The sequence below is a fragment of the Tachypleus tridentatus genome, chromosome 8 (assembly GCF_004210375.1).
Source record: "Tachypleus tridentatus isolate NWPU-2018 chromosome 8, ASM421037v1, whole genome shotgun sequence".
Lineage (NCBI taxonomy): Eukaryota > Metazoa > Arthropoda > Merostomata > Xiphosura > Limulidae > Tachypleus > Tachypleus tridentatus.
In genome coordinates this window covers 41,640,347-41,745,892 of record NC_134832.1, presented here as the reverse complement: position 1 = coordinate 41,745,892, position 105,546 = coordinate 41,640,347, and the positions used below count along the sequence as shown (strand labels likewise).

The window sequence follows — 105,546 nt, the reverse complement described above, 5'->3', positions numbered from 1 at the left end:
CACAAAGCTTCCCAAAGGGCTATCTGTGCTCTGGAGGCTTGTTGAAGTGGACATGCTTACCATCCCAAGTCGGAGATTCTCAGTTGTTTCTCCAACCAAAGAGTTTCAGCTATGAAAATTGAATAATGGAGTATATTCATATACTTGTTTAAGTGTTCACTTTTTCACGTCTACGCCTCCATCAAGATAGATTATTTGAACTGTAAGGTGAGGCCCTATATTACAAACTCTCTGTAATAGTTTCAGCAGTTTTGACCACTCGAAAGTATCTTGTCATGGAACATTAACGTGTGCTTATTGTGGTGGCAAAGGCCACAATAACTATGACTATCATATCGACTTGTACTCTGTTAACTGTAATGATTCCCGCCTCTTCTACTTTCATTCATGTTCTAAATGGATAAAGGAGGAAGAGACAATGGTTAACAACAGTAAATGGTATTTATTATTTTGAAACTTGGAATTTGACGTATCTTCTTCCAACTCAGACTGTACTCCATTCTGCTGCTGCAGTGGGGGGGATGCACACAAATACTTTGATTCCTCCATCCGGGTCTTTTTTTTTCTATGTTAAAGGTATTTTGTGCTTATTTTCACTGATTTCAAGGTGCAGGACAATTATTTGATCATACTCTCACATACTGGAGTCTCATTTGTCTCGATAGTATCACAGGGCACGAGAATTGTATCAGTTGATTACATGTCTTCAACATAATAAAGCAACTTTTAAATAGAGTATTTTACCACCTAAAATGCAAGGTTTTGCATTTAAAATGTACAGAAGTTTTGGCGGCTAGGGCTTCACCCCAGATTCCTTTAAGGAATTTAAAACACATCAACAATGGAACACTTGCAGACATGCCTACAAATTTTTCCAAGAGTTTAAAAACGTTAACCATTGTCCACCTACAATCAATTTTTAACAACAAATAGAAATTATATTATATTGATATTTGAAACGTTTATCAAAATTGCAAATCAAACACCAAAGAATAGATGTTTGGCATCACCAAAATGCACTAAATCGCATGTAATATATTTTAACAATTTCCAGTGATTGTCACCCCTGGGAGGGTTGATCCTTTCCCAAAATTATTTTACGCAGTTGCAAACTCTTTTTGTTAACCTGAAGATGACCTAAGAAGGTCGAAACTTTGTTCTCTACTTTATTTTAATAAAAAAAGTTATAATTCCCAAAACAGTCATCTTGAGATACATTTTACATGGATTATTCCTAAAACCATCATGTAACTGATCAATCTCATTCAAACATAAGGGAGGTCGTGTCCTTGAAATATCACCTTACCTGCCATTGGAGGACTCTGATGTCGATCTTTATGGAAAGGCACAATTTTAATAAATTATGAATGGCTTGTTTTATTGAAAAGTGGAGGGTGAGGAGAAATATATATCTAACAACAGTTAACAATCTAACTTCGTTGTAAATAACAGTGTATGTACACTGACTGAGAAAGACAGAGGAGGCAAATGCCTCTTCTGCCCTATGTGTCAGACGCACATAAAACTAGGTGTTATCCGAAAACAATGACAAAGGACAAAGGTTGATAGAACGAAATCAACATAACAACTTTCTTGACCACACATTACGTAGAAACTACACACGTCTGAATAACTGATAAACTACTAATAACACTAAATTAAAATAAAAAGGTAGTACAATGTATGATATGCTTGCATACCACAACGTAACATTTCACAAACGATAAACTTGTAATGCATGAAATAAAGCAAAATTGATTATACACTAATCACTAGCGCTGATCAGGAAGCTTATAAAAGCTGTTTGATGAACGCTATCAGTCAAAATATTTTTCTATTTTTTTCATGGCCATAAATACAAATTCGAAAAAAAATGCTAGTTACTTTTGACGCTGAGGAAAGACTACAATCCAAAGATAGCTTTACTACTCGACAGTATAATTACACAATGAAACTAAAGGGACACTCAAAAGAGAGCATTCCTCCACCACACAGTGGTGATCATATTCAGCTTTCAAAACAAAAAAGAAAATTGTGTTGCATGTCCTCACGGCAGGATAATAAAGAATAATATTCTACATACTTCCACCAAGTTTTATTAAAATTTGACTATTTTTAACTGGGTTAAAGAACAAAAATAACACTATGTAAGAAACTTTTTTACTTTTACTTGTTCTTGGACAGAAAGTGTTATTTCCCAATTGCTTATGCCTAAAGTAAATAGAAAAAAAACTATTTTTCTCTTCAGACTTTCCTTTTGTGACCTGGGGGCGTATAACGAAAACATGATGGGAGACTATATTTGGGGGCTGATACGTGAAAGTGATTTACCTTACAGTCGCAAATGTCGAAAAACTACTCACTTCTAAACATTGTTGTATAACTTTAGTACAAATACATGTAAATCTTGATTCATATGTTGTTTTATTCAGACCTTATGTAAATGAAAATGTGCAAATTTGCCCGTTTTTACATAGGAAATGGCCCGGCATGGCCAAGCGTTTTAAGGCGTGCGCCTCGTAATCTGAGGGTCGCTTGTTCGCATCCCCGTCGCGCCAAACATGCTCGCCCTCCCAGCCGTAGGGACGTTATAATGTGACGGTCAGTCCCACTATTCGTTGATAAAAGAGTAGCCCAAGAGTTGGCGGTGGGTGGTGATGACTAGTTGTCTTCCCTCTAGTCTTACACTGCTAAATTAAGGACGGCTAGCACAGATAGCGCCCGAGTAGCTTTGTGCGAAATTCAAAAACAAACATAGAAAATAGGTTAATTTCTAAATTTCATTGTGCAGGTCACAAAAGCAAAGTTTGAAGAGAATAATGGCCATTTTCTGTACTTTTACAACATAAGCAATTAAGAAATAACACATACTATCCAGGAAGAAAATATGTGTTACATGGTGTAATGGGAAAAATCAGCCCCAATGTTAACAGATAATGATTTTTGGATTTTTGTGGCCTTGTTGTGAAGTTGCCCTTTGACCATGACCCTCTAAAACTTAATGACTTTTGAGTTAAATCATAATTCAAATTATACCAATTTTCATTCACGTCCATTAAGCCGTTTTCAAGAACTCTCGCTTACAACACACGGGGAAAGGGGATGATAACATGAACTCCGTCCATCTTTGGTGACGAAGGTGATAACGAACATGCAAAGAACTAATACGACTGTTGTTGTTCCTTAGTGATACACATTAATGGCATGCACAACAGGTTTGTTTTTGTTGAATTTCGTGCAGAAACTATCCAAGGACTATCTGCGTTAGCCGTCCATAATTTTCAAGTGATAAATAATGATGAACACCACCTATCGTGTGGGTTATTCCAATCAAATGATGAGGCATGATCGTCATTATTTTAAAGCATTCTTAGCACAAACTGTACTGGAATGTGATTTGTTTTTCGAGGGAAACGAGACGCAAAGTACCAAAATTGAAATCCACAGTTCAGCGTTTCAACCATTAAGCCACGTGCGGCTGTCAGTAACGTCTGAACTCGACAAATAAAAATACTCTATCATGTGCTCGTACTCCATTATATACTTTAAACTTCAGTTCATTTCTATTCATTACAAAATATATATGAAATAAAGTACAAATGTTTCTACTTTTCACACTGTTGTATGCAAATACTTCACACCTTACTCGCTGATAACGTGTATATCCCACATTTTATAGTTGTAGTTTGGATCATGCTAAATTTCGGTTAATATCATGTGTTAAATTCCACCTGAATTATTACAGCAGACCTATAAACACATCTGGTCGAGAAATTAAGCTACTGTATCATGGGATTGTTCTATTTTATCCTACTTTATTTGGTAAGATGAGTTGCGCTGACATAAAAAAGTCACGTGGTCTTAGACGTTTATAGTTTACTCCATCATACTGGACATCAATGGCTTACATTCGTGTTAGATGAAAAGTGAAAATTTGTTTTCTAATATCATTTTAACTGGCACTAAATCCGCTCAGTAACAAACATAAAGAAAGTCATTTCGAGAAACTGAATAGCCGTAAAGTTTTAGAACCGTATCCCCCCCCCCCCGAGAAAGCCAATGTTTACACCCTTGGTAGCATATGTAAATCTTTACATAATCATGTATTGGTATGAACTGCTGGTGACTGATAGAAGGGAGTATTTGGCACGAAGTGTGGTGGCGTTGGATGGCGTCACGTATGAGTATTTGTGCTCTAAAATCATCACATGGAGCAGAGATGCTTCCGGGATGTTTTGTTATCCAGTTTTCCTGATTGATCAAGTACAGATAGTACTTTGTGAATAAACATTTGTCAATTTTGGTCTATTTTTTCGAGAACCAGGACTTTCAAGTGAAATTCTTTAATTGCCCTACTTTCTTTTCCTATTGTCTCTGTTGCTTAACGAATATGCATCAATAATGAATGACTGTTTTTATTTTATTTGTTTAACTACAACTTATTCTCTTAACCTTTTCTCATGTTAGTCTCACTTTATTACGCATCAGAACCTTTCATTTGGAAGTCAGCTATACCTCAGTTTACCTTTAATGTTAAAATGTTTTATTTCAATTGCAAGCTTCACCACTGTTTCTTTCTTTCTACCCCTAAACATTACTAAAACTGTCTTTCTGTAAGTTATGTCCTCGAATCACTAGCTGCTACGAAGATCAAGTAACTATATACTAATTCCTTCTTAACTTACCAAATATATTTTTTAAATTGAGGTTACTCCATAATGATTATGGATAAAATACGATAAGCGCAAGTAACGTGCCTTCATAAAAACGAAACACATAAGTGTAGTAAGACAGAGATATATTACTTACCTTTTACCGCTTTCGTTTCACTAGTTTTATTTTGAAATGTTTTACTTTTTGTGCCCTTGAAATAAATTTATATATCTAAAAACTACATCGTAGCTTTAATAACATTCATAAAAACGTTAACTTCTTGACTGCAGCCAAAATATTCAACACATAAATGAAAGTTTTTATCGTAGCTTGATTTCCTTCGACAGCGGGACCAGCTATGGTCTAATGGTAAATCCGAGGGATCATAGTTCGCAGTTTGTTGTCACAAAATTGCACCTTTTCTAAACAGTCATGAGTACGATATAACATCGACAGTCAAATCCAACTATTAAATTAGTGTAGTCCATTAGTTGGTGATTGGTGTCGTTAGCTTCTCTTCTTCTGGTCGCGTCTATCGTTTCAAATTTAAGGATAACTAGTGCTGTTAGCCAATTTTGTGTAACTTTGCATGCAATATAAAACCTAACCTCCGACTTTTAATTGGCTCATATCTCTCATATTCTTTAAATTTATAAGAGTACACCTTGTCCTGAGACTACAAGAATCAGTGGTCTTTGGTTTAGTAAGTATTGACAACGTTTGGCTTTCGTGAAGGCCCGGATTTGGTTTGTTTTGAATTTCGTGCAAAGCTACACAAGGGATATCTGCGCTAACCGTCCATAATTTAGCAGTGTAAGACTAGAGGAAAGGCAGCTAGTAATCATCACTCACTGCTAACTCTTGGACTACTCTTTTACCAACGACCGTCACACTATAACAACCCCTCGGCTGAAAGGGCGAGCATGTCTGGTGCAATGGGGATTCGAACCAGTGACCCTCATATTACGAGTCGAACGTCCTAACCACCTGGCCATGTAGGGCCTTTCTATTTTAATTAGATAAATTATTCCTTTATCTACATTTTGTTGTTATAAGTTGTTTAATGGATACCTATGTGGTGGGATAACATAAAATGTACTAGTAATATATATATATATATGTGTGTGTGTGTGTATGTGTTTGTAAGTTGTTATGAATAGTAGCAGTTGACAGATTTATATGTCTATTTCAAAATTAGCTTACAGTTGAGTGACGTGTAAATATATTGATTCATCTGCTTTCCACTTGTGAGTGTTTTTAATTACAAAACAGAATATTGCGCAATGACTCAGAAAAACATCTGTTTTTTATCTATTTCGAGATCTCGTATTCGTCTCCTATTTCAAGTGTTACAGGTTCTCAAGCCACTGAGCCACTCGAGAATTAAACTCATACAAAGACTTTCAGCATGCCCTCTTTTGGCTTAGCGGTAACTTTATTATTCTATCCTAAACTTTCGGGCTCGATCCCAGCGTTAGGCAGATCCCAGATAACTTACTGTGTCATTTTGTACTTAAGAACAAACAATTTACAGCGCTCCCAATGTTTCAGCGTTACGTTTGAAAGTTTATGACTTTAAAATCGAGTTTCTACACCTCCTTTGGGCACAGTTCAGTCAGTACTGTACATCTTTACGGTTAACAAAAATCGGATAAAACTATTCCCGACAATACGTACTCCTTGTAAAATGTTACGAATGTTTCCTCCAAGAAGATATAGCCAGGTGATTAGGGCACTCGACTCCTAATCCGAGGGTCGCAGGTTCGTATCCCCATCACACCAAACATGCTTGCCCTTTCAGCGGTAAAAGAGTAGCCCAAGAGTTGGCGGTGGGTGGTGATAACTAGCTGCCTTTCCTCTAGTCTTACACTGCTAAATTAGGGGCGGCTAGCGCAGATAACCATCGCGAAATTGAAAAAAAGCAATTATTTTGATATAATCTTGTTGATCGGATGGAACCAAACTTAAACACAGTAAATTTGTATTGATTCTCACTCGTCGTCATATTATGATATTTTCCGAGCTTATTTTATTCTCCTATTGACAAGTTCAGTTACCGAAATATTTAAATCCTAAATAAGTATTACATAAGTAGTTCTCAAGGTCTTTACACAACACCACCTTTCCTCTTACACTTCTCCCCCACCCCAAGTTGCACTATGTATACCAGTAAAAGAAAAATAAACCTTGTTCAACTATAGCTAAATAATATAAAATATAGTTCCCCACAGTTCAAACACACATGCATGTAAATATGCAGCAATAGACTGATGGCAGTAGAGATCCTCCTCCCCCTCGAAGTGTCGTCTCCCTCGATATAATGCTGCACGTTATATTAATGAAATTTTATATTTATTTTGTATTTGATTCCTTACATGTCTCATTTATTGCTCCCCCTGAGGTTAAGAAAAATCTGTAGCCAGGACTTTACAATAACGTAAATATTTTACAAACCTATTATTGAAGAAATGTGTGCGATATGTTTATTTTTTGTTTTGAAATCTTCTCACGGCCTTGAATACGCTTCATAGTTGACAGCTAATTATATGACTATTTAGGAAAGTCGGACTGAACGCTTGATGAAAGAAGAAACATGAATGTGGTGTTGTTAGTATCCTTGTACAATTTTTTTTTTTTGATAGAATATATATATATATATATATATTCCAAAAGTGTGTTTCTTCCTCATTTAAAGTGAAACCTGATATTTTGTGTTTTATATATATTTCTAAATTACATCAGATTTTGCCTTCTGTGGTATCCTCTAATAGTGCAGAAGGCGAACATGTTTTTACATTCAATTATAAATGTGGAGTTGAAAAAGTTGGGATTTATATGAAATCCAGATATCAAATATTAAATTTAAGGGTAAATAAATATCATATGCACATTTATACATGTACCTTGAATTATTGGTCCTAATAATGACAAAACATGGTATATTTTAAAAAAACGTTTCGTTCGTTTCCGTGTTCGCTCTTTCTCTCTCAAGATTTGGGTAATCTTATGTACCTTTAACGTCTTTCTCCTTTCTTTACTTTCATGATCATGCTGTATGAGCTGGTATAGCTACTATTTTAGGGTCAGAGTATTCTGAGTTTACTCCGACCCTTTTCAGGGCAATGTCTATATACTATTTTCGTACATCTCTATATATGAATTTCCCTATCAGTACTAAGTCTAGTTTGATGGTGGCCTTTTGTTTTTTCCCCTTTTAAATATTATTGTATTTAGTTGTTGTTGTTTTTTAATTTATTTCTGTGTTTAAAATATATGTTGATCGGGGAGGGGTGTTTAAGTCTATCTTCATCATGTATGAGGTACCTACCTGTTTAGTTCGCATAATAGTTCATTTTTCATCCAATTTTTATCGAAATGCGTTATTGTACTGTTTAGGAGTCTACCTACTGTCGTTGGTATCTTTGAATATTTGTGTATAATTTTAGATGATGTGGTTTGTTTGTTTTTTGAATTTCTTGCAAAGCTACTCGAGGGCTATCTGCCCCTAGCCGTCCCTAATTTAGCAGTGTAAGACAAGAGGGAAGGCAGCTGGTCATCACCACGCTCCGCCAGCTCTTTGGTTACTCTTTTACCAACGAATAGTGGATTGACTGTGGGATTGACCGTTACATTATAACGCTCCCACGGCTGAAAGGGCGAGTATGTTTGGTGCGACCAGGATTCGAACCCGCGGCACTAAGTTTATGAGTCAAACGCCGGGGACTTTTGGCGAGTGTGAGCTGAGATATAGGATAGTTTTCTGCAAACTCTTGAGTTTATATAAATAGTGTAGGAAAAACTTATAACCCTTTCCCTGCGACAACCACCTTCACTTATCTGAACAAAGATAAATTACTATACTCTCTTGGACAAAAATAATTACCCATACTGTAAGAAACAGCAACAGTTGAATGAGAAGAAAAAAAGAGACGGATCCAACTAAGTCGACGAAAGTGTGGGTCGTCAAGAAAAAAGCGATGCTGACCACTGGAATACAACCATGACTCCGGAAAACGAAGAAATCCACAACGAGTGGCCTGAAAAACAAACAAAGAAGTCTACTTCGCTTGGTGGCCAAAAACTAGGAATAATTTAGAATTTAAAAAAAAACTCCCCATTAGTGGCACTTTTAAATGTTGCAAAACCAAAATTAACATCTCTGGAATGTGATAAAGAAAACAATAAAAAGAATATAAAAGAAAAACGAAAACCAGAAAGAAAAATAGTTACGTAATTCAAGTAAAAATTCTGAAGATGAAGGTGAAGAAACTTCTCATACAGAGGTGGAGATAGTTCCTTCCTACACTAACAATAATACGGATTATGTTACTAACTTAAACAAAGCCTTGGATGTTGATAACGCAGAAACTAATGAAGAAGAAAAAATCTAGAACAAACAAATGAAAACCAAGAGTTTACTCTGGTAGTGTCGAAAAGAAAAAGTAGAAATTAATTACAAAATGAAACTACACAACCAAAAAATACACCACTTAAAACAAAACACCCAACTTTTTCATTATTATTGAAGGCGAGCCTGGCACATATAATCAACAGCAACTTGCAGCGGAAATTAGCAGATGTAAACCAGATGTTGAAACAGCTGGTGTCAAGCGTTTTACCTTAAGGCGGTGTCCTTGTCCGAGGTCAATGATTTGTTTTGTTTGTTTGTTTGGAATTTCGCACAATGCTACTCGAGGGCTATCTATGCTAGACGTCCCTAATTTAGCAGTGTAAGACTAGAGGGAAGGCAGCTAGTCATCACCACCCACCGCCAACTCTTGGGCTACTCTTTTACCAACGAAAAGTGGGATTAACCGATACCTTATAACGCCCCCAACAAGTCGAGTCCAATGGCAAGGACACCAAGACGATTAGAACTTGTAGAACTGCTGCAGCCCTTGTCCGTTCTTCCTGCCGTTGAGGAGTCCAGGTTGGGGTTGGGTTGTTTTTTGTCAGGAACCTCACCCTCGATCTTGCCATCATGGATGACCCTACCAGAAACGCAAGCCTCCCGACGACATCGCTCTCAGGATTACTTGCACGCGCATGCTCTCTCACCACGACAAGGTGACGATCCGACTGGAGAGTTAACAGGAGTAATAGTTTAACGTTTTTCTATTTTATGTCTTCAGACCCTGTTAACTCAAACTATCATGTGATTATATTTATTGGAAATTTACTTCCAACACCAAATTATAAGGCAATGTGTTAAGAAATTAATGAGATATAACGTGAAAAACTTTGATTGAATTTAGCATCAGGAGATGTTATATTAAGAATTTAGCATAGATGATGATGTTTCAAAGAGCTCTGCCGATTTCAGAGTGTTAATGACAAGTATCTGTTAGTCTAAATTCCATGTTGTTACTATAAATAAGCTATTGACCATGTTTTGAGAAGAAACAAAGATACGTAAAGTTCCGTTTTGAATAATATGGTTGTGATCTTATTCATTTCTTATTTGATGGGATTTGTTAACGTGTATTGATAAAAAGTCTTATCAAATTAAATGTGAAAGTGATGTGCGGCGAAAAAGAAGAATTAAATGTGTGACTTAAAGGAATGAAATAAAATTGCAGACCAAACTGGTAGCTATACCTTGATGTCCTAAACTGAACAAACAACGTAGCCAGGCTAATTGATGAATGAATATTTTCTCTAGAATTATTTATTGTCAATGTTACAAGTGTAGCTAGAAGTTTGACCGCCAATTTTGATTTCATTCTATTACGGCTAGAAAAGAAAGGTGTATAAAAAGTAACTTTCCAGTCTTATATTTGTCATCACCCAATACGTTTTTCGTTGAATACCAGTCTCATGAATTGAGCTATGTGATGAGAGACAAATGATTCTGTGAAAACCTCTTTACATTTGAAGTGTAATACTTTAAAAGTTACGTGTTAAGTGCTGAAAGGACAAATTAAGTTGAACCTGGAAGAAGTTATAGTTACGGCTATGTCTTTTACGTGGGTGAGGAAGCATCACATTATTCTTCTATAAATAACGATTAAGAAAACAAGTATTTCTAAGCATAAAGACGCGATTTATTCTGAGAGAACATACTAGATTTTCTTCATCACATTGGTTTGACTTATTCAGACACATTAATGTTCTGTCGAAACATGTAGTATGTTACCTTAGAACAAATGACTTCATTATGTTTAAAATCGTTTTTTGCTAACTTATTATTACTGTGGTTTGCTTAAACGGCACACTTTCGTGTTAATAGAAATATTATTGTTTTCGTGCATACAAAGAAAATAAATAACTTTTACAGATATATTTAAAATAATGTCCAAATTTACACATTTTTTGAACGTCAAATTACATTCTAAGTTCTGCTTCATTAGTATTCATTCTTAAGAAAACTATTGTAAGAGGGGGGAAGTCGATCAGAAGTGAGGAGATGCAGCAATTTAAACGAGAAACTTGGCAGAAATGATGAAGCATTGCGCCAGTTGTTGCTCGAAGCAGCCATCTTTGCTGTAGAGAGTTCGATCTCTCTGAGTGGGTATTTGAGTATTGATGTTAAATACCCAGAAGGGTCAGATACAGTAGTCCTCTTACTCTCTTCCGAATGTTGATAGCATCTGGCCCGTTTCAGGGCACAGTCCGTGCTTGGACACACAAGAAAGTTTATTTTTTTATTTTCATTTTAATATACATTTTTTGTATTTTTTCTTTTCTTTATTTTTTATGTTACTTTTTTCCGTATGGAAAATGCTACTACTACTAGTAATAACAATAAAATAAAAAAATAATGAGAATTATAAAAGAAAATAAGAAAATTAGCAGAAGTAGCAGTCAGTAAAAGTGATCCATTCATGCAGAGCTTTGGTGAATCTTTTTTTCAGTTTATTGAGTCTGATGAATAATATCACTTGCGTTTTCGGAATATTGATTTTAATTCTGTTTTTCTGGCAGTATTCTTCGATGTTATTTAAAACTGGTTGTAGGTTCGTTGCTGCAATTGAAAGAGTGGGGGCACTTTTCCAGACTGCTACATCGTCAGCAAACTGTGATGCAAAACCTAAATTTTGGTCCGACAGAGGCATATTACTCACATACATGATAAATAATATAGGGGTAACAACCCCTCCCTGCGGGACTCCTGCTTCGGGTGAAAAGAACCCTGAGAAGGCCCTATTCACATTTACTTTGCACTTTCGGTTGTCCAGAAAGTTGGACAGCCAGCGAAAAGTTACCTGGGGTAAAGCAATTTCCTGTAACCTATGTCGTAAATCATTATGCCACACTGTGTCAAAAGCTTTCTCAATATCGAGAAAACAAGCTACAGTGCATTCATTTTTATTAAAACTGTCAGTAATTGATTCTGTAAGTCGAATCAGGTGGTCTGAAGTTTGACGGTACTTTCAAACTCCGTTTTGAATTTCGGGTAATTTTGAATCAGACACAAAGAAATAACCTCCACTTGAACATAATAATACTAAAGCACACGCAAATAAAGAAATAGCCGAAGCTTTCAAAGATCAACTCCAAATTGTTTTTAAAACCCACACTGATCCAGATATGAATACATATTTCTACAATAGTCACCAATTACATATTAAACAATAAACATCAATTTGAACTAATGTTTCCAATAAACATAACTGATACAAATACAAGTTACGACACAGATTATGCAAGCACGTTACCTGTTTGTTTGTTTGTTTTTGGAATTTCGCACAAAGCTACTCGAGGGTTATCTGTGCTAGCCGTCCCTAATTTAGCAGTGTAAGACTAGAGGGAAGGCAGCTAGTCATCGCCACCCACCGCCAACTCTTGGGCTACTCTTTTACCAACGAATAGTGGAATTGACCGTCACAATATAACGTCCCCACGGCTGGGAGGGCGAGCATGTTTGGTGCGACTCGGGCGCGAACCCGCGACCCTTAGATTAACGTGCTTACCCAGCGCGTTACTAACAAATGAAATATCCCTTCAAGAATTACTCGAAGCAATAACAAACATAAAAAACAAAGCACCAGATGAAGATTAAATGCAAGCTATCCTTCTAAAAAGGGCACTCCGAAATTGTTTGACCACCTAAATTCACTTTTTAATTTATCTCTATCCTCAGAATACATCCCAGTTTCTTGGAAGCTTGCAAATATATTAATGTTCCATAAGGAAGGAAAGCCAGCTAATAAACCTGATAGCTACCGACCAATCAGCCTGACCAGCTGTGCAGGCTGGTCATTCTTGAAAGAATAATCAGTAATAAACTCTCCACATTCTTGGAGATAACATCAAAATTACCAAAAGAACAAAATGGATTCAGGAAATTTAAACAAACGACAGACCACCTAATCCGATTAACCGAAACAATAATAGATAGCTTCAATAAAAAAGAATGTACAGTCGCTTGCTTCCTTGATATCGAGGAAGCATTCGACACTGTTTGGCACGATGGTCTAAGGTTCCGAATGAATGAAATGGAACTACCGCGAGGAATTATTCGCTAGTTATCTAACTTTTTGAAAAGTAGAAAATGTAGAGTAAATGTTGAAGGAACTTTTTCTGAATACTTTACTCCACAAGCTGGTGTTCCTCAGGGAGATTAATAGCGACTTTTCATTAATCATACGGCCACTGATTTGATTTGTTAAAATAAAAATAGTAAGGTGGATGTCTTCGTGTCTAATAAAAACTGTAATGTGAAATAAAGATTCGACTGTACCCAACCATACTTCATGATCCATAAATTTACTTTGAAAATTGGCTAATTAATTATTAAAATTGATCTGTTGATATCACGTGAGTGTGTGGCTCAATAATATCACTACATATGGAGTTTTTAATACTGTTCCAAAGAGTTTATGCAATATAACATACACCTGATAATTTAAATTAGATACAAGTTATTTTGATTTTTAATAATTCAGATACGCAGACTTTAAAATAAATATTCATTTATTTCTATGACGTCGATATTGTCTGAAAAACAGGAAAAAAACAAACTCTTACTTAGATCCAATTATTATTGCGTTTATAACTTTTTATTATTATGTTTTTCAAGAGAAATATAAATAAACTGAAGTAAAGATAAAAACATTGAGAAACAAATATGAATACTCATTCATCTTGATTTGTGAAATACTCGTATTTTATAATTAAAACTACGTATTCTAGTCTATCTTTTATTTATCAACCAGGACAATGCATGGCCATTGTTTCTTTTTCAATGTTGAAGACTATATTCCTGCCCCATTCAACAAAAAACATGAACTCAGATTAGTTTGGATTACGTTATGTTAGCTTAAACTTTCCTGAAAACTTTCACAAAATATAAAAACTCTGTATAACTTGATTGCCAACCTTACAACATAGAAAGAACTTTTAAGTATCCACAAAATAGTCAGTGATGGTATGTGTAGTTGACCTTATTAAGAAGAATTTCAAGATTTTCGTATGAGCCAAATGAGCAATAGGAACAGATACATATAAGTTACTATTGTGTAGAACACCTTTCAGACTTCTTTTGGAGCAATCAGTAAACAATCACAATTCACTCTGCTCATATACTGCAGCTTCTAGTGTTGGTATTAATTTTGCAATATTAGTGCAATAAACCAGGGAACCTTCATGCGAAAACAGTATAACTGTTTCTCATTATTTCTGTACCAGTAATGTGATGTCCCTACAGAAAGTAAGCTCTAAGCCAGAACCCTATAACCCATAATTCCTGGAGAATCTTTTAAAAGGCTCAAATCTATCACGAAATCAATAAGTTCATCTTGTATGAAAAGCTGTGGTTCATCAGATGCTTCAAGTTGAAAACACTCATTATTATTATTTCTATTGACATCAGATTCAGAATCAGATAACACTGTATCAAGAGTCTCTGGTGAAGTAGATACAGCTACATCAGGTCTTATTATAAAATGAAGATTGGATAAGAAATTTCTTTTTTTATTCCGAGTATTGCAGCCTTGCATGTTTTTGAGAAATCTTGTGATATTTTGTCATTGATTCCTCACAACAAACTTACGACAAATGTAACAGAATATATTTGGATCATTTACATGACCTTTTGCTGCCATAACGACTAACAAATAATACTAAAAAGAAAAAAAGTATCAAAGTGCACGCACAATCAGATACTATCCAGAAAGAGCCCAGCATGGCCAGGTGGGTTAAGAGTTCGACTCGTAACGTAAGGGTCGCGGGTTCTAATCCCCGTCGCACTAAAGATGCTCTCCTTTTCAGCCGTGGGAGCGTTATAATGTGACCGTCAATCTCACTAGTCATTGATGAAAGAGTAGTCCAAGAGTTGGTGGTGGGTGATGATGACTAGTAGCCTTCCCTTTAGTCTTACACTGTTAAATTAGGAACGAATAGCGCAGATAGCTTTCGAGAAGCTTTTCGCGAAAATCAAAAACAAACAAACCTGTTTCCTTGTTTCTCTCTAAGTTCAGCAGATTTTGTTAAATGTTTAACAGTTAACTGAAAAGCGAACTGCATTCTCTGTTATAACTCAGTCTTGTAATCACTGCATAATAAATACTTTAGAGGTCATTATCTCTTTCTTAGGCAGCAGTACATCTCTACCATGTAGTTGAAAGAACGGACTTTCGAAACTAGACTCATTTTCAGCACATACGTAATAAATGAAAGAGCTCTGTCCAAGTATTCCGATCTTTCTCACAGTATTGAGACATCGTATCCAACAAAGTTCTGTTGAATCTTTCTACTAATACGGTTGGAGTTGGATGAAAAGCAGTTGTTTCAGTTCTTTTTTTGTTTTTTTTGGCAATTAACAAATGAGAAATATCTTTTATTAACTTGGAAACAAAGTTACTTTCTGTATCCGACATTAAATACTGGAGTACAACGTGTCTAGCTACAATATTATTTTAAAATACTTTAACAATCGTATTCGCTTTTTTATCAGACACACAAGTTATTTATTTACTCATCTTTATTTTGTTCACTAATCACATGATTTTAATTACTTCTAATTCATCCTCATTTTCGGTTCTAATTTCTCTAATTTTGTTAATAGACTATTCTCATCAGTTTCAGTGACTCTACACTTATGTTACATGGAGCATTCACATTAGAATGTTTTCTACCTGTTATATGAATTATTTCAAAATCATAACCTTGGAGTACTAATGATCAACATGGCTAACATAGAGGAAAAGTTCATTAATGTTATTAGTCATCTTAATGGTACATGACATGTGATGATAGTAAATTTCCTACCATACAGATAAATACCGAACATGTTGGATTTAATTTAATTTCTGTTCCTCGTTGGACAGTTAAGATCTGCTGAGCTACTACAGATAGAACTTCTAAATCAAAACAGGACCAGGCACCACAGGAAGCAAGACCCTTAAAATAAAACATTAAGCTCTGTTCAAATTATTCTATAAACGTTATTAATATCTATAGAAAACTTCTGATATAAGTTAGCCATCAATTTTGCTTTCATCATATCTTAAATTAAGCAAATTGTTATTGATAATATTGCAACATCTTACATTTGTGAATGTCATTTCTTATAAAAGACAATATATACATATATTAATGAATTAAAGATCATAATAAATTACAAATTATTTACAATCAACTGTAAACTGAAAATACAAACTGTTCAAAAAGTGGTGCGTACTAGATTCTAATACAAACATTTTTAAAAAGCATAACTAGTGTATTGCTGACAATTCATTTAGTATTAATACTTCACTTGTATTTTTGTATTGTGACTTTAGTGGATATCTTTAACCTCATTACCATACAGTAGAAATGATATTTGTTACAGTGAGAAATTGTTTATTTCATGAGGAGCAGAGGATACATTACCTTGAAAAACTTTCCTAAAGCAATATAGTCCAGGCCATCTGAACAATTAAATACAACACACTGCTTTGCAACAGCTTTGGCCAAGTCCTTTGTGGTTTCAGTCTTCCCAGTGCCTGGCTGGTCCTTCAGGAGCACCCCCCCCAAATGAAGATGCAATGCCCCAAAGAGGGTATGTTAGCAGCGATCAGTGAGAGGAGTAATAACAAGCCAAACAGTGTTTCCCAAATATTCATAGCCATATGTCAGAGATGAGCTTATCACAGAAGTTATCATTTTTTCATCTTAAAATTAAAAGGTGGCATAATTGCTGTCTTACTTCTCAAAGTAACAGAATGTTTTCCTTATTTTAAGTTATTTTAAGACCAAATAAAACTGTCATTTATAATATACATGTTAGTGTGCATGTCTATATATATACATTTTTTCACAGTTTGACTTAGAATATGTTCCAATATCATTTTTTACAGATGGTAATATTAAAGAAATAAAGTAGTATTTAAACCACTTAATAAATGAGCTATCAAGAAATGTGCTTTACCTAACTTCTGCGTGTCATGTTCGTATATGCATATACACCTCGACATTTTACTCTATAACTAAACATTTTAAACTGAGAAAACCATTTTCAAATTTGTCCTTCAAGAATAAGAGGGATGAAGGTTACTTTACATAAGACAGTTAGAAAACATGACTGAAAACTGATATAATGGTTGCTAACTTATGGCAACACATTATTTCTTTTATTAAACCTTATTAACCTCACTCATATATAGTTGTAGATAATACGATATGATTCAATGTGTGGTAGATTCAAAAGATTCAATACAAAGGAGCTGTAGGCTCAGTGACATTTTGCTTTCATCTCATGGTTGTCAAGTCCTTGAGAAAGACACATTATTTTGATTGTTTCAGTCTATCAAGCTGCACAATGGGTACAAATTATTAGCTAAAAGGTTAAACTGTGCCAAACTGGCATCCTTTTCAGGTGGAATGCATCACTACTTTTATTTGCTTGTGCAAGTAAAACTGGAGTTTATTGCTGGTTTCCAAGAGCTGTCTCAGCACAGGATTGATTTGATTTCAATACTGTACTACCTTTTGAGTCAAATACATAATGAAAGACGGGCATCACAGGAACATCAGTAATGGTTTATACAAAATTGTTATTTTTCTAACTGAAATTCTATCAACAAAGCTAACTGTATAACAATACCACATTGAAGAGGCTTCTAAAGTTGTTTAATTAGTATACTCCTATCTCACAATACAGCTGAAATGGAAACTTCCATGGCAACAATTTGAAAATGACATATCATACACTAGACAAAAAAAATATTTCCTCAAAATTAATATCTCAGAAGTGAGTAGATGAGAATAATTTTTAAGTAAAAAAGTCAGAGATAATCCAGTTATTCATGCTAAAACATCCCCTCTGGACAATTGCTGACACTAAATAAAATATTTATAACAGCAGCACTTTAGAGAAAGAACCTTTAGTTTTAATGCCAACATAGCATTTAATAGGAATAAAATCCTTTGAATCTATACTAGGTGAAGTAACAATCACATGAACTTGCAAACTCATAATAAGGAAAGGAAAAATTATCAAAAGCCCTCCACAAACTAAGTAAAGTTAACAGAAAATGTTATGATAAAAAAGTGAAGTATGAATCACAGGAAGAAGCAAAAACTTTATACATGTGCATAAGTGAGTGCTGAATCATGTAAATTTCAGTAAAGAGAAAGTCAGCTACACTAGAAGGGTGTGTCACACTCCTATTGGTGGAGAGTTGTCACGTGCTCATTTGCATGCTACAACACAGTAATACCCTTGGGAAACAAGTGAATTTGGACCCTCAATACCTGTGGTGAGTGAAAATATTTGTATATATAAAGCAGCACAAATAGAGGAAAGCTATTATGTAAGAAGAAGTAAGATTGTATCAGAAGTATGCCTTATCATGTATGGCTTATGAACTTTTTATAACTGGCTCCAGTATTTCCTTTTATTTTAGTTGTTAATTTGAATACATTGTTTTTATAATAACAAATGTTCTATGTAACACCAGCCTACAACTGAGTATCTGAAGTGTTCTTTACCTGTTGACAGTACTAAGATCACATACCTGAAGCATTCCTTTCCTGTCGAGGTGAATATTTCGAGTGATTTTTTACCTGTTAGCAATAATAAAATTAAGTATCTCAACTGTTCTATGATTAGCATTAATATCAAATTTCAGCATACATTTACATAAGAAATGTTAGCCCCCCAGTGATATAATGGTATGTCTCTGGACTTATGGTGGTAAAAATCAGGTGTTGACACCCATGGTGTAGCTTTTTACAAAATAACTAAACAAACAAACAAGAAATATTAATTGATATTATGAAATTGGGCAACACCTCTTCATCTTAAGCTATAATTTGTTCATTTATATTTTTCTAGCATTATTAGTTACTGATGTGAAGTGCTCTAACCTGCCAATAATATCTAAGTTGACTTAACCATATAAAATCATTTTCAGATGACACTTTGTTTTCTATTAAAGTAGCCAACACATCTCGAGCATGCACATCCAGTACAACCAGACACCCAAGGGTTATTCTTGTCTGTTGGGGAAAATTTCCTTTCACTAATGTCACAACTTTCTCTATCTGCCTATTGTTTTGTTCCAAGTATTTATCCAAAGCCTGAAATTGTAGTTAATGTAAATAAAAAGGTAAATTACTGTAATGCAATGCTAAAATATTTGATTTTGTTGTTCCACTGTTAAAATTATTTATCTCAAAACCTTATTAAAAGTATTCAAACTGCAAACTACATGTTTTGAAGAATAACAAAATATTTCAACAGATGTTACATTTACAAATATCATTTTAGTGAAACTTTTAATGTAAAATCAACAACATACTTCTAGTCCATTCTTTATAGCTTGATGAATGTCTGCTGTCCAGTATGTCTGAGAAATACAGAGAATAGCTTGTCCTGGCCATTTCATTACCCACGACTCACGAGGAGATTCACAATATGATCTAATAGATCTAGATATCACCTATCAAACCATGAAGAGCAAATAATTTATTTTTAATGAATGTACAAGGCATGCTCATTAAGAATATGTAAATTCCAGTTCCTATGTTATCCTATCAGATTTTGTTAAATAGTCAAAATTTTAATACATGAAACAAAAATATTCAGTAAACATTGCAAAATGAGTAAAATGAGCCCTGATTTACACATTCTTGTTACTTACAAATGCCTGAAATCCACTATGACTTACATACAATTTTCCTACTTATAAAAGTGAAAAACTTTTGACCTGTGATTTAAATAATATTCTCTCACACACATAATAAAATAAATACAAACACAATCTCTTCATATTTTTACCTATCTAGCAAAATACATTATCTATTTACTTTCCACACATGGTACCTATATCCTACAAAAACAAAACATAAAAACATGACTTATTCATAAAGATAATACATCTTAATGTAATACATAACTAGTACATTCTTCTCACATACAAATATAATACAAAACAATGATTCCTAATACACATTTTGTCAAAAAAAAATATTGATATAATATTTCTACTCCTACAAAAACTTTGAGTTAGGTACCCGTATAAACAGAATAATGAGATACCACATGACAAGTACACTTTTCTTACTCTCTCAAGTACAAAATACATCACATATATTTTGACACACAGGATACAGTAATCCTTAATTACTCACATATTCTTCTTTCTCAATCTTACAAAACACACACATACACAAATAGCAAGGCTTATAAATTTCTCGTGCTTCAAAATGGTATAAAAAATGTCAGTTTATACACTGATTGTATTGTGCTGAAACATATTCTTTTCAAATAAAATTATAATATAAAAAGAGAATAATTTTTATGTTATTTTTAATTATAAATGATAAAAAGATGCATCATTATATATATATTAAATTATTTCCTATATGCATAATAATATGTATAAATAGCATTATATAAGAGCATTTGTTAACTACAAAAGTAATCCAAAACATGTTATTAAATACATTTTTCCTTACTGGTAAAAAAAACAACAACCATATCTTATGCATTTTTCAAATTGATAATATTTACATACATAATGCATAAACAATATAACTTCTATAATATTCTTACTCACATACATATTTCCAAGATAATCATGACTTAAAATTCTGTTTCTTTGCATAGGTAACACTGATAATTGCATGAGTTTGCAAATTCTTCCAGAACTGTGCAAAGATATTAGCACAAAGTCATAAATTCAATTTCAGGTTACTTTCAAATGGAAGGTAAATATGAAATTTCAGAATTTTCTTAAATTTCATATTGAGTGCAACAGAAAGCCTGTGGTGGTGTTTGAGTTCAACACACACTTAATATTGTGTATGTCCCCCCTTTTGCTTTAATAACTGCAGACAGTCTTTGAGGTATTTTTGCAGTATATTTAACAAAAGTATCCTTTAGGATTTTACTTCAAATGTCTCTAATACATTCCCATAAAGTTTCTTTGGTAGTAGCATTTGATTCATCAAGTTTCTGATTTATCAAATTCCAGATTTATCAAGTTGGTCAAGATTAAGGCTCTGTGGGGACCATTGCATCATTTGAGTTACTCCAGTAGCTTCTTCCTTACCTAAACAATTTCTGCATGGGTTGGATAACTGTTCAAGGTCATTAGCTTCTTGGTAGTAGAATCTTTTAATATGCTAATCACTGATGGTCCATGAGCTGGTCCATTATTTCATCCATTTTGCAAAGGTTTCTTGTTGCATTAGTAGAAAAGCATTCCAAAACCATCACACGGTCTCCTCCCATGCTTGATGGTAGGTGTTATGAATTGAGGTAAGTAACTTTCACTTTTCTTCTTTCAGTTATACAATCAATGCTTTGAACTAAATATTTCAAACTTGTACTTACCTGTCCATAACACCATTTTCCGATCATCAATAATTCAGTTTTTGTACTTTTTAGCAAATCTCGGTCTCTTGAAAATACTTGGAGATCAAAGTTAATTTTTTTTAACAGCTATACAATTGAATGTACACTTTTCTATCATTTAGCACATGATCTTTATCTCATGCATGAGGTCAATAGCAGTCTTCTTTCTGTCGCAAATGCTGCATAAACAAAACACACAAGTGTCATTGTGTTAAGGTATTCTGCCTCTTCCTTTTCTATTTTCAAATTTATTTATCTCAGTTTCATGATCTGGGGTGTACTTGACAGTGTTTGGAAACATTTGAAGCCTGCAGCCAATTATCAGGGGTAATCCAACCAGCATTATGTAAAGCTTTTATTAAAATCTCTACTCTACTGACAATTATTTATACTTGTTGGGCCATGGCATGACAACAAAAATTAATATATAGTAATAAACACTGTTTTTATCAAGGTTTAGTTGTGGAGTGCTATTCAATTGACTTATTTTAGCATATCCCAAATTTGATCAGTATGTTCATTCAAGCAGAAACATTATTACATGCCCATGGTACAAGTATATTGAAATTCTAAAGAATGATAAGTATTCTCAACAAGGCTCATTCAATTTTCAACAGAGACCAGTGAAGCATTGCCATGGCATTGAAATTCATATTTTGTTATGGCATAAAATAATTAGTCCTATAAAATAGTAAAAATAAGAAAATATTTTCTTGTTCTAACACATGTACATGTTATTGTATGTAAGTACAGAACCTAAAGGAACTTACTTTGTGAATGCTATCTTTCATAATCCCTTCTAACTGTAAAAGCCATTTCTCTACCTGTCCTCAAGCACGAGAGGTAGATATTGTTTCTGTCAACTCTTCTCACCCTCACTGCTCTCCATATGAGTTATGTCCAGATAATCTGTAAAGTTTATTCTTTTTATAATTTGAGACTGAGCCTTAAAAGATTATACATAGAGTTTGCTGTTTGTTACATCTTTGCACTTCTGTAGAAAAATGTTTACATTTATCAGGCAGGCAGTAGTATGGCCTATGTAGGAATGGCTAGAATTGTTCATAAATATGGAATTTTAAATATCTTTACAATAGGTCATAGAACTTTACAATAGCAATAGCGTTACCTTTAATAACAAACATATGTAATGACCAAGTCATAAGTTCTGGAAGTGTCTGTAAATACCACAATAAAAAGTTTGAATTTCTTGTTTTTCTTTTATATTACATGATAACTCAAAATTCAAAACAATTATGTCAACCAAATTCACTTAGGTGACATAATGTAAAATGAAGTCTTTGCTTTCATAAGTGTTATTTACTAAAGGTAATTAAAGAAACAAATTGTAATTCTAGTGGAATAATGTTATCATTATCCCTGGAGGAAAACCTTCTAACAGAAATTGTTGTTCCTTGAAAAACCTTAAGAACATGGAGAAACAGGAAGTAAGACAATAATTGATGAACAATAAGTATTAAATAACTTCTCAGGCTTTTAAACGAGTACTCATATTTGTATTAATCAATTTATTTGCACTAACATCACGACTTTTTTTCTTTCTTGATGTACCATCTTTGGGCTCAATTACCTAAGCTTTCTACAAGTGCAAGATGTTTAGTAAACAAAAGAATCTTACAGAACAACTCAAATTAGAAGTTGCCTAGCAACAACTAAAATAAAATGTGCCCTAAGTTTCTGTAAAATAATAAGCCTAAAGGCTAATAAGGTAAAATAAAATAATGTTACAAAGTCAAGAAATGGAGCAAGTCATATTATTATTGTAATTTGTTAACATAATGCTAGAAAGATAAAACCAACATCAAAAGTAAAATCAACAAAAAGAAATTAATAAAAATTTAGGGTACTTTTATAAAAGCAACAGAGAAATGCATGGTTTGATTTCTTTAAACAATAAGTAATCAGTAAGTATGAAGGGGGATTCCAAGATTATGGTTAATGCCTATAGCAGGACCACAGTCATGAGGTGCAATTCTAACGGCTTCCCTATTGATTTTCATTCTGGTATTACAGTCCTTGGCAATGATTTTTATATTCTTGAGATCAACATTGTGGTTTTCCTCTCAAGTGTATAATGCAATGCCTGAAGTACCTACAGAAGCATGTGCAAAGTCTCTTTGATGATGTTTCATCCCAATATTAATAAGACATTTAGTCTTTCTAATGTATTCTTTTTATGCTCACATGATATATTGCAAACAAAGTGTTTTTGCATGGAAGTCTGATATTTAGACTTAACCTTGATTAAAATATTGCACAAGTTAATCGGGCACCTGAACATAATTTGAATGTTAAAGGTATTCATTATTCTTTTCATTTTTCTCCAAGTTCTTAAAAGTAGGATATCACCATCCATAGTTTATTTTTCTGTTTAATGGTACTTTCCTCATTAAAAGGTTTTTGACATTCTTTTTTTATCAATTTTTCGAGATATTTATTATTACTAAAAGTCAATTCAAATTGTAGAGGTTCAGTTTCTACATAGTAGTTTGCTGCATATTCTATGCACTCTACATGGTGAGGTTTCAATGATACTATTTTTAACAGATACAGGATGCTATCTGATAAACAGTTGTTGTTATTGCATGTCATCATTATTCTTTATAACTATTCCCAACATTACCTCTACTGTTACTCCTGAAGATAATGTCATACAAACAATGAAACGTGTAGAGTCTTTTAGGGCAAGTCCTTTTTTTTAGTAATTATTTATCATGTGAGATTTTAAATTTTATTGCTTTTAATTATGAATATATCTTTTATACAAGTTTCATTTTAAAATTATTTAGGTTTACTGTTTTTTTTTTTCATTTTTGCTTAATATCTTGTGATTTGAATTGTTTTGTTAGATCCTATTGTTTACTAAATGTTTTGAGCATGTAAAAGTCTTAGGTAATTAAGCTGAAAGCTTGTGCTTTAAACTAAAAAAAAATGTGGTAAAAATCTGAATGAATTACTTTATACAAATAAAATTTATAGTTGGTACCTCACTGTATTTAGAACACAGTTATATATACAACCTTCCTAAGTCTGTTGAAACACTGCACTAAAAAAAATAACAACAAGCAAACAACTAAAGAAAATCTTATATTTTTGGAAACAACAAAAGCAGGGCGAACTAATTAATGTCTTTCTCCACCAGTATGTTGTATCATCAAAAAATTAGGAATGTGGTTTATCATATCACGTCAAATTCTTTCATTGATTTACTGCCTAAAATATACACAATAACAGATACAAATAGCTTTAAGCTAAGCACTGAAGCTATGCTTACTGTTTGCAATCTGAGATAAATAATTTTCAGACTGCTTTTTTAGCTGCCATATGACAGTTTTTACTGTTTTCTTTGCACAGTGTAGCTGAATATTTTAAATTTTGATTAATGTTGATGGAATAAATTGTTATATATATGACGACAATTAAGCTTTAAAAGTTGTCCAACTGTCTTATCCCTGAAAAAAAATGCTTGCTGTTAGTGAATATAATTGCTTCTAGTGACATGTGTATATCCCCTTCAAACTGCCACTTTTCACAGATTCTGAAAACAAATGTAGTTGAACATTTGGTTAAAAAAGTAGTTAATAATGATGCTTCAGCGAGACAAGTACTTACAATTATGCTCCTTTAAAAGTAAAAGAAATCATTACTCTTACCCATTACCTTGCAATTTAACCACAATATAGCCAATACCTCTGCATTTACAAGGATTATACATCCACTTTAGTAAGTACATTTACTGATAATGTGTTTTGCATAAGTAAATAAATAGTGAGTTATACAAATAAACAAAGGAGATTTTAAAGTAACCAGTCAGTCTATTTTAAGTAGATATTACACATTTATTTTAATATATATGCATCAAATCTAAACGTATTTGTCAATGTATTCTAAAACAAGTCCCCACAAAATCAAAGGGTTGCAAACAAATTAAGTAATTTTTTAAAACGTGAATATTGCTAACACAGTGAAAAATATAGCTAATCTATAACATAAACCATCAAAATATAAATTAAAATATGGTTTATACTATTTATAAACTGGGAATAGAACAATTTCCTTGCAAACTCACCTCTTTGGATCTTTTGTTTCTGACAAGATTTCTAAAAGTTTTTTATCATTAGATAAAAAGAAAAACCTTAGAAAATACAAGTATTTCTTTTCCAGGTAGTCATTTAAGCCCTATGAGATAAAAATATGAAAATACAAAATAAAGCACTAACTGATGCAAAATGTATGTTGTAAAATATTATGTTCAATCAATTCCAATATATTTTTAATGAGTTCCTTGGACATCAGTTGGAACAAATGTGACAAATCTATTATAGCTTATCCTTTTATGATAATACATATAACGTGTTTTTAAGCTGATAACACAACTACAGCAATTATACAACTTTGAATATAATTCAGAGAAGATTATAATAGAATATAAATATCAGTTTATGGTTTGAATGATGAAAAAAATTAATTATATTAATTATTACAAAGTCAAATTGTTGCCATTATTGCAATAACAAATACATTTTCATCTGGACATTTTTAACCACTATGGTTAAAAAGTCAAATTCTCATTGGTTGAAACCATTTCCTGCTTCACATTGGACATATAGAAAGTCAAATTTACAAATTTTGCACTTTAATAACAAACAAAATTACTTTTTGTACCAATCTTTCTAGAATTGTAGTATCAAATTTTTGTTTTTTTTTAATCACAGTACATTATTATATTAGAATATAAAGCAAAGTGATAATGCAATAATATTGTTTTTTCACCTTACAATAAAATAAGATTAACCAAAAATAACACTAATAACCTCAGTCTTCTCAATACAAAATAAAATAGTATTATTTTTAGATTTTTGTCCAAGAAAATATACGGACAAAGCCCTATAGTTGAGAAGTTCCTTTAGATTTTTGATTAATTTGAGGAGGGGTTTTAGATTCATGAAAAGAATAGCTTTCTTCATCCTTACATTATTGTATACTAAATAAATTCTGATAGGAGCAATAGACTTAGTCACTTTGTGATTAGCACTGCATAAATAATGTTATTATGTAGCAAAAGCCCTCCACCAATATGAAGACATCATAACTTGTGAATGCAAAAAATATGAAGTTGTACTAGAAGTGTGGAGGAAGAGTGGGAAATTTGTGCAGAAGTGGGTATTTTAAGGTAGGGAAAATGTTAACTTTCAAGATGATATACATTTAATCACACAAAAACTAAAATCCCACATTAATATAGTGAAGGGACTGGTGCAAGATTTACCTATTTCAGCTCCATTCAGAGAGCACCCAAAGAAACTCATGGAGTGTGACACCCAATAGCAGGAGCTTCACATGGATATACTTGTGGGATACTACTTGTGCAAAATTTTGAGAAATAAAAGTACTCTGAGTGGCACCGCGAGCCACTTTACAGAATCCTGTAAAATAGAGAAAATGTATTCATCTGACTAAGAATGGTAAGTAGATTGGAAGATAGCAGACTGGAATAGGCAGTAACTCACAGGAGATGAGACAGCCAGGTGATGAAGATAGTGTGTGATGAAAGTGGGAGATGTAGTCCACATGCCAGTCTGTAAAATGTCATCAAGTAGCCATCAAAAACAAGAGGCAAAAGAATGGGTGAGGTGGGAGATTTGATGAGAAGAAATATGGAACAGCCTGCAGGTATTGACATCCAATGAAAAGTAGACCAACAACAGCAGTTGACAAACTAAGCCTGTAAGTTTAGATAGTGATAAGTCCCTCAAAGAAGAAAATCCCAAGAAAGAAAGAAGTGAAGAAGGGAGCCAGGAAATTATGAGATGTAGGCTAGGTAGCAAGATACAGCATAAACAGAATGTGACAGAAGACACAAGTCAGATTGAGCATGGAAGGAATCACCTTCCCAAATGCTGAAGTCTTAGAAAGGAAAGAGACCAGACACGATAAAGTAAAAGATATGGAGGATAGAAAAGGGTATGGAAAGAGTTCAAAGCATAGAAGTCATAGAGATGGTGACCTAAGGGAAGGAGTAAGAGGAAATAGAACTATAGGGAAATTTAATATAAGGAGTAGGTGACCATTGGCTCAGAGAAACTGGGTAAGAGTATGCAAGATTATTAAGGTCCAAACTGGGCAAGGGAACAGGGCAGGGATATCTATGGAAGGAGAGGAAAAATATGGATAGAACTGGGGAAGACAATACCTTGCAAAATCAGGAAAGATAATGGGTGGTAGACAAGGCAGCCTAATAACCAACAATGGTAGAGAGAGCCAACCCTTTGTTGAAAAATATTGTAAAAAAAGAGAGATAGCCAACAATGAGACAGTCAGGATGAAGATGGTGATGAATATGTCAGAATGAAAAACACTATTACACTGGTAGATAGACAGGGTAGATGAGCAACAAGAATAAGACAGGAAAAAGATCACCAAATAAGAATGTCTGGTTTGACAGGTAATGGATTGGATAAATCCCAAGTATGAAATCAAATAGCAACATGTTGCAGCAAGAAAGAAGGTGTGAGAGGAAGGAAAAGAGGGAGATAGCAAGACAGAAGGCAAAAAAGAAAACCAGTGATGAGTCAGTCAAAGAGGTGCCACAAGGGCCCATAATAAAAATCATGGAGGTGTGGCAAAAGCACAGATGCATAGACTCCCCAGGAGAGAGCTCGCTCATCTGAAAACCCAAAGTCAATAAACTATTCCATGGGGCAGAACAAAGTCTGGTCAAGATATATGGCCTGCATTGAAGTTTACAACATATAGTACATGACAGACAATAAGGCAAATGTATTGAGAAGTGACACAAGAAAAAGAAGGTATAGGGTTTGAAAACAAAAAGTCCTGGATCTGATACTTTTCTGACACTTGATATAAGATACGACTGTGAAGTTTAAAGAGCGAACCATAACTAAATGATCCAACAGGAGGGATAGAAAATGGGAACTTGCCCAAAGTACTGTCAAAGTTTGAGTACATTAAGCTGAAGTCAAGATACATCCTTGATCAGAGTGTTCAACATAAGGTTGTCATTCAGAGATGCCTCTCTTCCTAGTAAGAATATATTGGTGAAAAAGGCATAAGAAAAATTTGGGTGGAAGTAGGTGCACATTTATAGTGATATCGAAATGGTAGACAGCCACCCAAAATGTCTGTGAGAAGAGAAACAGTAGGTCCAAAGGTTCCTGTGATTCATTACACTGGTTGCACAAGGGCATTCAGAGATGGTTGATATGAGCATGGCCCAGTAGAATAAACAGTTTCAGGAAAGCTATAGTTACTAAAGACAATAGAGCCTCTCAGGCAACACAAGTAGGACAGACTCACATCCCAGTGAGAGAATGTTCCATCATTTGCAGATAGACAGGGTAAGATTCAGCCCAGCTGAGAAAGAAGTTGAAAAAATACTCCCAGAAAAACAAGGTATTTGATGGGATAAGAAAGCATTTAGAAGTCTTGGCAAGCCATCCTACAAAGACAGTTTCCTACAGAAGGTAAGACTTCTCCTGTTAATGGGACAGAAGAAGCCAATCATTCATGCAATAATGAAAATCATAGAGCAAGTTCTTTCAGATGGTACACAAAAACCTTGACTGTTCTGTTAAAGACATAGGAGGTCAATGCAATGCTAAAAGAAAAAAGATCGCTGAACTGGAAAGAATGATTTCAAGAAACAAATTTGAAATATCTTTAAGACTCAGCATTGGGAATATGAAGAAACATATCTGAGATGCCACTCTTGCTCATCCAAAGTCCAAGGAAAATGAACCAACAAAGAGTAAAGAAATTTTCCATGCAAAATGAGGGATGACCACCTAGCAGATGAAAGTGGAAAGGTAGATTACCAGCCTCCAGTCCCCAGTTTTATTGGGGACCACAAACAGGTGAAAGTAAGACCCTCTCTATGACTTGTTTGTGCAATAGATCTGGCACAGTGACTTCCAGATATTGAAGATAGATGTAATTTGAGAGAGAAGTGAAGTTAACCAGCTCCATGAGAAAAAACTAACAAGTATGACCCATCTATCTGCAGATAGTTGTTAACAAAGATGTGCATATCACAAAGACCAGCCCCATGACAACTGAATCTGCTCCATTGTCATTGATGAATCCAGAAAGTCTGACACTGGGCTGAAGAGTATTGAGCAAGAAGGATAAAATAGGAAAAGGGTATAATGATAAAAACAGGGATAGGAAGTGGGAGGAGTATAATGATCAAAATTCAAGTAAACAGGGAAAGAGTACAGACACAGAAAGTATGGCAGAAAGTAGAAGGGAACAGGAATTGCCTGAAAAATCAAGTAGAGCTCGATGAATTGTCTCTTACATGAAGTGAAGAGAGGAAAGGTAATAAAGCACAGAAAGTAGTATTAAGCAAAGACAAGAGAACTGAGCACTGGAGAGTGAAATCGACCTCAGTGGGCTTGCTCCCAAACAGGCAAAAGAGATTTCAAGGTCTATGACTCTAGAAGGAGGAAGTTCAGTTAACTGTAGGCCATGATAAAGGAATTAGAAAGCAAGAAGGACAAGAAATAAGATCACTGGCATGGGGTAGATCTATAAAGGAAGCAATATTAACATCAATATCAGAAGATGGGAAAAGAATCAAAATTATTTAAGTTGGGAGTTGTGATGTAGGGAATGGGAAATATTGTAAGACAATGGAATGAGAGATAGAGTGATAAGGTCCAAATAGAATGAGGATGTCTGAAAATTCTCCTCAACGACAAGAGAGGTTCTCAAAGCATAACCAGAAGGGAGAGACAAACAGTAAAAGTTGTCTTTCTCATCACATTCCTTCTCAGAATGAGGGAAATAATTCTTGGCTGCATAATAAAACCTACTACCCTATGCACAATGGCCATCATGCCATTTATGTTTAACATGTCTTCAGTAGCCAAATTAGAAAATTGACTATTGCAAGGTTATTCCTCATCTCAGCAGATGCCGAAGTTGCATGAACTTGAAAGTTCATAGTTTGATAAACTAAAGAAAACAAAGTTTCTTTATTAGATTGCAAACCTCTGTAAGTTATGAATAAAACAAAATACATCAAATACACACAGTGCTAAGGAAGATTAATGAAGAATCTCAGTGGAAAATCATAGGATTAGATAGTGCACAGGAAGGTTATGTCATGCTCATATTAGTGGAGGGCTTTTATTACATAATAACATCATTATGTGATGGTGAAAATCATAAGAAATCTAGTGAGTGTTGGTAGAAGTTGTCTAAAGAATTGTGGAATGCAAATCTCTAAGGCAGATGCACAAGAAAGATTGTTTTCTGTGTGAAGAAGTAGATATGGTCTCAGAAGTAGGACATTTTTATATTAATGAATGTATTATTGTGAAAAGTGTGAACTATCTAAAAATATTTATCAGTGTTAATATAATACAATTCAGAAAATGATGGTTTAATTAAACACAAGTGCAATAATAATGTGAATTTACTGAGCTTATTTGGAAATATGCAATCCACTTTGTTGATTTTAAAAGTAAAATATACACAAAACTTTACTTAAAACACATTGATAATAGCAAAACAATTATGTCACTAACTGAAATGTTGTGGAAAGCAAAATATAATTTAAAACTAAGCAATTACACAGGAAAAAGTGGAGTGGTCCACAAATGGCATCTAACACATGAGTGGCATGTGCATTTATGTTAGCAATTTGCTTACAGATGTGAAGTGTGAAAGTTGGAGTAAAAGTTAGCAATGAAGTGGATGTAAGGAGGGGTATTCCTAACAGTTGGCCAGACTTTTATAAATATTATATATCAGTAGTAAAGTGAAGGTGACAACAGGTGAGTGCTCAGCAGGACATATTAACTTTATAAAATATAAACAAATCAAAAAAACAATTAACTATTTTGTTTATTTGATTTATATGTGTATATATCTTTATTTAAGTTAGGTAGTGAAAATTTATGGCCATTTTGTTTTCTTGAATTTTTTTATAGATACTTTTTTAAATTTATGATGGGGAATGTCCCAGAGGTGAAAACTGCCATTGAGTATACTAAAGTTATCTTCTGAATGAGATTAAACAGTTTCAACAAAAAGGACTGCAATTTTACCTTTTGAATCAGTTCCAACAACTCACTGGATTTCTTTAGTTTCTCTAAAATTTTTTCAACCTGGAGAACTGCCAGTACATGTCTGTCTAAAACAGCAGCTTTCATGGTGTCTCTCCAGTTCTTGTCTACAGTTGTGAATCGTCTGTATTGTATGATAAGAGTATTAAGATGACGTAATTATTCAAACAATTATATAAAAAAACATCTAAAATGTTGGAACACATCTAAAGTTTAAATGTACCACAAAATTATTTAAAAGATGGTACTACCTGTAACAATAGATTTAAACGAATGAAAATATGTTTTCTATTTGTATTTCTTTCCTGTATGGAACGTTTTTAATAACTGCATTTTATTTTTATCACAACTACATTTTTCTATTTCAACTAATAAGTATAAGAATATAATTGAATTACACAAAGCACTAATAATGATATTTTATGTTTAAAATACTAAGCTATATACATAAATATGTATATAAAGAGAATAAAAAAGTCAGAGATAAAAGAATAATGTATAAATTGTCTTCACACAAGCAATAAACTACTACTTATAAAAATTCTAAAAACATTGAGGAAATATTAAAATAGTTGTAGTGCATACCTTCCCTCCTCTGGCATTTGAGCCATAATATCAGGGAACTAAAGATTGGCTCTAAATATAGCCATGTAGCTTGAACTTTTAACCACTCATCAATTATCTCTTGTAGCATCAACAACTTGTGTTCCCACTCTCTGTAAAAATGAAAAATAAAAAAGTAAAAATACTTCACAATTTGAAATATATAGTATATAGTATATGAAATATAAAGGTATATATAGTGTTTATCATAAAATAAAAGTAATATTTAACATGGAAAAAATCATTAGAATATAATTAATTTGATAAAAATATTTTATCAAACCTTTTTTTATATTTATGAAACAGTACCTTTAAGTTTTTCGAAAAACACAGTAAACATTACTCCTTAGTATAACACGTTTCTATTACACTATCATTTCAAACATAGTCCTTTTTGGATTTTTTTCATGTATATATCTATCTTTATGTGTATTTTTCTTTAAGAAAACAATACACACACATACACATGTATATGATTATATCTGTACTTAAAAAAAAAATTGAGAATGACCATTAACTATGTAACAAAAGAAAAAAATTAATTTTTGCAGCCTAATTTACCACATTGTTAATGAGGTAAATGAACAACATATTAATGTAAACACAATATATCAACACATTGCACGTATTACTTAATCTCTTTTTCGAAAGGCTTGATGAAAGGTGAACCCCTCATAGTTTGAGTTTTAACAATGTGATCATCCAAGAGAAGTTGAATATCATCTACAGATGAGAGTATATAGGTTCCTGTTTCTCGATATGGCACCATGACAAACTCCATCTGAAATTTGTCAACAATACTGAATTACCAGAACCAAAATTTAATCAGTTACTGCAAGAGCAATTACATCTAATAGATTTACTATTCCATTTTATACATTTTATTCATGTTGTAGATTTAATCAAAAAAACTTATGATTTTTGACATGAATATTACCTGATATTTGTTAACTTATATTCCAGTGGGTTTAAAAATATAATAAAATATATTAAGAAAAAAAATAAAAAGGTATTTTTGATGGTCACCAATTACTAGTAAGTATATAAAGAACTCAAATGTATATGAATATATATATATATATATATTCATTTTGTACATTGTCTTTTCAAAAATCAATGGCAAGCACAAGCTCTTTAAATTGTTTTACAGTGTTAATATTAGTGTATCTTGGAACCATAAAAAACATAAGCTATGTCTTACATCATCCCATTCTTGTATCATTTTTCCAAGGCTTTTCCAGACTGTATTCTTTGCTGGCTGATTCACTGATTAATTCAAACTGAGACACAAACTCATCAAGGCTCAGGTCTATGATCTTGGCCAGTGTAGTATTGTCATCAGCATGGAGTGGAAAACCAATCGCATCTGAAATCTGATCCCAGTGACGGTCTCGTAGACCTGGATTACACAAGGTTTGAATTAAAGGCAAGTTGTCTTTAAAGTCTTCAATTTTAGTCTTGACCTGAAAAAAGTTTAAATATATACTATGTCACTATGTGTATTGGGACAACATAATCATCTACATTGTGTTTTAAAATCAGATATCCAAATTATTAGAGAATGAGCCTAACTTAGGTGTTAATCACACCTTGAACTCTTTAAAAATCCAAAAGTAGCTAGTATACAACATAAAATAACTAAAAGAACACACCATTTAAAATGGTTTTAAAAAAAGAGGACTAAGTATTTCAAGAGCTAACCAGCTTTTATCATCCTAGATGGTGTAAAATGGTTCCCTTTTCACAGTTCAGGTTATTATTATTTTTCCCCAAAGCCTATCTTTTGAAAAATTAATTTTTGAAGGTTATTTTCTACTCTCCTTAAATTATGAATGGAGGTGGTCTGGAAATGAATATAATTACTTTATTATAAGTATGTTTTGCCAAAGCTAATGAGAAGTATGGCTTAACTTTAGTGTTGTTTTTGTATTAATCTTGTGGAGTTTTTAAAACTTTAAAGTTTCTTTGCAAGCAATACAGTAAACAACAGTGGTGAACCTTTGATGATAAAGCTGATAAATTCTCAAATTGCTGAACCTTTTGAAAAAAAATGGAGTTGGTGTGCTCTTTAAGTTATTGTATTAACTCATGTGATTGCTGATAAACTAATTCCAAGTAAGATTTTGGGATCTTTCATTTCTTTCTTTGAAGGATTATTTCAAAATATCTATGACTATTATGAAATTCATGAACAGAGTCAGTGGAGAAGAGTCCATTAGCAGTTGGAGGTGTGTGTTTCCAATAATTTTGATAATACAGTGTAAATAAACACAAACTTCATGTTTAATGTACAATTGCTTATTTTTGATTAAACTACATAAAATAAAAAGGAAATATTATACATCATATCACAAACAATAACTTATGGAAGTGATCCTGATTTAATATAATTTTAACTACATTAAACTAAGGAATTATTTTAAACAATACAAATAACTATGTTGCATTTGGAAATTCACATTAAATGATTTTATTGCACCTCTTGTTTAAAAAATATTCTTTAAACAGTCTATAACAAATAGTAAAACTTCATGGATCTAGTTTTACAGTTACATAGTAGATCTTCATGCAATGTAGATTTCTTACTTGTAGAGTAACTTTCTTAGCAGTTGGGCAGTCATTAAAGGTTTTTTCCAATTTGTACATGATGCGCCAGTAGTTACCAACTTCTTGCTCCACAAGATCAGGGTTTACTGCTCTAAGTGGTCCTTCTAACCAAGCACTTAAGTTAAGTATGTTTAATCAGAAACTTGTTGTTTATCAATCATTGTATATATATATATATATATATATGTTTTATATTTAAATATTCAAAAATTTCATAAATTTTGGATAATGCATGAAATTTTAAACATCTGTTATCTATTATAATAGTTTCTGTTAGAATATCCTAAACTTACCTGTGTTTCTTGTTAAAATCAACAGTAACTTCATATAGTTTCAGATATGGTAGAAGTTTTGCCAGCAACTGTGGTCTTTGAGGATAGTTTGTTGTTGACCAACCAAAGGATTCTTCTTCCATATTGAACTGGTCAACTTTATCAGCAGCTTCCTGAAGGTGTTTTTCTAGTTTTCTAGCTTTCTTCAAGTATCTAGACACTTCTTGCAGCTCCCCCATTGTTGTCAATTCCTCAATTTGAAAACCATAACTCTCTAACTCATCAATAAACATCCTTCTATGAACCTGAGTTTTAAAAACCAAGTAACCAAATTAAAACAATGTATTACTTACATAATTAAAAAAGAACGTTTTCTAAGTTTATCAGACTAGCCCTAGCTATTTTCAATAATATTTGAATTACTTCAGTTTCACTTGCCAAAACTTGAAAAATTCCTCAATAAACAAATTGGTGTATATTTTATTTACATAAATATTCCTTTCTAATCTTTCGAAATGGATTGAAGCTATCCAACAACCTTGCTTAGGTATGTCACTAAGGCTCTCTCCATTTGTTGTTGACAAACGGTTGTAAAACAATTTTTGCTCATATTGAGAAACAAAATACTATGATCAGTAATGAAAAGTATGTATAAAAACAATATTTAGATTAAGTTGTTTTTTATCACCAGACATATCACAATGTTTAGTATAACATTTCCCATCATATGTATGATACAGTTCAAAACTGCAGTTCTTAATGAATTTAGCATCTAATTTATGCAATTTTAATTTTCCTATACTGAAAATGTATTTCTACTTATCTCTATAACTTATATACTTATATAACTACTTACCTCCTGATGAAACTTTGTAGAATGGACGGCAACTGCCTGTTGTGGAGACACAAGTGTAGAAAACGACGTTTCCAAAGTCTTCTGCCTTTCGTCTTCAAGTCTTGAAGAAGAAAGGTGGAAGACTTTCAAAACATTGTCCTCTCCACAACAGGCAGTTGCTGTCCATTCTACAAAGTTTCATCATCTACTCTGCCTAAACAATCTATCAAAGAATACTTATCTCTTCTCACATAAATAGTTCAATACTGCCCTTTTTTATGCAAAAAATATATTTACATATACCACAAGCATTTTATTTCTCTTCTATTAGAATTGACTGATTCCCATGTGTCTGTCATGCAAATCATCATGCATGAACCCTCTACTGAAAGAAGTGTGGCATACCTGAATGATGCATGCAACTCTCTTTATTCCATCCTACAGAACTGTCACTTTAAGTTTTGGCAGAAGACAGAAGCACTGGTATACAGTGAGAGAAAGGGTGAGAAGCGTGAGAAGTAGTAAGTATCTATTGAAAATACATTTTCAGTGAAGGAAAATTATAACTTCTGACATAGTACCTTAACTCCTCTCGCATACATAGCTAGAATCCCATATTGAATGGGTGGAGAGACTGAAGCAAAGAAAATAAAGAAGCATCTAAAGGGCACCCCTTAAAATGAAATAGCAGATTTGAAGGTCTGATGAGGGAAACCACACAAATTCCGAACCAGATATACTTTTCGTCCATCTGAGAAAGATGTTGCATATATGGGCAGAAAACAGAACACATCCAAATGGAAGAGAACTAGGTTTGGAAAGTGATCCAAACCAAGCGATATTTAGAAAGTTCAATCCCAGAAGTATAAAAGTGGGTAAAATGAGAGGATGTGCTCCTAGGTGTAAAGTGGATAGGGTGCAATGGACTGCTACATGACAAATCAACTACATCCAAAACCCATGCTGCTGGGAACCACCATCCATATGGGAGTAGGATGAGGATAATACCATCAGTAAGACAACTACAATCGACATCCCAGCAGTTTGGCAAGGGTGGGAAAGATGATCTTACCAACTTCATCTCAAGTTTATGACACTGGAAGGAATCTAGTGCTACCAGACTCATGAATGAGCACATGTGAATATAAAAAATTGATAAATTGATCAGGAAACCTGACATCTGGTATTAAAAGAAATCTATATAATGTACATCACATCCTTCAAAAGTGAATTAACTGCAACCACCCTAAACACATTAACATCCTTGGAACAAGGAATAAGAAACATTGAGGGATAATGGAAGGGAAAGAACCATAACAATCTACAGTCACCTCCATCATGACCCACAACACAGATGGAGTATTAATAAAAGAGGAATTATAGACATCTGTAACACATATGAGAAATTACATTGATTAGTTTTACTCTAAATCCAAAACCCATCCACTGCAAACAACGACTGAAGAAGAATCAGAATGGAACATTATAAAACGATGTATGGTCGGGTGGAGAAAATGTACAAAACATGATCCACAGTGAGAAGCTCCAGAACATGAATAGGATAAAACTTTGTGGTTGCATACCAAAAACACCGAATCATCCATTAGATCAAACCATGCCCCACAATGGGATGCATCAATGAAATGTGGAAAACCAGGGGAGAAGGATGAAGCAGGAAACCAGCTGACACATGAGTCATATCTAGTCATCAACACCAAAGGATGACAAGGGTAAGAGGAAGGATTATAAAAGCCAACAAAGAATCTCTGAAAAGCTCCAGTGCTTGTGAAAAGCCCACAAGAGAGCCCTCATATGAGCCTGACCAAATAAGATAAAGCCAATCATCAAAGATGTGCCCTAAAAGTGAAAGAACATTGCAATCTGTAATTGAACTGAAAACCCAACAAACTAAGCTGAAGAAGAGAAAGGCAGGCCAAATAGAAATGTGTGTAGAAAAAACAACAACACCCAAATGGACAAAATATTGAATAGGTTACAGTAAGGACTCCTACAAATTGATTAACAGCCCAATATAGCTGCTTCCAGGAGCAGCTGATAAGGGTAACATACAACAAAAGAAAGTGGAATGTGCAACCTGAGAACAGACAAGTAACAAACTGATGTTCTGAATACCCAAGAAAACAGATAGAGCAGAAGTAAATCCTCAAGGCAGACCATAAAACAGAGAAACCATTCCATATAGAATAAACCAAAGAGATGGTTGCAAGTGAAGAATTATTGGGATATGATAATAATCATTCCTATTTGTCATTGATAAACCTGGAGAAAAAGCCCACTTAAGGGTGAGAAATGATTCCAAGGCCAATTGAGACAGAGGGGAAACAAGAATGAAATGGGACAAGCCTAGTACAGGCTACCAGTCTCCAGTTTATTATGAGGACAACAAATATCCTGGAATAATAGCCTGGAGAAAGATGATGAACTGGTGCAAATGTTCTGTAGAAAGAGAAAATCTTATATGTTTGAAGACAGACAACACTTGGTGGCAGGATCCCAAGTCATGGGGAAAGAAAAGGGTACCAAGAACAAAGGAGGTAGAGAAGGGCTAGTGGGGTTAATCCTGAGAAACCCACGGAACTGTAGTGAAAGATCACCAAAGGATACAATATAGTGAGACTCCCAGTATACAACAACCCTGTGGTTAAACTCCAGTATTGTTAGTGGCTTGCCCATAAATATTGAATAAAAGGTCAAAATGAGAAAAGGATAGGCAGATAAAAATCAGGAGAAGAAAGGAACAGGGGTGTGTTGTGGCTCCAGCTGTGACAAACATGAAACCAAAGAGGAAAAGGTTGAGTGTTGATGAACAAATTAGATATGTGATTCCACAGTTTCACATATATGATCAAACAGATATTGCCAAAGAAAAAATTCTCTAAATAACATAGGTGACAAAGGTACCAAGGACAAGGTCACATCATGACTCCAAAAGTCCAAACTACAGTGAAACCATGTATGTAAAGAGAGAAGTGAAGATGACTACTGAGTCAACATGGAGGTAATAAAGAATCACAGAAAAGTGTAGAAATATATAAAGCATGACATACCTAAGAAATCATGTAAAAATGCCATATTAAGCCTATTTAATTTTGCAAAGGGGTAGGGAAAAACACAGCATAAAAAGGCTATGAAATCTTCAAAGAGGATTGGTTTGTTAGTGGAGCAAGTTCAAAAGAAGAAAACTGACCCATATAACAATCAAATCACATGTTGGATAACAGCAGAAAATCCAATGATGAGTTTTCTCCAACTGCAGCCTGTGAAAATAGTGCTTGAGGTATAACATCCAGAGTGGGAACATGAACCTCAGAATTCATTGTGGAAATAATTACATCAAACAAAAGTGATTGATCTAGAATATGTAAGTGTGAGAAAAAAAGGAAAGACTGGGAAGCTAAGTTAAAGATTTCTTCAATATAAAGAAAAAGAATAATAATGAAGACATCCAACTTCAGAAACTAAACTATTAAAATCAGAATGCTCATGAAGAGCCACAAAAGAAAAAACAACATCTGAACATGAGTACTGCCAAATGCCAGTGGAATAAAATAGAGGGAGTCATGTGTGTCCTTAGAGTAGGTTGCACTCCTAGGGTTGACTCATGATTATTTGATTGAGAGACATATTGGAATCAGCCAATTCCATGGATAGGAGACAGAAGATTTTTTTTTGCATATATAGGGCTGTACTGAATGAGAATAGCTATTTATGTGTGAAGAGATAATGCATTGTATTGGATATTTTGATATTACATTCAATATCACAAAATGCAAATTCTTTGAGGTTATTCATATTCACTTCTTACATAATGAATATATTGATAATTTAAAACAAGCAAAACAAAATGCATCAACAGAAGTGAAAAAAAACCATAATGGGTAAATTAAAACTATAATAGTACAGCAAGGTTTGTGCTAGCTACAGGTGCTTTTCAAAAGTTGAATAAAATTTAAAATAATGACATTTTTAAATAAATATTTTTGGAAGTGCTGAATCTAAGAGATATTTTATAGTCTTTAAAAATTTATAAAATATCATGACCACACCCAATAACACATAAAGTGAAAGAAACCTTAATTATCAGTATTTTTAACTAGTCTATGAAACACTAAACATTATTACACTAAATTGAATAATTATGACCAGAACTATCCAGTTTATTGGACATTAAAACCATAAGCATAAAAAACCTTTAGGGCTTCTTGAAATTCAACGTCTTTTTCTTGTATAATAGCATGGTGGTTAATGAATACTTCATCCATTCCAGCTTGCCACTGAAATGCTTCAGAGTTTTGTTGGATTTCTAAAGGTGAAAGTGGTAGGTACTCCACAATGTAAGATATTTTGTGACAACACTCCATTAGAGCATCCTTTAGTTGTGGCAGTTTATTTTTTTTCACATCTTCAATAAATGCCTCAAAAATAAAATAAAGGATTAATTTGATTATAACAGAGTATAATTTTTAACTTCTGTGACTTATCTCAAAAAGCCAAAAGTAAAACAATAACTTCTAAGGTTGTGATAATACTGACATGATAATAAACAAAAATGTTGAGATCAGTGCACACAATTATTGGTATTCTACAATGAGTTAAAGATTAATAACACCAAACGTCTTGAGAATATCCTATTTATACATTTCTTTAGTTAGAAGAATTGAGCTTATGTAGATGAGAGTATGGATTTAGTGCATATGAATTTTCAGAAAGAATTTGATAAAATTAAGAAAATGATCTCTGTATTTATGGAGAATAGGTTGGTATATTGAACAGAAAACTAGTTTGATGGAAGAAAACAGAGGGTTCTTATAAATGGAGTTAAACTGGATTAATGTCATAAGAGGGGTACCTCATGGCTCAGTGTTAAGACTTTTGCTTTTTTAATTATCTTCATCACTGAAATAGATGAATGAATGGTCAATATAATACATATATTTGATGATGATATTAAGGTTTTGAGTGTTTCTGACTGTAAGGAATATGCAGTTGCTTTACAAAAGGATTTATATCATTTAGTTAGTTTGTTGAATAAATGGCATATAGCTATTTAATTATAATAAAGTAAAGCATATGAGATATTTGAATTATAAGTACAGTTTTGATGGGAGTAACCTTAACAGTGTTATAAAAGAAAAGGATCATGGTATTCTAGTTAATCAGTCTTTTAAACCATACAAGTAATGTATTATTGTTAGTTGCAAGGCACATACAATTTTATGTTGCATCTACAGAAATAATGAATACATGCCTAAAGAGGTTATAATTAATTTGTAAAGATAATTGGTTAAGCCACATTTAGAGTATTTTGTTAAGTCTTGAGCTCTTTACCTTAGGAAAAGCATTCAAGTGTCAGAAAAAATTCAGAGAAGGGCTACTAGGATTGTGCTTGAGATGGATAAGTGATCATATGAGGAATGGTTAAGATCGCTGAAACTTCTTTTTCTTGAAAAAAGAATAGTCAGAGAGGATTTAATTGAGGTGGGATTCCTTCAATTAAGACCTATCTGGTCTTTGAAATGTGTTGCCTTCATATGTACTAGAAGCAGTTAATTTAAAGGAGTTTAAGGGAAGTCTTGATAAATATTTAAATGAAAAAGGCTGGCTTTGAGTATTTTATTTTTACTTTAAAGTTTACCTTAGTGAATGTAATAGCCAGATAAACTAAGGAGTCCCTTGTTGACCTTACATTATATGTAATTATATATACATATAATGAAATCACTGAATTATGTAATGAAAGCCTTGTGACATCATAACATTCTGCAATGAAACCTCTAACACTGTTTGTTTTGTTTACAGTTTAATAACTCATTCAGAAACAATAACAACTTTTTTCAAATGGTCAGCTCAAATACACGTCATTCCTCTAATATCTTGAATTCATTATATGTTTCATAAAATATTTTAATAAAATGATATACATAAAGGATTTAATATTATTTTAATATCTATGTTTTTCAGTTTAGCATATATTTATAGACGTATGTAACTTATATTGTTAAATGTATATTGTGCAAGTCCCACCTGTTCTCTGAATTTGTAGAAAATTCTCAGGTGTAAGAATCAGCAATATATGTTTTATGAAAACACAAGTGTATCTTCAAATATTGTTGGCAAGTGAACTTATGAGAATATCTCCTTAAAGTTTATAAATTGACATGTTAAGAGACAGTTAAAAATAATATAGCTGGTCTGCTACAGTCAGTATACTAATAAGCCTTCAAAGGTATAATTGTGATAAACTTTCACTAATTGAAAAACTACAGACATTTGACCAGGAATGCTTATATATTTCAAACATTAAAAACCGTTCAACTTCAGAGAATTAACTTCAGACACTAGCATTTCTATGTGGATATAGAAAAGTGAGGTTGTAAACCTCTTTAGCTAAAACACAAATAGAGTTAGCTAGCATTCCTGTCAAATGAAATGTATGTGTATCAACATAAAACTAATTTATTCGTTGTGGGCCTGGACCATTGATAAAATATTCAGTTCCAGACTAGAAAGAAGACTGAATATTGTTTGTGAGCTTGTAAAATTTTAGTATATAAATAATTATTTCTCAAAACTATTTTTAATAACTGTTATTATAAATTGTATTTTTTTTTGTATATCAAAATTGATTTGTGTTAAGAAAGAAACTTGTGTGTATTAATCCCGTTGGCAAATATCATAAATTTAATACATAGTGACATTTAATTATCTTCTAAATTAAAATTAAAATTTCTAGCTATTTGAAATTGTAATATGTAATGTATGTAGCATAATTAGTTGTAGACTAATAGATAAATTATAATATGTAACATATATAATAAATATCAATATTATTTTCATTTCTTACCTTAGAGTTCATCAACTCCTGAGTGCTTTTTGGTATGGTTAAAGCTTTATCTACAATTTGTTTGTACTCATCACAAATCCTACAAGATAAAAACTTATACATGTAATGCCATGTTAGTTAAAATTAAATAAAAGTAGGCATTTCTGAAGAAGACTAACAAATTGCATGTTAAATATATAGAGCAATCAAACAATTTCTCTTAAGTTTTTAGTTTTTTCACAACTGTATAATCAAAGTATATTTTCTTTAACAATAAATCATTAATTCTTGGTGTTCTTGTGTGTCAAACATATGTGCAAACACAAATATCTTAACCTTTAGTGAATACAGTGTATACAGTGTAACATGTTGTTTAACACATTTACTGCCACAGTAATTATATCTCATGCACTAAGCCAATAATGTACAGTGACTTTTATTGTTTACTTGTGTCAAAGAGGCATTAAAAACAGGAAGTTCAATTCCAATAACTGTTCAGCAAACCTATTCCTTTCAGCAACCATCCTATTCACAAAATCCTCCACAATAAGCAGTTTGAAAATTCCAACTGGAACAGCCTCTTGTAGCAAACCTGTAACCAGTTGAGGCTATGCAATAAAATAAATATTAGTTGGACTGATACATTTAGCTTGAACAATCAGCCACCTGTCAGTTTATACCAGTATTCCAGTGCACTGTCAGTGTCTGGGTTATTGTATCTGCCATGGATGAAGCAGTTTGAAAAAAAACATAGTATTTACACTCCAGTCCTCTTCAATCATCAGGCTCACAAGCACTGTGTTAATAATTACTACCTACTTCATCCTCTTCAAATGACTGTGCATTGGAATTTTGTAAATTACTTGCAGTTTCATTTAGAGTAAAACTCTAAACAACTTTGCTATCTTGTTGCCATAATAGTAATCAAAACAAGGCACTGCAGAAATCTCAGGTCATGTGAACTGAAATTTTAGTAAAAAAATATTTTCTACTATTCGAAAGAGGGTAACACACGTGCATGATCATTGTACAATACTAAAGGACTGTTTTTGCTTACACATAGTTATAGCATCTTTGATGATTGATGTGTTAACACATCATTAGTGCCTGATTAATAGAAATGACTCATTAGTACTTCATTAATGATGAACATGTTAATCCAACAATAATAGTAAGGCTTTTCTCAATTGTACAGAATTTTCAGTCATCGTGTATGTCTATTATTATGTTTATTAGGGTGAAAACCTGAAGGTGAAGAATAGAAGTGATATAAATAAACAAACGAAAAAGGTTATAGTTATTACCATGAGATAAGACTTTATTAGTTAAAAGAAGTTATATCAACAAAAATCATAAATAGCAAGAGTACTACAAGTGACTCAATGCAATCTAATTATTTTAGGATTTCATTTTCTAGTTCGTTGATTTACAACAGTAAGTATATTTTACAATTTTTTTATACTGGATGATTTTCATTAAGGCATCTTATTTTAATTATGATCTGTAATAACTGATGTAGTTCTGAACTAGTTGGCTTACTTTTGACTAATAACATACATAATTTTTGTAAGGGTCAGATATGTTTTAAAATTATCTTTCACAAATTATCAGTGTTACCTTTTAGCTCTTTTGAATATTTGTAGAGAATAATAACCCAATAAACAATAGATTCCTACTTTCTTCTATATATACTTCCTTCTGTTTAATAGATTTTACAAAAATACAACTTAACAACTTATGCATAATTTTTTATTTGCTATCTTTTTTATGTCAGGATAGGTTATCAACTTAAAAATATTTTAATAAATTTATAAAATGACTATTGTCAAGTAGATAAGATAATAAACTAGATGACATAACTGTGAAGGTAATAATAATAATATTAGTTGTATAATAATAATATTATTAATAATATTACAATAATATTAGTGTAAATTAATATTTATTGTGCAATAAAAAAGGCTACACACTTTTTAAATTAAATTATCTAATACCCTCTCATTTTATGCTTACTGTTGATAAACTGATTAGATTAGATTAGAATTTATAACATTAAAAAAAATCTGTGCTTAGTTTTTTTATGGTGTTACCTTTTACTTTCTTCCTGGTGCTCATTTGAGATGTGATTCAATAACTTTTCCAAAAGGATCTCTGTTTGGCTAGCTAAAGACTCATAAAGTTCCCGAAAATCCAACTGGAACATTCCGAGGTCAACAATTTTGTCTGCAGTGTACATAAATTTGTTGATCCAAGATTTATACTCATAAACCTGTTTTCTCCATACTTCAAAGCTGTTCTCAGACTCAAGCATATTAAATAGTGATTTTTCAGCCTAATGAAGATGCATTATTCAGAAATAAAAAAATCATAAATTAAAAAATACATCAAAAATGTTATCATAAAACTGTTTTTGAACAAAATTTACAGATTTAAGACATATTTTAGGATAGCAACAACTATTTTAGAATTAGGACCTCCTTCTGTTATACACCTTTTTCTTTTATTTACTAACATCTCTAACTGAACACTTCAATGAATGAAGTTCTTAAAAATAAGTTCAAACAGTGTTAGGTAGTGCAAATCAAAGACCTGTATATCACATAACAAGGTTCTTGAAATTTCAGTGGAAAAACAGCTAGAAGGTTTCTATGGAAAAATTTAATATCTAATAAACTTAATAAAATATCAAATTAAAAGTATTCATATATTACTAATAATGTAAATGAAGATAATTTATCTTTACAGGAAAACTTTGCAAAAAAAGCAAAAAAAGCATGTATATGACTTATTGCAAAAGTTTTACTATATCAAAGAAAGAAAAAATAGTTTTTTGAATCAATAATAAAAGTGAGTTTGGTAAACCTTAGACACAGAATTATAAATTCAAAATGCAAAAAATTATTTTTTTAAAGTTCAGAAGTTGACATTTTTCATACACTGAAAATGTATTATAAATAGGTACTTACTTCGTCTTACATAAAGCTATCTCAACCATTTCTGCCCTCTATGCATTGTAAAACATTTTCATGATCAACCTGTCAGTTAATATACTTCACCAATGTACATATCATGTGAATACTCTCCACTATTAGTATTGCATCACCTATATTCGCACAGCTACCTCCCTCTGCTATTGTCATTCAATCCTCACTTTCGTGGCAAGTTATAAAAGAAGAACACCAGCCAAGGGTAGAGGAAGTAAGCAGCTGTCAGAAATGCATTTTCAGTGCATGAAACAAGTTAACTTCCAATATGGTCTTACCTCCTTTCATACAAAACTTAAATTCAACACTGCAAAGTTTTGGCATACAATGTGGGAACCAAGTGGAAAGTGACTGCCCTGAATGAATGTATGTGCTTTGAGATGAAAATGAAGCACACTTATGAGGTACCATACTAACTTCTGGAACAGGTATGCTCTTTGCTCATGAAGTAGGAAATGAATCTGACATAGGTGTGATCCACACTAAAATATAAACAGAATTAGCTACATACACATACAACCTCAACCAGACAAATGATATTTCATGACTTGTCCTTGGCATTAGAAGGTTGATGATAAAAAAAAAGGATAAATTATGACATAAACATAGAGGCTAGGCCACGTGGACTGTGTTATCTATATATATGCATAACAAGCCTAATCATAAGTATGCAGGAATTAAGAGGTGGAAGTTAGCTTCTGGCTGAAACTGGACAAACTCCCAAAACCACTTTAGGAACAAGAAGTATAATACACCAAAACTAGCATTACAGGGTCTTGGTGTTGCCTCAAATCAACCTCATGAACAAAGCAATATCTGTAACCAGTGTCACGAACAGAAATCACTCATCTCCCAGTCATAAATACAGGAAAGAGATATCCAGCATCTAGAATTATTAGGAAAATATGGAACACTTACTCAACCATAGGAACAGTGCACTTATGTCCTGTATCTGTCACTGAGAAGCAAGTGAAGTCCCCCAAACTCAATTGTAGGAGCTGGAAAAGAACCTCCTGCAACCAGAATTAATGAGAATAGGAGTCTCTACCATAAACAACTATAAGAATGGGAGAATGTCATCCTGCACCTAGTTTTAAGAGGAGAATTTTGTATAGGCTGGGCCTGCTCCAACCTATTTGTTACTTTATTTTGACAGCAGTCCACCTGATAAAAAGCATCCAGGGGAAATGGAAGGAGGGAGATCAGCCTTGCCCTCTTCTAACTGGTAAAGTAAATTTCTAGTCTCACTCATGATCCATCTTTTCAGAGACTAAGAAATGGGTAAGAACTCCCATGTTACACTGAAAGAAAAAAGGGGGAATTAAATGTGGTGGGGAGTCCAGAGGACCATCACACTAGAGAAAGTACAATGGGTATCTGTAATTCCCTACTTTTAAAAGTATATCACTCCCAATTAATTCAATCAAAAGGTCAGCAAGCATGGGTGATAATCCCCTTCTGCTTTACTCAGGAAGTCCATGAGTGATGGTCTCCAAATGATATATACATATACATACCACAGTGTGTGTATTAAGTGGTCTTGTTGAAACATCCCATTCCTACAGTGAGTGTTATAGTGTATATCTGACCAGGCAAAAAGATATGACAAAATGATGAATAAGGTGAGAAAACACATTGTGGAGGTGGGGGCCTTCCACGAAGGAGTTAGAATACACCAGCCTAATGAGTTATTATGAAAAATGGAAGGTTTCCAGGGTATAAAAGTTGGGAAATTGAACCCCAAAAGTAGTCAGGAAATACCACATAAAACTGTAAGGAGAGAACTAGACAAAAGTTGATCAGTATCAGTACCAGTGAGAGGTGAAAGTGATAGTCAAACAGCATCCATGAGCAGCACAAGTCTTAGGGATGAAAGACCAGTTAAGCAGTATGACATAAGAGAAATGGTAGAAGAAGCAGGTAACATTGAAAACAGAAATATCTAATTTGTGATTTCCATGAGCAATGAGGAGAAGAAAATAAAATCTTGAGGGGAGAGAGGATGATGGAACATGAAAATGAAAGTTCAAAGGAAGGATGGTAAAGATGTAAAGAATCACACTAAGATCCCAATCATGCATATTAAAGGAACATAAAGGATGCATGACTTGAAATAATAAAAATGGAGAGAAATGAAAGGGGAAGACAAAACCTGCAGAAAAGGAATGTGTTTGACAAGGCTGTCTGATATCTAGAAATGACCAAAGTGGAGAACCCTTTGTCAAACAACCAGGTGAAGAACAAGGAAAGAGAATGAACAGAAGAGTAGGAAGGAAGAAACTTACAACAAATAAATCAAGGTCTTAAGGTATACTCTCACCTATGTGGTAAATGGACATGAAAGAACGACTAAGGGTACAAGAAAAAAAAAAGATGTAACACAAGGAGTCAATCCCTGGGCTGAAACAATGCACCTGACAAAAGCCATGTGTGAAGGCAGAATGTGATGACATCTGGACGAACAATATATAACTGAAATCAACAGAATACAGATTTAAGGGTAGATGAAGGTTATACAAGTAAAGGCTGGAGCAGTGAGAATGATGGTTATATTGGCCAAGACAGTAGAACAAGACATGGTGTGATTTGGAATAAAAATAGAACTCTTGAAAGAACATCAAATAAGATAGTAAGCATAATTGTGAAGAATCCTCCAAACTTGACTGAACACGACTACCCCCCAAAGTTAGTGGATAATAAACAGAAGAAGAAAGAAAAGGAAATTTGGTGACCCAGTGGAGAAAGGCATAAATCAGTTATCTCCAATTGAGAACATATCCACCTACAGGCCTGTAGATTAAGAGACTATTCCATATGGAGAATCTTGTTGGGAGGAGGTAATCAATCCACTACCAGATTTAGGAGAAAAGGCAAGTGAAGACTACAAAGTGGTAATTGTGGGCCCAGAAATGAGATTTAGGATCTGAAAACACAGAGACCTTGAACTGCTACTCCCTGGCTCTGTGATATGAGTTACTACAGTGGAGATGTCAGAATGTAACATAACCACCCATTCCATGACAGAGAGAGGAAGGAAGTAGGATAAAGCTTGATGAACTGCCAAAGACTTGAGAATGGTGATATGGAAAGATGAACTCCAAGCTGTAGATTACGAGGATAAAATGACATTACTAGTGTCATGAACATAAGAAAAGAAACCAAAGCAAAGCTCAGCTCTGTAACCAGGAAAAAATAAAACATGTCAGTGATGGAACAAAACAAACATTTAAGTTCTAAGTTTACAAAATTAGTATGATAAGGCACATAGTGAAGAATTACAAAAAAACAACAACATTTATTCAGATAGAACAATCAAGTACATACGAGGACTGTTCAAAAAATACGCGGACTGACGTCATAAAACAAAATGTACTTTATTTAGAAGTTACAGGTCTGGGACCCCTTCAAAGTACTCTCCTCCCCAACGCACACACTTATCCCAACGGTATTTCCACTTGTTGAAACAGTCCTGGTACGCTTCTTTTGTAATGTCCTCCAGCTCCTTCGTCGCATTTGCCTTAATCTCGGGAATCGTCTCAAATCTTCTTCCTTTCAAGGGTCTTTTGAGTTTGGGGAACAAGAAAAACTCGCAAGGAGCAAGGGCAGGTGAGTAGGGGGGTGGGGAAGAACAGTGATCAAGTGTTTGGCCAAAAACTCACGAGTTCTGAGGCACAAATTTCGCAGCAACGCGGTGCATCTTCAATTTTTCGGTCAAAATCTCGTAACAAGATCCAACTGATAATCCCATACTCTTCAGCAAGCTCCCTGACAGTCAGACGTCGATTTGCCCGCACCAGGGTGTTGATTTTGTCGACGTGTGGGTCGTCAGTTGACGTGGAAGGACGTCCAAAACGCTCATTATCTTCAATGGACTGTCGACCATCCTTAAAACGTTCATGCCACTTGAAACATGCCATACGCTTCATAGCAACATCACCGTAAGCCGTGTTGAGCATAGCAAAAGTTTTAGTGGCAGATTTTCCAAGTTTAACACAAAATTTCATAGCAAGTCGTTGCTCCTTCAGGTCATTCATTCTGAAATCCGCCAAACGAAAAAATCGCACTTCACTTAAAACCGCGTAGCTAATACACAAATGAAGATATTTGCAATCGAGAAATGGCGTCGTAATCAGCTGATTTGTGCAAACCTAGCGACACCAAGCGGATTCCCCTGAAACCAACTGGAGCCGCGCAATTCAAACAGTCCGCGTATTTTTTGAACAGACCTCGTATTACTAGTATGTAATCTACAAACTATCTATATCTACCTAATTAACAAAGTACTTATAAGTATCAAATAGACAACCATCTTAAGTGTATCTAGCCCACAAAATATGTAATAATAATAACTGTGCAAAATGACTAAGATTACCTAGAAAACACATTAATAATCCATATCTAACTTACAATTCATCTGAAGTAATCTAGATGACAAAGGACACATAATTACATCCAACACTGAAGAAAATTATGAGAATAAAGCATGGAGATAAAAACAATGAAAAATATAATTCTTATAGATTAGTGAATTACATGTTACTAGTAGAGATATGTAACATACAAGCTATTTAAACATATATAGTTAAAAAAGTACTGATAAATATCAGACAAACCATCTAAATCGGCATAGTCCATAAAATAATAAAAAATTGTGCAAACCAATGAAAATTACCTAGAAAACACATTAAGAATCAATATCTAATTCACAAATCCTCTAAATTAACCTAAAGGGAAAAGGACACATATTTAAGTCCTACACTAACAAAAATTAAGATGATAAAACACACAGTTAAGATTGATGAAGAAAATTATTAAAAGATAATAAGAATTGTTTGTCTGAAGTTAAGCACAAAGTTTCACAATGGGTTATCTATGCTCTGTCCACCATGGGTATTGAAACCCTGTTTCTGGTATTTTAAATCCACAGACATACTGTTGCACCATTTGGGAGCTGGAATAACAAATAAGATGTTACAAGTAGTAATCATGTGTAACTTGCAATCAATCTAAACATACTTAGTTAAAGAACTTAGTGAAAATAACCTAACAAGCCCTTGAAATTTGTTAAGTCTACAAAGTACTTAATATTAATGAATATGCAAAGAAAAACAACAAAGTAATAATCAATATCTAACTTGCAATGCCTCTAAAGACACATAGATGACAAATGACACATAAAGTTCTAACACAACAAAGTCCAAACAGTGATGACACAAAATACTTAATTCTTCCATTTTTAGATAAGGGCAAAGTCACACAAAGGGTATTGGAGCCAAGCTACAAGTGTATTAACCAGGTGTGAAGTATTCATGTTGAAATACTTATCATGGATTCCCTGATAGAGCTGAAAGCAACAGGAGAAAGGACAGGAAGAACAATTTACCACCAAAGTGAATGACATTGCAGTACAGAAGTGGGTGGAAGGTGAAAACTCTTTAAGAAGTGTACAGTGTAACAGATCAAAATAAGCTACTAGAGAAAAAGAGTCCAAATTGTTTTCTTTCTCAGAAACAATGCCATGTGAAAAATAAGAAGAAATAACTGTTGAACAGACAAACATTGCTTCCTGCAAATTAAGACATAAACTTTCTTTGCAGATAAAGTCTAACCTGATTCCTGAGAAGCTGTCTAACAATAACATTTTCGAATGTAACAGGAAATGCATAGTTGACACAATGTTTGCAATTCATGAGATCTCTTATAATTCAGTAGCAAGATAAATCATTACAAATAACCATGTTTATAAATGATAGTAGCATGCAAAAAAACAACTAAACAATGCTGTACCAATGGAGAAGGTGTGAAAGGAGGTAAGACCATATCAGAAGTTAACATTTTTCTTGTGTATTTCTTTTAGAATCTGCCAATTCTTAAAAGTGAGGATTGAGTGAGAATGGCAAAAAGAGCTAAGCTGCTTCAATATAGGTAGCACAATACTATTGGTGGAAAGTAGTCACATGATATGTACATGTTGTGAAATGGTGCATAATTGATGGGGGTATATAAATTGGTGCACTGATTGAGAAAAGTTTTTAACAATGCTTAAAGAGCAGAAGAAATTTGAGATAGTTGTGTTTGCAATCATACTGGAATAATTATTATTAAAACAATGCAACACATATAATACAATATGTTAATAATATAATAACACTTATATTATTTATTGCTAAAGTACAGTTTATTAATACAATCACACTGTCTGCTTTAAACTCAATTATCAAATAATACAAATATTACTATGTAACCAAGAGTTTACCAACACAGTTACATAATAAACTCTCCAAAGACACAAGAATTGCTTACTAACACAATCACATTGTAGTGTTAATGAACAAAATGATACAGACATTATGATTTTTTTGGTTTTAAAACACTTAAGTAACACACTCTGATACAGACACAAATATCAGACACTAAATATTCCACTTAATAAATCAAATAACAAAAGTATTTAAAATTTTTACTGTCAGAATATAGTCTTCTAACATAGTTCAATGCAGAACTTCATATAGTTTTACATTAGTCTGCTATATTGCTGTAATTTACACAATATTTAATTATTCTTTTTAATTTGTCTTGTGAGGTTCATTAACATGTATTTCTTTACATCTTGCAAATGTTTAGTATAATTTAATTGGTCCTGAAGTCTCCACAATGTTCTATTTACAAAGGCTTTCAGTAAATTCTTAAATTGGAAAAACACATTATAGCAAAAAAATATCTAATAATAATGGCCTCTGAAGACAATACATAAAAAAAGCTTTGTGTGTGTGTGTTTTCATACAGCAAAGCCACATTGGGCTATCTGATGAGCCCACTGAGGGGAATCGAACCTCTGATTTTAGCATTGTAAATCTGGAGACATACCGCTGTACTAGCGGGGAGAAAAAAGCTTTAATGAAGAAATGTAGTAGAAAATTTATTGTTGTTTTAGTAAAAACCTACACATTGGACTGTGTTTTCTGTCCACTGTAGTGAATTGAACTCATGAATTTAGAGATTTAAATCCATAAAGTTACTGCTGACCCACTGGGCTTGGGGACTTCTAAAAAGTTAGAATTCAGTCAGTTTTGCTGAGGTTTGTTCTTGTAATTATAAATATATTTAGAATAACTTATAAATTTTACAAATGCTCTTAAATGTCTACTACATCTATCACACATATATATATCAAGCAGAAATGTTGTTTGTGCATATACACTTCTCACCTACAATTGGCATGCACCTTCAGGACCTCTACAGAAAGTCTTGATGGATCAACACATAAACTTAGTTCTCTATGTTATCCCCCTTGGCCACTATGTATTTTACCTACTATTTTACTGATATCTATTCAACTCTGAAAGTACTCTTAGGGCCCTCCTAAGAGTGATATTGGTGGGCTTGCATTTGGATCTAATCTTTGTATGTTACTTTCTAAGGACTACTGTGTCTTCTCCCTGTGTGCTGAGTAGATATATCAGATATTTGAGTATCATAGGCATATGGGATGGCTTTGGCATGACTGTAACCATTCTGCACATTGCTCAAGCCTACTCAGTTAGAGACTGCATGATGGTTCCCATGTCTAAATACGTCATATGCAGAGATTTTGTTTTTAATCTGTAATTTGTCTCAAAAGGACTGTGTACATCCTGCCCTTCCATCATTGCTGTGGGTTCATACTAAATTTTGTACTTGGCTGCACCACTAGAAGTAACATGTTAGGCAGCACAAACATAAGCAGTTTTTCTATTATCTCATAGTTAGCCATCATAATAAAATATAAAATGATTAAATATAATAGAAAAAACTATTAATTCTTTATATTTTAACATAATCACTGATCAAATGATGCAAATAAATTTCCTACTTTAATAACTTGAAAACATACCTCACCATCTAAAATGTAAAGATACTTATTAAAGTTGTTCATGTATTTCTGAGGATGCTGGAATTGTTCTTTGAGAACAGTTAATATCTGTGTCTTAAGAGAAGTAATCACTTCCTCTAAGATAACAGGTTGAAGTGGAGATTTGGATTCTAGAATTCTTGTATGTTCCTATTTATAAAAAAAAAAAAGTATTTGAGGTATAAAAGAAATACATTATAAGTTCAACTATAAATCATATTAAGTAGTATTAAAACCAAAGCCTCAAAAGTGCATCTGATATTTACCTATTACATTTTATGATATTCAAAAGGTAGATAATCAGGTACAAGATTGTTTGACCTAGAAAATAAATCATTTCAAATAGTGTGTGTTGATAAAATTAATAATTGATAATGTGGTATGGAGTGGGAATGGTCTCATTCTTTGAAATTATGGATTACTGCTAGTTTCAAGTACTGAAAAGCAGCTATTAAAATGAATAAATATTAGAAAAAATAAACCTTTAGATGGCAAAAGAGATATCATTTTCAAAATACCAAAAACTTAGTTGAACAACATTTTGAGAAAGGATATTCTGTGATGACAAGAAAACCCACTTGTAGGTAAAAATATATATGTAAAAATGACTGGTATGGATTGGGAAAACTTTTATCTAGAGGAGTGAATATTGAAACATTGTTCACTCCTCTACATAAAAATTTTCTCAACCCATACCAGCCGTTTTTACATATATATTTTGAGAAATGATTTATCACATAATAAAAGATGAATAAATCTACAAATATAGGCCACACTGTCTTAATATCATTAAAGTCTGACACTTAAGATATATCAAAGAGTTTATTAAAACAGACATTTTTACAATCTACATATAAATTTATTCTAGTACCTTTTAAATTGGCTTATTTTGTGATTATCATTGATGCAACACAAGAGTAGAAACAGTAACTTGTACTAGTTGTTTCTTGTTAAATATAATTTTGCATTGTATAAATAAGAGTATAAAAATAAGTTATTAATCATGTATCCTTAGTATGTTATCTAAATTGTCTCTGGGTAATACTTGAGAGCCAAAACATACTGTATTCAGACGATTTTCAACTCGAGGAATTATTCTGACAGAATGAAGTAAAGAATCCAAGACATCCAGCAAAACTGTTTCAAAATCGTGGTAAGTTGGTTCAAGTTTTATCTGCTGTCCAACTGCAACCAATTTTATAATAAATATGTGATTTTCCTGAAACAAAAAAAACATGTATACAAATTTTACTCTATAGATAAATAGATATTTTTGTGCAACATACTGGATGGTAGCATCTTATCTACTCTACAAAGCCTAAAAAAACTTATTTGTAAAAGTTTAGAAAATATTTTAATGTTTTCTAACTAATCTGTAACATTTTTTTTCTCTTTTTGACAAGCAAGTAAACAACTGCATGAAGGTTGTATGGGCATGCAAACATGTATCTATTTTAAATTCCAGTCCTCTGTTATACAGAACTTATCAACTAAAACTCACCATACTTAAACTCTCAATTTGTATAAAATATATTTTTGTACAGCCAAGGATTTGAACTGTAGAAGTAAATGGCTGGGTTCATTTTCTACTTATGTATGTGTGGTGAGGAAAAGCATTATTTTTTACAGTTAATAGGTTTTAATTTTTATCTTATCTGGAGTAATAATCAAAGTTTAAATTTTTATCTTATCTGAAGTAATAATCAAAGTCTTAAGAAAAAAAAGTAAACAAAGTTCTGACCCTGTAATGAACATCACATATAAACACAAACAGTACAAAATGATTTGCAAGATAGTAATTTAAGGTGTATGTATAAAACTCATAAACATTATGCTCAGATTAGTTGACTAACTTTTATCCACAAAGAAGAAAGAAAAGTATATTTAGCCCATATTTGGAAGTAAATTTTCTACAATCCTAAATAAACAACGAAACCAATGTTTAAAGTATTTTTTAAAGAAATTTTCCATTGGGCATTTTAAAAACAATGAAAATATCTTTTCTGTGGTAAACTTTAGAAAATAACATGGATATGTATTAAAGGTACAAGTTATTTTACAAGGCAATCAAGCTTGGTCATTGAAATTACATAATTTACATAGAATTATGCTATTTTAGGTAAAGTAATAAAAAACAAAAAAGAAATGAATCCTACTAATTATAAGCTAATCAAGCTTACAAGATTTAAAAGTGAATTAAAACATACAAGAGAAACAATCATAATATATATATATACACAAAAATGTTTTGGGAGAGTAACCAAAACTGTTTTTCCTTCTTCTCTGAAAGCTGTAAGTTTGTATTGCTGTATCGCTGTAGTTTAACTTTTTATTTTAATGTTGAAAAATATATACTCAGCAGTGTGTTGTGGTTCTTACACTTGTATACTTGTTTGTAAACTTTTTTTGAAAATACAGAAAAAAAGTTTTAGGGCTGTTTCTCTTTGTGTGTAAATTAAAGTTTTTCTACTTTTATTCTTAATGCAAATCTTATGTGAGTTGTATGATAGTGTCAGTAAACATTAACTTTGATATTCAAAGATGACTACAATGATAACTTGAATTTTATAATTCAGATGTTTTACCTCCGAAACATTGTAAATGGGTTGGTAAAGGTTGTGTAGCAAATTTCCATTGGCTAAGGCTAACCACTTCAAAAAGAGTTTCAAAAGACTAAAGAAAATAGAAAGACACAAGAGGCTTATGCCTATCACTATTATAAATAAGGAGATGTATAAACTGTGGGAGATGGCAGCAAGGGCTTAAGCTTTTATAAGAAAGGGTACATCAACTAACAATGACTTTCAGGAAGTTAGGAAGAGTATTATATAGTGGAGGTAATTGTAATGAGCCTGTTCTATTGAACAAAATATTTTATTCGTTGAATTGTACATACAAGGAACTACTAGAGAGAAAGTCAACAAAAGAAACAGAGAAGGATGTGGATGATAACTTAAGGAGGTTGTAGTTATGGGTGATTCCTTGACAAAGTATGTGAATAGGATTGTCTGTGGGTTAATACAGAGAAAATAATTAAATAAACATAATCCTTTAGAAAGAAAACGGTAGCTGCAAATAAAAAATCAGGTTGGTTAGAAAGGGTATAAGAAATAAAATTAAAGAAAAGCATCGTATATTTAAGAAATATAAGTTCACTGGTATGATGAGAGATTTAGACTATTACAGAAGATCAAGACATTTGGTCAAACAGAAAATTAGGGCATCGAAAAGGATATATGAAAATATTGGCTAAAAATGTAAAAATTAACAATAAGGCTCTCTATAAACATATTCAGGGTAAACAAAGTCTTCAGATAAGGTAAAACCCTTTAGGACTGATAGAGGGAGGCCTATATTTAATGATTATGAGAAGGCTGGGTTATTAAATTTGCTTTTTCTTCAGTTTTAATTAATGAATATTTAAGAGGTATTCCTAATCTTGAACAGGTTGAAAATTATGATTTCATTAATTCTGAGCTTGTTTAGAAAACATTGAGCAGTTTAAAGAACGATAAGGCTACTGGGCTAAATATTTCCCAAGGAATTTGAAAGAGGTTAAGGATTAGATATATAAGCGGCTTGCTACTATTTTTTGTTAGTTCTTGAATAGTGGGCAGGTGCCAAAGGATTGTAAGTTAGCTAATATTTCACTCCTCTTTTCATGAGATATAATAAAAATTCTCCCAGTAATTATAAGTGTATTAATCTTACATCAGTTGTGAAAAATTTTTAGAAAGTCTGATAATAGAGGCTTTACAAAGTCATTTAAAAGGGTTACTGCTTATGTAGATGAGGATAACGATGTAGATTTGGTATATTGACCTTCAGAAAGCATTTGACAAGGTGCTACATAAAACATTTAAAAGGAATTATCTCTGTAGGTATTAGAAATAAATTACCTAACTGGATAGAAAAGCAGCTGAATGGAAGATTGTTACTGTAAATACAATTCAGCCACACTGTATTAATATCACAAGTGAGAGTCAGGTTTAGAACCTTTGCCCATTTTTTTATTTACATCAATGACATAAATAAAGGAATGATTAGTTCTAGTAATAAAATAATTGTATAGGTAATTGTATATGCAAAATAGATTATAAATTAATGTTGAAAGAGTCAACAATTTAAAATAACTTTATTGATAAAACATGAAAACCATGTTTTGGGCAACAGCACTTCATCAGCTCTGGAGTATTTATGTATGAATTATTGTTATGAAATAATTTCATATGGCTTTGGGTATATGAAGATTCTCTTTAATGAGTTATGAAAGTTGGTTTACTACTAACAGGTTTAGTTTCTGTTCTTCATTTATCTTATGCACACTATTTACTCTTCCATTTAACATATTTGTTGAATGAAATTTTCACATTTTTCCATCTCAGGCAAGATCAGTTGATCATAGTTTGAGATGCAGTGATGTAGTTGGTTGATTGTTCAGCTTAAATTGTTGGTCATAAATGAGGAGCATTTTGTATTTTATTTGCATCCATTCATCATTCAATGAGTCTATTATTCTGAAGTGTCCACTGCTCGGTTTCTCACTTCAGTCTTAATTTAGGTGATTGTAAATTCCAGAGTTATTCAACTTTATATGCTCCAGATCCAGTATTTAACACATTCAGTTCAATGAGGTATCAATAAAACATTTAATCTATAGTTACACATTTTTTAAAACATTTTTTGTATTACTGGTAACTTTCTTTCACAGATAATCAATCCTTTAGGTAAAAATTAATTATGTATTTATAACAGACAAAAACAAAGACAAAATGTAGTATAGTTTATGCATTTACAAATAGGAAATAGGGCAAACCATGTTATTTTAAAGATAAATTAAACATCTTTCTTTAAAATGTTAGGCAAATATTGGCATAACTACCTTAGATGTGCATAAAAATTCAGTGTATTTTTCCATAGACACCTTGCACAGAGATTGGAGTTGCAGAGTCATTAGCATTGCTACATTGTCAAAGAAAGACTGTAGATATAGCTGATTGGTGGGAGAGGGAACATGCTTCTGCTTGATACCTTGATGAATTATGTTTTGTACAGCTGTAAACCACCTGAAAGAAGAAAACCTACTTATTAATGTGTTGTAAACATCACAATCCGAGTTGATGCTTTTCAGTTTTCCTATTGTTATTATACTAATAAGGAAAAAAGGATTTACAAATCTATATTTTATAAACAGAATTTTAAGAAATGTCCTGGTCTTCCCACATTTTCTGTAACTGAGGATATAAAAACTTGCTTTCTTAAAGAACTCATTATCTTATATTATACATGTGAATGATTAAGTATACAAATACTACATATCTTTCTTTCCCATAGCATTTATTTATTATTTACAAGAATCTTTAATTTTTTTAAATTCTGATTAAATCTGGTAGCTGTCACATGAAACATCAAACCTGAGGTGTTACTTCTTTGTGACTCAAAATTTCAAGAAGACAACATACTACTTTGTGAGATAGTTTAATTGCATTCTACTTGACCTTGTGTTTGTGAGGATACTTTGAAGTTGTCACAAGAAACAAAGATATTTCTATGCCCTGGTACCCTTTTCTGAATTTTTTTGTGATAAGCAGATTTTATACTTATGATGAAGCCTTCAATTGAATCTGGAGGAGAGAAGTTTGTCTTTTAAGAAAGCCAAAACTTGGTTGTTGAAGTCTTATCAATGTTTAGACTTACTGAAAATACTGAAAATGCGTACTACAGTTTAACTTTCTCATTTAGAATATCCTTTAGTTTCCCTTGATACAATGAATAGTGTTGAATTTTTTGTCTTTTTTATTCCATTTGTTACAAATCATTGCAATTTTCTTCTCTAAATTAGATTCATGAATCTCTCATTTTTGTGGAGATCAAGAGATGCATGATGTTACAGAAAGTTCACTGTTACATTATTGATTGGTTGTTGCTTGATTAAGTGTTTTATGGCACAAAGCAGCTAGGCTATCTGCACCAAACATCTGGTAAAAAGATAAAAGTAAATTTAGTAAAATTCATAAAAGGAAATTAAGGTAAAACAAAACAAAGTTAAAAAAACAACAACATAAATAGCATAAAACCAATGTTTACATCTAGTCCACAAAGTCAAGAGAAAAATTACATAAATTCAAGTTGTAAAGGACTTTCTGTAGTGTAACTGTAATAATGATAACTTGCCAGGAAGACTAACAAATAAGTACAAAAACCACCATCAGCCACCTGAAATTGGCCTTTCCAATCATGGTTCTGAGTTATTTGATGTTATGGCCATTTCCAAAAAAGGAAAGTAATAAAAAGATTTTAAAAGACGTGTAGCAAGATTATAATAATACCTTGCCAGGATGACTAGCGAATAGTTCAAACAGCAGCGTTCGTCACCTAAAGTTGGACTTTCCAGTCCAAGCTTCGAGTTATTTCATGTTAGGCCAGTTTCTAATTTTAAATCGAACTAGATGAACTGTGATTTTTTAAAAGGGAACCACATTAAAAAGGTGTAATGTATAAATTAAAAAACTTAAACAGCATTAAAAAGATTAATGACCTTTAAAAAACTAAAACATTACCAAGGTGGACAGTGTCACCATCACTGTCTAACATTATGGGCAAACCTTGGGACAGAACATGTTTAAAATGGTGCCGTTGTTGAGAGTCATAACAATGACAAGAAAGTAAAATGTGGGTTATTGTGATTTGAGTGTTACACAAACTACACATTGGTGCATCAGTTCCAGATAAAAGCAAATGATGAGTTAAAAAATTGTGACCAATGCGTAGTCTAGTCAGAACAACTTACTCTCTCCAATCCTGATGGAAGCAAGACGACTAAAGTCCAATATAATGTTTTATTTGGAAAAGCTTGTTTTTGTGTTGCTCACTCCAAGTCGACTGCCAGCTGGCACAGAGCTGAGCCTTGAATATAGGACCATAGTCCATGTATGGGACAGGTACAGTGGTGATAGTGCCAGAGCAGATAGACTAAGCTGCAGTGTCAACAAGCTCATTCCCGTGAATACCAAAGTGGCCTGGTATCCAGAAAAACTGGATAGAAGTAGATGTTAAAGAGAAATGGGCCAGTGGTTTTGAATATCAGCAAGAACAGGGTGTGAACTAACGTGAAGCGATTCCAGAGCCAGTAAAGAACTAAGCGAGTCAGTATAAATAGTGCAGTTTGAGTACTGCTTAACTACTATGTGATCCAGGGCAAGGGAAATGGCATACAGTTCAGCAGTAAACACAGAAGCTGTAGTGGGATTCTGAGCGCAACCACCGAACCACAACAATCCATGGGAGAGCCCACACAGTCACCTGATTTCGAACCATCTATATAAATAGGAATGGAAGGATGGTTCGAAAGATATTCAGCAAATAGCAGACAGTATTTCCAATCAGGAGTGTCTACTTTTCTCAGACGACTTAACGATAGGTCACAATTAGGAACTGTAAGAAGCCATGGTGGGATGGGCTGACCAGTGGATACAGCAATGTTTATTGAGGACAGACCCAATTCATCTAACTGCACCTGATATAAATGGCAAAAGGAGTAATTACAGACCGTCTGGTCTGAAAAAGCATGGCCCACCGAGGAAGGAAAACACAACCCCAGGTGGGATGCTTTGGTAAGGAACAAAGTTTCGAAGCATATAGTAAAGACAGTTGCAAACAGTGGAGGTGCAAAGAAGGTTCATGAGACTCTATATATAAGCTCTGAACTGGGGAAGTGCAAAAAGCCCCAGTGCAGAGCCAAAGATCTTAATGAAGAATAGGATCTAGCATCTTTAAGGCCAAAGGTCAGACAGAGTTATAGATCAGTAATCCATAGTCAAGTTTCGATCTAACAAGAGCACTACATATCTTTAGCATAGAACGTCGATCTGCTCCCCAAGTGGTGGAAGAGAGGACATGGAGGATGTTCAGTGCTCTTGTACATTTGACCCATAGCTGCTTGAAGTGTGATATAAAGGTCAGCATACGGGCAAAGATAAGTTCCAAAAACCTTGTCTCAGGGACCACAGGCAGCACAACTTCACCAATATTGAGTTCAGGATCAGGGTGAATACCCTGTTGGCAGCAAAAGTGCATGTAAACAATTTTAGAGAGAGAAAAGTTAAAGCCGTTTGCTGTGGTCCACTTCAGTAAACGATTGAGGGCAATCTGTAACTGCCGCTCAACATACCTCATGTTCGACAACTGACACGAGATGTAAAAGTCGTAGACATAGAGCCCGTTTGCACCAGTGAGAGGGAGTTGTTCAGTGATGGCATTAATTTTTATACTGAAAAATGTGACACTCAGAACACAGTCCTGAGGGGCTACAAGTTCTTATAGAAAGAAAACGGGAAACTGTCGAACCCACACAAACTCAGAATCTCCTGTCCATTAAAAAAAATTTTAATAAAAATGGACAAGTGGCCACATAACCCATATATATGAAGGTCTCACAAAATGCCATACCTCCAAGTTGTATCATAAGCATTCTCATTGTCAAAGAATATTGATGTCGTTTGAGAAAGGCTTCTCTAATTGATGCTTCAAGTTGAATCAGATGGTCTATGGTGGAGCACTGTCATTGGAACCCACACTGAGTGGGCAAGAGGAGGTTGTTTGATTCAAGGAACAAAACAAGACGAGCATTAAACCATCCTCTCTAATGTCTTACGGAGACAGCTCGTCAAAGCAATTTGAAGGAATCTAGGGATCCTTCCCAGGCTTCGAGAAAGGTAGGACAATAGTCTGGTGCCAAATCCACTTAAAAACAATCAGAAGAATAGCAAGAGAAGCAGGAGGTAGATGGTACAGCATGTCATAGTGTATATCATCAGGTCCAACTGATGTACTGCCAGACTGATGAAGGGCCAGTCTGAGTTCCACCAGTGTAAAGGGATGATTATAGTCATAGAGACAAGCAGCTCGAAAGGAAAGAGGTGATTGCTCTGCCCGATTCTTGATGGCTGAGAAGGTGGAAGAAAAAGCAGAAGTCTATATATCCAGCAAAATCTTTCACCTGGTATATCAGCAATGCTCCAGGTATCAGCTACTTCCTGGCCATAAGAGAGCAAGATTAAGAGGGGGGACGGAATTATACTGACCACTGACTTTTCGAATCTTGTCCCATATGACTTTAGAACTGGTAGTAGAAGATATGCTGGTTGTGAACTTAATTCAAGATTCCTTCTGGCTTTGATGTCTTACCCATCGAGCATGTGCATGGGCCTGCTGGAAAGCAATGCGATTCGAGAGTGTAAAATATCTATGGAAAGTATCCCAGGCTCGTGTTTGAGCCTTCCATGCCATGTAGCAGGCAGGATTCCACCATGAATGAGGATCTAGTGGAAAACGTGTCAAAGTTTTAGGAATACATTGAACAGCTGCTTATAAAATACAGTCAGTTACTGCTGCCACACAGTCATCTATTGATGACTTACAGACAATGGCAGGATCAAGTTCTGCAAGAGCAGTGAAAGAGGGCCAGTATGCCTGATCCAGCTTCAGGATCATGGATTATTGTCAACCTTCCATGAAAAATGAGAAAATAATGAAGGGGAGCAAATTGAGAGATCAATAGGAGTAAAGAACTAACTAGGTGCATGGAAATAAGTAAAAGAACCAGTATTCAAAAGAGAAAGGTTGTGATCAGAGAGCATACGCTGTACAGAGAGACCCCTCCTATCAATATCAGCACTTTCCCAGAGGGTATGATGTCCATTAAAGTTCCCCAGGATGAAAAAGGGAGATGACAATTGTTCAATGAGAACATCAAGGGCTGATTGATCATATGTCTCTCCAGGCAACAGGTAGAGAGAAAAAACAGTGATGGTATGACCCAGGGAAACAAGTATAGCTAAGGCCTCCAAGGGTGTGTCGAGTGGCAAACATATGGTGGGCACATGCTGATCAACCAACAGTGCCACCCCTCCATGAACTTGTCCATCACACAGCCTGCCATTTTTGTATAAGGTAAACCGCCAAAAGGTGACTGTATCAGGAGGTTTCAGAAATGTTTCCTGTGAGAAAAGACATACAGTATAGTAGGAAGCAATTAATGTTTTGTTGTCATCCAAAATAGAATATAAACCTCGAAGGTTCCACTGTATTAGGGTGGCCATTTTTATTTATGTGTAGGCAAATTGCGTAGAGAACCCTTCTGTTTACGACCATGTCTTTTTCCTTACTGTCCTTATTCAAGGGAGGTCTATCGACCTCCATTAATCCTGCCCTGGGTCGATTGGGCAGGTCTTTGCTGTTGGAAGGTGATTCCAGTAACTGAAGACGTGAACGAAGGATTGTTTGGCATTTTGCAGTGGGGGAAGAAGATGTATCCAAGGAAATCCCTGTATCCAAAACCATAAAATATGGATCTTGGGGTTTGGTGGAATGTATGTAAGGGACAGAGATAGGTGTTGAAGTTGATTCATCAACTTTTTTAACCATGGAGGTCAAAAGACTTCATTTGTTTGAAGAACAATTATTTTGGAGGCGCAGAGAGATCTGTCTGCACTCCCATTGTAGTTGTGGAATGAAGTGCAGCAGCATACATCCAAGATAAGGTGGTGGACAGCAATTTTCGAGCCTCAGGATAAGTAATGTTATGAATCATTTTCAAAAACTGCACCTCTTTTCTTCCAACCATTTAGGCCAAGAACGAAAGTAAAATGAGTGAGAGCCATAGCAATTAATGCAATGAGGGTCCATTTCACACTCATAGGCATCATGGTCCTTGCCACCACAATGAGCACATGTCAAGGAACCACGATATGACGTCTTTGAGTGACCAAACCATTGACACTGGAAACATTGGAGAGAGTTCAGAATGTATGGCCGTACTCTACAATTAAGATAACCTGCCTTGGTAGCAGGTTGACATGGTGACATAAATGCAAGAATGAGGACATTAGTCAGCACCATAATTCCATCTTTTCGAGTGGATATACACCTCACTGCAAAAACTCCTGGGGTGGAGAAACCAGCGAGAATCTCCGACTCTGGGATGATCTTCAAATTCCTCTCAACAATAACTCCTCATGATGAATTCAAAGTAGCATAAGGTGTAACCTCAATAGGTATATCCCCAAGTGCCTTTGAATGCAAAAGGAGTTCACTGTGTTGAGATGTGGATGTTTCCACCAATATGTCACCAGATCAATGCTTCTTTACTGACTTTGGAGAGCCAGCAAGTTCCTCTAGTCCCTTCTGAATGAAAAAGGGATACATATACCCTAAAGGTTTGTCTGAAAGTGAATGCAATATAAGAAAATGAGGTACAACATGTGGTACAGATGGTGAGAATTGCTGCTCAGACTCTTCAAGGTGTGGTCATCTACCTATAAACTGTTTTTTCACTACTTTATTAAGATTTTTAATTGGAGTATCCATAATAAAGAGAGGGATATTTCGGTGCTCACTGACCCCACACACCATGGAGCCCTACGAGGGGATGCACTACAATGTCAAAAATGACACTGCAGCAATGCAGGTTTTATGAGCATTATACCCAAACACCAGAATCGGATGTTATGTCCACAACATTTGTTGAGAACATCCAATGCTGGGACTTGGTTGACCCTAGTCTGAGTAGACTAGCCGACTGACCCACGTGGTCTACCCTAAGGCTGCCTGTCTATAGGAATTCAAAGCCAAAGTGGTGTGTTTGGGTTGGACCCCTCAACCACCAGGATCCTCTTCTCCCCTTCATGGGTTGCCACGCACGGCAAACATGTGGGTGGATGTTTAGATCCCAGAGGAGGTAAATTGAAAGAACAGAACATTCCCTGGGAGGTCCCCTCACCATGCACTGGAATCCATACCGAGGGGTACATTATTGATAATTTCTGTATTATTACCATGTTCTCTATATAACTTTATGAGTTGCACAGGACGACATATATATATATCTTAATCATGACTTTCACAGAAGACATGACCAAGAAATTATTCAATGTTTAGTGTGTGCTAAATTTTGTCATGGATATGTTGTAATCATTACCTCACTTGCCAACCTCTTTATGTAAGTACAGTGAAAACATTCATATTACTCTGGTTAAGACAACTACTTATTTCTTAATAACAAATTTTAAAAAAATTATACGTGTTGATTCCTATGGTTTTCAGAGAGAAGTAAAGCATTCTACTTTTTCTCCACAATTACCACAGAAGATTCATGCATTGTCAGAATTTGCAGTCTTTTGATCTCTGAATATATCTCTATTGATCCAGAAAATGATCTAGGTGGTTGTTTAATAGTCGTGCATCAATATGATATTATGTGAAAGTATCTTCTCAAACTTGCACTAAAGGCCAATAAATGTTTTCTGATGTCATTTTAACTGTCAGTAAACTATTAGAAACTTCAACCATAGAAGAGATAGTATACACTATAATCTCTTCAGATTAGATGACTCAACTGACTCTCAGTTCTAATGAAATTCTTCATAAAATATCCTGGGGTAATCTCCCTCAATATATTCCAAATCAGAAACCTAATAAGTTAGTAATGAGTCATTTTAAGGATCCACTACTTATTATCCATCTTTTATGGCTTTTTCCTTGATTTCTAGAGCAGAAATGAATAAATCTATACTTGTTCCTATAATATTATTCTTTATCCTTGGTCATTTCTTCTTACAACTGAACCAACTATAAGCTGATATTTAAACCTATTTCATTGTGATGTTGCTTCTTTGCATCAACCTAAAGAGTTGAAAATATGGTTCTGTGCAAATGTATTGGGACAAAATCAAAAATTAGATTTCAACTATTTCAAAGGATAATGATAGGTAAATCACTGATGAAATTTTAAAATTTTATTAATCTTCATATTTAGTACAACATAAAATCACTGGAAGTGCTTGAGTTCAGCACACAATTAATATATTTTGTGTGTCTCCATTTCACATTAATAACTGAAGACAGTCTTTCATGCATTATTGCAACATATTTAATCAAAGCATTCTTTGGGATTTTACTCCAAATATCTCTAATACACTCCCATAAAGTTTCTTTGTAGCTTTTGATTTGTCAAGATTTGATCTATCAAATCCCAAATCTGATCAACTGGGTTAAGATCAGGGAGCTATGGAGGCCATTTCATTATTCAAATAATTCTTAGCTAACTAATTTATGTGTAGGTTGGATAAGTGTTTGTGACTGTTTTCTTCTTAGTAGTAGAATTCTTTACCAATGATATGCAAACTACAGGGTATATCATAATGGATCAGTACTTGGCAATCCTTGTGATAGTCCTTTATTCCATCTATTTTGCAAATATCTTCTGGTGCATCAACAGACCTCTCCATCCCCTCCAAAAAAAAAACCATGTTTTATGATAGTTGCTATACTCTAAGATTAGTATATTTCACTCTTCCTCTGCCAGACATATAACCTATGCTTTGAACCAAGTATTTCAAACTTGTACTCATCTGTCCTTAACTCTCTTTTTTAATTATCAACAGTCCAGTTTTTGCACTTTTTAGAAAAGTGCAGTCTCTTGATAACATTTGGAGATCAAACTAAAAGTTTATCAACTGCTACACAACCAAATATTCTGTTTTCTTTGAGTCTTCTTGATAGTGTAGATCTGGATACCTTTCTATTATATGGTACATGGTCGTTTATCTCATGCTTGAGATCAGTGGCAGTCTTCCTTCTGTCCCAAATGCTGTATAAACAAAGATAATTAACATCAGTATATTTCAGTCTAGGTGTTCTGCCTCTTCCTTTCCTATTTTCAAATTCACCTGTTTTAGTTTCATGATGTAGGATGTACTTTATAGTGTTTGGGAACTATTTCAAATCTGCATAAATTTATAAGAGAGTCCAACCAGCATCACATAAAGCTTTTATGCAAACTCTCTCCTCTAAAGACATTTCTCTTTGCTTTTTGTGCCATGGCATGACAACTACACTTAATATACAGTGTTAAACACTGTTTCTATTAATGTTTATTTGTAGAATGTTATTAAATTGATTTCTTCTAGCATATAGAATTACCATATCCTAGCTTGTTTCTAGATAGTTAAGACAGCAAATGGGGTACCGTGATAGTTATTTCAGACCATAAATTTGATCAGTATGTTCATTCATGCAAAATCCTTATGACGTGCCCTTGGTACAAGTATATGGAAATTCTAAATAATGCCAAGTTTCCTCACCCTGGTTCATTCAATTTTTCAGCAGGGATCAGTGATGCATTACCATTGTGTTGAAATTTATATTCCATAATGGCATGGGAGAATTAGCCTCATAAAATGATAACAATAACAACATTTTCCCTTTTCCTAACACTTTAGCATAGTACTGTACACCTTAATATCAGGTGCCAAGAAATATTCCTTATTATTATATAGTTGGATCTTCCATACCATTTTCTGTTTTGATGGTTCTTCTTGTCAATATCTCAAGTAACCAGACTTTTCTTATTTATACAAAGTAAAATTGTATTTGGGTAAGTTTTTGTAGGCAGTTTTTTAAATATTAGTAAAAGTAGTCACATTTTCATGTTGTTGTTTTTTTTTCACCTTTGAAAACTATAAATCTCTTTCTAAAAAAATGGCATTACCTTCTATAAGATCAAAGACGTATCTCAGAATTTAAACACCAGCTTACTTTGACTGAGGTAATCAGCAGTATCTAGAGCTGACTAATCCAATGTCTATAAAGCCTCTGAGCAGCCTGTCTTTCATGCCAGCAATTTGAGCCAAATGGCATTAATTACATGAACGAAATTTTTATGTCATTTTCTTCTTTAATAAATAAATGTTAATGTTTTTGATGATGGGAAATCTACTTGAAATAAAAAATGTATCTCAGAACAACTTGTATGGGTATTAACATTTTTACTAATAAAGCAGACAACAACCTTTCTAAGTCATCTTCAGTTTAACAAAGAGAGAGTTTGCAACTTACCACTTCCAGGCACATGTCTTAGGGATGAGAGTATAAACAGGTACAGAAATGTAGGGAGCGTTGCAGTTAGATGTTAAGTTATTAATTAGTATAGGTATAAAGAGATGCAACTGTATTTCCAATAGATACTTACCTCTACTTATAAATAGCTTTTCTCAACTTATACTGCTCTCTATATGTGGAAAGTTTTTAACCACAACTAGTCTTGATACCTTGATCCCACTTACCCTTACAGGTATTCATGTGAGACATTTGTATACTATCATTCATGCAGCAACTCTCCACCAATAGGAGTTCAAGAAAATTCACATCATCACTACTAGTGCCCTCACTTTGGTGCAGCCTGTAATCACTTCAAGATTGGACAGTGCATCAAAAACCAACATCTGAATTAAGGAAGTCAGGTGTGAAATTTGACTGGAGATATCTATCAGATATACTGTTTCAGTGTACAAAAATGTGAACTTCTGATATGATATCTTACCTCATCTCTCAAATAGCTAGAATCTCCCACTGAGTTGAGGGGGTTTGGTAAGAAGATGACCACTCCTTCAGAAGGGGTCCAAACAAAGGCCATTGAATGTGTGAATAAATGGAAAACAACACCTCTGTGGGAGACCATACCACTTCTGAATCATGTATACTCTTCATCCACGTGAAAATTTGTTGCAATAAGGGTAGAATCAGAGGAGAGACCCACCTGCATAATCACACATGCAAATCCAACAGAACCTTCACCATATCCACCAAGAACGAACATCCAGAGAACAGAAAAATGGGTTGAATCTTCAGTCTATCACAAAAAAGTAGTGCTGAGAATGTACTGCCCAGCCTGAAGTAGGAGAAGGGTACCCATCCACACACATGTGAAATTATGGGGCCCCAGGTATAAAATGTCTAGGGCACATTGGACTGTAAATGGGATATTGACTTCTACACTAGTTGAACTGTCAGCTAACATTACACCTTTTGTATGGGAACTGGTAGGAAAAATGAGCTTTGTTAGATACTAAAATTTATCTCAGATGAGACTACAATTTGTTATGTTACACATTATGATTTCAAATAGCCTAAAACTGAGTTAAATTGTAATTTAGATTTAAAGATAATTAAATGTTGATATGTATCAAATTTATGATATTTGCCAGCATGACTGACACACAGTTTTCTTTCTTCCAGCACTTCTTTGATATTTTATCAAGGGTTCATGAAAAGTGAATTAATTCTGAATTGGCATAGGTATATTTCACTTAACAAGTAGCTAGTTAGCTCTTTGCTGATTACATGCAAGTTTTTCACCACTACATTTATATAATGTCTTTGTTGAAATACTAAAATTCAAAGTTAATCCTCTAAAGTTAAATGGTTTGTAATCTTCTAAATTTATAAACACTGCTGATCAACTATCTATAGCTTCCTGATTAATAAGCATTAATCACAGTTATTGCTTCTGAGGCTTACAGAATACCAGTTGCAGCAAACCAACAATAAATAATGTCTTTTCATACACTGTAATAGCTATCTTTTATAACTGAGAGGCAATATTCTATAAATTTCAGCTAAAACAACATTACTGGTATGTACATACACATAAGTACATTCTACAAAGTTAGTGAATAGGTGAGAATTTTGCAATACTGATTTAACAGCATAATTTATAAGCATTTATATATACATATTTAACTGAAACAAACATTGATATTAAAATAAATATATAATAGTAAATTCATCACAGCCTCCATGCCAATGATCTGCATTATCACATGTGCATCCAACAAAACCATAACTATATCTACAGGGAACCGATATTAAAAGACAGTAGGGCACAACATTAGTATTTTTAAGAAACAATTATCTAACTTCAGTGGTGAAATATTCACGTGTGATCAGTGAAGAGCTAGGTAGTTCCCCATTAAGTAAATTGCACTTACATCAACTCAGAGTTTATTTACTCATTATGAGCCTTTGATAAGATATCAAGGAATTACTGGATAGATAGAAGGCTCAATATCATTTGTAAATTTGTAAAACTTTTGTTTAAGAATCATTATTTGTAATAACCATTATTAGAAATTGCAATATTGTTTGTATATTAAAATATATTTGTATTAAGAAAGAAAACTGTGTGTATCAATCATGTCGACAAATATCAGAAATTTATTACATATCAGCATGTATTTAACTTATGTAACATAATAAACTGGGGACTTGTTCAGGATCTGAATCAGAGACAAAATTCAATCTAAATTCAAATTCAAATTATAATTCGATTTATATTTATCATTCCCAACAATATTTGATCATATCTGATTATCAAGATTTTCGTTAATCACCCTACCTTGAACAACTAAAGAAATAAAACAAAACTTACTTGCTCAAAATTGCCAAAGTATTGGTATTAGGGGTTAAGAAATCAATGAAAAAAATCAACTAAAAAAGCGTATTATCAAAACACTAGTCAATGATGATTTGTTGTCTGAGGCATTAGGGGAATACTCTTGTATCCCCACTAATTAATCAAGGTTGAGAGATAAATAAAAGTTGGAAATCCAGCTAAAACTCAAACAAATCAAGCTTGACCAAGCCTGCATTCAAGCTGATAAAGAGCAAGTCTGTATCAAAGCCAAGAAAGAACACGCCTGTATCAAAAATTAGAAAGAACAAGTCTGTGTTGAAGTTGAGAAAGAATAAGCCAGTATTGAAATAGCAAGCACATATCAAAGCTAAAAGAGAAAGTAAACATCTCAAGGCTGGATAAGTTTGTATCAAAGCCAAGAATAATATCATATCAAAGTGTAAAGAGAAAGTAAATGTCTCGAGGCCAAACAAGCTCTTATTGAAGTTGAATAATAAATTTGGCTGAAAGATTGACTGAGGCAAAAATGACAACTTTGAACTTAATCGACATGTTAAAGGACCACCATTCAATGAAAATGAGGTTGGTAAATATTTCTAACATTTCGAAAAAGTTATCCAAACCATGGAATAGCTCACTGAATAATGATCAGTGCTATTACAAAGTGTTTTAATTGATAAAGCTTTCTCTCTCTAGAAGATTATACAGATTATGACAAGGATGAAGCAGCTGTTCTCAAAGCACATGGGCTAGCACTGGAGGCTTATCACCAGAAAGTTCAAGTTTATTACAAGCAAGATAATCAAACTTATATGGAATTTGCCCATGAAAAAGAGGTATATTTTGATCAATGGTGTAATTCTATGCATATTGGCAACAGTTACAACAAACTAAGGCAATTATATATAACTAAGGAATTTAAACATTGTGCAAAACTTACTTGGAGGAAAAGAAATTTGAAACACTAAAAAAAGCAGCTGCTCTTTCAAATGATTACACTTTAACATATAAAACCAATTTTAACAAAATGAAACTCCTACCATCTCAGTGAAAACATATATTTGTTCAATCCACTAAAGTTGATGATTCTTCTAAAGAAATCTCGCTCCTCTAGATTTGGCCACTGATGTAGTCAAGGAGGAATTCAGTCCTTTTATGTCTTTGATAAATTACATTGCTAATCCCATACCCATTCATACACTACGTGAGATTGTGGTGACTCATTCATTGTTGTTAGAAGGTATACTGCCTTTAGATTCAAGTCCTGCCACTGGTGAGTCTATTATTGCTCAGGGTACTGATGGTGGCTTTGTTAATGTTTCTTTTCATAACATTTATTTAGCATCCTAGTTTTGGGATCAGTTTTGGTTGGAGTAAGGCCTACTCTGTCAATATTGCTGGGAAATTATCTGGCTGTGAGGAAAGCTATTGCTGAATCCAAAATGTTTAGTGAGCTGATCACTGTTTCATCTAAGGATGATAATGTTATTGAGGAAAATCCTGATGTGTTTCCCTTGTGTGTTGTCACTCGAGCTCAGACTAAGAAATTAAGCTAAAAACAAATGATGAATACATATTCAGAGGAAAATATTATATAGAGAAGAATATTTGTTTCAGACATTTCATGGATCTAACAGGAATCTTGTGGATAATTGTCCTACTGAAAATTTCTCAGTGTGTTACAATGTTCCATGTGAGGTACCTGGTTTATCTGGTGAAGTTACATTTGTTAGAAGCAAACTGATTGATAGCAAAAAAAGGATCCACAGATTGCTTCATTATTTAAATCTGCGTTTCCAAAAGATGAATTGGTGAAAGTTCCAAATGGTTACGTTTTTCAAAAATGATGTGCTCATGAGAAAATAGAGACCACTAGATATGCCTATTTCAAAAAATTGAGCTATACTTTATCAAATAGTTGTCCCAGTGCATATCACAGTGAAATATTTAAAGTTGCCCATGAACCTCTCTTGAAAGATCATTCAGGTGTCAAACACATATGTGACAAAATTATAAGTCATTTCTTTTGGCCAAAAATTAGGCAAGATGTTTTTCAGTTTTGTAAAATTTGTCATACAACTTTTAGATTAATCCTATTAAACAGAAAAACTATCCCAGCTTTTGATGACCCCTTCACTCATGTTGGACTCTTACCAAATATTCGATTAAAGAACCAGTATTTGTTAACTTTTATGTACACATCTACTCGATTCCCTAAAGCTATCCCTTTGTTTGTTTTGAATTTCCCACAGAGCTACTCAAGGGCACTAGCTATCCCTAATTTAGCAGTGTAAGACTAGAGGGAAGGCAGCTAGTCATCACCACCCACTGCCAACTCTTGTGCTACTCATTTACCAACGAATAGTGAGATTGACTGTCACATTATAATGCCCCCATGGCTGAAAGGGCGAGCATGTTTGGTGCGATGGGGATTCAAACTTGCAACCCTCAGATTATGAGTCAATTACCTTAACCCACCTGGCCATGCCAGGCCAGCTATCCCTTTAAGAAACATTTGAGCCCAAAGATATTCCCAGGCTTTGATTAATTTCTTTACTTTTGTTGGCTTGTACAAAGATATTTAATCTGATCAGGAATCAAATTTTGTATTGGGGTTGTTCATCAGTTCGGTGTTGAAGAGATCATATCTAGTGTGTACCATCCCAACTTGCAAGGTGCTCTTGAAAGATTCTATTCTACCTTGAAAAATACAAGGTGGACTTAACCGTCTTAATAATAAAAAGGATTGAGATGAAGAAGTTAATTTATTATTGTTTGCCATTTGTGACTTTGTTCTAAGTCGTTGGGTTTAGTAAATTTGAGTTGGTGTTTGACCATTTAGTGCATAAGCCTTTGAAGATGCTGAAGAAACAATGGTTGGAAAATGACACAAAAGAAATGCACTTACTGGATTATATTTCCTTGTTTCAATCCAGACTCTTAGGTGTGTCAATGGTCTGAGAAAATTTGAAGTCATCTCAAGGTAGAATTAAAAAGGTCTTTGACTGCAAGGGTAAAAAGCATAAGTTCGGTCGTGGTGATACTGTTTTATTATTGTTACCCACTGTGGGATATTTACTCAAAGCTTGTTTGAAAAGTTAATGATACAGACTATGTTATAAACACAAATGAATGCCAAAAAACTACCCAGCTGTGTCATATTAATATTTTCAAATCCTATCACATCCAAAATACATATGAAAATGTTTTAGCTGTTGAGTATTCTCCTAATACTGATGACAGTCTCTTTGACTCAGACACTCATAAATTTGAAAATATTAAAGATGAATGCAACAAAAAAATTAGTAATTCTGACATTCTGGCCAATCTTGATTCAAAACTTGATCACTTGCTTCCTGAAGAGAAAAATCAACTTGCTGGTTTATTAATAGAATAAAAATGTATATTTCTGGACATTCCTTATCAAACAAACACAACTATTCATGATGTAAATATAGGTGATGCTTTCCCAGTGAAACAACATCCCTATTGTGTGAATGTAATGAATTGAAAATTGACATCACTATTAAACCTGGAAAAAAACATATAAAATGTCTGCGTTTACTGTTAGAACTTCAACACATAGGCTTCTCGTTAAACTTTCATTGATTTATTTTGAAACAAATTCAAACAGCCGACTTGTAACATCATGAAAAACACAATAACTTACATAACATCAAACAAAGGAAAGCCGAAGGCTTGCAACAATGAATACGTTTATTTATTCAATAATGGTAGCAAGAAGGACAATCAGGTAACTTTCTACATGTGTGGAAATTACAGAACTTTGCACTGCCCAGCGTGGATTCATGTCCGAGACGATACAGTTACAGCTTGCCTCAAGGAGCACAGCCATGCACCCAATGGACTGAGAAAATCCGTCCTGGAAGTTTTATCTGCAATTAAAACACAGGCAGGTGCTACAGCAGAGCCGCCTATTACCATTTTGGCTAACAACACCACCACAGTAGCACCAGCTGTTGCAGCAAACCTACCACGTGCGGACAATCTCAAGCACATGATACAGCGGATGCACTTAAGACTACTGCTTTAAACTGTGAACAGATGTGGCAGCATGGCTGTATGAGTTTGACTGCAAATAAATGTGGCTACATGGCTGTATGATATACGAGTCTTTTTTCTTAAACTCTAATGTTGATGTAAATACTTGGCTGGGTAATCATTCGTTGCCAATTTTCCTGGGTGCAAAATAGTCCACTGCAAACGAGCTTGGCTGTCAAATTGTTGGCTGCCAAATTTCAGCTGTGAAATTACGACTGCAAAATGTCGGGAAACCGAATCTAATCAAGCCTGATAAAATATGAAAAGAAATATCTTATATGCAAGAAAATGGCATTATAGAGCTCAGTATAAGTGATTGGTTTTCACCTTCTGTACTGTCTCCTAAATCTGATAGTTCAGTTAGATTCTGTACAGACTTTCACAAAGTAAATGCTTAGACAAAGACAGATTCCTATGCCATTCCAAAAATAGAGGATTGTATTGATAAAATTGAAGAAACCAAATATATCACAAAGCATGACCTGTTGAAGGGATACTGGGCTGTTCCTGTAACTGACAGGACAAAAGAAATCTCTGCTTTTGTTACTCCTGATAGATTGTACCAGTACAAGGTAATGCCATTTGTAATGAAAAATTCTGAATTTTTCAATAAATGATGAAACAATATCTCAACAACCTGTCAGATGTTGGAATTTATGTTGATGATATTGTGTTTTACAGTGACACATGGGAAGAACATTTATATGTATTACATGGTGTTTTTGGGAGGCTAAAGAAAGCTGATTTCACCGTAAATTTAGGAAAAGTTACTTTTGTAGAGCCAAAATTTACTTAGATCATATAGTAAGCCACAGCCAATTTTGTCCAATTCAAGCCAAAGGTGATTGTATTATGAATTATCCAACACCTACCAACAAGAAAATTTTGAGAAGATTTTTGGGAATGGCTGGTTATTACATAAACTTTTATAAACAAAATACTGACATTACTGTACCATAAAAAATCCACTGAAGAAAAATTAAAAGTTCAAGATGTCTGAAACATGGCAAGCTACTTTTGAAAATGTCAAATCTTTATTGTGCACTTACCCTGTATTGGTAGCACCTGAATTTGATAAGCCTTTTGCATTAGATGTTGATGCCAAAGATTGTGGTGCTGGTGCTATTCTCTGACAATCAGACAACAAAGGTATTAAACATCCTGTTTGATATTTTTCTAATAAACTTAATTGTTATCAATAGAATTATTCTATTATTATTACAGAAATACTGGATTTAGTGTTAGCTTTAGAACATATCAATGTTTACATATTTGTATTTCAACAACTTTTTGTCATTTGTACTGTTAACGTTTTTGAAACAAATGAAAAACAGAGATAGAAGATTGTTAGACTGGAGTTCAACATTACAAGAGTATGATTTGAAAATAATCCATGTCAAAGGGATTGATAACATCTGTGCTGCTGTAATTTTATGATCATATGGGAATTTGTATTGATTGAGTTATATACTGTTGTGATTACTGAAGTTGTATAAATGTTTTGATAATGTGTGATATTTAATGTATTGTTGTCAGTGTATATATAACGTTTTAGTTAAAAATTGTCTAATGCCAATTCTTAATTTTATAAGGATGGAGGTGTAACAGATTTATTATTATATGTTTATTTTAATATTAACGTTTGTGTCAATTAAATATATATATTTAGAAATACATGTAACTTATACTGTTAAATGTGTATTTCAAAATTCACACCTATTCACTATATTTGTAGAAGATTCTTGAGTGTAAGAATCAACAATGTATGTTTTACAAAAGCATTAGCATATCATTAGTATTGCTGGGAGAACTGAAATTCCTAGAAATCCACCTAACTCATATAAAATGTAACCAACAAGATGCTCCAAAAGACAGTACATATTGTTGGTTTGCTACAGTTGGTATACTATAAATCTTGGATGGTATAACTGTTATTAGTGCTTATTAATCTGAAAATTACAGATATTTGACCATGTGGGAGTAGGAAAGAGAATCATACCATCAGCAATGGTATCAGCAATCATAAGCAATGATTGAATGGGTTGCAATCTAAAACCCAGTCACCAGGAACTGACATTCATGTTTGGGTAGCAAAAAGGATCATACCAGGAGTTAGTCAACTGCAATTCAAAATCCAACTGTCTGGTAGGAGTAAACCATCTTCAACTAAAGTTCAGCAGACCAAAGGGAAATACAATATTCACCAACCTGTGAATAGGGTACATGATAGCAAAGTGATAAGAAGTTTTATCAATCTGTGAACCCAAAATCCAGATGTTCAGAATAAAAATGTCCCCATATTGTGAAATATCCCACTCAAAAAGAGTCAGACAGAAACTAACCCCAGCATAGTAACATCCTCAGTATACCAAAATAGCACAAGAGAAAGAACCATAGTAACATGCACGTTTATCCACTGTGACTCCCAGTACAGTAGCAATGAACATGAACTTAAATGAATGAGGAAACAGAGACAACTATAATACACCATCTCTTCCCCAGAAGATCCCAACAACAGGGAACCCATGTGTGTAAGAGAAGAGCCAAATATGCTAATGTGGATATAATCAGAGAAAGGGTATTCCTTATAAAACTCTCAGGATCTTAATGGATTGTCTCAGAAAGGATGGTGGAGAAGTATCATAAGTTAGTCAATAGAGTAAGATGATGGCAGGAAATCTTGGCATGGAATAAATGAACAGAATGATCAAGGTCAACCTCGACATGGGCAAAATCAATTCCAACTGTAGAGAATCAAGAAATGAAAATTCAAACTGATAGCAGACAGGCTAAAGAAAGTTGATCCAAATACTCTCTGTAAACCTTAATATCTGGAGAGGGGTAGAAACAAAATATTAGGAGGAGGAAGCATTTTGTAACTAGGAAGGAAGATGATTATAAGAAATTGGCAAAATTGATAGAATAGAACACATCTGAGAAATCATGTCCAAAAAAACCATATTAAACCTAGTTTATTCCACAATAGGAGCATAAAAAGACACAGCAAAATCAGCTGGAGGAAAAAGGCTTTCAACTTTCTTGTCATCCCAAACAGGCTCAGTATATTCAGCAGGAAAATAAACAACATCAGGAGAAAAAGACTGGCTCATATAATGATCAATCTCTCATCAAATGAGTGCCTATAATTTGACAGTTGTGTTTCCTCCATCTGTAGCCTGTGTAAATATGCTGGTACATGGTATTGCCTTCGTTAGTGGTAACTTAGACTTCAGAATTCATCATTAAAGTTGAATAACCAAACCAAAACACTATTATAACAAATATATGAAAAACTAAGAAAAAAGAAGTTTTCCTTATGTTCACAAACATTTCAAAAATGAGAATAACAATTCCATTTTGGAATAAATTACAAAACAGTTCAATTAAAATAGAGAAAAATTAAAAAATGCACTAAGTGTCAAAAAAGAAAACATGATTGAAGACCATAATGAAAACATAATGACATAAGCATTGTCAAACTAAGTTATAGTCAGTAGAGTTGAACAGCAGGGGTAACATGTATCAGGAGGTTGTTTCACGCTCCTATTAGTGTAGAGTTTTTGATAATGATTTAGATGCAAGATGCTATTGATCAACACCGATCATGAAGTACATGGTAACTTAAGACTTGTGGCATGAAAAATAATTTTTCCATATGAAAAGCAGCAATAAATGAGAACAGCTATATCTGTGAACAGAGTTAAAGTACTATACCAGCAATTTTTTCTGCAATGCTGTTTAGTAATATGCATTTGCCACAAAATATTTAAAAACTAGCACAACAATACTTATCTACCTTTTCAAAAGCACATCACGAGAGCTCTCCAACTGTTTTCTAACTAACTGTTGAAACTGAGAAAGGTCAAGTGCTTCATTTTTACTCATGATAAAAGGAATGTCTAAGAGATGAAAGCTTTCATAGTCTCTGCTCCATAAGTTCAGTAAACCACAAACACAAGGGTTCAATAAATGGAGATGCTGTTTTATTGTTCTTCTAACAATTGTAAATCTTTTTTGCCAGAGTTTAGGAACCAGCTTTAACTCTTCTCTATGAGCAGGGATTTCCTCTTCTGTCTCTTTGGTTTCTTGTGGATCTCGAAGAACAAAGTCAACTACAAATAGTTTAAAAATATTTATAATGAATAAATTTGCCTACTAAAAGCATGAGATTTGCGGTACACTCAGAATATTTACCAGCATACTAAGACTTTCTTTCTTTTTCAAAACAAACTTTAAAATTAAATCATGAAGTTCCTTTAACCGTAAGTTATACTTAGGCTTAAAAGAAATAGTATTTAGAACATCATGCTGAGATAAAATTCTGGTTATGTCATGGTCTCTTGTATAAATTGTTATTTATAATAACTTTATGTATGAAATGCACCTACTGTATACACCAGATTCATAAATCCAAAATGTATTTCCAATAATACTTGATTAGGCTTACACTACAGTCATTGCTCAACTGTCAGAGTTTCTTTTCCTTTCCACATTCAGTGTTGCAATTGTTATTTTGTTGGGAATGCGAGCAAAGAGCCCTTTGGTTTGTGACCACACCACTTCTCTTTAGCAGACAAAAGTCTGTTGAACTCTGTGAATTCTGCTCAAAGTCAAATGGGGAAATATCTGTCAGAAGATGGTGAGTCTAGTGACTGTTGGTTGGACCTCATAATGATTTGCCACCTTGGGGCTGATGGAGATAGACCTGAGCAGCCAGGAACAGAGACAGGAGTTGACATGACAGAAGGCAAGAAACTCTAAAGATAAGAAAAAAAGACTCTTCATTGAAGCATGGATAGGTCAGTCAGCACACCAACTGATGTGGTAAATTGGAGGGCCAAAGCATATGTCTCTGTCAACATGAAAGAAAAAGTTTCTGTGCCACAGAATAAGACATGTTGTTAACAGTCTTCAAGTGCTGCAGCTCTATTTCTTCAATCCACTTAAGGCAAGAATGGGAATAGGAGGATGGGAGTCATTGCAGTTGATGCAGTGAGGCTCCTAGTCACATAGATTTGCTTCAGAGTCTTTGCCACCATAATAGGTCCAGTACAAAGAACAACAGGAGGTTTTTGAGTGACCAAACCACAGGCACTGGAAACACTGGAAAGAATTAGGGATATAAGGTCAAACTTTACAATGTAAGTAATCCACCTTTACAGATATAGAGGGATGTGGAGAAGTGAGCATCGAAATGCAGCTAGGTTGACGAGCGAAAATACACTGCTGTCCAAAATCTTAAGGCCAATGAACATAAAGAAAAAATATGCATTTTGCATTGTTAGAATCAACCACTTATTTGAGTAGAGCTTCAAAAGATTAAAATAAGAAAAGGGAAAATAAAAAAAAAAACTTTTAGCATTTAATAGGGAAAATGTGAACACTATGAAAGTAGCCTAAATACTAGCTGGTCAAAAGTTTAAGACCATACCAAAATGAAGTCCTAAAGAGCGTAGAAAATGCCCAACATGAGGTCTCAGTAGTGAGTTGCATGGTCGTCATTGCAAATAACTGCAAACATTCGCTTTGACATGGTCGATATAAGCGTTTGCAGAAGGCTGGCTGGAATGTTATTCCAAGTGGTGAAGATGGCTTCACGAAAATCATGCACTGTTTACAATTGACATTTCTATAGGCTTCCCTTACTATTCACCCCCAAACATTTTAAATGGGGTTCGGGCAAACACGCTGAATGGTCCAAAAGAATCATATTATTCACCATGAAAAAGTCCTTTGTCCTGCAGGCATTGTGGATTGCAGCATTGTCCTGCTGAAAGATCCAGTCATTTCCACACAAGCGAGGGCCTTCAGTCAAGAAGGATGCTCTCTCCAACATGCCAATGTAATCAGCTGCTGTTTGACACCCCTGTATAACCTGTTCCATAGTTCCATGAAAGGAGAAAGCACTCCAGATCATGATAGAACCTCCTCCACTGTGTCGTGTAGAAAATACTCCAGTGGGATATCCTTATCATGCCAGTATAGTTGGAAGCCATCTGGACCATACACGTTAAATTTTTTCTCATCAGAGAACAAAAACCTTCGTCCACTTTTCTACGTCCCATGTTTGGTGCTTCTCAACAAAGTTTAACCGAGCTGTTTCATGGTGTAGAAAGGAGGCGTGGCCTTTGAAGGCATTTATGGTTTTTAAAGCCTTTCTCTCGTAGATGCCCTCTTATTGTTCTTCAGCTGCAATCTGCATCCATAAGGGCCTTAATCTGGTTTGATGATTGGCTGGTGTCTTGCCAGACAACCCATCCAATCCTCTTGCTCAAAGCTGGTGAAATTTTCTTGGGCCAACTACTTGAAATTCTCATTCCGTATCCCTCAGGGTCTTTTAAGAAATTTGCAACAGCAGTTTTACTATGCCCAATCTCACCAGCGATGGCATGTTGAGAGAGACGTTGCTTTTGCAGCTCGACAATTCTGCCACGTTCAAACTTTGTCAACTTTTTAGCCTTTGGCATGTTTTTATGTGACACAGGAGATGTCAGTGGGAGATGTTGACAACACTAATGCTTGAACACAAATGACTAAATTTCGTTACGTGTTTACCGATTAATGCTTCATTTCAGTATGGTCTTAAACTTTTAACCAGCTAGTATTTAGGTTAATTTCTTAGTGTTCACATTTTCCCTATTAAATGCTAAAAAAGTTTGTTTGTTTTTTTTTCCCTTTTCTTATTTTCATCTTTCAAAACTCTACTCAAATAAGTGGTTGAGTCTAACAATGCATCAAAATGGTGGCATATGCTGAAGGGATTTTTCAAATAGTGAGTGTAAAATGAGGAATCAAGGTACATAATCATCTGTAGTTTGGGGCTGAGTGTTAGAACAGTGTGTGGGTGAGAAGTGTTAGAAGCCAGGAGAAGGAGAAAAGCTTGGTGTCCACTGATCCCATACACCATGGATCCCTAAGAAGGGATGTGCTACAAAGCTGAAAGCAAAAAGGCTTGGCAACAATGCCAGGGTTTTTGTAGACACCATGCCCAAACACCAGCATCAGATACAAGGTTCAAAACACCTATTCAGAATGTCTAATGCTGGTACTCAGTTGACTCTAACCCCAAAGGACCAGCTAATTGACTCTGATGAGGCCATCCCAAGGTCACTCATCAACAGGGATTGAAGGAGAAATAGGAGTGTTGAAGTTGGACCACTCAACAACCACAATCTTTTCCTCCCCTTTATGGATCACCAAACATGGCAAACATGTGGGTGGATGGTCAGATCCCAGAGGAGGTAAACTGAAAAGACAGAACCTTACCTGGGAGGTCTCCTCGTCATGTACAGATATCCACACCAAGAAGCAATCTACTAGATGCTCTCTTATATAACACTCCTTTTATTTATTTAATATTATACAACCGTTTTTTCTGATATATAGAAAGAAACTCTTTAACTAACCAAAATTACCCATGTGTGTTTTCTTATAGCAGAGCTACATCAGGTTATCTGCTGTGTCTGCCAAGGGGAATCAAACCCCTGATTTCAGCATTGTAAATCTGAAGACTTACCATTGTTCCAGTGGGGAACAAATTAACCAATATGTTGTTAAATTTATTAATCCCGTTCTGTCAATATATCATTACCAGGTTTAATCATAATAAGCTTTTACTCTGTTTCTGAATAAATGAAATATCAAATGATAATGACTGAATAACTGTTATTCATTTTATTAATCAATTAATTCAGATATGTAATAGAAATTTGCATCAACTAATAAATCTCATCTATTGTGTTTTCTTTTACTTAACACATATTATTTTTTAAAGATGACAATTATTAATTAATTTTAAAACTGCTAAAAGGTACTTGTAATTAATGTAATACACACATGTAGAGAAACATTATAACATTTTACCTATTGCTTTTTTTACATTCAGCAGATAGTCTTCTTGAATTTCTTGGATTATCCTAGACATTAATATTTCAGTACCTAACTGACATAAGAAGAAGCAATGCAAAAATATCATGTAAATAGCTTTGAATAAACAAGGTAAGATGTCAAAATTGTTACTCAACATTGGTTAATTCAAAATATGTTTAACAAATGTTTACATCCAAAATAAGGTATTATTTAATACTACTTTATAGTTTAATGATAATTTTAATTTCAATAGGGAGTACTTTTCTAAAAAAGATTCAAAAGTGAAACAAAGCATTTTTGTTTTATATATTCACAAGCATAGTTTATTTTGGTTTCATAACATTTCAGTTTTTTAAATGTGCCCTTCATTCAACATAATATAATTATTTGCTTTACAGCATTCTGAATGTTTATATTTAGTAAAAGAATGAAACCATTTATTTTTTTAGTTTACCTTTAAAGAAGGAGATACCCAACTCATAATATGTTCCAGCCACACCTTTTGCATTGGAGACACATGTTCAGTGTCTATTCCTTGATGGATGTAATAATAGTATCTCTGGAGGGAAAATATCTAGGTGATCAAACTTAATTTATTCCTTGGCAGGTGTAACATAAAATGTCTCAGAAAAATATCTTATACCATTAATAATAAGTTATTTCTGTAATACAGTAACAGCTTCATTTGATTGTTACTAATCAATATTTTAATGAAAAAACATTTTATCATCTTATTTATTGTTTGTAAAATGTCCAGAGAAAGAATAAAAATCCAATCATAAAATACACACTTGAAAAATGATTCAGATATTACAATTCTACTAGCAATCAATGACTAGTAACTTATGAAACAGCTGTTTATTTGCAGAAACATGAAAATTATTCTGAATAAAAATCATAACATTAAATGAAGGAGGTAAAAGGTAACATTTTCTAACACTGAAAATGCATTTACAAGAGGTTCTAAACTCCTCTCACCCATGGCTATCTCAACCTTCATTTGCCATCTAGACACTGGTAAACTTTTTACAAGGGCATCAATCTTTTATACCTCTATATTTATTTGTATCATTGCAGCAACACTTACTCTTCATGTGATCATACTCCACAAATCCCAGTGTACCATCTATACTAGTTCAGGTAGTTCCTTCTATTTTTGCAGCACAATAATCACATTCAAAAACTGGCATATATAAAACTAAAACCTCCAGAAAATCAGTGACAAAAAAGGGTGTGAAGTTGATGGGATGATATAAGTACCTATCAGAAATATATTTTCACTTTTAGAAAATGTTAATTTCTGAAATGGTACAATCTGCACACCCCACAATGAAATCCTGCACTGAATAGGTGTGGGAGGTAGTGAAAATGCAAAAAAACAAATTATCAAGTGGACAGTGAATGCTATAAGAAAATCAGGTGTATCACAATTAAAATACTAGGCTTACCTGTGGGATATAACACAACTTCTGGAACAGGTATGCCCTTCATCCAGTAAAGAATATAAGATACATAAGGCAGAAACAAATAGAATATGTGGCTAAAACTAGAAAACCACATATAAATAGACCTAGTGTGGTCTGCCTGAGCAGAAAATATCCAGGGGAAGCAACTCGTAATACAATATATTATGCCAAGTGCAGTCCAAGTAGAAAAACAACATGGAAGTGCCTTGCCTAAGTGTGTAAAATCAACAAGTGCGATTTGCCTGGGCAAAACATCTAGGGTAAGTGCCTTGGATTGATAGCAAGACATCCAAGTGAAGTTCATCCACGCAAAAACAACTACGAGAAGCCCCTTGGTATACGATCATTATGTAAGTGCAGCCCATTTGGGCAGGAAACATCCAGTGAAAGCACTTTATAGTTTTCATGCCATATTGTGTGTATAATATACAACATAATGAGGATAATCTTATCAAGAGAGTACATATGGCTATGAAACTATGTTATTGTACAAAACTCGCTCATAAGGAAACCTCAAAGGTCCTCCACTTCAATGACTAGGAACCAGAAGTTGCAAGGACCCCCATGCTTCACTAGAAGAAAAATGGGTGTCCAAAGAAATGACCCATCAAAGACAGTGCAATGGATGTCTGTGCTTTCCTATTTTGAAAAACATAAATACCTGGATTGTAAGAATCATGGGTCAGCATGAATGGGCAAAAATCCCTATCTGCTTTACTCACTAGGTCCACAAGTGATGGTTCTCAAGATATATATACATGTAGATATTGATATAAAATGTGATATATAGATACACCACTGGGAAAGTGTCCAGAAGTCTTACAGAAACACCCATCTACATAGTAAGCAATGGAAAAATATAGTGACATTTTCCCTGAAATTTTCCCACATCTGTTCAAGATCCCCTACCAACTCTTTAATCCAGTCTGTAGAAACCAGATCATGTCTCATTCCAACAAAATTAGCTTTCCTGAAATTTAGAATCCAGGTACTATTCTTTTTCAATTCTACACATAGTAAAACCTCAAACCTAAGAGTGCAATGGTTGCTTGTACTAAAATCTTCTGTCTATCATTTTCATATTGGGTGCTAATATTAAATGTAATATAGCTTCCTATCTTGAAGGTTTCATCACAACTTGGTGTATAAAAGTATCCAGAAAAATTTCCAAAACCTATCTCCCTCACCCTCATACTTCAAATTTCCCCAATTCTTTCCCCTGAAATTAAAATTTATAATAATATTTTTGAGCTATCATTCTGGTCTCATTTTACAGCTTCTCATTAACTTCTAAATTCTGACCTGGTGGTATATAACAAATCCCAATTACATGACCCTTTACATCCACTAACACCAACTCAAACTGATTCAACCTCAGTACTATTTTCTTTTATAAACTCTAACTCAACAAGATGCAATTCACTCTTAATATATATAGTTACTCCTCTAGTAAATAATCTGTAGCCTCAGTTTTCATCACTGCTTTCAACTCATCATTTTTTTATTTCTAATACTCCTAACATTACAATAGTAACAACTAATCATATATTTTAAAATATGTTCATGTTTTATGCCTTTTGCACATGTTTTCCTGTCAATTATATCTCCTACTTTAATAATATCATAACCCTCACCACTGTCTATCCCTGATTTAAATCAGCCACTACAGCAATGTTAATAGTACTTTCTAACATGATAGCTCCTGCCTTGTTTAAGTGTAAACCACCTGCTCCAAAAATATTAACTTTCCCATTAAAATTATCCTACAAATCCAACCAGCCTATTTGCTCAAACTTATATATTGATCTAAGCCTGGCATTTAATCCCATTGATCTACTTAATATCTCATTCCCACAATTTATTCTTGGTAATATCCCTGACAAAATCAAGCTATGACCTCTTTCCTTAAATGCCCTTATCATTGTTTTATACTTATAAGTAAGTTCTTCAGATCCATCTTTCCTTACATCATTAGTCCCAACATGTATCACAAAAATTGCATTACTACTAGCATCCTTAACTATCTCTCTAATTCTACCAGCTATATCCTGTACCCCTGCCCCTAATTAGCATAATTGTGTTACTTTGCTCCTTCTTTACTCCACATACTACTGTATCTACATGCCTACAATAGAGACAACTACAATTGTAACTTCCCTATTCTTTACACTGTTATTTCTTGTGAATCCATCTGTTTCCTTTATCTGCTCCCCTTCATCACTAGCAAGTGCTTGGAACTGGTTGCTTTACAAAAACCCAAACCAATCCTTGGCCCTAAATGTATTATTTTCCAAGCTTTTAACCCTATTCCCTTCTTAGTTCCTTTGAAATCCTATGAAACATTTTAAAGAAAAATTAAACATGCTGTACAAAGTCTGAATTAGTAAGCAACTAGCCATTACTAATCACACCAGACTCAATTTCATTAGTATTCAATTAATAATCAAAGAAAAGTATTTCATCACAACCTATTTAGCTACAGAGTTATTAAACCTTGATTTATTCCACCATTGTGTGTGTACTTTAATCTTATACATCTCCAGGTAATATTTTAAAATGTTTCATACTTATTGCTTAATACTCTTATGAGGGTGTTTGATACTTTTGCAAAGGTATTTCAATTTTTCATACTTATTGTATTGTTGTTTTACATATTTATATTTAAAAAAGTTCAATTTTTTTAAATTTTCTATTTGAACTAGAAAATATTCAGTAATTTAAGTACTTTTGATGATGAAATTATCAATGCTTGAAATCATTAATGCACATTAGATGATATTTTTAAGATACAAAACTACATCTGTAGTGATAATGAGCTGGACATTTTCAGTACATGGGTTGAGTTGATCATATGAAATGAGTTTGGAGTCTGACCTTGTTACTGCAGTGCATGTCATCATAACCAGTCATAAAAATTCTTGGAAGTAAGGATGGGTAAAAAAGATTGTCAATTACTTAACCTTTGTTGAATTGTTCAGAATATTTCTTTCTATTTAAGGAATTCCAAAAACTATAAAACATTCCAGTTACAATCTAAGAGATATAATATATAATTAGTACTTATAATAATATGACCTTCACCACAGAAAGTTCAGTACATTATGATAAAATAAGTTTGGAGCCTCACTATGTCATTACAGTCTGTATTGTCACATCTGATCATACTATGTCCGAAGATCATGTATTTTGACAATAATCATGCAGCATAGTTTCTATTACTAAAGATTTTGTCGTAAGGTTGTTGGGTCCAAATTACACCACTCATCTTGCAGGCTTGCCATAATCTATCTACTGTATGACCATTTTCCAAAACCCATATCAACAGTCTGATTACATGGTAATCCATAGGCATTGCAACCCATTTCATATGCCAACTGCTTGAGGTATGCAATGGTTGAACAGCTGAAGTATGATTTATTGTAGGTCTCTTTTTGGATTGTCATGGTGTCCAAAGTTAATCCATTCTTTGTTTTCCACACCTATTAAGCACAAGATATATCCCCATCTTTGAAATTATAAATTCCCAATTTGAACACTTTTTTGTGATCTAAGTTTATGAATATTTTGTATTAGAAAAGACTGTTACAATCCATTTCCAAAAAAAGTTAATTCTTGGTGAAATCACAGTACCTACAAAATGCAAAACAATGTCAAAATATAGTTCTGATAAATTCTGTTCCATTCCATTCCATAAGTGTTGTTATGTGACTTGCTGATTTAAATATTGAAAATTATTTTAATATTGTGTACTCGACCCTCTGTATATTCCAGTATCTTTATGTTCTTTATCCACTATAACTACTAAATAATTATTTATTTTTACGTAGTTCAAGTAGTACACATAATTCAGAGCTCATAAAAGGTGTTGATAATGAATCTAGAATCAAAATTTGCAAAATACTTTACAATTTTATGTTCAAATACAGATCAACTAAAACTGTATCAAAATTATTGTTACCAGCAAATCTTTTTCACTGTTATTTAATGTCTTGCTTGATGCTGACTGTCCAGTTTTGAATTTGTCTTGTTTCTCATGTTTAGCTGGATGAATTCCATCTGGCCTATAAAACCACCAATAGAAAAGTTGCAAATTTAAACACTGAGTACACAAGAAATAGCTCCCTTAATGTCACAACCAACCAAAAAGAGAAAACACTAAATGAAACATCATATCAATGTATTATTTTTTCTTGTTTTTCAAGACTTTATTAAATTTAGAAAAAGATTTTAAGCAATTTTGGAAATTGGACTTAAGAACTTTGCCAAAACATTAAAATGAGACAAACAGAGGGATGATCTATAGAAAAACATTTAGGTTTCACATACACTTTATTATCTTAAACAAAATGTGCTTCCTCTTAAATTCTCATACAATCAATACTTTAAGACAAGTATAGAAATTTACAAATAACTGTCCTGAAGGATGAGGTTTCTAACAATCTAACCCTGACCCAGCTGAATAATTTAACTTCAATATTATATTTTACCAGCTCAGATTGTCCAGTAACACAGAAAGTTATTACATGGACGAAAATAAAGTTTTAATTAAATTAACTATTATAGTATAGTTTTGTTCACATATAAGTTAAATGGTTAGGTGATTCTATACACCCAAAACCATTAATATGATACCTTGTATAGTTTGTTTTAGACAGGTTTATATGTTAAAAAGCTTCAAACAAATGTTTTAAGAAAATGAAGATTAAAGTCAGAAAAAAAAGGTCAAAATATCCATCAAAGATTATAGGTATTCATTTGTGTGTATAGTTGAATTGGCAAGAACACACTGGAATGGTATTGAAATAGACATTAAAAATTATGTTAAAAATTAAGAAGCATTGTAATAGTAATTGTTTAAACAGATTGCATTCTACAGTGAGCTGATTGTACTGAGGTCATCACATACTGAAGTAGAAAGAGCATGCTGCACTTACATTTCCATATTGCATCATTTCTTGCAAGTTATAACTAACTGAACTTGTGTTAACATCTAGTTCAAACTCACTGTAAATTCATTTAAGCAATTCACTACCTAATGCTGCTTTATCAACATTATAATAGAAAAATGTCAATAACTATAAGGCAAGCATTTTTAAATACTTTCTACCAATAGTGAAACATTTTAGCTTGTCTCCTAAAATTCATTATATGAAATGTCCACTATACGTTTCTTGTGAAGAAAAACTATACTATTATTATAATAAATCTGTAGTTTACTGTACTAACTATAGTAAAACTATAATAATTTTAAGAAAGTATAATAAATGTTAATAATTCCATAATTACTACAGAATGTTGTGTATTATTACTATAGGAGCTTATATAAAAGTTTTGCTGCCATACTTTTACTTTCTTTTTTATTTTACAGCCTTAATCCCAACTAGTTTGTAGTTGGCCAGTATTTTTTATAAGCTGAGAACCTTTAAAGATAGCTGGCCCAGTCAGCAACCACATAGTATGAGTACATTTGGTGATGTGATTTTGAACTTGTGACTCTTAGATTGCAAGTCAAACACATTAGCCACTAGGCCATTCCAGACCCATATTTTCATTCCAGTGTCCTATAGTATGTCAAGAAAGTTAAGCTAAACAAATTTCCACCATTTTAAACAGACTATCAGATGAACTTGTATCTTATTTGACCACAGATGGAAATGAATACATCAAATGACACACTACTCAGTATCAAAAGGAAGTGAAGCTATACTTCACAAAACAAGAGTGAAATCTGAAAAATAACTTGCAAAATTTATTTTTATTAATAAAAAACACATGCATGAAAATGTTTTCATTCACATGTTACTTTTTTGTTGTTTTGTCCTACAAATGTATTTAATTTTATAAGGATGAAAATGGCCAAGCTGAGGATAAACCTAAAAAGGTTAGGGGGAATAAAGGCTGCCTAGAACCTTACTGTGGTTTACTGACAACCTATTGGTAAGGATCCAGAGAAAAAACCCAAAACTCTTGCATTTAAGGCAACTTTATTCTGATTCATTTTTATGGTATAATATTAGTCTCCCATAAATGAAGCTAGATGAAAGAATGTAAAGAAATGTATCCACACTTTGAATAGTACTTTAACATATGTACACTGAACCAAAGCATGAACACTTAGAATAGGAAAGCTACAGACAAGTGAGACCAATGCTTAGAAAGTCTATGAATGGAACTGTTTTCAAGAATATGCATAGTGAAGATAATACATTAAAAACTGTAGTAAATTACATTAATGCTGTAATAATTTTCCTACAAAAGTACAATAACATTGAAGTAATTTTACTGTTAAACAGCAGAATATTAATGTCATTTTACATACTATAAAACTATATTACACATCTTCTTTGTAATAAAAGGAAAAAAAATGATACAATAAACAGTAAATGTTCCAACTTAGTAAAGTTTTTTTACTAATACTATAAGCCCTTTTCATAATGGATTTCACTAAAATTACTAAATAGTAAATCTGAACTGAAAAAAAGATGATAGTCCTATAATTGCACAAGTCATTAAATACAGGCAGAAACTTTTGCATTTAATAACCAACCACTGCATCAATGTGATTTACTTAAGCCTAATATTTTTTAATAAAATGTGGCAGAGATTTCACAACAAATATTTTTACTCACAATAATAATTTTACTAAAAAAGTACGAAACTTTTCACGTTCCTTTTTCAGGGCAGGATAGTTTCCAAGTGTTTTTGTGTTTCTAGCCACTTTCCTTTTTCTCAGTGTTCCATTTATTGTTCTTCCTTTTCCATAAGGACACTTTTCTGTAACAAATAATCACTAACTAGCCTTTTAAGTTAATACAAATAAAGTCAATAAAACACGAAAATACATTTTAAACACAAAATGAACAACACTGTAACACACAAAACACAAGATTTATAACAGATTCAAATTACAATGTAACTGTTCTGGTACTGATTTCTTAAAAAGATCTTTTATGAAATTGATCATGTGTAAAGTGAGTCACACATATGTTTTATTGGAGTAAAATGTAATAAAAACTTCAAACCAAATGATAAGTTGGTTTTTCTTTTCCAAACCCTATTTAATAGAAAATACAACTACTTATGACCACTTCTGAGCATCCATGTCTAGTAACATCCATTTGTCTTTCTGGTACTGTGGCTGTAACAGTAGGAATATATTTTCTCCATACTGGCTTGCTTTTAGTTGGCAACTGAGGTACAAGATCATTCTTCTCAGATACAGATCTGTCCTTTAGATCTGATGTTAAAAACTAAAAACAAAATTGATAGACACATGTCAAGATCTCTCCTTTGAAATAATTGTAAAAACTGAAAACAAAACTGATACAGTCAGTGTGTGATAAATCTTGTGACAGCATAGAGTGTTAAATAAATGTTAAAACTTATTTTACTTTCACGATCCAAATTTTAAAATATCAACATTCTAAAATAACCTCTACTCTTTCAATCTCTTTCTATGCTCAAGATCTTTATCAACAATCTTACCCATATCATTTTCTTTTTACATAATACCAACTGTTGTCTTAATAATGAATAGCAAAGATTCATTAGTATCATTATATCAGTATGAAAAATGCAAATTTATTGCTGCTCTTTGCTTTTTAGTATGTTATGCCAATATTTTGTTCACTTACTTAGGTTTTCTAAAAACACCAATAACATCCAACATAATAAAAAAATCTTGTGCAGCAGCTAATTAAGTATCTTTCATAATCAAGATACACAAGATTATTCTTATCCAAAAAAAACATAAAAGTCATTATCAGAAATATTTAATAAGATGATAAGACAAAAAACACTTTCCTAAAGTCATATTGAAGATCATTAATAGTATTTTAGTACCTTTTTCAATACATTTCTAACAAAAGCCAAATTAAAAGGCCTATGTTTATCCTTCTATCTTCTCTTGATATTTTTTTTAAAAAAACAACATTATTTTGACAGTGTCAGACTCATTTCATTATGTATGTCTTCAAACAGTACTGTAACTGTAAACCTTATGCAGTGCCCTAAATATCCATCCAGTTTACATTCCTCTAGGCATATCCCACTAATAGCTCATTTAGTCTTTGCACCCTGTATTAACCTTTTCCCTTGCATATTTACTTGAGTAGAACTACTAAAACAAACATTAATCAATCTTCAAGTATTTCTTTGTTCCTGGGTAATAATTCTATAAAAAGCTGTTTATTTATTATGTATCTTTTACATCTGAAGGGCAGTTCATTTTTTTCTTTCTGTAAGCTACAATTTTATCTCAAGAATGTTTATACATATAATTCATTTTTATAAACTTTTTATTTTTATGATTACATTCATTTAGTTAATTGTTCCCAGTGTTTTGAATTTTATTTCTGTTACCTTTGGCTTTCCTTATAATGATTGTGTTAATTCAGTTTAATTTAATAGGCATCACCCATTCATTGACATGTTTTCCTGTGTTATACATCTTATTCCATTCCTCACTCTCCTAATTTGTGTTTCTTTAATATTTGTAATAGTTTTTTACAGAATCCAGACAGCATAAATTGTTGCCATTTTTCTTCATTTCAAAGTAGCACTGGAACTCATTTGGATATGTTGCATGCCAATCAATGCTGGATGAAGATAAACATAGGGCCTGGGCACCTTCTGTTCATAGGTCTTACCAGTCATACAAGTTAAACCAAAGGTTAGATAAGTTATAGATATATAAATTATGGTTTGAAATTTAAGTATTTATATATGTATATATAATGTATACTTGCAGTTTATGAGTGTTAATAAAATGTAGTTAAATACTAGCTGTATATTTATGTGAATGTGAGTACACAAACTAATGCATGCATACAAAAATATATCATATAACTTAAAGGTGTAATAAAATTTTTACAGTAAAATGTGTACTTCATGTATTTATGTTTATTATTTTTTGGCCCTCTAAGATTAACTTTTGAGGAAACGTTTCATGGACCTATAGTTTTTGTAGGCCCTAGGCACTGTGCCTATTGTGCCTAATAAATAATCCAGCCCTGCTGCCAACACCAGCTTCTAGAGAAAGAATTTAAACTGAAACATAATCACTACTGACAACATATACCTAACATAAAATGACAATGCCAAGATTTCTGGAAGTACATTATAAACATTGTTTTTGTGCATTTGACCTGTTTAGTCCATAAGAAGATCCAGAAAATAACAGCATGACAAGAACAAGTCCAAAATAGAAAACTAAAGAAAAAAAAACAACACAATTTTATTCACTTTTCTCTCCAGTTTTTAATCCTGATAATATAAGATTTAATGTAAGTGGTCTCCCATATGATAATACTTGTAAACAAGCTCTAAACAAAGGCTTTAACTTTAGCATTCCAGCTTTAAGCTAGCCAATTTTGTTGCTAATTATGCTTACACTTTAAAAAAGAACTTACATAGTGCTTATTTTATTTTCATTGTTAACTAAACTGAATAATGATACAGCACAAGATCTTGTAAAAACTAAACTAAATATTTCTCTTTTCTTATTCTATAGATATAAGTGCTATCATCCTACTTCACCATTAAACAATGTTGAGCTACAAGCCCTAAAAACAATGTCAAAAATAAATACATTACTGTAAGTAAATGAGACAAAAGTAATGGTATTGTCATTATGAATAAAACTGATTATATTGAAAAAATAAGCCACCACCTCAGTGAACCTTATAAATTTTTAAAAAACTAGATAAAGACTTGCTAACCCAATCTTTTAATAGAGAAGATACAATTGTAAGTTTCTTAAAATCCTCAAAAGTCAAAATATTATATATTAAATGACCCTTCAACAAATTGCCCCATATGGCCCCAAATCCAGTATTCTTTATGGACTACCCAAAGTACACAAAACTGGGTACCCACTCCACATTATTCTTTTAGCTGTAGGCTCTCGCAATTACAACCTGTCAATAGATATCATTCCTATTCTTAAAACTTTCACTTTGAACAAATTTATAATTACTAATTCTTTTACCTTTGTTTCTAAAATCTCTAAAATTCACTTTTTCAATCAATACCTTATGGGAAGTTTTGATATTGAATCTCTCTATATCATTATTCCACTTAATGAAATTAAATTTAAACATGGACCATCTTTTCCCCACTGACACTGTGCAGTATCTTGGTTTCACCCATAAACAATTCTTGGAACTTCTTGTCTACTCCACAAAATTAAATCTTTTTCTCTTCAATTACATCACTTATGGCCAGGTAAATGGAATTGCCATGAGATTTCTGCAGTATCAATAGTCCTCTATGCCATCATAAACACAGATGGCTAGAAAACTGCTCATGTCAATTCAGACCTGTTCATTACAAATAGTATATCAATGATGCCTGCTGTTCCTATAATCAAGATACATTTCCAAGTTCCATTCTTACCTTAATTCCCAACACCCAAATATTAACCTCACATCCAAATTTGAAGAAAATTATTCCTTACAATTCCTAGACCTCAAGATTACCAGAGAAGATAAACACTTTTCTAGCTCTGTTTATCATAAATAATTCAATTTCAATAGTTTTATCTCCAACTTTCTCAAAAGTAATCTGGTTATATCATTGTTAAACAGAATGTTTAACCTTTGTTCTAATTATTTTATTTTACACAAAAAATTAACCTTCTACATAAACATGTGTTAAATAATGGCTAGCTGATTTTCTAACAAAGATTACATGCAATTTCCTAAACAAAAATTCCAACCACAAGCCAAAGTGCACACTGTCACCAAATTTCCCCTCATTACCTCCCTTACTTTTATGAGTTCACAATCCTTACAAATTAAAAAGCAACTCTCTTCTCTAATAAAAAACTTCTGCTGTCAAATTCTGCTCAGAATAATACAGAGACCTATCCTTCTCATTCAACACTTATTTCAATACAAAAAAACAACTCCCCTAACTTTTATGTTCATAGATTGTGTATACATATATGAATAGTGACAGTAAGGTCATGCAAGTTGACAAAACAAAATGCCACTCAAAAACTAGAGTCTGTGAACTTTAAAGAGTATCTAACAGAACTGAACATCCACTAATTAATTGCAGCGACTCATTCTGAAATTACTGTATTTCATTTAACAATTTCTCTATCATTACTACAGGATCTTGAGACCTTAAACTCTATATTAAAGAAAGTTTACTGATAGCTAAAGTGTGCCTGACTCTTAAAAACTCACATAGTTCTTAAACTAAATTATATGTACATATAATCATTGTTTTATTCATTCATTTACAACTTCTCTTAATAACTAAATAAACTAATGGCTATGATACCATATTAAAATTTTAGTTAATAATCGTCTTTTTATCATGATTTTCAGAATTCATTTAAAATGGATTTAGTGTATTTATTCTGAAATGTTTAAACCTTGTCAATAAAATGTTGTGTGTTTTACCAACCGTCTTCATTTCCATTATTAGACTTCATAATTCCCCATCATGAATCCATTGCTAGTAGTGGTATTACAATGAAATTATGGATGTGTTTAATACAGAATTAACTTAAAGTTTTTTTGTTTTTTTTAGTATTTGTATTTGTAAGTTTTGATGTTTATATTTACATATATTCAACATGAATTATTTTCTTTTTTTTACTGTGTATTGAAATTAAAGGCCCAACCTTCTCTGTAAAACATATTTTGTATTCTTTTTTATTTTTGTATAAAGAGTTTATATTGTAATTTTATGTACTTAAAAAGTGTTTGACTTTCAATGTTTAAATGGTTCTTCTGTTTTGTATGATACTGATAGGTGAAGTCATTTTCACACTTATGACTTTGTCATAAAATGTATATAGACTGTTTAGTGCATCCTATTACATAACATTAGCATGCAGTCTGATCACATCACAGTTTTTAATTTTGTCAGATCATATTTTAATTCTAACATAAGAATTATACTCACTTAGCTTTAGGATAGTCCTAAGATAACAAAGAAGAGAGTTGTGGTATGCAAATCTTATGTATCTCATTCTTCTATAATATATATTTCACATCCTACAAAACTTTTTCAGTTTTTTTTTAGTTCTAATAGGAAACTTTGTAAATCTGATACAGATTGTAGGCCAATTCAACCATTGTTGTTACTTTCTATGTAGGATTCAGATAGAGGTTGTGTGACATTTCATGGAACACTTCTACACTAGGCTATAGTGTATATGTGGAATTAATTTATAACATATTTGTGATCCAATTTTGTGATTAGTCAACCAGTGACACAGTGCATGTTAAAAGAGCAATTTGACATTTAGGTTAGTTTCTGATACTGAAAGAGACAAAATGCTGTATAAGTACAGTCTTTATTTTTTTTAAATGGCCATACTGATCACTGATGGTGCCCTGTGTGAGATAAAAATTGCACTCCATCTTCAAAGATATATAATCTATCTTTTCTTTCAAATATGAAAACTTTGCCTTCTATAAGCCAGCACTGTGCAGGTGCATCTCTCACATAACAATTGGTATACAAAACTCCTGGTTTTCTGGGTCTTTCAGTTCCTGCTCATAATGCTTGTTTTAATTTGTATGGTGAATTCAATAAGAATTATCCAACCAATTTTAAACATAGTTTTCTTTTTATAAAAATGTAGTTTTATTTTAGATTTTTAAATACACTAAACATCTGAACACAAGCACTGCCAAAGAAAAGGGATAGTTAGGTAGAATAGCATAGAGAGAGTCATATGAGTTACATGGATGTGTGGTGCTTATATTGGTGGAGGTTTGTCGCATGATAGTTTACATGCAAGAATTGATTTGTTAAACAATGTTATTTGAGGGTGCACCAGAGCAAAAGGCTTGTGGCATGAATAAAAAGTTTTGCAAATAAAGAGACGCAATGAACAAGAATAGCTATGCATCTGGAAGTAAGGTACCTTGTTGGTATTATTAGTTATAATTCAATGTTCTTAATTATTGATTTTTTCACTTATATATTAAAAAAAACTGTTTTATTGCAAATTGTGTCTTCAGGATTACTTAGGTCACTTTTAAGGTTTTACCTTGTATCCCATCCAATATATTTAGATACCATAACTTGACTTTATGATTTGTATTTAAAGAGTGTTTTTATTTTTATCATATGTAAATTTGAAACTACGATGTATTAAAAGCGTAATTATGTTTCCTTTGTATTGCTCTAAAGGACTGTTTGTTATGTATTGTTTTTTTGTAATATTATTGAATTTATGTAGGTTTTTTCATTTGTGCAAGTTTTCATTTAATTATGTTTATACATAAAATTTTTCTAATTTCGATTTTATGTGTAATTTTAAGTTATTTGTATTTATCTACTTAAATGTAAATTTTAAGCCTCATGCTAATGCTACTTTTAATCATATTCTTTCACTTTCAGAAAGGTTAGAATATTCTATTCCATTAAATTATATTTATTCTCAGCTGAAATCTGCAATGCTGTATTTTATGGAAGACCTCTCACCTCATTTTAAGTTCACATTTCAAGTAATGCACCAGTTTGGTTTTCAATCTGTACCCGAGTTTGCCTACTTAATTCATTTTGCATAACAACTGGTTTACTTACCTTGTCTTTTTTTTTGTGTGTGAATAGATTATAGTATTTACTTCTGTTATGTGTTCCTTTCTACAAAGATTGTTGCTAGTTTTGTAATGAAGTTGCAGACCATTTATGACTGTAACTACTGAAATAAAAATAACAACATTTGTTCTTTTTTGTAATTGCTTGAAGGGCTATCATCATTTATTTTACTTGGTATTTGTAACATTTATACTGAATGTACTGCACGAAGTTTTTTATGTTTTCTAATTATTTCTATATAATATGATGGGCATTTTATTATATATTTCTGAAAGTTTTTTGAAGCATGCAGTATGCTAAACAAGGAATAGAATTTCCATGCCTATTATTTTTCCTATTTAGTGTATGATAAAAAATAAATATATCTATTTGTTATGATAAGTATGTTGCTGTATTTAGATCTATATTATGTACTTCAAGTGTCATTTTATGTATCCTTCAGTTCTGCTCATATATTTAAAAAGTTATTCCATTATGTATTGTAGTATTTTCCTTTATTGTAAATTTTTGTTCTATACATATATTGCATTCTTCAAAACTGTTTTATGTATTACCTAATTAGCTAGCTATTTATATATTAATATAGGTCACATCAATATTTGTACATCTTACATACACATATCCATTTAGAATATATGCATGTTGTTCATCCTGTGGTTTACCATGACATTACAGTCCAGTCAAACTGAAGGCAAAACCTACTGTTAAATCTGATGTCATATAAATTGTATTTTAATTATAGTTGTTTTCTAAATTTAAATTAAGGTTGTAAGACAAGCCTAAAGTAAAGGAGAAGGAATTACAGTATGCAGAAACCTTAAATAATATTTTATACTAAATTTGTTTAAAATAATAACAAATAATCTATTTCATATATATGTATTATATATAAAATTCAAGTAATAGCAACTTAATTACAACTTCAACTTTTAAACATTAAGGATATTTTTCAGTACATTCAAGATAAACAAACTCTTAAAATAAGGATTGGATCCATACAGAATGCTGATGGCAAAGTTTTTGTTAAGATTTATGTAATAACGGAGCAATTGAATGTTTTCTTCACTTCTGGTTTTACAAGAGAAAGCATAGCAATATTTTCTGACTTTGATTATTCTATAGTAAATACCTGGATTGACGTGAATCTTACAGATATTAATACCTTAATATTAAGCAGATTATGATGAACCAAGGCTAAAGAAGTGTATCTTCAGGATTTTAAAAGAGGCCAATGATCAGCTATGCTAACCTCTCGCCTTCATTTTGATGTTAATAAAAAAAGTGAGTAGGTGTATGAGGATTAAAGAGCTGCTGCATTACTCATGTTTATAAGTTCTTGTTGATAGTAAAGAAAATTCTAAAGAGTGTGATATAAGATGCTTTACAAAATAACATTGACATCTTTGAAATTGTAGATGAAAGCTACTTGAAAGATTGCTTTAGTAATCTGTTAATTTTTTTTTTTTTTCAGGTACAGTGCTTGTTATCTGAATGACAGAAAATGTGTGTGAAGGTGTCAGTCTGGATTGAAGAATTAGATAGTTGAATTGTAAGGTAAATGGATGAGAGAAAGTAAAAAGTTGTTATTAATGAAGTCCAGTCAAATAGGACCTTTGTTGCTGTCACTTAGGTTTTGGTTTTTTCATACTTACATTAATAATATTTATAAGGGCATATTAAATGAATTAATAATGTTTGTTGATAACATTAAACTCTTTGGTATTTTTAGTTGTATTGAGGATGATGAGGTGCTACAGAATATCCTGAAATAATTGGTAAACTAGACACATATTTGACAAAATGACTTTTAGTTAGAGTGAATGCAAGGTAATGCACATTGGGTTACCATGATATGGATTGCACATCTAATAAAAATGGAAACTATGGTATCACTGAAAAAAAGAATTTTGTCATAATGATGGAAAAGTTTCTCAAGCCATTGAAACAATATTCTGTTGTTTTATATATAATGACTAAAGTCAAAAGTATAGGTATCTTTCAATAAAAATTATTAGTTAAGCTACTGTTGGAAAACTATGTACAGATTTGCCATCTTTATCTTAGAATTTTAGAAACTAATCTGAATCATATGGATATTAATCCCTTGGTGTTAAATAGAAAGACTGGAAGATTAAAAATAGATAACACCAGGACCAAACTAGTTTATCAATAAGCATTACCGGAAAGGACTCAGAGGAGGGCTAATATGAGATGGAAAGGATATTTGATAAATATAAGTTATGATCTCCTACATTATTTGACTTTAATAAAATAAGTTTAGGAAGTGATCTTACATATTATATTGAGGATCAATAGGATAAAGGCCTCTGATTTGTTTTTGCTATATTATAAAGGTAATAGGACAAAAGAAAACAAGTTTATAAAAAACAAAGCTTCATTTAAGACAGTTCTATTTTTCTGATAGGGAGATTTATTTATAAAATCAGTTGCCATCAGTAGTACTTTACAGGAGTTTAAGAAGAGAATTGATGAGTTCCTTAAATATTAAGTGTGGGTTTGAATATTTTTACTTTTCTACAAGGTGGATGTTAAAGGACAACCTTAAAAGACAAAACAGTTCCTTGTAGTCCCTGTGTTATATTAAAATTTATAAGCTACACCTAGAGCGAAAAATAAACTGTTCTCATCATGCTTGCAAACAATAAAAAAGCAGTTAACAGAAAAATCAGAGATATCATTCAATAATTAATGACTAACTTTCATATAAATAGTAAGTCTAACTTAATGTTATGAGAAATAATAAATATAAACCTAAAATAACAAAAATACATTAAAATATTAGTAATAAATATAGCTTATCAAAACAATTTTTGAGGTGTTGGTAACAAGAAATTCCCTTTACTGAGACATAATAAGTAAATTTGATTTCCATATATGTTAGTTATTTTATTTAAGATTAAGGTAAATTTCACACAACAATTGTATTAATGATCATAATAACATTTTTTTAAAAGTACACATGATTCTCATTAAAACTAAATAGCTTTGCCTGTGTGCAATATTTTTACTTGCAAATATATTTTGCTACATTATTGAATAGTTTGATATTAAATGAGAAGACAACAGTCCAAACAAGCTAAGAGCTTTTACTTCAGTCTTCCAGCATATTTCTGATTTGAAAAAAATAACTAGTGAAGTCTTTCAAGAGGTCTATTACATTTATTATTCATTATTAATAATAATGATTTTGATATTTTTTGGACAATAATATTTCTAAATTTGATGATGACATTAGAATGCTGGTAATATATGTCTTTGTTAAAAATACTTTTTTTTATTAAAAAAGATATAGACAGCTAGTGGATGGTTCATGACACAGAAATTTAGTTATGCACTTAGAAAAGACTTACTCCTTGTGCAATAGGAGCTTTAACATTATTGAAGAAAAAATGATTTAAATTTAATTGTTAAGAAATTTTTAAAGCTCTTTGATGAGTATTATTTATTGCGTAAAACATATATAAGGTTTTTGGTTCAACTTACAGAAATCTTGAACTTAAAAATAAGAAGGTTATTGGTAGATTAGTACAAACCTCTGGTGAAACCTCATTTGCAGATTTAAGTGCAACTCAGACCATTTTAATACACAAGGTTAACAACTTATTAAAAAACGTACAAATATAGGATATAAAACTGCATTTAGTTCAAGGCATTTAAGATATAAGGAAAGAAAGGCTTAAAATTTTTTACCTGGTTTGGAGTCTAGAAGAATTATAAAATGCATTTGAAATATTAATTTGAATATTAATGAAACATATTTTAACTTTGAAATCTAGATATAGGAATATATATACATAAAGTCCTTGAAACAACTTTGACTAGATGTGTATGTGATTTGAATGTATTTGTATTTTGCACGTTGTATGTAATCATGTGGTCGTCTTTAAAGATGAAATAATATCTAAATGAATCTACTATCTGACCAAATTTTTTTCAAAACCTTTATGTACATTGAATAATTAAATAGATGCTTCTTTAAAATGAATATAGAGACAGATACATTTTCTGAAAAAAAAAATGTTTTTGGTTACGATAGTAAGATTATGGATTGATTTATCTGATAATGTTGTAGGTGTAAAATTAACAGTCCATAACTCATCAAGTAATTAAGCAGTTTAGGTGAAAATAAATATCAGGCAGATGGTAGCATTACCTATGTATGAATGGCTGAAATTATTCATTGAAATTGTATCTTAAATATCCCCTCAGTATGTAATCAGAACTTTACAATACTACAGTGTTTCCTTTATAACAATATCTATGTAATGACTGAGCCACAAGTTCTGGAGATGTTTGTAAGTATTACAGCAAAAAGTTAAAATTTTAGTTTGTCTTTCTTCTACTTTTTTTTTACTACATGACAACTTAAAAACCAAAACAACAGTGTCAACCAAATTAACTGAGGCAAGAATTAACATATAGCAATATATATATACATATATACTATTCAATTACAAGGTACTTTAAATTATCCTATTTTGGTCTGTTAACATTCTACCACACTTTGTGCCTGTGGTATTATGTAAGGATGATGCACATAACACCTCTATTATCTTATTCCCATTGTTTTTGAAGAATTGATATCAGCCATCCCTACATTTACTTCCTTTTATGAAAAGTTATATCCTTACTTGTGGATATTTCAGTATGCAGTGGTTGTGACATCAAATTACATATGTATTGTTTTATACTGTGAATACCCATGTATAGTGTATAGTTTATCTTTTGGCCTCACATAATAAGAAAAATTAATATACCCATGTATAGTATACAAAGCAGATCTAACAGCTGATTGGCTATTGTGTTGTGAGTGGCATATTGCTATGTTGATTATTAACTGTATGTGCATGTGTTAGTAAATAACTACTACCAACTAATTAATCATATACATAATGAACAAACAGATACTGAACTTATAATCACCTGGAATTCCTGTATGTGTTTTAAAACAATGCTCTGTCCTTAAAACTTAGGAGAGTGACTACAATTTAACATTACTGTGAATTTATTATTGTATAGAATAGTAAAATTATCTTGCACAAAACGTTTCCAAAAATCAATAAATTTTTCCTTGATCATTATTAGCAAATACAAGTAAATAAAATATGCAGTTCTTACGCTTGATAAAATTAATTTGTTTTACAAGTATGACAAATGATGAATGTAAGGAGTTCAGGCTTTGTTTATCCCTCTTTAAGGTATCTCAGAATAGCTGGTATGGGTATTAACACTTTTACTGATAAGGAGAGAACAATGTTTCGACCTTCCTAGGTCATCTTCAGGTTAAGAAAAACGTAACATTTGTGAGGTATTTTCATGACGCATTATTTTTCATGATGTAATAAATTTGTAAATTATCATTCAAAAATTTTTAATTATATGATACTTGTTTTATTTGTTCAGTTTCACACAATAAATTAATATATCAAGATGTTTACAAAGTTATCCTTATTTCAGTTTGAACTCAGTATCCTCAGATCACACTACTGTGATACCAGTGTTTTGACAATTTTGGCTGTTGGCATTTACATAACAGCAATATGCTACAAATATAATCACTCCAGAAGCCAAATATGTTTTCTAAGTGTTTATAGACTGACACAGTAAAATGCCTGAAGAGTAAAAGTCCAAGCTATCTGTTTTATACTATAGTAGGCAACAGATTTATTTCAAGGATAAGCCCTTTCAGTCAATGAAGTTTTCAAATTACAAAAAAAACAACAATTTATATTTGAACTAAGGTCATTATTATACCCCAAAAACTGGCACAGTGATATTTTAATTTAATCACAATACAAATTTTATAACTTTTACATCTTACATTTATAATGATTGGAATGTCAATTCATGAAACACACTAAATGACTTAAAATTAATAAAGCTTATATAAAATTCATGCATAAGCTACCTTATTAATACTTCTTAACATTAAATTAGATATGAAGCCTAGACAAATTAAAATGCTTCATTTCTCACTCTTTCTAATGTAGCATAACATAAAAGAAACTTAACATTTTTAAACAAATACTTCGCTTATCAACTTGATTTATGAAACCATTCTTTGAAATGAAGATCTATTACGAAAATGCAAATTAAATGTGAAATATTCACTTACTTTTGTTTTGTGTATGTGCATTAACTTGTTATTTCTTTAACCTAATGGCAACATTATTTCAATGGGGAAAAATCTGTCATACATAAATGATATGGCCTATAGACCTTATGTACCTATTTTCATATAGTTATAGTTTATTTAATAGAAACACAAAAAAAAAAAAAGCTAATAATAAGTACAACGGAGCAATATCGATCAAAAGTATAAGAAATTCTAACTAACAGACAGTGAACTTACCATTGTACTTTCATTTTGGCATATTCTAAGCTTAAAACCATTCTCATGTCGATTTTTGAAAAGTGTACTAGTATCATTAAGTTTAACGTTGGTCCTATTCACACAGCCAATACCAATAAGATTAGGTCTGCTTCCGAGAGGACTAAGGCGGTCTGTCATTATTTTCAAAAATTTTTATTTTGGATAAATCAAATGATAATGAAACTCAGAATATTTTCACCAGTAACGTACTTTTATTTACTAATTGTATTTACTGAAACAAATGCATTTTAAACCACGTAACAACTCACTACATTCAAATTCAAAACTCATTTTTCATCTAGAGAAATGTTTATAAGCAGAAACCATAGCAACCAATAACTAGAGAAAGCGGCCTCTGTACAAACATTTTAAATAAAAATCAAAGTACGTTTTTCTTTAGAACTAATTTCAAACATGTGAGGTATTAGGTTGTCCAAAAACAAATGTCGTTTTTGAACTGCGGAGTTTGGGAAAGTATGACCAGTGTTGTAAGACATATTTTAATCAAATTAAGCACTAATTGCTTTAACACACCTTTGCTATTGTGAAATGATGCTATTTATACCCCTGGTGTAGAAATTAGGGTTTTTAAGGTCAATGAACTCCCTGAAAGCTTTTTCTACAGATATCTTGATTTTGAAAGCGTTTATTATTCAAAAAGTTGTCAAAGTGCTTGAAAAAATAAAAATCTGTAAGGAAAAAGTCTGGGGTATAAGGTAGATAAGGCAGAACCTCAATTCTCAATTCGTTCACTTTTTGTAACGTCATTCTTGACAGGTCTCATGATGCCGATTTTGTTGATCTTCAGTTAGCTTATGCGGAACCCCCTTGTCCAACTTTTTCATCTTTCCAATTGCACTCAGGTGGTTGGCAATGATTGATTTACTTGTGCCTAGCTTTTCTACAAGCTCACTTACTGCTGTGTGAGGGCCTGCCACAACTGCTTCTTTTAATGTGTTTTCATCTAAGAAGTGGTCTTCAAGACTTTCATTTCCATGTTAATTTGAGTGTTAAGATATCATTCAAATATCACTACTTCTTCCATTCCACAAGGTCCTACAAGAACGTTAGATCAAGTATGTAGGTTAGATCAAGTCATTCGTGTAGGCAACTGTCTTCACTGATTCCTATACTCTTTTAACTTGGATCGTTTCTAAGATACATTAAGGCCAAACCTTCAGGTTTAGCAAGATATAGTCCATCATCATTAGTTATGATACATATAACTAATTGTTTTTTAAATGATTGGTACTGATATTAGCGATCTTACACCGACCACTACTTCCATGTATTTCTAAAGTAGTAGCTTCAGTTTTTCATATAATTTGTCTAATGTTATATCTCTTTT

General features: G+C 32.8%; 2 protein-coding genes across 9 annotated transcripts; both read right to left on the bottom strand.

The window, feature by feature from the left end:
* Positions 1-13,639: 13,639 nt before the first annotated feature.
* Positions 13,640-32,262, bottom strand: LOC143222258 (dynein axonemal heavy chain 12-like). 8 transcript variants are annotated; one of them, XM_076448504.1, is made up of 7 exons: positions 32,137-32,260; positions 31,534-31,675; positions 25,530-25,639; positions 22,210-22,348; positions 19,380-19,520; positions 16,468-19,158; positions 13,640-15,996 (listed from the first exon to the last, which is right to left on the bottom strand). In XM_076448504.1, the coding sequence occupies exons 1-4, from the start codon at positions 32,160-32,162 to the stop codon at positions 22,315-22,317; spliced, it is 312 nt and encodes a 103-aa protein (XP_076304619.1). In that variant the 5' UTR covers positions 32,163-32,260; the 3' UTR covers positions 13,640-15,996; positions 16,468-19,158; positions 19,380-19,520; positions 22,210-22,314. The 8 variants fall into 8 exon arrangements, with proteins under 8 accessions (XP_076304619.1, XP_076304620.1, XP_076304621.1 ...); XM_076448505.1 differs by having other exon boundaries at positions 16,468-18,642; XM_076448506.1 differs by having other exon boundaries at positions 18,594-18,642.
* Positions 32,263-33,356: 1,094 nt separating this feature from the next.
* LOC143223890 (dynein axonemal heavy chain 7-like) lies at positions 33,357-104,482 on the bottom strand. Its single transcript, XM_076452365.1, has 15 exons — positions 104,178-104,482; positions 90,865-91,485; positions 88,194-88,296; positions 83,224-83,328; positions 82,764-82,842; positions 78,697-79,012; positions 58,470-58,653; positions 54,651-54,806; positions 53,570-53,737; positions 44,803-45,044; positions 42,734-42,812; positions 40,080-40,304; positions 35,055-35,338; positions 34,741-34,876; positions 33,357-33,617 (listed from the first exon to the last, which is right to left on the bottom strand). Exons 4-15 carry the CDS (start codon positions 83,275-83,277, stop codon positions 33,357-33,359), a joined length of 2,184 nt encoding a protein of 727 aa, XP_076308480.1. The 5' UTR covers positions 83,278-83,328; positions 88,194-88,296; positions 90,865-91,485; positions 104,178-104,482.
* Positions 104,483-105,546: the final 1,064 nt, after the last annotated feature.

What these genes read in the sequence shown, in the direction of transcription:
- LOC143222258 (XM_076448501.1), bottom strand. Translation starts at nt 22,230, where the DNA reads ATGAAAGATAGCATTCACAAA. An exon ending in TGAAAGATAGCATTCACAAA is followed by an intron (nt 19,521 to 22,209) that starts GTAAGTTCCTTT and finishes ATGGTTTGATAG; the next exon opens with GTGATATCTAGATCTATTAG. An exon ending in CTATAAAGAATGGACTAGAA is followed by an intron (nt 19,159 to 19,379) that starts GTATGTTGTTGA and finishes CTACAATTTCAG; the next exon opens with GCTTTGGATAAATACTTGGA.
- LOC143223890 (XM_076452365.1), bottom strand. Translation starts at nt 83,277, where the DNA reads ATGCAAAAGGTGTGGCTGGAACATATTATGAGTTGGGTATCTCCTTCT. An exon ending in TTTACATTTTAGATGGTGAG is followed by an intron (nt 45,045 to 53,569) that starts GTATGTTTTCAA and finishes CATCTTCATTAG; the next exon opens with GCTGAAAAATCACTATTTAA. An exon ending in AGGAGTTGATGAACTCTAAG is followed by an intron (nt 40,305 to 42,733) that starts GTAAGAAATGAA and finishes TTTATTTTTGAG; the next exon opens with GCATTTATTGAAGATGTGAA.